The 142,631-nt window shown below is 37.6% G+C and overlaps 1 protein-coding gene, 2 long non-coding RNA genes and 1 pseudogene across 9 annotated transcripts, besides 3 other annotated features; 3 read left to right on the forward strand and 1 right to left on the reverse strand.

The window, feature by feature from the left end:
* Nucleotides 8,597-9,796: an enhancer, noted in NCBI's record as "BRD4-independent group 4 enhancer chr7:54582481-54583680 (GRCh37/hg19 assembly coordinates)". NCBI's record gives its function as "activates an origin of replication core promoter dependent on BRD2, P300/CBP, MED14 and CDK7 cofactors, and independent of BRD4, by STARR-seq in HCT116 cells {active_cell/tissue: HCT116}" and the evidence as "EXISTENCE:reporter gene assay evidence [ECO:0000049][PMID:35650434]".
* Nucleotides 35,822-36,322: an enhancer, noted in NCBI's record as "H3K4me1 hESC enhancer chr7:54609706-54610206 (GRCh37/hg19 assembly coordinates)". NCBI's record gives its function as "activates a minimal SCP1, AML or CMV promoter by ChIP-STARR-seq in naive H9 embryonic stem cells {active_cell/tissue: H9 hESC(naive)}" and the evidence as "EXISTENCE:reporter gene assay evidence [ECO:0000049][PMID:30033119]".
* On the forward strand, nt 36,184-64,876 carry VSTM2A (V-set and transmembrane domain containing 2A). 7 transcript variants are annotated; one of them, XM_006715665.4, is made up of 5 exons: nt 36,184-36,618; nt 38,431-38,597; nt 40,756-40,806; nt 43,643-43,979; nt 58,158-64,876. In XM_006715665.4, exons 1-5 carry the CDS (start codon nt 36,540-36,542, stop codon nt 58,208-58,210), a joined length of 687 nt encoding a protein of 228 aa, XP_006715728.1. In that variant the 5' UTR covers nt 36,184-36,539; the 3' UTR covers nt 58,211-64,876. The 7 variants fall into 7 exon arrangements, 6 of the variants coding, with proteins under 6 accessions (XP_006715728.1, XP_006715729.1, NP_872352.2 ...); XM_006715666.4 differs by having other exon boundaries at nt 62,680-64,876; NM_182546.4 differs by having other exon boundaries at nt 62,818-64,876.
* Nucleotides 38,616-39,128: an enhancer, noted in NCBI's record as "H3K4me1 hESC enhancer chr7:54612500-54613012 (GRCh37/hg19 assembly coordinates)". NCBI's record gives its function as "activates a minimal SCP1, AML or CMV promoter by ChIP-STARR-seq in naive H9 embryonic stem cells {active_cell/tissue: H9 hESC(naive)}" and the evidence as "EXISTENCE:reporter gene assay evidence [ECO:0000049][PMID:30033119]".
* On the forward strand, nt 50,779-65,535 carry VSTM2A-OT1 (VSTM2A overlapping transcript 1). Its single transcript, NR_038994.1, has 4 exons — nt 50,779-51,104; nt 51,659-53,780; nt 64,579-64,700; nt 65,075-65,535. It is a non-coding gene; the product is annotated as a VSTM2A overlapping transcript 1 (long non-coding RNA).
* A 4,325-nt stretch (nt 65,536-69,860) lies between these two features.
* LOC124901635 (uncharacterized) lies at nt 69,861-72,607 on the reverse strand. Its single transcript, XR_007060326.1, has 2 exons — nt 72,089-72,607; nt 69,861-70,102 (listed from the first exon to the last, which is right to left on the reverse strand). It is a non-coding gene; the product is annotated as an uncharacterized LOC124901635 (long non-coding RNA).
* On the forward strand, nt 114,834-114,940 carry RNU6-1125P (RNA, U6 small nuclear 1125, pseudogene; annotated as a pseudogene).

The following is a 142,631-nucleotide window of genomic DNA, read 5'->3' on the forward strand; positions in this document are numbered from 1 at the left end:
TGCACAGGTTTGAGCACGACTGTGAAAACACAGAATACTGATTTAGGAGTTACAAATACATTTTGACTAGTAGGCAAACTTGGAATCAGTGAATAACGAGGACCACCTTTATATCTTCTTTCCAATCTTTCAATTTAAATCCTTCTGTGGCCTTATATCTAAAGTGTGTCTCTTTTTTATAGAAATGGTTGGATCATGCTCATTTTTTAATAACTATTATGACAATATCTGTTTTCAAACTGGAATGTTAGTACATTCAAAATTTATGTCATTTTTAATATAGTGCATTTTGAGCCTATCATCTTTCTATTCCCTTTGTAATTGTTTTACTTATTCTGTGCCCCCTTACTCCATCTTTTTTTGGGGGGGTTAATTATTATTTATTTTGCCTACATTTTATATTATGAAAATGTTATCTTAGTAGTACTCTATATAATTACAGTATTAGTAGTTTTTTTTTCTTATTATAATCTACCTTAAATTGGTGCATTACAAACTTTCCAAGGAGTGCAAGAGTCTTGAAACATTGCTTGCAGGGGAAGAGGCTCCTGTAATATTCCAATAGCACAAACCCCTTTCAACACTGAAAAGTCATTTACATTCCCTTCCCAATTCATCATCATGTCAAACAACACTTGGCTGTTTACAGAGAGACTGCATTTTACAGAGATCAGCTGAGTGTTTCATTATATTTTTATTATATTGCATTATGCAGATTCTACTATAAGGGAGACTGCTCAGACATGTTCTTCTGGTTACCCAACATCAATACATCAAAGATGAGGTAAATATTAGTAAATATTAATATTACATAGAACCTACAAAACAAACTTGTATAAAGTTTTAAAAACTCCCTTAAACTATATATTAATTGCAAAATAAATTATGAAATGCTTGTATAACACTGAGCAATTTCTATAATTAAATTGTAGTAATTTGTAATATAATTATACTCTAAGATTGGAGTGCTAAAAGATTTAGTTTAGCTCTGAAGAAATGATTTGGATGCTTCTGTGGTTTTGTTGGTTGGTTGTCTCTCCAAACCTCACAGAGGAATTTGATCCCTAATGTTAGAGTTCAGGCCTAGCAGGAGGTGTTTGGGTCATAGGGTGAACCCCTCATGAATGGCTTGGTGCCATCATGGTGGTAATGAATGAGTATCACTCTGTAAGCTCCTGGGAGAGCTGGTTGTTAACAAGAGCCCGGCACCTCCCGCCATGTTGCTTCCTCTCTCACCATGTGATCTCTGCACACACTGGCTCCCCTTGGCCTTCAGTTATGAGTGGAAACAGCCCAAGGACCTCACCAGAAGCCAAGCGGATGCCAGAGTCACACTTCCTGTACAGCCTGCAGAACCATGAGCCAAATAAACCTCTTTTCTTTATAAATTACCCAGCCTCAAGTATTCCTTCACAGCAACCCCAAATGGGCTAAGACAGATGCCTTTTCAGCTTTTTTTTTCTCTGTGATAGAAAATTTCTGACTCCAGATATTTAAATAAAAGACCTAAAACTGCCATAGCAGGAGGTCTACAAAAAGTAGAATGAGAGAGAAGCAGCAGGAAGGTATTCATTACTGATGATCATTACTGATATCCAAGCATTTGTTTATGGTGACTTGTCTTTTCTTCTTTACTTGACTCTATTTGTAGTCCATATTTTGTAAACCATTATCTGTATCATTCACATTTTCTAATGTTTTGCATAGGTTTGTACATTTTATTTTCAAACATACATGCATATGCATTTTATTGTGAAACAAAAAATTTACTATAGAAAATTAGAAAATACATTAGCAAAATTAAAAATAAGTCGCCATTAAGTATCCAAGAGAATCACAGTTAAACTTTAGAAGATACATTTTATCAGTCAAGTTATGTCTGTTCAATCTAATTATTTCAAAAGAGGTAATATTCATTTTGATTCAGCTTTATATTTTTATACTGTAATATGTTTGGCTGATAAATCAAATTATAAAAAGATAAATTCAATATAAAATTATTTAAGATTTTTAAAATAACAATAAAATGTATATTGTGGGTACATACATATTTAGGAAATATATTAAAAATAAATAAAAATTATAGTCCTTGAATAGCAATGAATAAAAAGTACCAATAGAAAGGAGTGAAGGTATAGAGGTTTTTAATTCTATCTGTAAGATTTCTTAAACAAAAAGAGGGAGAGATTTGAAGCAAGTATGACAAAATGTGTCATGTCTAGCTAATGAGTATGTTGTTGCTTTTATTATTTTCTGGGTATTTCTATGTTCTTAAAATAATTTCTTATTGAAAATATTAAATTAAGCAAATAAAAAGAACCAGGACTAGAATATACTTATCAATTCTACTTTTTCTACTTTATAATTTAACAATTATTTCTTTAAAATTCCATCCCTCCACTCACTTTTAAGAAGTTTCATATATGATCATTTTTAAATTTAAATGTAGAATTAATTCATTTTTTTCAATTTCTTGATTAGTAAGACAAGTTTTTGTTGTTGTTGTTGTTGTTGTTGTTGTTTGTACTCATCCATGTTTCTGTTTATATATACTATAACAAATTCAGGAACAATGGGAAAGTAATATATGAAACCTTAATAAGAAATACAATAGAGATTACAAAACACCACCATTTGATTTTTTATGCAAATACTTCAATATTCCAAGTAAGACAAGTTTTTAAATTCAGAAAATTTTCCTCTCGGTACACCTTTAGAAAATTTCATGTGTTTTGGCATGTAGCATTCTTACAGTCTGTTTTATACTTAAGATATTTTACATCACAACCATTTGCTTTTGGATCATCCAGTAAGCATTGATTTTTGCCTTACCTCATTCAATTTGTCAGATTCTCTATTAAATATTTACATAATTCATCTCACTTAATTCTCTCCAAAATCCTCAAAATTATTTCTTAAATAACAGAATCCAAAATCTCTTTCCAATAATGTGACAAATTAATGGAGAATTCTAATATAAATGTTCAAGTTGCAAGATTTTTATAACCACTAGCACTGTTTACAATTTGCCTATATTAAAAAGGACATCAAATAAGTCAGTGAAAGCCCACACTAAAAATTCACTTATTCAAAAAACAGTAAAATACAAGTAGGATTTCTTTGCCTTTTTAATTTTTTTCCCAATTGCATTATCATATTTTCATGGCACACAATTTTTAACACAATTAAAGTATTTCCAGAACACCAATGGTAAAATCACAGAAATTTTCACACAAGAAACAAAGGTGGAACACACAGAAAATTATGTATTGCCTCTCATTTTGTTGTTGATTCTTTGTGAAAACAATTGAAATACTTCTTTTGAAGTATCTAAATTATTTACAAGTTTAAATTACCCTACAACTTTTAATGTAGCTCCAATACTGAATTTTTCAGTGCTATACATCCCTACCAAGAAAAACAATGGAGAAAACCTCACCAACATTACTTCTCACAAAAATAACCAAATTTTTTTCCATAAGTTTTTGGGGTACAGGTGGTATTTGGTTACATGAGTAAGTTCTTTAGTGATGATTTGTGAGATTTTGGTGCACTTATCACCTGAGCAGTACACACTGCACCATATTCGTAGGTTTTTATCCATCGCCGCCCCCACTCTTCCCACACCACAAATCCCCAAAGTCCGTTGTATCATTTTTATGCCTTGCATCCTCATAGCTTAGATCTGACATATCAGAGAGAACACACAATTTTTGGTTTTCCATTACAGAGTTACTTCACTTAGAATAATACTTTCCAGTCTCATCCAGGTCACAGCAAATGCTGTTAATTCATTCCTTTTATGGCTGCGTAGTATGCCATCATACATATATACCACAGTTTCTTTATCCACTCGTTGATTGATGGACATTTGGCTTGGTTCCCGATTTTGCAATTGTGAATTGTGGTGCTATAAACATGCATGTGCAAGTATCTTTTTCAAATAATGACTTCTTTTCCGCTGTGTAGATACCCAGTAATGGGATTGCTGGATCGAATAGTTGATCTACTTTTAGTTCTTTAAGGAATCTTCTCACGGTTTTCCATAGAGGTCGTACTAGTTTGCATTCCCACTAGCAGTGTAGAAGTGTTCCCTGTTCACTGCATCCATGCCAACATCTGGTTTTGATTTGCATTTCCATGATCATTAGTAATGTTGAGTATTTTTTCATGTTTGTTGGCCATTAGTATATTTTCTTTTGAGAATTATCTATTCATGTCCTTAGCCCACTTTGCGATGGGATTGTTTGTTTTTTTCTTACTGATTTGTTTGAGTTTGTTGTAGATTCTGGATATTAGTTCTTTGTCAGATATATAGATTGTGAAGATTTTTTCCCACTCTATGGGTTGTCTGTTTACTCCTCTGACTATTCCTTTTGCCGTGCAAAAGCTGTTTAGTTTAATTAGGTCCCAGCTATTTATCTTTGTTTTTATTGCATTTGCTTTTGGGTTCTTTGTCATGAAATCCTTGCCTACGCCAATGTCTAGTAGGGTTTTTCCAATGTTATTTTCTAGAATTTTTAGTTTCAGGTCTTAGGTTTAGGTCCTTAATCCATTTGGAGTTGATTTTTGTATAAGGTGAGAGATGAGGATCCAGTGTCATTCTCCTACATGTGGTTAGCCAATTACCCCAGCAGCAATTGTTGAAAAGGGTGTACTTTCCCCACTTTATGTTTTTGTTTGCTTTGTTAAAGATCAGTTGGCTGTAAGTATTTAGGTTTATTTCTGGGTTCTTTGTCCTGTTCCATTGGTCTATGTGTCTATTTTTATACTAGTGCCACAATGTTTTGGTGACTATGGCCTTATAGTATAATTTGAAATCAGGTAGTATGATGTCTCCAATTTTGTTCTTTTTGCTTAGACTTGCTTTGGCTATGTGGGCTCTTTTTTGGTTCCATATGAATTTCAGAATTTTCTTTTCTAATTATGTGAAGAATGATGGTGGCATTTTGATGGGAATTGCATTAAATTTGAAGATTGCGTTTGGCAGTATGGTCATCTTCACAATATTGATTCTACCCATCCATGAGCATGGGATGTGTTTCCATTTGTTTCTATCATCTATGATTTCTTTCAGCATTGTTTTGTAGTTTTCTTTGTAGAGGTCTTTCAACTCCTTGACTCATTGGTTAGGTATATTCTGAAGTTTTTTTCTTTTTTTTGCAGCTATTATAAAAGGAGTTGGGTTCTTCATTTGATTTTCCACTTGCTCATTGTTGATGTAGAGAAGAGGTACTGATTTGTGTACATTAATCTTGTATCCAGAAACTTTGCTGAATTCTTTCATCAGTTCTAGGAGCTTTCTAGAGGAGTCCTTAGGGTTTTCAAGGTAAACTCTACCAATGTGGACGCCCTTTATTTATTTCTCTTGTCTGCTCTGGCTAGAACTTACAGTACTATCTTGAAGAGGAGAGATGAGATTTGGCAACCTTGTCTTGTTCTAGTTCTCAGAGGGAATGCTTTCAACTTTTTCTTATTCAGTTTTATGTTGACTGTGGGTTTCTCATAGATGGCTTTTATTACATTAAGGTATGTCCCTTGTATGCCAATTTTGCTGAGAGTTTTAATCATAAAGGGATGCTGGATTTTGTCTAATTCTTTTTCTGCATCTATTGACATGACCATGAGATTTTTGTTATTAATTCTGTTTATGTGGTATATCACATTTATTGACTTTCATATGTTAAACCATCCCTACATCCCTGGTATGAAACCCATTTGATCATGGTGGATTATCTTTTTGATATGTTGTTGGATTAGTTTAGCTAGTATTTTGTTAAGGATTTTAGCATTTATGTTCATCAAGGATATCAGTCTGTAGTTTTCTTCTTTGGTTATGTCCTTTTCTGGTTTTGGGATTAGGATAATGCTGGCTTCGTAGAATGAATGGGGGAGGGTTCCTTCTTTCTCTATCTTGTGGAATACCGTCAAAGGGATCAGTACCAATTCTTCTTTGAATGTCTGGTATAATTCAGCTATGAATCCATCTGGTCCTGGAATGTGCTGGCAATTTTTTAATTACCATTTCAATCTCGCTGCTTGTTATTGGTCAGTTTGGGGTATCTAATTCTTCTTGATTTAAGCTAGTAAGGTTGTATTTTTTCCAGGAATTTATCTTTCTCTTCTAGGTTTCCTAGATATGTGCATAAAGGTGTAAATAGTAGCCTTGAATTATCTTTTGTATTTCAGTGGTGTCAGTTGTAATATCTCCTCTTTCTTAGTAAGATTATTTGGATTTTCTCTCGTCTTTTATTTGTTAATCTTGCTAATGGTCTATTAATTTTATTTATCTTTTCAAAGAACAAACTTTTTGTCTTATTTATCTTTTGTATTTTGTTTGTTTTAATTACATTTAATTCTGCTCTGATCTTGGTTATTTCCTTTCTTCTGCTGTGTTTGAGTTTGATTTTTTTCTTGTTTCTCTAGTTCCTTGAGATGTGACCTTACAGTGTCACTGTGTGCTCTTTCAGTCTTTTCAATGTAGGTATTTAGGGCTATGAACTTTCCTCTTAGCACCGCCTTTGCTGTATCCCACAGGTTTCGATAGGTTGTGTCATTATTGTCCTAAAGTTCAAAGAATTTTTTGATTTCCATCTTGATTTCATTTTTGACCCAGTGCTCATTCAGGAGCACGTTATTTAATTTCCATGTATTTGCATGGTTTTGAAGGTTCCTTTTGGAGTTATTTCCAGTTTTATCCCACTGTGGTCTGAGAGAGTGCTTGATATAACTTCAATTTTCTTAAATTTATTAAGGCTTGTTTTATGGCCTACTATATGGTCTATCTTGGAGGAAGTTCCATATGCTGTTGAATAGAATGTGTATTCTGTGGTTGTTGTATGAAACTCTTTGTATATATCTGTTAAGTCAATTTATTCCAGGGTGTAGTTTAAATCCATTGTTTCTTTGTTGACTTTCTGACTTGATGATCTATCTAGTGCTGTCAGTGGAGTACTGAAGTCCCCCACTATCATTGTGTTGCTGTCTATCTCATTTCTGAGGTCTATTAGTAATTGTTTTATAAATTTGGGAGCTCCAATGTTAGGTGCATATATGTTTAGGATTGTGTTATTTTCCTGTTGGACAAGACTTTTTACCATTATATAATGTCCCTCTTGTCTCTTTTAACTGCTGTTGCTTTAAAGTTTTTGTTTTCTGATGTAAGAATAGCTACCCCTGCTCACTTTTGGTGTCCATTTGCATGAAATGCCTTTTTCACTTCTTTACCTTAAGTTTATGTGTGTCCTTATGTGTTAGGTGGGTCTCCTGAAGGCAGCAGATGGTTGGTTGGTGAGTTCTTACCCATTCTGTGGTTCTGTAACTTTCAAGTGGACCATTTAAGCCATTTATCTTCAATGTTAGTATTAAAATGTGAGGTGCCATTGCATTCATCGTGCTCTTTGTTGCCTGTGTACTTTGATTTTTTTGTTTTTTGTTTTTGCTTTTTAACTTGTATTTTTGTTTTATAAGTCCTGTGTGATTTATGCTTTAAAGAGGTTCTGTTTTGTTATGTTCCCAGGATTTGTGTCAAGATTTAGAGCTTTTTTAGTGGTTCTTGTAGTGGTGGCTTGGTAATGGCAAATTCTCTCAGCATTTGTTTGTCTGGAAAAGACTGTATCTTTCCTTCATATATGATGCTTAGTTTCACTGGATACAAAATTCTTGACTGACAATTGTTTCGCTTGAGGAGGGTGAAGATAGGGCCTCTATCCCTTCTAGCTTGTAGGGTTCCTGCTGATAAATCTGCTGTTAACCTGATAGGTTTTCCTTTAGAGGTTACCTGGTGCTTCTGTCTCACAGCTGATAAGCTTCTTTCCTTCATTTTAACTTTGGATAACATGATAACAACGTGCCTAGGCAAAGATCTTTTTGCGATGAATTTCCCAGGTGTTCTTTGTGCTTCTTGTTTTGAATGCCTAGGTCTCTAGCAAGGCATGGGAAGTTTTCCTTGATTATTCCCCAAAATATGTTTTCCAAGCTTTTAGAATTCTCTTCTTCTTCAGGAACACCGATTATTCTCAGATTTGGTCATTTAACATAATCCCAGATTTCTTGGATGCTTTGTTCATGTTTTCTTATTCTTTTTTCTCTGTCTTTGTTGGATTCAGTTAATTCAAAGACCTGGTCTTTCATCTCTGAATTTCTTTCTTCTACTTGTTCAATTCTATTGCTGAGACTTTCTAGAGCATTTTGCATTTCTAAAGGTGTGCCCAAAGTTTCCTAAATTTTTTATTGTTTTTTCTTTAAGCTGTCTATGTCCTTGAATATTTCTCCCTTCACTTCCTGTATCATTTTTTGGATTTCCTTGCATTGGGCTTCGTCTTTCTGGTACCTCTCTGATTAGCTTAATAACCTCCTGAATTCTTTTTCAGGTAAATCAGGGGTTTCTTCTTGGTTTGGATCCATTGCTGGTGAACTAGTGTGGCTTTTAGGGGGTGTTAAAGAGCCTTGTTTTGCCATATTATGAGGGTTGGTTTTCTGGTTCCTTCTTATTAGGGTAGGCTCTGTCAGAGGGAAGGTCTAGGGCTGAAGGCTGTTGTTCAGATTCTTTTGTCCCATGGGGTGTTCCCTTGATGTAGTACTCTCCCCCTTTTCCTATGGATGTGGCTTCCTGTGAGCCAAACTGCAGTGATTGTTTTCTCTCTTCTGGATCTAGCCATCCAGCAAGTCTACCCAGCTCCAAGGTGGTACTAGAGGTTGTCTGCGCAGAGTCCTGTGATGTGAACCATCTATGGGTCTCAGCCATGGATACCAGCACCTGTTCCAGTGGAGGTGGCAGGGGGGTAAAATGGGCTTTGTGAGCATTCTTAGCTTTGGTGGTCTAATGCACTATTTTTGTGCTGGTCGGCCTTCTGCTAGGAGGTAGCACTTTCCAGAAAGCATCACCTGTGGTAGTATGGAGAGGAACCAGTGGTGGGTGGGGTCCTAGAACTCCCAAGACTATATGTCCTTTGTTTTCAGTGACCAGGGTGGATAGGGAAGCACCATCAGGTGGGGGCGGGGCTTGGCGTGTCTGAGCTCAGACTCTCTTTGGGCAGGTCTTGATGCAGCTGCTGTCAGGGGTGGGGGTGAGGTTCCCAGATCAATGGAGTTGTGTACCTAGTCATGCAGGTTGTCACGGAAGTGGGAGAAGGCTGGCAGTCACAGGCCTCACCCACCTCCCACGCAAACCGAAGGGCTGGTCTCGCTCCCTCCATGCCCCCACAATAGCCCTAAATCCATTTCCAGGCAGAGAGCAAGGTGGGCTTGAAAACTTGCTCCAGGCCACCTGCCTCCCAGCTATGAAAGAAAAGCACTTGGTTCCCTTCCCCTGCCTGTGGAGTCTGAACACCAGATTTGAGCCTTCCCCCAAGTTCTGGCCAGGAGGATTCTCATCCCGTTCAAATTGTTTCAATATTCTAATAGAAACATCCTTTTCCCTGTGGAGTTTTACCCCCTGCTCCTCTGGCCATCCTCTGGATAGATCCCTGTGGTGCCAGTAGGAATGGCCTGCTAGTGGGCTAAGCGAGCTCCCAGGACCTTTCTGTTGCTTCCTCTACCCCTGCATTTCACTTGGCTCTCCAAATTGACTCTGCTCCAGGTAAAGTCAGAAATTTCTCCCGCAAACAGACCTACAGCTTCTCTACTGTGGGTGTGCATATAGGAGAGGAGGTTCTCCCTTTCCCACTTCTGCAGTTGGGGTACTCACAGCATTTGGGGTGCCTCCTGGGTCCTGCAGGAACAGTCTGCTTCCTTCAGAGGGTCTGTGGGTCCTCTCAGGATTTCTGGTTTCTTCTTGCAGTCAGTCTGGAGCTAAAATTCACAATGCGAGCCTCCGCAAGCTGCTCTGTATGGATCTGCAATCTAGTCCTGCCTCCCATCTGCCATGCTGATCAATTTTATCAAAAATAACCAAATTGTATGTGACTTACTTAAAACCAAGTGAAAGGAAAATAAAGTCAAATGTTTACAAGTCAAAGTGAATTATATTAATACCAAATTATTATATAGATTTATCAATGAAATTATATTATAGTACTATAAGGTCTAATTTTTTTCTGCGTGTGGATATTCAGTTTTTGCAGCATTATTTGTTGAAGAGACTATCCTTTACCTATTGGGTGTTCTTTGCACCTCTGTTGAAGATGAATTGAGAGTAAATGCACAGATTTGTTTCTGGACTCTCTATTCTGTTACTGGTCTATATGTCTGCTTTAATTATGATAGTTTTGTAGTATTTTGAAATCAGACAGTGTGATACCTCTAGCCTTGATCTGGCTTAAGATTGCTTTGGCTAGCATGGGCATTTTCTGCTTCTATATAAATTTTAGGATTTTTTTTCTATTTATTTCTGTGCAAAATGCCTCTGCAATTTTGATAGGGATTCTATTGAATCTGTGGATTGCCTTCAATAGTATGGAAATTTTAACAATATCAGTTCTTCTAATTCATAAATATAAGTCTTTACATTTGTTTGTGTCTTTAATTTTTTTCACAAATGTCTTATAGTTTTCAGTGTGCATAACTTTTACTTCCATTTATTCTTAAATGATTTACTCTTCTTGATGCTATTATAAATGAAATTATTTTCTTGATTTCTTTTTCAGATAATTTGTTATTAACATAGAGAAATGCAACCGATTTCTGTATATTGATTTTGTATCTTGCAACACTATTGAATTGATTTATTAGTCCTAACAGTTTTTTTGTAGAGTCTTTATGGTTTTCTATATACAAGATTATATTATCTGCAAACACAGACAATGTTACTTTTTCTGTCTCAAGTGCCTTTATTTCTTTTTCTTGTGTAAGTGCCCTATTTAAATATTTAAAGATGAATTAATGCCAATCCTCCTCAAACTCATTCAAAAAATTAGAGACCTCTTTAAACTTATTTTACAAGGCTAGAATTATCCTCATACCAAAGCCAGGCAATATCACTCCAAGAAAAGATAATTACAAGTCAATATTCCTGATGAACACAGGTGCAAAAATCTTTGAAAAATACTAGCAAACTGAATTAAACAACACATTAAAATGATCATACACCATAATCTAGCAGGATTTTTTTGGCATGCAAGGATGATTTAACATGAGCAAATCAGTAAGTGTGATACACTATAGAAATGTATAGAAACACTACACTTCCAGTGGGCAACCTTGTTTTTTCCTGATTTTAGAGGAGAAGTTTCAACTTTGGACCCTTGAATATGATGTTAGTGGTGGACTTACCATATGTATATGGCCTTAACTATATTATGTTTCTTCTACACCTAATTTGTTGAGAGTTTTTATCATAAAAGAATGCCAAGCCAGGCACAGTGGGTCACACCTGTGATCTCAGTGCTTTAGGAAGCCACGGCAGGAGAATCATTTGAGTCCAGAAGTTCGAGATGAGCCTGAGCAACGTATTGAGACACTGTCTCTACCAAAAATACAAAAAAATAGCCAGGCGTGGTGGCACATGCCTGGAGACCCAGCTACTTGGAAGGCTAAGAAAGGAAGATCACTTGAGCCCAGGAAATTCAGGCAGCAGTGACCTATAATTGTTCCACTGTACTCCATCCTGGGTGGCAGAGTGGGACCCTATCCCAAAAAATATATATATAATAATAATAATAAGTGATGTAGAATTTTGTCAAATAAATTTTCTATGTCTATTGAAATGATCATATAATCATTATCCTTCATTTTGTGAATATGGTGTATCACACTTACTGATTTGCTTATGTTAAATCATCCTTGTATTCCAAAAAAATCCTGCTAGATTATGGATTATGGTGTATGATCATTTTAATGTGCTGTTTAATTCAGTTTGCTAGTATTTTTGAAGATTTTTGCATCTGTGTTCATCAGGAATATTGTCCTGTAATTCTCTTTTCTTGGAGTGCTGTTGTCTGGCTTTGGTATGAGGATAATGCTAGCCTTGTAAAATAAGTTTGAAGGGGTCCCTGTTTAGTTTTTTGAAAGAGTTTGAGGAGAATTGGAATTAATTCATCTTTACATATTTGGTAAAATCCACCAGCGAAGCCTTCAGGTTTTTGGATTTTCTTTTATAGAATGTCTTTAATTACTGATTCAATATCTTTACTTGTTATTGGACTGCTTAGATTTTCTAATTTTCATGATTTGATCTTGGTAGGTTGTATGTTTCTTGGAATTTGTTCATTTCTTTTAGGTTAACCAATTTATTGACATATAATTGTTCATAGCAGTTTTCTTGTTCAAGAAATCCTTTATATTTCTGTGGTATTAGTTGTAATGTCTCCTCTTTTATTTATAATTTTATTTATTTGAGTCTTTCCTTTTTGCCTTAGTTATTCTAGCTAAAGGTTTGTCAATTTTGTCTATCTTTCAGAAAATTAACACTCAGTTTTATTTATCTTTTCTATTTTTTCTGTTGTCTGTATTATTTATTTCTTCTCTGTTATTTTCTTATTTCTGCCAACTCTGGGCTTAGTTTTCCTTTTTCTATTTCCTTGAGGTGTAATGTTAGATTGTATATTTTAGATCTTTTACTTACGTTAATATAGGCATTTACTACTATAAATTTTCCTCTTAGAACTGCTTTTTCTGCATTCCATAAGTTTTTGTTGTTATCTCACATGTCATTTGTCTCACAATATTCTGTTAATTTACTTTTTGATTTTTTTACCATTAGTTCTTTAGAAGTATGTTGCATAAATTTCCACATAATTATGAATTTTCTAATTTTCTCCTATTATTTATTTCTATATGGATATCACTGTGGTCAGAAAAGATACTTGATATGATTTCAATCTTCTTAAATTTATTAAGAACTGTTTGTGACATAATGTATAATCTGTCACGAAGAAGTTCTGTATGCACTTGAAAAGAATGTTTCTACTGCTATTACAGAAAATGTTCTGTATGTATCACTTAGGTCCATTTAGTCTATATGGATGATCAAGTTCACTATTTTCTTATTTTTTTTAATCTGGATGATCCATCTTTTGTTAGAAATGAGGTATTGAAGTCCCCTACTATTACTGTATTGCTGTATTTTTAAAAATTTCTGTTATAATTTGCTTTATATATTTAGGTGCTCCCATATTGGGCACATATATATTTACAAATGCTATATCCTCTTGATGAATTGACTCTTTTATCATTACATAATCACCTTTTTTATCTCTTGTGAGCATTTTTGGATTAAAGTCTATTTTGTCAATATAAGTAAAGCCATCCTTCCTCTCTTGTAGATACCATTTTGCATTGAATTTTTCTATCTCTTCACTTTCAGTGTGTGTATGTTCTTAAAACTAATGTGAGTATCTTGTAGAAAGTATAGGTTTTTTTAAAAAAAATCCATTCAGCCACTCTATGTGTTTGGATGGGAAATTTTAATCCATTTTTTCTTAAGGTAATTAATGATAAGTAAGGACTTACTATCAAAATTTGGTTATTTATTTTATGATTATGTTGTAGTTCCTTTGTTCTATTCTTTCTCTCTTGGTGTCTCCTTTGTGAATAGATGATTTTTTATGTTGGTATGCTTTGACTCCTTTTCCTGGTATGCTTTGACTCCTTTGCCTATTGACTACAAGTTTTTTTCTTTGTGGTTACCATGAGGCTTACATAAAATATCTTATGGTTTTAACAGATTATTTTAAGCTAGTGACAACTTAACTTTGCATACAAAACTCTGTACTTTAACTTCTCCCTCCGCATTTCATGTTATTGATGTCACAGTTTACATCATTTATATAGGATATCCATTTACAAATTATTGTAGCTATAGTTATTTTAACATTTTTGTTTCTTTAGCTTTTATGCTAGAGTTAAAAGTGATTTGCAAACCTCCATTATAATAGTAGGGTAGTCTGAATTTGGTTATATATTTATCTTTTAGTTAATTTTATGTTGTGCATATGTCTTTATGTTTTAAGTAACTTTTTTTTTTCAACTTAAAGCACTATCTTCAGCATTTCTATTAAGGAAGGTCTAGTGGTGACAAACTCTTCAGCTTTTGTTTATCTGGGAAACTATGTCATTCATTCATAAAGGATGGCTTTGCTAGGTATAATATTCTTAGTTGGAAGGTTTTGTTTGTTTGTTTGTTTGTTTGTTTGTTTGTTCCAGAACTTTGAATGTATCATTCTACTGACCTGCAAAGTGTCTGCTGAGAAATATGCTAATAGTCTTATGGCAGGGAGAGAAAGGGGTTTTTTCTTGGATGTGATGACTCGTTTTCTCTTGCTGCTTTCAAAATTTTCTCATTGTCTTTGACTTTTGAAAATTTTATTATAGTGTATCTCAGTGAAAATCTCTTTAAAAAATAAGACATTTGGGCTTCATGGGCCTGAATGTGCGTTTGCCTTTCCATATTTGAGAAGTTTTCTGTCATTATTTTAAAATAAGTTTTGTAACTCTTTACTTTCTTTACTACTTCCAAAATATTCATTATTTGTATATTGGTTTACTACACAGAGTTTTACAAGAGTCATAGGTTTTCTTATTTTTTTTTATTCTTCTGAATGGGTAATTTCAAATGACTTTTCTTTGAGGTCACTGATTCTTCATTTTTATTGAGTCTGATACTGAAGTTTTCTTGTTAAATTTTTAAGTTAAGTCATTGTATTCTTCAGCTCTTGGATTTTTTTATGTCTGTCTCTTTGTTTAAATTATAATTTTGCTTATGTATTCTTTTCTTGATATTGTTTTGTTGAATGTGTGTGTTCTATTATACCTTGCTGAGTTCTTTAAGAATATTGTTTTGAATTATGTGTCAGACAACTAATAGATCTCCATTTCTTTAGGTCAATAACAGGTGTTTTACTTTGATCCTTTTTGTTTCTTTTTCCAATTTTTTTTTTATTTTTATTGGTCATGGGGGAAAAGGTCATGTTTCATTACATAAGTTCTTTAGTGATGATTTATAAGATTTTGGTGCAACCATCAGCTGAACACTATATACTGCACCTTATTTGTAGTCTTATCCCAAAGTCCATCGTGTCTTTCTTATGCCTTTGCATCCTCATAGCTTAACTCCCACTTATGAGTGAGAACAAACAGTGTTTGGTTTTCCATTGCTGAGTTACTTCACTTAGAATAATAATCTCCCATCCAGATCACTGCAAATGCCATTAATTCATTCCTTTTTATGGCTGAGTAGTATTTTATTTTATAAATATATATATATTTATTTTATTTATTTATTTATTTTATTATATATTTATTTTATTTTATTTTATTTATTTATTTTATATATATATCAGTTTCTTTATCCATTCGTTGATTGTTGGGCATTTGGGTTGATTCCACAATTTGCATTTGTAAATTGTGCTACTATAAACATGTGTGTACAAGTATCTTTTTCAAATAATGACTTGTTTTCCTCTGGGTAGATTCCCAGTAGTGGGATTGCTGGATCAAATGGTAGTTCTACTTTAAGTTCTTCTAAGAAATCTCCACACTATTGTCCATAGTAATTGTACTAGTTTATATTCCCACCAGCAGTGCAGGAGTGTTTCCTGTTCACCACATCCACATCAATATCTACTATTTTTTGATTTTTTTTATTATGGCCATTCTTGCAGGAGTAAGGTGGTATCACATTGTGGTTTTGATTTGCATTTCCCTGATCACTAGTGATGCTGAGCATTTTTTCATATGTTGGTTAGCCATTTGTATATTTTCTTCTGAGAATTATCTAGTCATGTCCTTAGCCCACTTTTTGATGGCATTGTTACATTTTTTCTTGTTGATTTGTTTGAGTTCATTGTAGATTCTGGATATTAGTCCATTGTCAGATGTCTAGATTGTGAAAATTTTTCCCATTCTGTGGGTTGTCCGTTTGCTCTGTTGACTGTTTCTTTTGCTGTGCAAAGGTCTTTAGTTTAATTAAGTCCCAGCTATTTATGTTTCTTTTTATTGCATTTGCTTTGGGGTTCTTCGTCATGAAGTCCTTGCTTAAGTCAATGTCTAGAAGAGTTTTTCCAATGTTATCTTCTAGAATGTTTAGTTTCAGGTCTCAGATTTAAGTTCTTAATCCATCTTGAGTTGATGTTTTATAAGATGAGAGATGAGGATCCAATTTCATGTGGCTCATCAATTTTCCCAGCACCATTTGTTGCAAAGAGTGTCTTTTCCCCACTTTATGTTTTTGTTTGCTCTGTTGGAGATCAGTTAGCTGTAAGTATTTGGGTTTGTTTCTGGGCTTTCTATTCTGTTCCATTGGTTTATGTGCCTATTTTTATACCTTGCTGTTTTTGTGACTATGGCCTTATAGTATAGTTTGAAATCAGGTAATTTGATGCCTCCAGATTTGTTGTTTTTGCTTAGTCTTGCTTTGGGCTCTTCTTTGGTTCCATATGAATTTTAGAATTTTATTTTCTAATTCTGTGAAGAATAATGGTGGTATTTTGATGGGAATTGCATTGAATTTGTAGATTGCTTTTGGCAGTATGAGCATTTTCACAATATTGAATCTACCCATCCATGAGCATGGGATGTGTTTCCATGTGTCATCTATGATTCTTTCAGCAGTGTTTTGTAGTTTTCCTTGTAGAGGAAACTAGAAACTAAAAATTTACCTCCTTGGTGTGGTATATTCCTATTTTATTTTTTTTTTTGCAGCTATTGTAACAGGGATTGAGTTCTTGATTTGATTCTCAGCTTGGTCGTTGTTGGCATATAGAAGAGCTACTGATTTGTGTATATTAATTTTGTATCTGGAAACTGCTGAATTTTTTTATCAGTTCTAGGAGCTTTCTGGAGGAGTTTGTAGGGTTTCTAGGTAAACAATCACACCATCAGCAAACAGTGACAGTTTGACTTTCTCTTTACCAATTTGGATGCCTTTTATTTCTTTCTCTTGACTGATTGCTCTGGCTAGGAATTCCAGCACTATATTAAAGAAGAGTGGTGAGAGTGGGCATCCTTGTCTTGTTCCAGTTCTCAGAGGGAACGCTTTCAACTTTTTCTTATTCAGTTTTATGTTGGCTGTGGGTTTGTCATAGATGGCTTTTATCATTATTGAAGTATGTCCCTTGTAGGCCAATTTGGCTGAGAATTTTAAGCATAAAGGGATGCTGGACTTTGTCAAATGCTTTTTCCACATCTATTGAGATGATCATGTGATTTTTGTTTTTAATTCTGTTTATGTGGTGTATCACTTTTATTGACTTGGATATGTTAAACCATCCCTGCATCCCTGGTATAAAACCCATTTGATTATGGTGAATTATCTTTTTGATCCGTTGTTGGATTCAGTTACTTAGTATTTTGTTAAGGGTTTCAGCGTCTGTGTTTATCTGGGATATGGTTTTCTAGTTTATGTGTGTAAAGTTGTTCACAGTACCCTTGAATGATCTTTTGTATTTCTGTGATGTCAGCTGTAATATCTCCCGTTTCATTTCTTATTGAGCTTATTTGGATTTTCTTTCTTCTTTTCTTGGTTAATCTTGCTAATGGTCTATCAGTTGTACTTTTTCAAAGAATCAGCTTTTTATTTCATTTATCTTTTGTATTTTCTTCTTTCAATTTCACTTAGTTCTGCTCTGATCTTGGTTATTTCCTTTCTTCTGCTGGTTTGGGTTTGATTTTTTCTTGTTTCTCTAGTTTCTTGAGGTGTGACCTTAGATTGTCTGTTTGTGCTCTTTCAGATTTTTTGATGTAGGCATTTAGGGCTATTAACTTGCCTCTTAGCACTGCCTTTGCTGTGTCCCAGAAGTTTCGATAGGTTGTGTCACTGTTGTTGTTCAGTTTGAAGAATTTTCTTATTTCCATCTTGATTTCATTTTTGACCCAATGCTCATTCAGGAACAGGTTATTTAATTTCCATGTATTTGCATGGATTTGAAGGCTCCTTTTGGAGTTGATTTCCAGTTTTATTCCACTATGGTCTGAGAGAGTGCTTGATATAATTTCAATTGTCTTAAATTTATGAGACTCATTTTGTGGCCTATCATATGGTCTATCTTGGAGAAAGTTCCATGCACTGTTGAATAGAATGTATACTCTGCAGTTCTGGGTGGAATGTTGTATATATATCTGTTAAGTCCATTTGTTCCAGGGTATAGTTTAAATCCATTTTTTTGTTGTTGTTGTTGACTTTCTGTCTTGATGACCTGTCTAGTGCTGTCAGTGAAGTATTGAAGTCCCCCACTGTTATTGTGTTGCTGTCTATCTCATTTCTTAGGTCTAGTAGTAATTGTTTTATAAATTTGGGACCTCTATTATTAGGTGCATATATGTTTAGGATTGTGATATTTTCCTGTTGGACAAGGCCTATCATTATATGATGTCTCTCTTTTTTTTTTTTTTAACTGCTATTGCTTTAAAGTTTGTTTTGTCTGATATAAGAATAGTTACTCCCAAGATTATATGCCCTTTGTCTTCAGTTACCAGGGTGGGTGGGAAGGACCATCAGGCGGGGGCAGGGTTAGGCATGTCTGAGCTCTAACTCTCCTTGGGTGGGGCTTGCTACAGCTGCTGTCCAGGATGGGGGTGAGGGTCTCCGGTCACTGGAGTTATGCTCCTTGGAGGATTATGGCTGCCTCTACAGTGTCATGCAGGTTATTTAGGGAAGTGGGGGAAAGCTGGCAGTCACAGGCCTCACCTAGCTTTCACACAATCCAAAGGGTCAGTCTCACTCCCACCGTGCTCCCCACAATAGCACCAACTCTGTTTCCAGGCAATGGGCTAGCAGGACTGAGAACTTGCCAAGGCCACCCACCTCCCAGCTGTGGCTTTCCTTCTTCCCCCACCTGTGGAGTCTGCACACTGGATTCACACCCTCACCCAAGTTCTGGCCAGTTCAAATTGTTACAATCAGTTCAAATTGTTACAAAGTTCAGCTGGAAATTCTCTTCTCCCTATGGTCTTTTCCCAGTGTCTCTGGCTGTCCTCACAAAGGACTCCTGTGAGGCCAGGCAAAAATGGCTGGCTAGGGAGCCCAGCGAGCTCCCAGGGCTTTTCCTGCTGCTTCCTCTACCCCTATATTTCACTCAGCTCTCTAAATTGACTCAGCTTCAGGTAAGGTCAGAATCTTCTCCCATAATCTAGGCAGTCAGTTTCCCCAGTGGGGTTGTATGTTCCAGGGCGGACGATCTCCCCTTCCCCCTTCCACAGTTTGGGCACTCACAGTATTTGGAGTGTCTCCCAGGTCCTGCAGAAGCAATCCGCTTCCTTCAGGGGATCTGTGGTTCTTCTCAGGTTTCCTCATGTATTCCTGCAGTTGTTCTGGAGCAAAAGTTCATGATGGGAGCCTCCACACAGTGCTCTGTCCGTCCAAGTCGGAGCTGCAATCTAGTCCTCCCTCCTGTATGCCATGATCTGCCAAAAGCCCTGCTTTGATCCTTTAGTGGTGTCATGTTTCCCTGTTTATTTATGATCCCTCATGTCTTTGTGCTAGTTCCTGTATTTACAACTCTATTTTCAACTGTATTTACACCTCTTCCAGTATTCACAACTGAATTTGGCAGAGAAAACCCTCTAGTAGTCAGCCAATCCAGAGATTCCTGGCAGGCTGATTAGTGAGGCCTATGGTTGAGCTTGCTGCAGAAGATAGCCCTTGAATAAGTTTTCCTGACTCCTGGGTCGAGGGAAAGGAGGGCTTGGCCTGAGGGCAGACCTCGATCCTGAGTCTGTGGGTGCAGGCCTAGGTCCTGAATCCATGAGGAAGTATCTGGTGCCAGAGTTCTCTGTGGTGGGCCTGGTACCTGGATCTGCAAGGGAAGTTCTGAACCCTAAGTCTGTGGGAGAGGAGTAGGGCCTGGGTCTGTGGAACCAACCAGCCTGAAGCCTGGGTCTATGAGAACTGACCTGGAGCTGGGGTAGTCCTTGAGTCTAGATTGGGGGCCAGCACGGTACAGGGTGTGCCTAAAGAATGGTTCCTTAGGGGCTAGCCTGATGCCAGGGCAAGCCTAGAGCCTTGGTCTACAGGCACAGGCCTGGAACTTGGATCCACAGAGGCTGGCCTGGTGCCAGGGCCTACAGTGAAGCTGGGGGCTCACTTCACTATCCTTCTCAATCATGGAGGGATCTCTGCTGTGGCCTTGTGGTCTTAGGGGAGAGGTGACATGAATAATGTGAAACTGTGTTTCCTACCCTCTTCAGTGTGTCTCTTCTCATTTCTGTGCTCCACCCAGGTGCTGTAGTCACTTCTTTTGCTCTTATGAAGATATTTTTATGCATGGACGGCTTTTCAAAATGATGTTACTTTGAGGGGACAAGTGCAAGAAACTCCTGTTTCACCATCTTGCTTACATCACTCTTTGTGTATTTTTAAGTAAACATTTTTAATTTTGAAACAGATTTAGATTTACAGAAAAAATGCATTTAGTGCAGAGAAGTCATATATATACCCCACACCTAGTTATCTTACTATTAACATCTTACATTAGTATAATTATTTCATTATACTTCATAAACAAATGTTGATAAATTATCTTTTGGTAGAGTTTATATTTTATTTGGATTTCCTTGGTTTTTACCTAATTTTATTTTTCTTTCAGGATCCAATTCAGTATACCACAATGCATTTATTCATCATATTTTCTTAGGTTGTAATTTTTCAGACTTTCCTTATTTGTTATGACCTTCACAGTTTTGAATACTAATGTCAGGCAATTGTAGAATATCTCTCAGTAGACATTAATATGATAATTTTCTCATAATTAGACTTAGGTTATGGACTTAGCGGAAGAAGACCACAGAAGTATGAAAACACTCTCATCACACCATATCAAGGATCTATGCATGTATGAAATCAAATACATTTATTTTATGCCTAGGGTTATAACACAATACTGCTTTGCTTAATTTTTGTTAAATTTTTTCAAATTTGACAATTGAGAATTATTTCAGTTGGCGCCTGTGTCTCTTTGATATGTTTTCATCATTCTTTCTGTCTTAAGCACTTCTTCACTCTCTTCTGGTACTACAAGATGCTCCAGGCTTAACTTGTGTATTTTTTGCTCCAGTCCTAGAATTTCTCCAAGAGGCCCTTATTAATTTTATTGAAGAATGGTATTAGAAACTAACTTCTGAGAGGTAAGAAGTTACCTCTCATTGCTACAGTGCACATTGCTACAGTGTTACTTTTGCATCTAGGATTTCTCAACTGCAAAGACATATAAGTGTATACTAACAATTTCTACACACATATATACTTATTTCTATGTGTAACCAACTGTTTTTATAGCAAATTCATTGGATCCCTCCAACTGTAATCCATTATCACATGGATCATTCTAGCTTTCTCTCTTGCTTATTTGTAATCTTCCACTCTAATAGCGAGAAATCTAGCTTCCAACCATCTTCTATCCATTTATGTGTTTAATTCCAGTATCTATGCAGTGGTTTCAGAATTATTAACTCCCATGGAAACAACTTTTTCAAGTCTTTAGTTGAAAATAGTCCTCATGCATATTTCCTTTCCTTTTAATCGTACACACTACTTATTTCTAAATTAACTTAGTTCAGCACCTATTCCTCACCCCATTCAGTGAAGTTGTGTCCAACATTTGCAGTAGAGTTAGAATCTTTCTTCATATTCTGCATTCCATCCTGGGATCACTAAACTCATAACTAAATTTTTAAAATTTGCATAACTAAAGTTCATTCTTTATGCTGTAAAGTTGGTTTTCAAAGGTACATTATTTTTTGTATCCACCATTACAGTGTAATACAGAATAGTTTCACCACCCTAAATAATTTTTTTTTTTTTTTGAGCTAGAGTCTTGCTCCGTTGCCCAGGCTGGAGTGTAGTGGTGCAATCTCATGTCATTGCAACCTTTGTCTTCTGGTTTGGTTGATTCTCCTGCCTCAGCCTCCCGAGTAGCTAGGATTACAGGTGTGTGCCACCAGGCCCAGCTAATTTTTTTGTATTTTTAGTAGAGATAGGGTTTCACCATGTTGGCCGGGCTGGTCTTGAACTCATGACCTCAGGTGATTCGCCCACCTTGGCTTCCCAAAGTGCTAGGACTACACGTGTGAGCCACCATGCCTGGCCCCTAAAACAATTCTCATATTCAATTATTCCACCTTCCCACCTGCTTTGAACAACAGCAACCACTGTTATGTTTACAAAAAGTCATATAACTGAAATCATACAGTATGTACCCATATCAGTCTGACTTTTTTATTTAATAATAGGCATTTAATATTCCTCCATGTTGTTGTATGAATTAATAAGTCATCCTTTTTTTCCACTGAGGAATATGCCATTGTCTGGCTGCTGCAGTTTGTTTATCCATTCAGCTCTTAAAGGATATTTTAGTTGCTTCCAGCTACTATGAATAAAGTTTCTAATAGCACTTTTGTATACTGGTTTTGTGTGGGCATGCATTTTCAAATAAATTGGGTAAATACCTAAGAACACAGTTACTGGATCATAAGAAAGACAATATTTTAGCTCTAATATGCACTGTCAAACTGTCTTCCAATGGGCCTGTACCATATTGCAGTTCCAGAAGCAATGGATGAGGTTTTCTGTTTCCCTGCATCCGCACTGGCAATTGGTATTGTCAGGTTTTTGGATTTTAGCCATTCTAATAAGTTTAGCAGTATCTCATTATTGTTTTAGTTTGCATTTCCCAAATGGCAAATGTTTAGTATCTTTTCACATGCTTATTTGCAATATGTATATCCTCTTTAGTGTGAGTTATCTGTTCAGATAAGAGTTTTCTGTATCTTGTGGATACAAGCTCTTTATTAAATATGTGTTTCTCAAATAGTGTCTCTCAGTCTGAAGCTTGCCTATCTATTCTCTTAACAATGTCTTTTACAGGAAAAATTTTTTTTTATTTTAATAAAGTGTAACAACTTGTTTTCTTTTATGAATTGTGCTTTTGGTATTGTATCTGAAAATTAATTCTAAAACCCAAGATCTCATTAATTTTCTTATGTTTTCTTCTAGAAGTTTTATAGTTTTGAATTTTACATTTATGTCTATTACTCTTTTGAGATAATTTTTGTGAATAGTGTAATGCATATGTCTAGGTACATTATTGATCATATGGAGTTCTATGTTGATCATATGGAGTTGAGAAAGAAACATTTGTTGAAAATACTATCCATTCTCAATTAGGTTGTGTTTGTGCCTTTGTCTCTCATGTATTTTTAATCACAGATGTGAAAAATATTCTAAGGCTGTTTGATGTAAGAATAATAGATTTAGACCAGGTTTATTATTAAATAAGCAATTATTCTTCTCACCAATGGTCTTGGCATTGAACAAAAGTACACACAGTTTCTAGGTATTCATTTTTTGTTGTGTTGTATTCATTACTCCTTCTCAGGGACAGTTTTTTTTTCTGACAGACACTAAACTAAAGAAAAAATATTGAGCAAAGTAACTCAAATTATGAAAAAACAGAGCTAATAGTCTATAATGAAAAATAGAATATTAATATGCAATTACCACAGAGTATGACAAGTTTTATAAAGAAATGCAGGTGATTGGAAGCACAGAATAGGTGTACTATAGCATAGAGTGATCAGAAAGAGTTTTTTGAAGTGATATTCAAGTGTTATCTTTATGTTGATTCAGAGTGATCCAGGTGAAAACTAGAAATGGGAGAGGTGGAGGTAGAAACGTTGTTCTGGGAGAGAAACATCTTTTTTGCTGACAAAGCATAGATTCTTTTTTACCAGATTAAAAAAAAAAGATAAAATTAAATGTGTCAATGGCAAGAGGTAAAGCTAAAGAGCTAGGCAGGAATGGCACCCCAAAATGTTACAGCAATTATTCCAGTGATGATGTTGAAAGAGAGACAATATTTGATTTGCAGTTTTGGAAGCTCCTTATTACTGCAGGGTGGAAAAGATATGGACTAAAGCAACAGTAAAGATAGAAAATCACATTCAAAGGTTGTGTGGTAATCTAGGTAGCCTGGTGATGATGTTAAGAGTTGAAATTCAAATAGTAATAACAGGATAAATCAACAGGACTTGTTGATTCATTGGAAATTGGGGAAAAAAAAGAAAACAGCAAGATGACTTGAAGCTCTCTTAATTGCAGAATGATTGCAATATAGTGCCATTGCTGTGTTAGTAAACAGTAAAATAAGTACAGATTTGGGAAGATCACAAGATAAGTCCTGGCCATGTTGAATTTGATGTGCCTGGGAAATATTAAAGTGAATATTTTCAATAGTCAGATGGTCCTAGATCTCAGAAGAGAAGTTTTGAATTAAAGATACAGGCCTGGAAATTCTCAATGATGTAACTGAAATTGAAATAGCTGAGATTGTTAAGTCTTGCGTAAAGAATGAAAAGAATATGGTATAGGACATTGTTCTTAGAAGTACTAGCATAGAATGAAGGGTTGAAACAGAGGGCCTTGGAAAAAGGTACTGGGACGGCCAAGGAAATAGGAAGAGAAATAGAAGACTGTGATGTTTAAAAATCAAGAGAAAATAAAGTTTTAGATGCATGAGTTGGCCATCAGAGTTAAATTATGTTGAGAGGTCCAATTAGATAAGATATGAAAAATGTCCACTGATTTATTTTGCAAGAACGTTTTTAGTCACCTTGGTGAAATAAGTTTCAGTGCATTTCTGTTGGCTCAATCCAGATTACACTGGATTAAGTCATGAATGGAAAATGGATATCTTATAAAAGAGAAAGCCATCTGAGAACCAGCCTAAATTCGGCCCATAAGGACCATCTGGGGAATAAGGCGACACCAACAGAGTCTGTGTGGAATGAGCCACAGAGCAACGGAACAGCTGGAAACCACCCCTGGGGAAACTGCATCAGCTGCCTGGAGTCTTGTGACCATCGTCACGTTGGTCCTTTGCCCTCTCCCATCTCCGGGCCTGCTGTCTGGAATGTAGATGTGGCCACATTGAACCACAAAGATGAGGACCACATTCAGCCTCTCTCAGACTTCAAAGAGCAGAATGTCAGAAAAGCCTTGAATCTCTGACCTCCAGACATTGTTTGTGCAACAGGTAGATAAAGTTCAATCTCGCTTAAGGTGTTATTTGGGGGGTTTCGTCACTCTGAACATAATTTAATTCTTTCTAAAAAGCCTGCTGCCTTAACGATGCTAGCTTCACTCCCGCAGGTAAGTTTGTGTGTTTGGTGACAGAAAGCTGAAGGAGCTTTCCTCCCATAGCCTCTATTGAATATTTAGAGCAGCAATAGTGGCTTTTTATCACAAAAGGAGAGCTCTTGAGGCTGTAGGAAGGGGTAGCTGGCAAGAGTGAAATAGTAACTGTGGAGAGTGTGGAGTGAACCAAGCAAGGGATTAATAGATTGATAATTATTACTTTGAAAATAATAGAGTTAATAGATTTATAATTATTGCTATGAAAATAATAGAGTTACAAGCAACACCAAGGGCCCATTTGAGACTACTAAGAATGAATGTTTCATGATATCAGTTTAATGGTAATGGTTTTGAATTTCTTTTTTTTTTTTCATTAAAGAAAACTGCAGAAAACATAAATGTCCAGATCAACAAATCAACACAGAGAACACCCATAGAACCAGTTCCCAGGTCAAGAAATAGAATATGATGAGACCCGCTGGGCCTCTGCCCACATGACACCCCTTTCACTTTTCCAATATTTATTTCTATTACCATAGTATAGCTCTACCTGGTTTTAAGACTTTATTGAATGGTACCATAGAGTATGTGCTCTTCTGCGTCTAACCTCCTGTGTTCAATACATTTATGAGATTTATCAATTTTGTTGTCTATAGCTATACTTGTTGATTTTCTTTGATGTCTGATATTTAATTATATGAATATGCCACAACTTATTAAGCTGTAGATAGACATTAGGGGTATTTACAGTTTTGACCTCTTAAAGGTAACTATGATGGATTATGCCAGGTAATTATTGTGATATTATTGCATAAGTTTCTTAGTGTAGAGATACACAAATTCCTATTGCATATATACCTAGGAATGGAATTAGAGTTCATAGTGTGAATACATCTTACACTTAGCAGACGTGTTAAAATGTGTTCCACAGTGCTAGTACTAATTTGGTGGTTTCCCACCACATTGCATGAGCCTTCCTATATTGCTTCACATATTCCTTCACAGATCAATACTTGAAATAATACTTGAAAATAACAATCTTCTAAATTTGGAGATTCTAATGGGAGCATACTATCTCACTGTGCTTTCATTTACATTTGAGTTGCTGCTAAAGAGATGAAATGTCTTCATGTATTTATTCAGTTTTTAGATATTCTTTTTTGTGAAGTGAGTGTAAAGTGTTTTGCTGATTTTAAAAAATAGTATGTCTTTTCTTATTGATCTGTGGAAATTTTTAATATATTCTGAATATGAGCTTTCCCATTCTACTCTACATCTGTCATTCTTAATTAATAGTATCTTTTGGTGAACAGAACTTAATTTTAATGGAGTTCAATTTGTCCATTTTTTCCTTTATGGGTGGTATTTTTAACCCCATTTAAGCAATACTTCCCTATACCAAAATCAAGAGTATTTACCTCTATATTATTGTCTAGGAACTTTAACGTTTTGGTGTTCTAACTTCGACCATATTAAACCTAGATTTTTTCTCAACAGAGTTTGAAGTTAGGAATCATATTTTCCTTTGTTTCCATGCAGCCATCCAAAAGACCGACCATCATTTATAGAAAATATCTTCCTTTGATTATTTACCTCAAATCTCACCTTTATCGTATATAAAAGTCCATATATACACATTCAGATGCCTAAATTCTCTCCTTTAATATCGTTTGTTCATTTCTCTAACCTCATGCTAATATGACAATGTCCTAACAATTCTTTATATTATCTTGATATCTAGTAGATCAAGCCTTCATAGCTGCTATAGTCTGAATATTTGTGTCCTCCACAAAATTCATATGTTACAGTCTAATCCCCAATGCAATGGCATTTGGAGGTGGGGCTTTTAGAAGATGATTGGGTTACGAAAGTGGACACCTCATGAATGGAATTGGTGTCCTTATAAAAGAAACCCCAGAGAGCTCTTTCACCATGGATATTCAGGTAAAGACACAGTGAGAAGACAATAATCTATAAACCAGGAAGTGCACCCTCACCATCTGCCAGTGCCTTCATCTTGGATTTCCCAGCCTCCAGAATTATGGGGAATAAATTTCTGTTATTTATAAGCCACCCAGCCTTATGGTATTCTGTTGTAGCAGCCCAGATTGACTACGGCAATTTCTCTTCTTTAAAAAAAAAAAATCTTTGCTATTCTTTATTCTCAAAAATTTCCAGAAGAAATGTAAAATTCCTTGTCAATCACCACAAATGACCTTTTGACATTTTTATTAGATTGCATAAATACATAAAGTCATGTGTCTTCCAGTCAATGAAGATGAAAATACCCTCATTTTATTTAGATATTCTTACATTTCTCTCAACACATTAATAGTTTTCTATACAGAAATCCTGCACTTTTTCATTAGATTTATTCACAGGTGTTTGATAATTTTATTCTCTTGTAAATTTTATCTTTTTAAACTATTTTAATAGTCAATCTTTGTTGCTAGGATATGGAAATACAATTGATATGATACATTGACCTTACATGCAAAAATTTTTTCTAAATTTACATATAAATTCTGACAATTTATCTTTAGATTTTGAATTTTCTACATATATAGTCATATCAACTGCAAATATTGTCAGTTTTATTTCAACTTTTTTGATTCTTACATATTTTATTCATTATTCTTGATTTAATGTGCTGTTAGCTAGTACCTCCAATACAATGTTGAATGGTTCTGAAGGTTGTGGGCATTTTTTCTAAGTCCGAAACTCAGAGGCACACATCAACATTTTGCTGTTAAATATGATATTTGATTTTGATATGTAATAGATGTCCTTCTTAATATTAAAACAGTTCTCATATTTTTGTGTTAAGAAATTTTTTAAATAATAATCACAAATTGATATTTAATTTTATTACATTTTCGTTAATTTCTTAAAGTGGTTCACTAAATGAGATCCAAGATTTACCATGCTAGCATTAGAAGTTGAAAGTGGTTCTAAGAGTTTGCTTGGCTCGGTAACTGAAACGTGGATTTAAAGATGGCTTACATTCAAGGAAGTTAAAATTATAAACTTCCATAGTATAATATGGAAAAAGATACCAAAGATTCAGGAAGATAGGAATGCTGTATGTATTTATTATGTGAAACACATTTACCTTCCCACTATTCCCTGGGAGGGCTCAGAAGACACCCTGTTCTCTAAGACATTACCAATTATCAGTGAAGCATCACTAGCTTCCATAAAGCCAGCTCTGTGGGGTCAGCCTTCTGTAGTGCAACATTGTAATGGGCTCCTTTTTTGATGGGGATGACTTCTTCATGGCAGCACTTAAACATTTAATTAAGCACAAAAGTGCAGTAATAAGCCAAATAATGCCATGGCCATCCAGGGATTTTAATCTGGTATGGATCTCTGCTTGTGGCCCATTAATCATGATGGACCTAGAAACTAAATATGTAACTACTGATACATAGTATTACCCAATATATACAACTGGGAAAAAACATAAAAGACTTTAGATCTGGTCAATAGAAACATGACTAGGCATGTGGTATCATCCAGAGAGTAGATTTCTATTAAGAACTGAGTGTGTGTTTGTGTATGTGTGAGAGAGAGAGGAGAGAGAGAGAGAGAGAGAGAGAATATTTACTGAAGAGGGAGAAGACATAGAGAAGTTTCTCTATGTCTCTAATCTTAGAAGAGAGAACTCTAGACTGAGCATGGTAGCTCAGGCCTGTAATCCCAGCACTTTGGGAGGCCAAGGCAGGTGGATCACCTGAGGTCGGGAGTTTGAGACCAACCTGGCCAGCATGGCGAAACCCCATCTCTACTAAAAGAAAAAAAAAATTAGTTGGTCACGGTGGCACATGCCTGTAGTCCCAGCTACTTGGGAGGCTGAGGCAGGAGAATCTCTTGAACCCAGGAGGCAGAGGTTGCGTTGAGCCAAAATCATGCCACTGCACTCCAGCCTGGACCACAGAGTGAGACATCTCAAAAAAAAATAAAAGAAGAAGAAGAGAGAACTCTAGGATGCAATGGAGAGAACTGGAGAAGGTCTGGACCAGTATGGAAAAGAGAGGGTCCCATAGAGTACAGAAGGCTGGTACATCTTGCTTGGAGAATGAGGGTATCTAGCACATGTGGTCCAGTCATGTTGTCTGGCTAAAAGACTGCAACGAAAAGAGTGCCAGCTACAGTTTTTCCTTTACTCTTACATTTACTCCCTTCTCTCCAGTTCTATCACACCCCTGAAATTCATTGTCACAGCACACCATTCCTGTGCATGTGCATGCATGCACACAACACACATATCCACCCCTCTCAGTATGGAGCAGCAAACACAATATTCACAATTAGTAACCAAGCCCTCTGAATATAACACAAATCCCAGGAAATTTTGAAGACTTGCTCTATCTTTTTATTTTCTCCTTCTTAAATTGCAGTGCAGTTTCCAAAGTATAGTTTCCTGTACCCATGTTTCCTTAAATCTAAAGTGTCTTTGCCCAATCTTAGCAATTACCAAGACTAATTGATGATTCAGCCCGGCCATTGGGGTTACTCCCACAGGACCTATAGGTCTCTCCAAAGAGAATGTAAGCCGACTCCTACTCCTGAATTTAGAACGCTCTGACGGGATAAAAAATTACTTTTATCCACCTCAAATAACCCCCAACTAAATTCTGACTGTTTATAAGACTCTTTTTTTTTTTTTTTTTTTTTTTTGAGACAGAGTATCGCTCTGTCACCCAGGCTGAAATGCAATGGCGCGATCTCGGCTCACTGCAGTCTCTGCCTCCTGGGTTCAAGAAATTCTCCTGCCTCAGCCTCCTGAGTAGCTGGGATTACAGGCACATGCCACCACGCCCAGCTAATTTTTGTACTTTTAGTAAAGACAGGGTTTCACCATGTTGGTCAGGCTGGTCTTGAACTCTTGACCTCATGATCTGCCCACCTCGGCGTCCCAAAGTGTTGGGATTACAGGTGCAAGCTACCACGCCCAGCCTAAAAGACTCTTAAATGATCTTTCATCTTGTACCTTGCCAGTTACCCAGTCATGATGCTTAACTTGATATCGGATCTAAGGTCTTCATATTACTCTTTAGCTAGGGTAGTCATATCATTTACCATCCAAAGGGCACAGCTTTTGACAGTATAATAAAAGTGTGTGCCAGTAATAATTACAATGGGACAACTGACATAAATCAGTACCATTCTAGTGGTGTCACATTTTTAACCAACCTAGGATTTCCATGATGGTCCCCTAATTCTCAGGATTCTAAGAGTCCAGGGACTACACAGAGCTCTGTGATGACTAGGATCCCTTTCCTAAGTCACTGAGCCCTTCCTACTGTGACCCGAATAACTCCAATCAAGTTTATTATCATAAAGAATCACTCCATCGCCATTTAATAACATACCTGGCTCAGTTTACTTTAGGATGGGTGGAAGCTCCATACATACTGGAGTCATACCAAAACGATTTTCCGAAAATAACTCTGCTAGAACACTGCTAAATCAAATATAGAACTCCAGACTCTTGCCCTGCCCCTCTTCTCACACATATCTCATAAATATAGTCTCAAGGCCCTAGTGTATTTTTTATGTAGTCTTGTTTTGAACTAATTTCAGTTTTTCTTTCAAATATTAGTTCTTAATTCCTCAATATCCACAGAGTATACTTACCACAGTTTGCCTCAGGAGAAGCTCAGAATATTCCCATGCATTCTCCTAAAAATACCTCTATAAGATTTAATGAGACTTCCCTTTTCATTCCATCTGAATTTTACAAAGCCTCAGGTTCATGCGTCAAAGATAGGGATAAATGACAATAAAAATCAGTTAGCTTTTATTGAACACTACTGTATACCTGACACTGTGATTAAGCATTTGCATGCATTATCTCAATGGATCTGCACAAAATATGAAAAAGGAACTATTATTTACAGGGAAAGTGGGTGAGGTCTAGGAAGGGTAAGCCACTTGCTTAAGAACATATAGACAATAAATACTGAGAGGAAATTTGACCCCAGGTTGGTAGAACTCAGAAACCACTTTTTTTTTAGAGATGGAGTCTCACTCTGTCACTGGGCTGGAGTGCAATGGCATGCTCTCAGCTCACTGCAACCTCAGCCTCCCGAATTCAAGCGATTCTCCTGCCTCAGCCTCCTGAGTAGCTGGGATTACAAGCATGTGCCACAACACCTGGCTAATTTTTGTATTTTTAGTAAAGACGGGGTTTCTGCATGTTGGAAGACTGGTCTTGAACTCCTGACCTCGTGATCTGCCTGCCTTGGCCTCCCAAAGTGCTGAGATTACAGGCGTGAGCCACCGCACCTGACCCAGAAACCACTTTTAACTGAGAATGTGTATACTTAAAAAATGTAAGGCTAGCTAAATGTTTATAACTTGTTTTGTTTCTTGAAAGATTTTCAAAAGCATTGTTTTAAGTCATTATTTACATTCATTCAAACTGTAAATAGAGGTATAGAACCATAGACAAACTTAGAAATTTTAGACTTTATCAAAAATTGCTGCTTTTCTCATAGTTTTGTTTTCTTTCTCTAAATAATTATCTGCCGCACAAAAATAGATACGGAAGGTGGTTACTTGGTTATTCACGCTAAAAATCCATAACAGAATTTTTAATGAGAAACACATATATTGAAATTATTAAATATCACAAATCCTGAGCTTTAACCGCAGCATAATTCTGAAGAAGGAAGGAACATTCCTGAGACAGTAGATTCAGCCACAACATCCTCAGCTTTTCTTACCTGGTGGCCTCTAGTTGAAGATTTTTTTCACAAAGGGATGGACACATAATATTGATGCTAACTGTGTTGCTAATGAAGAAATTGAGAGGCACAGCTTAGTTTTGATCATGAGCCCATTTTAATTTCTCATAAGAGAAAAAAATGAATGTAAGTAGCCATGAGTTTTGTAGAGGGCATCTAAGCTGATTGTGATATTGAGGCTTCCCTTTGCCTTTCCTGGATGTTGCCTCTAGGCCAGATATTACGATTTAAAATGACATAACATGACCTCATGAAAAATTTGAGGTCTAACTTCGTGAACTCCAATTACAAAGTTACATAGATTTCCACAGAATGAAAGCCAGATGTAAGTAATTTACATTTTAGTCATGTAAAAAAGGAAGAGATAAAAGGAGAAATGCCATCTGGAAGATTAAAATCAACAGTAGCCATGTAATGGGCAGTTAGTGTCCACATAGGTCACCTGCCTCTTTAAAATGTTTGACACTTCCAGTGGCCAGCAGTTATTCTCTCTCTACCAATTGTTTACTTTATAAAACACAAGCTCTGAGAAAACAACAAGTCGTGTTGAGATGTGGGGACTATCTAGGATTCTGGAATCTTAAAAGACTTGTTTATCAGTGTCTAGAAAAGAGTTTGGGTGCAATTGATTTTGTTTTATGTGGTATTTTTCTTAGTAAAAAACAACTTTTATTGGCTTACCTCAAGACACTTAATGTTTTACCCTACCTTTAAAGCAATTTAGATCTTAGGATGCTGAAGAAATAAAGTATTGATTTGCTTCTGTGACACAAGTGACTAGTCATGGCAGGTTCCTTATATGTAGAATGAGTGGTTTGTATTAATTGCTTATTAAACTCTATTCCAATTCTGAAATTCACACATGCTATGAAGACATTGTACACATATGGAAAGAGGTATTATTCATGTTGCTTCTTCCATCATTATCACATGACAGACTCGCCTGTGTCTTTGAAATTGCAACAGGGAGAGACTGGTACATTCAGCAGGCCAAAGCATTGACTGGTATAATTAAGTGGAAAGCAAATGTGAAAAGCTCATCTTTGGTTAGTATGAGTTAGCAGCTTTCTCCTGCACTCTTATTTTCTTCAAATGAAATAGAATTTCTTTGTGGATATTTTTTATATTGCTTCAACATTTAAAGACTCTGTACTATTTCCTTTTATTTCCTGAAGTGAGAAAAGAATTTAATCCAGGAATGAGATTGTGAGTGAAAATGTTTCTCAGTACCCTGATATATTCTCTCTTATGCAGTTTTGATCATCTCCAAAGAAAGTGTTCAAGAACACAGTAGGATGCACATCGAAGGGCATGGACAGGAACAGCTCATCTAACCCAGTGAGGACTGTCTTCCAATTCTTTAGATGGCTATTTTAAAAGTTATTTCTAAAGGAAATATCTAATTTTGTATCTTCCAGTTACTTATGAAAAACTTTTAAAGTTTACATTGGCTCTTAAGCCTCAACTTATGACAAATTTTGAAAGTGTGATATGGAAAGCCATTCTATCATGAGCCTATGGGAGTGAAATACAGTGATCTCCCTCAACTTCAAGATGGAAAAATGTCTCCAAATCCTTAGGAGAAAAGGACAGAGCCACAAAATATAAAGACCCTCCCCCTTGCCAGTTCAGCTCTTAGGTGGATCAATTGCTCTCAAAGTTTATGTAGAAGCCTACAGACATCACAAAGAAACAGTGTTTGAAAGAGTAAGTTAAATAAGTTTGAATATGTAAAAAAATGAACAAATATAATCTAAATAAGATGCCAAAGGAACACAATGGAATGATCTCCAACAGATTTTATTACGCCCGAGGAAAGAGCATGTTCAGATAAACATTCCTATTTTAGGTTTTGGGGGAAATGTCTGAATTTTTAAGAAGCAAAATAATGACCAAAAGCTCATTAAGAGGGCAACAAAGCAATCAAAAAGTGAGATGGTAGAATTTGATTTTTGGAGCACTATCAATAGGTATTTTTTAAGAAGAGATTTGCAGTTATTTTTATAGGATAAGGCATCAGCAATCATTTTGGCAAAGGAGAAATGGGCAGGAAATATTTCTCTTATATCTGGATGCAGACAAATTGTCTTTCTTGATAATTTACTTCCAATCTTGTAGGAGAGTACAGTGCTTTACAAGAACTTGTATAAAGAATTGGACCTAGTCTCAGAACTGTGATCATGTGATATACTGAATATATTTACTTCTTAATTAAATTTTCTCATTTCAAACTGTTAACACAGAGACAGTTTGTCATTAACAAGGCAAATGACCTATAGAAGATAATGCATACATGTTTATTAGCACTATTTACAGTCCTTGAGATGATATAACACATATTTAAGAAAAAACTTTGGTCTACATTGGTAAAACTAAAATACCCATCAGGCACTTTTCATAAGGAGAACAAAAGACTTTTCCAATTTCATCTTTCTCCTTTTTTTTTTCCTTCCCTCCTTTCTTCTTTGTTTCCTTCATAGCTTAAACGCTTATAACTTTATTTTAAAGTAATTCAATGGCTTATTTGTACTATAAAAGCTTTCTCACACTTTATTTTTCACACTCTTAAGCTTATTTTTATTGTACTTTTATTGTTACAGTGATCAAGTACTTCTTTTAAATAGTTGAAATGCTTTGCTAAATTAATTTAGAACTCCTCTTACTTAAAATAAATGCCCTTTATATTGAGAACTGTTTTAACAGCAGATAACCTTGAAGTCAGGTCATTTCCATGACATATTATACCCATGTTTATGCTAAAGGTTGAAATAAAGCCAAAATCATGTTAGCACATTGAAAACATCCTGTTAGGCTTAACATTTAAAGCATATGCAAGGTTTTGTTGTTTACTTTCCACGTAATGCTTAGTATGGTTCAGGTGTATTAACTTGGATTATGTTTCTATGTTCTGAACTCATTGTCCATGAATGTTTGAACATAAAGTGATTTCCTTTCTTAGAACGATAAACTTCAAAATCCTTTGCTAAATACAAGGAGGATACAGAGTCTGGTTGGCCTAAACATGAACAGATATAAAATATCTCCCATGATTGTCTCCAAATCCCATATTCTGCCCCTACTCACAGTAAAAAATAAATATACTTTCAGAAAATAAATAATATTGTGATGACGTTATTGTGTCTTTAGTTTTCTGAGCTTTAAGTTATTGCTGCATTCAGCAATAGAAGATAAGTGATTTAAAATGCAACCGCTATGTTAAGGTTAATTTTTTTTCTGGCTAGTAAAGGCATTAGCCAACTACAAATTCTTTATCTGTAAAATGAAAATACATACCCTACATTGGCTTCCTGATAGCATTATTAAGACTAATTCATATTTCAAACTAATACTGAAAATTTGTGGCATAGTTGCATAGAAATAATAATGGGAATAAAAAATGTGTGCTCTTCTTAGATGGCAAATGCTATTAATTTTGTTAAAAAAAATTTAAATCCACTAATAGTTGGATTGCATAAGGTCAGATAGAGTCTTTAACATAATATACATTGTTGTTTCAGTTCTTAATTAAAAATAGAATGTACATCTCAAATCTTCACCAAGGCAGATAAGTAGATTTGTTCCACATTCTGAAACTTATTGTGATTTTTTGTGTCTAAAATAAGATTCCTTATTCACTTAGTCCCAGGGAACATTACATAAGTATTGTGCTATGCAAAAGAAAAGCAAATAAACAAAACAAAATCACGTAATGAAGACCTTAACGGTATTTAAAACCCCTCCCCCCTCCAAAATACATGGAAGATGAAGGAAAAGAAGGCAGGAGGTATGTAATTTTTTAAAAAGTAAACATAGTATGGTGGGCTTTTCTTTCCAGAAAATTCCCTCAATGCGTGACTTTTTGTACTTTTTCTCTTCTCCGTCTGCCAGCTGGAGCGATATGGCTCCTGCATGAGCTGCTTGTACTGAAAGCTGTTCAGCAAGAAATTCGTGTGAAATCGTAGCATGTGATGCTCCTGGTTGGAGCAGTTAATAACTGGGTAAGCGGCATTTCCCTAAATGGCTGTTTTCCTCGGCCCACCCGTCTCTCCCCCATCCCATTGCTCCCCGGTCCTCAGCAATGCCCCAACTCCCTCCCGGAACCTTTTGCTCCGAGCCCCCCGCCAGCGCCGCAATCCCGTCACTGTATTGTCCTCCTCGGCACCGAGCGATCTGATCCGCCGAGCCAGAAAGACACCCGATGGGGGAGAGAAGCAAAGTGGAAAAAAACCGACGTCCCTGCTCTCCAGAAGGGAGACCCCAGCGGCGCCGACGAGCCCTGCGCCCTCCGCGGCCGCCCGGCGCGAGCTCCCGGGCGGGGCGCTGTCCAGCGCGCACAGAGTTAAAGGCATCATCGCAGCCATTAGAGGGAAAAGTTGCGGCGCCGCGAGCCCGGCGAAGTCCTCAGCCCGCCCCGCTTGCCCACTCCCCACTTCCCGAGCCGGCTCCGTGTTTAGGGAGGGCAGTGATCACGCAAGCCGGAGCGGCGGGCTGACGTTGGACGAGCTGCCAGGTAGCTGAAAGCAGGCAGCCAGGCAGCCGAGACACTTCCCAGCGATTCCAGCCTGGGCTCCGCAGGAAGCCTCGCTGAATCCCAGCCAGCTGGTTCTAACCTTCCAGAATCGCAATCCCTTCTCCCCACAGCCAGCCCTCGCCAAGCAAGCAGCAGGATGTTTGCAGTGTCGCGCCCAGGGCTCTGAGACTGAGCCTGCCATCCACTCGCACGCCTTTCTTTCAGGGCTTTTCGGCTGTTGGCTACACTGATGTGACCCCCCTCCCTTTTTGGAATGATGGGGATCTTTTTGGTGTATGTTGGATTTGTTTTCTTTTCCGTTTTATATGTACAACAAGGGCTTTCTTCTCAAGGTAAGTCTTGCTCAATGGCAAATATACATTTGCTTGCGTGTGTGTGTGTTTCCTACACTCAAAAAGAATGGACAGGCAGATAGAATAAGCTTCCTAGCAAGTAACAGTGGGCTTAGGCTGTATAAATAGTGTTCTGTTTGACGATTTTTTTTAAAGTTTATTAAACTGTAGACTAGCTAGGCTGGAGAGAAAATCTAGCTGGTGCCTGACAATGAGGTGGGCTCCTCGGTGAGCACAAACACAGGGTCGTGTGGTGTGTGTGTGTGGGTGTGTGTGTGCTTTCTATCTGTGTGCATGCACAGGGTAGCCACTCATGCATACATAATCATCGCAAACAAACACAGGGCTGGATACTGGGACTCTCCATTGCCAGTCCCTCTTCCTTGTGTAGTCAGACTGGGCTTAGAGTTTCCCTTTTGTAGGTCCGTGTGACTCCTTTTGTATGTGTGTTTATCAAAGGACAGACTCCTCTGAGGACCCATAAAAAGCCACAACTTGCATGACAAGCAGCAGCAGCCTGCTGAACCCGATTGTTCAGGACTTCGTAGGCTGCAGTGGTCGTTTCAGCACCATGAACAGATCACATCTCTGGTGCCAAAAGACTGCATCACTTCTGCAAGCAGAAATGCCATACTCCTTCTGCCAGCTAGAATAGAAAAGCCCTTTTCCGATCAGAATGTCTCCTTAATAGCTTCCCTGTTTTAGGTACAAATATAGTTTCATTTCACTAGAGATCATTTTTGGGATTTCATAAAATGTTGAAAAGAGACAGTGTCTCTCTTTAAACCGGGGGTGAGGTGAGGGGTGGGGGGAGGAGTGCATCCACCCCAAATCATTTCTGCATTCCCCATGGCCCTCTTCTCCATAAGTGTGCATTGTGGTTGTGCATTTCCACTGGCCATACAAATCTTCCCAGGACTGCTTTTAGGGAACCATCAGCTCTTTGCAAAGTGCCCCTTAGATAAGATAAGAACAACCACGTTGGTAACAAGATAAGAGCATTGCATGTTCAAGAAATGCCTTTAGGAGGAAGGAAACATTATATTTTTGTGAGTTTCACCAGGGTTGCATGAATCTTGCAAACTAGCAGTGTCAAGGTTGGTAATGAAAAGGCTGAGAAACATCTCCATAGTGACTTCTAAATAATATTTAATCTGAACTAAGCCTGGATGTGTGATCATTACATCTTAAGATGTATGGCAATTCAAAATACAGTGACTTGATGGGAACAAATAAAGGTTAATTTGGAGAGAAGGAAACATATACAGTTTATAAAGTGTGCAACTTGTTTCACTGCTGCAGGCGTGTTTCACTGGTGTTGCTAATAACCGTTTTGATGTATCAGGAATGTGCATTTTGACAGATAATCATGATCTACTCTGTTACATGAAACATCCAGTTAGTGGTAGATTGTTTAGAAACTTAGAGGCAAGAGACTCTCCTCATTTATCAACTTGACAGATTGCCTAAATTGTATCTCACTGACTCTCTCAGTAAATGTTGTGGAATACTGCAATCTGACAAAAGGTATTTGGATCTACCTGCGGGGATCTTGGCTAAGAGTTATTGGCAAGCTTGTTAACCTTTCCATTATCTGGATTTGATCAACAACATAGTGATTTAGGTATGATACCAAAAGTTAGACAGGAAAGAGGCAAAGGAAGGGGGCTGGGGGAACCAGACGAAGCCGAGGATGTAAGAGAGGGGTTTTGTTGCTATTTAAGTCCAGGAAAAATGTAGCGAGCTCTCAAGGAAAGAGACTCAGGCAAGAGGGGTGTGGATATTCCAACAGGATGCCTTTCTGTTTTGCAGCAAAATTTACCGAGTTTCCGCGGAACGTGACGGCGACCGAGGGGCAGAATGTGGAGATGTCCTGCGCCTTCCAGAGCGGCTCCGCCTCGGTGTATCTGGAGATCCAATGGTGGTTCCTGCGGGGGCCGGAGGACCTGGATCCCGGGGCCGAGGGGGCCGGCGCGCAGGTAGCGGAGCCCGCCGACCCCGCGTCTCCCCTTCGCTCGCCCGGTCCTCAGGGTGTCCGGCCCGGGGCTGGGGGCCGAGGTGCTGCCTGGACACCCCTGGGGACCTGCCCGGTTCTGTGGAAGCGAGTGACCCCCAGGGCTTCTAGGGAGGGAAAGGGAATTTGTCCTGGGGACGCGAAGTTAAAACCCAGAAGGAAGTCCTGCTGCCCAGTTTCTTCCTGTTAAACCGGGAAGCGCCTCCTCCTGTAAGTTCTGGTACTTAGGCAGATGCCCGCCTTGCCCCTACCACGCTGCCACATCCCGGGACATCCGGGAGCCCCTTTCCAGGACGAAAGGAGGGGGAGGGGAATCGGTGGGCGGCCTCCACCCCCCACCCCACCCCCTCTCCCTTCTCGGGGCACCAGGCACCATCTGGGACCGCAGCCCCCAGGCTGAACAACCAGAGAACCAGGGCGGCCAGCTCCTCTCACCTCCACTTCTAACAGATATGTGGGGTGTCGGGGAGAGAGGGAGAGAGAAGGAAAGGGGGGAAATGGAGGAGGGAGAGAAGGAGAGAAGAAAGGGGGAGACCGGGAGAGGCACAGAGAAGGAGAAAGAGACGGAGAGAGGGAAGGGGGAAAAAGGGGAGAGACGGAAGGGAAAGAGAAGGGAGGGAGAAAGAAGGTAGAAGAGAAGGAGAGAGGGAAGGGGAAAAGAGGGAGAGAGGGAGTGAGGAGAGGGACAGAGAGAAGGGAAGGAGGGAAGGGAGAATTGGAGTGGGGAGGGGAGAAGAAGAGGGGGAGAGGGAGAAAGAAGGGGGAGAGAGGGAGAGAGGGACGGGGAGGGGGAAGGGGCTGGGAAAGAGGGAAGGGGGAGACGGGAAGAGACAGTGAAGGGGAAAGAGAGAGGGAAGGGGGAAAAAGGGAGAGAGGGAAGGGAAAGAGAGAGAGGGAAGGGGAAAAAGGGAGAGAGGGAAGGGAAAGAGAGGGCAGGGAGAGAGAAAGGAGAAGAGAAGGAGAGAGGGTAGGGGAAAAGGAGGGAGGGGGCGAGAGGGACAGAGAGAAGGGGAGGGGGAAGGAAGAGAGGGAGAATTGGAGTGGGAAGCAGAGAAGGAGAAGGGTAGAGGGAGAAAGAATGGGGAGAGAGGGAGAGAGGTAAGAGGGGGGAAGGGGGTGGGAGAGCAGAGAGAATGAGGGGGAAGGGGTGGGAGAGGAGAGAGAATGAGGGGGGAAGGGGGGAGGAAGAGAAGGAGCAGGAGAGACATGGGGGAGAGAGGGCACAGAAGGGAGAGAGGGAAGGAGAGGAAAAGGAGAGACGGAGGGAGAGGGAAGGGAGAGGGAGGGAAAGGAAGAGAGGGAGAGAGGAGTAGAGAAGAGGCAGGGAGAGGAGAGAAGGAGAGTGGAGAAGGGAAGGAAAAGGAGAGAAGAGAGGAAGCGAGGAGAGAAGGAAGTAGGGGAATGGGGAGTGTGGAGGGGACGGAGGGTGACTTGGGAAGAGACAGGAGAGAGGGTGGTGAGGTGGGGAAGGAGAGGGAGAAAGGAGGAGATGAGGAAAAGGAAAATAGCGGGAGGAGGGGAGAGGGGAAGGGGGTCCGGGCGAGGGAGACCTAGTTGAGCGAGAGGCGGCGCCCCTGCGAGCCAGCAAGAGAATCTGGGGCCAGGAGCGCGGGGCGGGACGGCAGGCGGGATGGTGGCCGGAACAAAGGCGCGAAAATTCGTCCCGGAGCACTTCACCTTCACTCACGCCGGCCGCCCCACCCCTGGCGCCCGCCCGCCTCACCCCTGGCGCCCCCCCGCCTGCCCGCCCGCCCACCCACCTCCGGGCGCGCGTCCGCACGGGTCAACCCGCGAAAAAGACCCGGCGGCTCCCGGCCCCGCCTCCAGAGCGCAGCATCCGCGCGGCAGGGACAGCGCCGGGACAGCGCCGGGACAGCCCCGGGACAGCCCCGGGGAAAGCGCGGGGACGGCGTGGGGTATGCCAGGGACAGCGTGGGGTATGCCAGGGACAGCGTGGGGGCGGTGCGGTCTGGGCCTGGACAGGGGTGGCCACGCCCCTGGTCGCTCCCCTGTCCCCAGGTCACCCTGACGGCCCTGCCCGGAGCCGCGAAGGCTATGCTCGCGTGGGAGCGGGTGGTCGGGCGGGCCTGGCGCGGGACTGAGCGTTCGCTCCTTGCCCGCAGGTGGAGCTCTTGCCCGACAGAGACCCGGACAGCGACGGGACCAAGATCAGCGTGAGTGCGGGGCGCGCCAAGGGCCGCGGGCCCAGGCTCGGGACGCACAGCCCTTCCCTGTCCCCGAGAAGGCGGCTTGCCAGCGCTGCAGGACAGCCGGACAGCCGGGTGCCCCTTGCTTGCCTCATTAGATACATACAAATGGAAGCACATTTAGAGTCCCTAAATAAAATTACATATTTTAGTCACGTAAATGTCTAAACATTCTAGAGAATCGTTTGCTATCCAGAGAGGTTGTGTGACACTTTCTTTCCTTGCTTTTTGTAACTTACCTAACAGTAAGAGTAAATACATTGCTAATATCTATTCAAAATTATGGAAACAATTATATTTTAGTAGAAAGTAAAACAGTAACATAGGAAAATATTTTTAGGGAGAAAAATATAAAGCATCCAACAGGATACTGAAATTGTGATGAAATTAAGCAACTAAATTTTGAATGTCACTTTAATGCATGGAATGTATTTCCAGTGCTGTTATTAAGAATATATAAATATAATGCCAAAAGCCAATATAAATGTAAAACCATTATTATAGGAGCTTGACCTATTGAAAATGTAAACTTATAGTTCCACTCTCTTGCTTATTACTTTTAATAAGTGTGTGTAAAATTTAAAAAGTGAAAGTCTTATTTTTTTACTATACCTCAAATGAGCCGCATAGCATCAGTTAATATTAATAATACTGCTTCATTTTTTAAATAGAAACGAAATAGGTATGTAATACAAAAGGAGGAAATCTGTTAAGCATAAACATATTGTTATTATTTGTTTTTAGAAATCTAAAATCCCAATGACCTACATTTTAAAAGAAAATGTATTTTAAGGCTCTTACAATAGCGTAAAGTGGTAGAAGATTGGAGTTACATCATAACTAAAAATGTACAAATATATTGTACACAGAATCTAGTTCTGTGATCTAAATGTGTAATCTCAACATGGAAGAAAAAATGACAAAGATGAAATATCAACCATAAACTCTGATTTAAAACTCATAAAATTACTGACTTTTTAGAATACTTCAATTATTCTTATATCACAGAAACTGTTGTTTTCCTACAATATTAGAAAAGCTTTATTGGTAAAATCTAGTTTTTTCTTAATTATTTTATTTTTCACATACATATATAACTAGATAGATTGCTTGGTGACTATTCTTCCTTCACCCTTCACCCGTCCCCCTATCATCTAAAGGCCAGTAACAAAAATAGTCTTCATACATCCTGACCCCTGATGCATACATTGAGAAACATGATTACACACACAACTGTTGATAGTATTACCTATGCCAATAATGCATAAAAGTTAATGAGTAGAAGAGAGTTTTAGACACAAACTGAGGCAGAAAGTAGTTTGTTCCCTGTTTACCCACTGTGTGACCTTGAACATATTTTCTCAACCACTAGTTATTAACTTTGAATTCCCAGGAGAGTTGTTATAAAATACTGATGATATAAGCTCCACCTTCCAGAGATGCAGACTTAATATTTCTGCATTACTCCACATGCCAGTATTTTTAATAGCACCCCAGGTGATTCTAATGTACACTCAGTGTTGAAAATCACTGACCCAAACACCCCAAGCCTCAGTTTACTCAACTATAAAATGGGATAATAATATAAATACTCTAGCTACCTCAAACTTTGTTAGGAGATTTAACCCAGAATAAATGTGGAAGTATTCACTTCATTTTTATAGTATTAGTATATTTATATGTAATTTTATATACACATAAACCCATAGGGTTCAAATGTTGGAAATTATTTGTATATATACCTCTATATGTAAAAGCAGATGAGTGCTTCTCAGGTTTTCCTAGTAATTTATGGCCGTTTGAAAGTGTAGTGGCCATTAGCAGAAAAAATAACTTTCGGCCTCCTTCATTTCTTTTCTGTATCTTTCAAAATGAACCAAATTCTTGAATCCCAAATGTCTTATGAACCCTATCATTGTCTCAGTTATGAAGAACATATGATTATGTATTAAACCTAACTGTTCTGATAAAGATGCTTATATATATAATATAGGATATATAATATAAAATCATATATCTAATATATATATCAGATATATGATCTTGCTATTAATCTGGAATAAAACTTATTAGAAGAAATAAATAAGCCAATTTCAATTTTGAAAATCAAGCCAGTGTTTTATCGATGGCATCCCAAGTCCCTGTAGTATAAAGTCCCTATAATGGCATGGGATACATACTTTGAGCAACAAGACTTCAGGTGATATGAAGCTGTACCCCAAGCCATGCCACCCTATGACTAGAGGCAAGACTGCATCTAAAATTTAAGAAGAAAAATATTAATATCCAAGTTCATTAATAGCACCTTTAGTAGTCATCCCAGTGTGGGGATACAAGTGCATTCTCACTCAAACTCATGACCAACAAAATATTTTTGTGATGTCTCAGAGTTGAGGGGCTTAGTTTATAGCCCACAGGGAAGAAAAGAGGTTGTTTCACCTATAGAGTTGGCCTTATTGGTTTGTGCTTCATTGAACTGAGTTAAGCAGGCAGAGGCCAATCCCATGATGGAAAAATGACGGAGCTGCTACTGGCATGTAGACAATGGGGGGCACGTGGCTGACAGAATCTGGCACTGGCTGCATTGAACTAATTATCTCCTGAGTCTGCAAGTGCAGTGGTTGGTGGAATAGGATAGCCAAGGCCTTCAGATGTGACGTTAAGGAAATAAAAAGCTCCTTCACTATGGCTATGGGGCCATTAAGACCCTTTAACTTTCCAATATTAGCAAGCTCAGGGTAAAAAATGGAACAAAATCATTTGATGTAGCACTTTATTGTTTTTTTTACCTGCAATTTTTCAGACAGTGAAAGTCCAAGGCAATGACATCTCCCACAAGCTTCAGATTTCCAAAGTGAGGAAAAAGGATGAAGGCTTATATGAGTGCAGGGTGACTGATGCCAACTACGGGGAGCTTCAGGAACACAAGGCCCAGGCCTATCTGAAAGTCAATGCCAACAGCCATGCCCGCAGAATGCAGGCCTTCGAAGCCTCGCCCATGTGGCTGCAGGATATGAAGCCCCGCAAGAACGTCTCCGCAGCCATCCCCAGCAGCATCCATGGCTCTGCCAACCAACGAACGCACTCCACCTCCAGCCCTCAAGTGGTAGCCAAAATCCCCAAACAAAGTCCACAATCAGGTATGGAAACCCATTTCGAGCCTTTTATTTTACCACTCACAAACGCTCCACAGAAAGGTCAGTCGTATAGAGTAGACAGATTTATGAATGGTGATTTTTAAAATCGGAGACCTAGTTCAGTGCAAGTGATTATGAGAGGTGAGCACCGAGCCTGCACCAATTCACTCAGAGCTCAAAGCATGTGGGTGCACCCCGTCAGTCCCCTAGTGGTGCTTCATTTCCAGGGCATCTGAGAGCTGGACTCTGGTTTTTATCCTTTCTGTATTTACACATTATAAGAACAATAAATCATGTAATGTTGGTTACATTACAAATGCATGTTCATTTTCTCTACAGATTTATGTATCGATAATGACCCAAATTAAGAGGCTTTCACTTAATCAAAATGTAAATGAGAGAGACATGCCATATCATGCATTTTCAGCGACCCATAGCTCTAAGCAGGACTATTCTCCAAGGGCTTTTGATTTTGAAGGAGAAACCTCAGCTGCCTGTGATGATGATAATGGAAGGATGGAGGGGGGATTGAAGACTGTAAGTGGTGCAGAGATAAGGCAACTCCTCTGTGAATTTGCCTTCCAGGCCAATTTAGAAGCTTAGTCACAGGATTCTGAAGGCAGCTGTGCAAGTTAAAGCTGTTCTGAATGGCATTAATGTATGCAGTCATTCAGCCAATGGAAATGCGTGGAAGTTTTAACCTTGATGTGGGATAAAGGCTTCGTGGAATGAGCAGTACCCTGCACAACCCCGCGGCCGTCCCGATTTCCTCAAACACGTGACATGGGATGAAGGGAGCACAAACATACTGACTTTATCCTTCTTTAGGTTTTTCCCTAAAGAAGTATTGATGCTACCATCAGTAATGGAAAATTACATTGCTAATATTTAAGGTCTCTTCAGCCATTAAATTAAAAAGTCTGATTACTTCACCAGGATGATTTCTGAGATCTCATCTCATATCGTCCTGAATACACACACACACACACACACACGCACACACACACACATCTCAGAAATCATCCTAATCAAATATAGACTTTATATATATCAAATATATATATACATGTAGAAATACATATAGGTATGTATCTTTAAGTCCTTGCTTGTGAACAATGCTTTTAAATGTTTTTAAAATACTGTATGCCAAAATAGGTTTTCTCTTAATGCTTTACTTCCTAATGGATGTGATTTGCAGATTTGTAGGGCACTTGGATTAGGGTTCTCTGAGTTTGCCCTGCCTTATAATGTAGATGAGCAACTCTCCTGGCATGCCTTGGTCATTGCAATTTATGTCAGTCTGATGAACAGATGGCTTAGCCTCTCTGAAGCCCAATGTGTGTGGATTTGTCTAATTTTTTTCTTTATAATCTTTTCTGCTTACCAAATTAAAGGACAAACTAGTATAGCTGGAACATATATGTGTGTATCCATACACACTAAACACACAGGTATATGCTAAATTGTAATGGTAACCAAATGATGGTTACAACTTTGTGACTATTATTTGAGGAAGATTTAATGTCTTTGGAGTGATTTTCCCCTCTTTCTTCACATTATCATAAAAGAAGTTAGACACTACAGGCAAGATTACAGAGTAGCCTAAGCAGACAATTTACAACCTAATTAGCAAGAACTCCAAATCATGGAAGTGAAATTATTATTATCCTACATAGACTGTTCCAAGTTAGATGTCATCAATCTGTTCGGCAGAATAAAATCAAACAGATTACCTATTCCAAGTGAAGAATTCCAAGGGTAGAATGAAATGCTTTATCTATTTCTAGAATGTTTTCTTAGCTTTTGGGGTTTAATAATGCAATCTCAAAATATCTATTTATTTTATTTTAATATCTCTTAGCGCTGTGATTAGTGCTAAATGATAAACTCTAGATCTCTTCTAACAATTATCAAATAAAAATTACTGCTCTTTTTGCATCCCATTGCCAGCCTTGCTGTCAGATTCAAAATTGCTTTTTCTAGAGTTAAAGGTAGAAGGAGAGAAAAAAGTGACTCATGAAGTCTATATTCATTAAAAGTCCTGTTCACTAAACATATCTGCTTATATCAAAGAGTAACTTGAAATATCTGAAAATATTTAATTTCAATATTTCCAACCAGTGAATACTGGATAATATTTTTATATACTTCTATCAACATTTTCTAATTTCGATTTCAGAAGCTGGGGCAGTCCAGTCACTCACTTTACTTATGTGTAAGTTCCTATACTTGCACAATTATTATATATGATTCAGTATCTGGGGTGGATATTTATATATTATATTCACTGTAATACCCACATCCTGATTTATGATTTTTGCCTCACGATTTTCAGATTATATTCAAATAAAGCTTATTTCAATACCCATGCTTCATTTATTCATTCATTTATTCACCTTCCATCCCTCCTAGGAACTCACATACCAGGCACAGGGACACAAACATGGAAGACACACTTCTTCTCCTCAAGGAGTTTGTATTTTAGTTTGCAAGAAAACAAAATATTTGTACATTCCATTTATCATCCATCTTTATTTCATTATTCTATGAAAGGCAAGATGTGGTGAAAGCACAAAAATCAAAATCTTGCTCTTGGAAGCCAATAGCTATATTGTACTAGCCTTTTATCTTTTATTGTTTGATACAAAGAGGCATCCTTCATCTATGGTATATGGGACACTGTCATCTCTGTCACAAAAGCTGGCCCGTTTGGCCCTTTATTTTCATCATAATCTTTGACTTAGTTGACTAAATTATTTAAACTGAAACACTCACCTCTTAATTGATACTATTTTTCTTTCAAAGAATTTCTGTTTTTAAATGAAGGAAAACATATTAGCTGAAAATAATTTTATATAAAATCTTCAAATTTTCATACAATTAATTTAACCAGTTTTTCTAGAGCAGAGATTTACATGAATAGAAGAAGATGGAAAAGATAGTCTATGACCATCTGCCTATCACAAGATAAAGCTAACTGTTATTTAATACGGCTAGTCCCATACCTTTTCCAGATATTTTCCAAAAGTTTTTGAGCATGTGACTTTCCCCTCCCACTTAAAATTCTTTTTTATCTTTGTGAATCCTTCACTTGTAAAATTATTTGAATTCTACCTCCATTTAGTAATCAGCAATTAAAACAAAATAATGAAGCAAAACGGTTAGGCAAACAGATAAACAAAACTTGGCTTTTGCAATCCCTTTGAAGTTTGCCGTCTTCAATTGTTCTGAACACTCTCCAGTTTTGTGTACCATGACCACCTTAGATCATATCAAACCCACTCTCCTCTGCCCACTTTTTTTGGCTCTATTTGCAAGAAGCTTATCAAGAGAAGATGCCAATAAATATGATGTTATCAGGAAAGCAATACATAGAGTTAGAAGCAGAAGAAATGTTCTATAGATGTTCTGAGAAGGTGAATTCCTGCTTCTTGCTGGAGGAGTCAGGGAGGGCAACCTGGAAGAAGGGACTTGGAGGATAGGGAGAGTTCATACAAGCAAATATGGAGAAGAAAGACCTTTCAGAGAGGAGGGTGGCACCAAGCACAACTGACTGTGGAAGTCCCAGGATCTTGACCAGGATGGAGTGGTTTAGGTCCCTCTTCGCAGAGAACACAGGACTCAACGCCCCTCCACCATGCCCCCAAATACCCCAATATACTAAGTCATTCTCTACTTGTTTCTTCCTGTCTCATCCAGTGTCTCCAATCCTTCCAGAAGTCAAACATCTCCACAGACCACCTCTACTAGTCCTTCCTTTCTTCTCTCTGTCTTCACTTTTTTCTACTGACCCCCTTCCCACCTTCCCAACGTCACACAGAACTGTGAAGCGGCTTCCTGCTCCTCTTCCCCAACCTGGCCATGGATCAACCCCTGGTGTGCAGAGCTGCGTGCTGGCTCCTCCAGGTAAATTGCCCAGGTCGCTCGCACTCCCAAAGCTGTCATGCAAGTCACTGGTGTCTCCTGCTTCCAATTCCCCACCCTCTCACATCTCGTCCTTCCCAGTCTCTAGGCAGCCTTTCTCCCTCGATCACTCCTTCCTGACACTCTTACCTCTCTTCTCTTTGCAGGCTGGTCACCTATTTACTGGCTCCTAGCATTCTCCTCTCTCCTTTATTGGCCTCCTCCCCAACTAAATTCCTCTCTTAAATATAGTTCTTTTCCCATTGTCAACTGCCTGATCTTCTCATCCACTTCCATGGTTTTGACTGCTAAATTTTCTTAGGAAATTGTTCGAGTCACCTTTGTACTTCTGACTCATTTCTGTAGATCCAGACTCATGTTCACTCTTGTCCCCAAAGTATCTACATATATATCCTGCAAAAACTGTGGCAGAGTAAGGATGTCTGCACACTTGTCTCCATCCCATGCATTGAAGCCTATTTTCCTTCCCCTGAGCATAGGCTGGCCTGTGACCACTCTGCCCAATAAAGTATGAAGAAGTGAGCTGTGCCAATTCTAGACCTATCCTTTACAGGGGCTGGCAGCACCTGCTGAGCCCTCCTGGAAGCCAGCCACTGTGGAAGCAGTGCAGCCACCTTACTGAGTGAAGCCCAGCCAAGGACCTTGGTGTGCGAGCCTGGAAGCAGCCTTGGGCAGCCAGTCACCCCAGCCTTCCTCCAGCCACAGCTCCAGTGGCTGTCTCATTGCAGCATGAGGGAGCCCAAGCAAACACTGCCCAGCTAAGTACAGACAACACGCAGAACAGAGACAGATGATGATCTCCTGTCATTTTAAGGCACTAGGTTGTAGTGAGGTTTGTTTCATGATAGATACCCAGATCAGACATCTAAAACTCAAATATTCAAGACTGAATTTATCTTAGCTTTCTCACCAAAAAGAAATGTTCTTCCTCCTATGATCCCAAACTCTTTTAATAGCATTTATCACAGTCATTGGTCTTGAGGAAGCCTTGAAAATGTTCTCATCTCTTCTGTCAGCTGCCACACTGAATTGTCCTAGTAATTGTCTCCCTAAAACATCCTTGAGAAGCTGCGTCTTTTCTGTTCTAACCAATACTGGTTTCATTGTCAACACAGGCCCTCTTCACTTTCCTCATCTAATCCAATCTATTCCAAAAAGAATTTCTTGTTTTAACTCTAATACAAGGGACGTATCACAACAGAGCATGTGTGAAATGATTATTTTTTTCAAAGTGCCAACATTAGTTTTTGTAGTCTAACTCCAGCCTTGTTTCTTCTGAGTTCCTAATCTCATTCAGTCTTTCCATTTGGTATTGCCTGAATGTTTTCAGATATTTTGTTACCTCTATGGCTTTGCAAATGCTGTTTCCTTTGTATGAGTCTTTTCCTATTTGCTGAGTTCCTACAAAAATGCAAACTCCTTTGTTAAAGCTTTCTCCTTTTCTCTTAGTCAGAATTGGTTACTCATCAAGTTCTCAGCAATTTGTTTATACTTACTTTGAAGCCCTAACTGTGCCTTGTATTGTTGAACCTTTAGTGCTCAAAGTCACACATTCTGGAAAACCTCTTAGTTTTAAGCAAACTAGGACAGTTTATCACCCTAACTATAACTTCTTGGCTACAAATACTATAGCTTGTTTCTGCAATTCCTCTATGTGCCCTGAACAAGTGGGGCTCATGTTATTATTATTTTGTATAATTATGTTTTCATAATTAGATAATTTTACCACTACTCTAGAACTGATCAAGACTCCCAAACAGTGTTTCTCAAAGTGAGTTGTGCAGCCTACCTATGCCAGACTCATCAGGGAGCTTATTAAAAATTCATATTCCAGAACTCCACCCAGTGCCTACTGAATCAGCATCTCTGAGTGTAGAACCAGAAATAAGTATTCTATGTTCCAAAAGTTAAAAGAATCATTGGCTTTTTGAAGTTTTTCAGGGTAAAAAAATTTTCTTCTTATCATTTACTATGAGATATATATCTGTATGTGTATCTGTGTCATGCTACAAAATACTTTTTTTAGAGGCTCTGTTCTGTTGCTCTTATTGTTTCCAATGTTGGGATGGACTTTTGTGAAGCTGTTCACTGCTGTGATCAACAGCTGGTATTTGTAAGGAAACTGGCTGCAGTGAAGGTGGTACTTGTGTCTCCGTGTGTGGAGTCTGTAGTAGCTCAGCAGGAATGCTGATTCTCTGAACTATGAAATACAATTATTGTGTGTTCACCATGATGTGAACCTGACTGTTAAGAGGCAGCTGCTGCAACAGCTGCCAGGAGCCAAGAGTGGCCACTTTCAGCAGGATTGATCTTAACACAGGATGTCAAAGTCATTGGGAGGAGGGAGATGAGGGACTGAGGGTCTTTGCAGGGAGAGTGCTTGTCTCATTTAATATGTGAGTAAATGGTGCACTGCTTTGAGGTAGAGTCAGTCATATAATTCAGCCCTTACCGCTGATTTTTGTTTAAATGATCCAACTTGGCTGCTTACACAGGTTAAATTAATTTAATCATTGTAATTCTATCATATAAATGGCAACTATGTAAATCAAGTGTCTATGAATAAGACAAAAATAGATATAAGGGAATGATTTGGATAATACAGGCCAAGGAATCTGCTAGGGCTATATTTGAACCAGAATTATGTAGATTAAGAGTCTATACTGGTTAAATTCTCCTGCAAACCATATTTAATTTTACTCATTGAAGTTCAGAACTATTTGGGCCTATGATATCAAGGTTGGATGGGTTTTTCCATTCATAACTGGCCACATGAAGGCTTGCTTGTGACTACTAGTTCCTCTGTAATTAAGAAGACATGAAACGGAATTTGCCAGTGTTCTAAGTTCTTGTCTCAAGTGATTCCATGATGTCTGCCACTTCAGGAAGCCACCAGAGGAGCAGCTTCCTGGCTAGATGGCCAAAGTGTTGAAAACTTGCTAGAAAGGCTTCACTCTGTTGGTCACAATAACACACACCCTAAAAGAGCAAGAAAGGTCAAGAGCTCCTTCTTCCAAGGACCACTTCTGCCACTGATAGGCTGAACCAGTGCCTTCATCTGAGCAGCGAAGGGGCGTAAATGAGCAGGGACACACTCCTCAGACCTTCTGCCTCTGGCTCTGCCTACTCATTTGTAGAGGCACTAGTGCACAGCGGTTAAAGAGGAAGGCTGCTTCACATCTCAGCTCCATCACTCACAGCACAGTATGTCTGTTCCCTCATTTCTTTCTTTTTTTTTTTTTTTTGTTGTTGTTTTGAGATGGAGTTTTGCTCTGTCTGTCACCCAGGCTAGAGTGCAGTGGTGTGATCCCGGCTCACTACAGCCTCCACCTCCCGGGTTCAAGCAATTCTCCTGCCTCAGCCTCCTGAGTAGCTTGGATTACAGGTGCGCACCACCACGCCCGGCTAATTTTTGTATTTCCAGTAGAGACAGGGTTTCACCATGTTGGCCAGGCTGGTCTCAAACTCCTGACCTCAAGTGATCCCCTCTCTTTGGCCTCCCAAAGTGCTGAGATTGCAGGCATGAGCCACTGTCCCCGGCCTGTTTCCTCATTCCTTAAATGAGAACTATACTATAATCCTCACAGGGTTTTGACAATTGAAGGAAATGATGTACATATGAAGATTGACACTTAATAATCCCTGAATGAATGGTGACTAGTTGCTGTAATAATATGACTATTATTGCATATGCTTATATACAATTATCAGCAATGAAATGATTAGAGTTAATGGTCTTTACCACCTGGTTCTTCTAGGCAAATATCTTCCTTGCTGGTTGTGTGGAAGTGATGGGTTGAGGAAGGAAGACTAGATCTCCATTTCTGGCTTATGTTTTATGATTTATAATTTCAGAGCTTGCTTTTTTTTCTTCTGTCACAATGCCATTAATTGATGATAAATTTTCCTCTAAATAAGCACAACATATTAGCCACCAGCTGTCTTGCCCAAGGTTGTAACTAGATCTGTATTATAAAACATGATAAAATTCCAAAGGATTTTTAAGAATTTAAACTGCAACCTGAATAAATAACAGGTATTCTAAAGCCATAATTATACAAATTGGTGTTCATCTTAATTAAATTCAAGCTTTCAAAAAAGATTTTCTGAGTTTTTAAAATCACAAAGTAATTAGCAATACATCTGAAAACATAAACAAGTTAGAATATTATATAAAGCCTTAAAAAGAGACAAAAATAAAATAGGAATATAAATTAATAATGAAAATTTCATAGTTTATGGTACCAGGTAGATACAGATTTGATTCTTAGATTTGCTATCTACCAGCTTGTTACTTTGGGTGAGCTGCTCACAAAATCTCTCTGAAGCTTAAAGTCTTATGTATAAAACTGATATGGTAATACTTATCTGCCAAGGGTCATTTTTAGCATTAAATGAGATAATGGATTTTAAAAATCTAGGAGAGTAAACCTAGCATGTGAGTGAGCTCAGCAATGCCTAGTTCTCTACCTCTTTACCTACCAGATAGGAAAATATGCTACAAAATAACTATTATTTAAGAGGACAATAAAGAAACAGAAATATGAATAGATATTAAAGAAAATAAAAACAAGCCTGGAAAGCTCGAAAATTATACAAAATAATATCTAATGAATTTAAAAATGTAACAGTTAAAGAAGGACCTATTTAATTAATAATGCCAAAAGGAGACATATGATCACAGTTTACAATATATATCCAAATGAAGGCCAGTTAAAGAACTAAGCAGGAAAGAAAAATCAAATATAGGAAGATTAGCATAAAATAAGATACTTGTGGCTTTGAAGGTTAAAAGTTACAAAATAATTTGCAAGTGAAAATATTTTGCTATAACTTTAAAATTTTATTTAAGTAAATAATATGTAACTAAAAAGTAAAGCATCAAACAAGGAAATATTTGTGTCTAATACTTAGGAAAATAATAAATGTCAATATTTACAGATGCTGTGATTATGTAACCCACTCCTAATCACTCCTAATCAGTCGTAATAGAGATATTAAAAGTGATCATATAATATGAATAAAATTAAGATAAAAGTATAAACTTAGGTCAACCTTCTACATAACTCCAATACCAAAATAGAAAATATTTTAGGAATAATATTGAATCCTCAATAGTAGCAACAAGTAAAAGATATAAAATATATAATCTTTTTTTTACAAAGTATGGTTGCAAATAAGTAGTATGAATATGAAGACCACTAAAACACTTCATTGAGAGAGTTTAGGTTTGAATAAATGAGTTACAATGCTATGTTTTTGGATGGCCCATCTCAGAATTGCAAATCTGTCAGGTTTTTCAGAAGTATTTATAGATTTGATGCAGTCCCAGTCAAAACACCTTCTCATTAAAAAAAAATTGATAGGTATAATCTTGGCAAAAGTTTTCTAAATCAACAAGCATCATAAAGGTTACAGTGAATCAGACATTCTGCTACATTGCCACTGGCATGGTGAATCAGTACTTCCCTTGTGAAGGAAAATTTGTCAGGGAAGAGTACTCACAAGCCTTTAGATTGTGCAGCCCATATGTCCCTGAAATCATACTTCTGAGAAGAAATTCCAAGGATATCATAGCGAGTCATGAATTGCAATACTTACCATGGAGTTTTTCATACACCTGGAAATACACAGATGACCAAAAGGAAAGTTACCTAGTGAATGTGTTAAAGCATACAGTGAACATCAAGCAGCTTCTAGAATCATCTTCTCAAAGAATGTTTGGAGACATTAGAAAGGATTCAGTACATGACATCACGTGAAAAAACATAGGATACAAAACTTTAAAGTGAAAAAATATATAGCATACAGAACTTTAAATCAGTCTGAGCCATGTGCATAGAAAAATAAAAGAAAAAAAGAAAATGTACAGCAGTCAATGTAAGTTATGATTTTTAATTTTTTATTGTTTTGCTTGTTTATAACTTTTGTACAATGATAATGTATTACTTTGTTATAAGCAGAAAAAGAAAATTTAAATTTTTTCCAATTAAAAAATGGTAAACAGTTGTCTCATGAGAGAGAAAATAAATTAGCAAACACATAAAATATTTCAACAAATAAAGAGAAGCAAAGTAAAATAATGGTGTATAATTATAGAGTTCAGGACAAAATCTTAAAAATATCTACACATGTACATATATGTACCCAAAGTACTGTTGTGAAAATGGTCGGTACTCAGAAATTGCTAGTAGCATTGAAATTAGGAACTTTGTATTTTATTATATCTTATTTCCTGGAGGCTGGGTGGAGAACATGACCATCAAGTTAGTCTTGTTTTTCTAAGCAAATAGGTGTGATCTTGATGAATTCATATTGATTAAATAAATCAAACACATACAAGCAAATAAAATATCATGCAATCATTTTTCCTGTCAATGAGATGACTCACACAACCCCCAATTCCAAGGGAGATGAAAGTGAGGAGCAATGCATTGTCATTGGGAGTATCAAGGGAAATCGGACACAGGAAGATTTATAAATGAGAATTATGTTTTACTTAATGCAACTGCTTCACAACAGACTCTGAGAGAGCATTTTTGCATGAATTCAGAATCCTATAGGTATAAAACATACCTAATATAGGTGAAACAGTGCTTGAATTAAAGCAAATAGTAAAATCCAGGAGTTGTGATTTCTTATTCCATGAAGCTGACAAATATGAAGCTGTAGAGAAAATTTTAAAGATGAAATTAAGTTAAGCAATTTTATTATCTTCACAGACAAACATTTTAATGAAGTTAAATAATGCAGTGAAATACTTCAAATTTTAAAATGTAAAGGTATCAAGCACTGTGCAGTGAAGGGCTCTGTTATGAGTCAATGTTTTTCTTGCTTCATTTTGATGGCTTCTGTTACAGACACACCCTGAGGAGCCTGTTCGTCAGCCTTGTATATAATCTTTTATCTTTAGTTTTTCTGATTAAACAAATCCATATGCTATGAAGGCAATTTTCTAACTTCTAGCGTTGTAAATAGTTAATTTGAAAAATCCTACATTTAGGGATTAAGCTGTAGAATCACAACCACTAAATAGAAAAAAAAAGTTTAGAATTTAAAACCTCACTCTATTTCAAACTACCTGAAAATATTATAAGGGTTGTGAAGATAGGAATTGTGTCCTGAACTTTGGGTGTCATTGCAGCACCTAGCATTGTGTTTAGCATGTACTTAGAGTTAAATGTTTAGGGATAGAAAGTTACGTTTTGGTTTATGTATAGTGCAAAACACTTCTGAGGATAATACCACTGCTAAGAATATACATGAAGTTTAATGTAATTTGGTGAACGTTTAAGAAAACAACTCCAGACTGCCTATGTAGCAATGGTCAGAAAAGATTAAAAAACAGCCCTTGGACCATCCTTCATTATGTATTTGTGATGATAATATTAATTTATTTAAAATGATATTTAATGACAAATTATGTCTGGGAAGTTTGATGAACAAATTCCAGGCAATGGCTTACTTCTGTCCTTTTATTTGTATATCTTGATAAATGAGATGTGAATTTTAAAAATCTTGCGTCAAATATTTCTAGTTACTTAATGCTGATAGCTAAGAAGATAACTTCTACTAATGAAGATAATTAATAAAGCATTCTAATTAAGAAAACTTGAAATAGCTAAATTAAGGAAAAGGGTAAGGCCACTGGCTCAAACTTGGAAAATATATGGGTAAAATCTTAAGACATTTTCCTTGTATTAAAACAGGTGAGTTTTCTGAAGCCATGTAATTTATGCTTTTGTAGGTCCTATTGACATTAGGTCCTCCAATAATTCCTTCCTCAAAGTCAGACATTAATGAACCATAAAAATTAGTTTTTTAGTTTTTTGTTTGTTTTTTTTTGTTTTTGAGACAGAGTCTCACTCTGTCACCCAGGCTGGAGTGCAGTGGCGTGATCTCGGCTCACTGCAAGCTCCACCTCCCGGGTTCAAACAGTTCTCTGCATCAGCCTCGCAAGTAGCTGGGACTACAGGCATGCACCACCACGCCCAGCTAATTTTTATGTTTTTAGTAGAAACAGGGTTTCACCATGTTGGCCAGGATGATCTTGATCTCTCGACCTCGTGATCTGTCTGCCTCGGCCTCCCAAAGTGCTGGGATTACAGGCGTGAGCCACCGCTCCCAGCCTTTAGTTTTTATATTTATAAATCATGGCTATATCTTTATTTTTCAATTTACATAAGAAGATATGTGGAAAATGAAATCACATATTTGGAGCCATGTTTCTTCCCTTCTTTCTTTTTCTTCTATTTTTTTCACTCTGAGTTCCTCAGTTGCCATTTCTTTAAAATTATGAGTTGTTTTTCCTGCTTTGATGAGAGATTTTTCTCTGACAGTATTGGTGATGGAGGTCTATAGAAACATTCAAAGAGGGCGTGGATAAGGAGAGGTATTCTTTATTTCACCAACTGATGAGCGATTTCTCAGATATTCAGCCAAACTGACCTCTGTTTCCTCAACTCACGAGTTATTCTTTTCTCTGCCCTTTTCAGTTAGTAGTCAATAATACTAGCTGTGATGCACTTCTGTTGGCTTCCTAATTCAGGGCAAGCTGTCCTGACTGAGCCGGGGAAGGGCTCTGGGTGCATGATCGCTGAAAGGACACCAGTGCACATGGATGCCATTTGTCTCCATTGCATTCCCCAACTTCAATACACTTTCTGAAACCCTTAGTCAAATTTAGCACCATTCATGATCAGGGCAACAAAACCACATGTGGAATTCCTAATATGGAATTTGTGATTATTCAAATAAATTTTGGATTAAAACTACCTATGCGTGATTAATAAAGAGAATGCTAACGAATAATGAAAGCAGACAGTCAGGAAGCATTTTTAAACTCTGTGACTAAATAGTTTCAAGCATTTTAGCAACACTTGTCTATATATCAGTAAATGTAGTGCTAATTATAAAGCATTCTTATTTATGCATTAAAGCAGTTATTAAATATATGTGGTATTAGAATTTCGTTCTTGGAAAGGTTTCTGTTTGTTTTTCCACCAATTTATATTGTTCTCCTTTGGATTTTGCCAAAGCCATTCATATCTCTATATATTTTTAATAAGCAGAATTAGGAAAGTATAAAGTTTTCAGATATGAGGAATTGCCAGATGAAATTATGATGCAAATATTTGTACCATCTTAGCTCTAGAGTCAAACAGAAACTGGATTTGAGTCTCACCTGTACTACCTACTAGTTGAATAAACTCCAATAAGTTACATAATCCCCTTCAGCTTCAGTTCCCTATCAGTAAAATGATTATGATTACCTCCTGGGATCACAGCCAGAGGTAAAGAAATCGTAAGTGTTCAAAATTATTAGCAGCTTCTATCATAACCATCATCCCATCTGCACAAAATCAGTTCTTGCTTGAATGGGTGTGCTACCATGAAAATGTGCTGTTTTCAGATGTGCAGTGTCCCCAGCAGGAGGAAGGCAGCATTGTGTGCATGCATCCACTCTTCAGTAGCTGCAGGAGGTAGAAAGGTCTGACAGCTGCAGAGCAGGGTTCTAAGCAACAAGAGAGAACAGTCTCTGGTGAATGGAGTGGCACCCATGCACCCTGTCCTGTAGACCTGCGTTCGTGGGCAACTGTACTCTCCCTCAGCTACGGTAAGAGCCCTCATAACTAGAACAGAGCTGTAAATCTGCTGACTAAAGGAAAGCAAGAAAGGGAATTTAAACAGCTGCTACCAGCATGCCAGGGCACACAAAATAGGCAATTTATGTATTAGGTCAAAGTGAAGCACATTTCTTTTAAAAAACAGATTTCTAGAAGAAATTGGCACCGGACATGTAAGCATTCTAATAAAAAGATATTCTTCTCAAAAAATTATGGGATAAAATCATTCTATTATTTGACCTTTCCCCTTAAACAGTGATTTAGTATGTGCAAACCTGAATAAAAATTGCATTAGAAGCTAGCTCAGTTTTTCTCACACAGCGATTTTCATTTCTGAAGCTGGCATCTGTAATAAAAGAGAAATATGTTGAAGGGCCGCGTCTACTCGAAGAGCTGTAATGGACACTCAGTTCTTCATAAGCTGGCCTTCTTCACAGACAGAGAAGTATTTGACTGTTGCTACTTTTACTATTGGAGGATTTCCATTTTTAGGTTTGTTGTTATGAGCCTCACTAATATTCACTTTTACAAAACAAAGATTCTGGAGTCAGACCATGCAGCCACAGTGGGGTGACGAGTGGGGGTAGAAAATGTTTTCTTTCTTTTTTCTTGCTCCTTTTGATTACATTAGATACCCAGACAAGAAGAGAAAGAAGAGAAAAGCTGATCAGGAATCACGCCTAATGCTGCAGAACGATGCCCTGAAAATGCTGAATGTGCCCCCTATCTAAGCCAACTAAACTTGTATTTACACAGGAAATTAATCCATCAGAAAATATTCAAAGCCAAGAGAAAGTGGATATTTGGAGAACTTATCAAATGTACATGGAATAAGTTGTTTACTTAGTTTTCTCCACTCAGCGCCTTGAATTAAATACCCACATCCTCTTCTGGGATCTTTCCTAGAGCCCAGAGCTCTGGTTCTCATTCTCTCCCTGTCACTAACTAATGATGGCACTTTGACCCATCAATGTAAACTTTCCTGGGCCCAGACTACCAAATTTGAATAAAAAGCTTGGAAAAGAGGTTTTTGAAAAGAAGAAGGAATGCTAAAATAATAGTGGAGCCAGGTATTAAATGAATATTTAAAAGAATTCAGAGGAACCTTTGTAAGCTGTAAAAGTCTATGCTATGAAAAGTTCAAAATATGTTATATCGTAAGAAATTTGGTACATTACAAAGAACAAAGAAGCTTTACATTTTATTAATGCGTTGAAAAACCAAGAGGCTGATAATGTTTTCATATCCAATATCAGTTCAGAGTTGGGGAAAAGTTAAGTTTTATATCAAGTATGAAGTATGTTATATGTGAACTATGGTATATGTGGTACATTTCCTCTGAAAAGATGAGTATACATTCAAATGATAGCTGCACATCTCAATTTAACAAATGTGGGGTATTGCAGAAAGGTTGCTTGCCTCAGGTGGTTTCCGAAAGCGGCAGATTTCTGCTCTGTGCTGATGGACCACATTGCTGTTTCTTCATATCTTTGTCTTTGCATGACTCCCTGCTAGGATGAGTTATTTCACTTTGCTGGGTTACATATTCCTGATCTGCATATTTGCCACACAGGATTGTTGTGAGGATTAACCAATATGATGGAGGCACAGTGCCTACTGCATGTTGCCTGGCACCTAGCAGGTCCCCAATAGGTTCAGCCGTTTTGGAGGGCAAGGTGTGGGCACGCGGAGGGATGCAGCACTGTTCAGCATGCCCACTGTCTCCCAGCCTGATGACTGCAGATGCAGGGAAAAAATGGTAGCACAGACGGAGGTCTAAACTAAAAAGGAAGGTGCTGAAAGGCAACTGAGCACTTCTACCTGGCAGACATATGAGAGGGGCATGAAAGGGCAAGAGGCACGAGAACAGGAGCTGGTGGCACTCAGGCAGTGACGCGGAAGCAGGCCCTGACCTCTCCAGGCAGTGGCCCTGTCTGGCTGGCAACAGGCAGTCCACTGGAGGGAGGGGCAGCCTCACACCATTTCCGCCAGACTGCGAGGCTGCCAAGGTCTCAACTACTATGTTTTGATTGTTTTTAATTTTGCTTTCTTTTTGTAATGAAATATATGGAATTTCTGTTATTCTCTGAAATCATACGATAGTGAAGTTAATATCTGGAAGGGTTTTTCCATATTTCTCCTTGGCTGGGCTTTCATTTGTCAACTCTCTTGAGAAATGCTTGCCTGATGCATCTCTGGGGAGGCAAGGCCCACACCACTCTTGCATGAGGAAGAGAAAAGGATGAGAAATGGAAGCCAAGTTTCTGCCCTGCTTAGACTTCTAAGACTTCTCAGACTCTTCCATTTACAAAATGGAGAAAACACCTCCTCTGCCTTACAAAGACGGGGGAATTACAGTCGCAAGAGCACTATGAAAATCTTCAAGCATAAAAACAAAGCAAATGAAAGGCATCATGATTAAATAGATGTCGAAGGACGTTATGAAATGGCATTCTGTGTCCAAGAGAAACCTCTAGGTCCCATTAGGCCTCTCTTCATCTAGACCTGCTGCCTGTAAATTTTCTTCACATAATTTAGATAATAGCATCTTCCTTTCTTCTTCACAGAGCATTTTATGTTGGGGGTAAAGTTTGAAAACTCTCGAGTCCTTGTACACATTGAAAGTAATTTTTAAACTTGCAAAAAATTTTACTCCTTGCTTTTAATGAGCTAATAGCATAATCAGTGAGGTGAGATACAAATATGATTAATTACACACAATGTAGGCCTGGTAAAGAACCTAGCAAAAGAAAATACTGCTGAAGTTCAGAGGAGAGAGAGATTACAACTAGCTATTAGGAACAGATAAATGGACAGGCAATTATCTGAGGGCAATAGTTGCTTAAATGTGTGACTGTATTAAGGGGAAAACATTATCCTGCTTGGCCTCAGCAGAGAGCAAAAGAAACCAAATAAAACAAAATAGGCAATCCTATCACAATGCAATACCTGGCATACTAATATGACAAGAATAAAACAATTCTACACAGTTATTATGCTCACTTTTGGAAACATGTGGAAATAGTATCTCATTTAATATCTCAAAAGTGAGTGGCAGCAGAGGAAATCAGAACTCAGCGGTCCTGACGGCAATCCTGGCTCTGCGTGTCTCACAAAAGAAAAGCATTTCTGTCTTTAAAATGAGCACAGAGTGGCTGAGGTTTACTTGTATAAAAGTTAATATTTCCATACAATAAACCATAACATGTTTGATAAGAAGTAATGGCATTATGTAATTAGTATAAATCTGAATGAAAATGACTATGATGATTATTTGTTAAAATTACACAGGACAAATTATAGCATTTTAGATCCTCAGATTTCATTTCTAAAAGTCTTTGGGCCTACAAAGATGAAGTACATATCTTTTCATTCAAGACATAAATAAAAAACAGAAAGGAGAGAAACACAATCAGTGATTTGATGACAATACAGATTTGCTTTAGAATTTACTATATAGGAAAAAATCTTTGTAATTTTCCTGGCGAAAATGAATTGTATTTAATTAAAAATATGCTAGTAAATGCATGTACTTAGAGTGGTTGAATGATTACAATCTGAAAACAAAAGTACTATGCTTCAATAGTATATTACATATCTGATGGAAGTTCAAAATGTTAGTAGCCTCAAAATATTCTTTACACTGCATAATTGGGTTTCTTTTTAGTTATAATACTCATGTAAATCATGCTTTAACTTGCACATGCTGGATATAGTATGATAGGAAATGCTGCATCAAAATGAAGCAGCTGTTTCCATAATATCTCAATGGGCTAATGGGGTCAGCCATGTCCTATGAAGGGTTGATTAATTAAGAAAGGGATGACATAAATTATGGTGCAGTTTCAACAAATTCGAGCCAATCTGCAATGCCCATGCTGAAAAGAAAACCAATATTTCACAAAATACATTTTAAATAGTGAATTATTTTACCACGTTGTATTTGCTTTCAGCATTTTAAAACTTGTATTCAATACCAGACATACTTTGTGTGAAATCAAGTACTATTGCCTATTTGGGGAAGCATTTAATAATTTATTTTTCTTTCTTTTTTTTTTCATTAAATGAATCCCTGTCAAAGAGTTTCTCTTCAAAAGATAATGAGAATACGTGTTTAATTTTGGAAAGCTCTGATGTTATTGGTTCTCCATAGATTGTGTACATTTTCCTTGCAAAATCTCTGTACTTAGAACTGCACGTGAACTGAGCTATCACTGTTGCATTTTTTGAAACTTGTCACCCAGCTTGAATAGAGGACCACTCTGCAGAGCCCCATCACTAACCTCTGGGTCTTCTCCAGTCACTAGGTTTCTGTGAGGAGATACTGTATACTGGTAAATATATAGCCCACCTACCAGTAAGGCAAATCAATGACAACACTAAAGTAACCTAGCAGAAATACAGTAATGTGAGTTTACTAAATGGCTACTTTGGAAGCCCCAAATATTTATTCTACATATAGTGACTTTTAGAGAACAAGGGGTTCTACCACAATTTTTATCATTGTCAGTGTGGACCCAAACATGATTTAGATGAAGTATTCAAAAGATTGCATTTCCCCACACTTACCCCCTTCGAACACATTTAATCTTTCTCCAGTTAAAAATGAAAGAAGGTAATGCTTTGATCCTCATCACATTTTTGTTCTTTACTAATAAAGTTATTCAATATGTCATTTGTAGCTAGAAGCTTATTGAATAAAATATATGAAGAAAAGAATGCAACACTACAATTTCTTCCCTGAGATAGTCTTAGAGCTCTTTCAGGAGTTTCCAATTCTTGATAGCACTAACTTTCTCCAAGATTTCGAGGATTAAAAAAAAAAAACACTATAAAAGTAAATGCCCAAATGCACCCACCCTAGAACAAGTTTGCCCCTCGTTGAGGAGCCTGCTGTTCTTAGGTTGTGTCATATCCCCTGTGGATTTATGCTCATGCAGTAGGAAAAAAAAAAAGATGTGTTTTTAGGTACCAGTATAGGAAGAACCAGATGACTTCAGGGAATGATCCTCAAGGAATTACTTGAGGGAAAAGTATCTGGATTTGCCCCTCTCAGTGTTCCCAGCCGTGGGGTGGCATTGTTTGAAAACAGACAAAACAAACAACACCAACTTCCTGGGACTGAAATCCTTTGTATGTGTTGTTGTTTGCAGTGCATGCCAAGACATTCATGAGCACCAGAGCCAAGCTGGCGAGCTAATTAAATATATATATGTATGTGTTTAAAACAACCTAATAAGGAGCGTTGGAAATCTTCAAGATGAGCGAATATCTTATAACTTCTTCCGCAGGTGCGAGGATAGCTACAAGCCATGGACTTTCTGTCCTGCTTCTTGTTTGTGGCTTTGTGAAGGGTGCTTTGCTTTAATCTAAAGTGCTGACTTTTTTCCAATATCACTTTCTCTTCTTAAAGCAAAGAGCAAATCGCCTGTAAAATCTACGGAGCGGACAGCAAAGTTGACCCTAAACTCCAAGCACCACCCTGCACCCACTGTACTCTAATTCACTACACAAGGAGCGCCTGCTTCCGGAAGCATAAATGAAGAGGCTATCACATGCTTTGTTGATCATATTTTCTTTGGCAAAACACTGATCTTTTATTTTAAGAGAATTAACGTGAAGTGATAGAACGTTTTCTAATAGCAAGATCTATTTTTTCCCTTTTCTTTCGGCGACTAAAATCATCTCACTGACTGCTCAAGGGTTGGCCTGAATGTCATCAGGATAGGGAATATTTACTATGGATACCACTAATTTCCTACTAAAGGACCCAGCATCTTCAGGAAGCAAACAGAGATCAAAAGGCTACAGAACAGAAGCTATCATCAGACAAAACCCCCTTTTTAGGGGAAGAACAAAACTATCAACACTGCAAGTCAACAAGGAGGACATTACTTTAAGGAATAACATGAGAAAGAAATTTTTTTATTTTCCCCTTTTTTTCTTGGATTTTTCTTCTTTTTCTTGATTACAGTTCTTGTTCAATGGTGGCAAGTGCTGGTTATGGCCAATCTCCGTCAATCCTAGGAGGTTTATAGAACTACATTTTGAGTGTTCTATATTTCAGTGTATTTTAATTCATTTTGCAATTCCTGTGTATGCAAACCTGATAAATTCTGTAAATTGCTTATAGTATGTGTGCTATAACTTCAAAGTAGATGTACTGCGACCCTCATGCAAGCTGATTTTTATCATTATATATATAAATATATACTTAAGAATATCTGTGTGTTGGGCCAATGACCAACTTTTTTTGACGAAGCATTTGTTTTTCGTTGATAATTCATACACTGCGTGAATTTTGTAATTCATTGTTTCACTTCCACAGGTTTGACAGCTGCAGATGGTCTCTATTGTCCTCTGCTTCATTCTGGAAAGTGCATATTCAAAATTGTATCAGTCTCTGATCGATGAATTAATTTTGTTATGTCTGTGCTAAGTTGGAATTTACTATGTTCCTTTATACATGGTGTTTATTGAGGTTTGAGAGTCTCTTGACTGTGAAGAATGTACACTGTCTGGTTTTGACAGCTATTTCTGTATTATTATCATTATAATCTTGTCAAATAGAAATGTTGCTTCTAGAAAATTTGCCTAGGAGGCGAATGTGGGGAAGGTGAAGCACTCACCATAATTCCCTAAATTCATGTTAGAACATTTCTTGCTATGGTTAAAAATGCTGCTTCCTTTGACCTTTATGAATTTCTGTACCTTTGTCATTCTGTTACCTTTGTCATTCTGTTATTTGCGCTAATTATATTTTAATGTCTCCTAATTAAAAATTAAAATTTGGTTGTTGGCTAAATACAATATGCAAAAGATGATGGCAGGTCCCCGACTAAAGAAGATTAATGTGTTCAGTTTTCACTGGTTAAGTGAATTATAATTTTAAATATTCCATTCTTATTTATGTCTTTATGATAATTCAGACTATTTTATTTTGAACCTGTTTTCTACTCTGGCAAAGAAAGATAGGCAGAACTATTAGTGTTCCATATACATTATGGAATAGATAAAGCTTGAGAGATAAATGACCTAAGTTTTCCTTCCAGAGAGACTCTTCCATTTTCTCTCATTACAAAACCAGAAGATCAGCTATGTGGGGCCATCAGCTCCCAGCCTAAGGTCCTATAACCCGAAGCTTGAAGGCAATCAGTACCTCTGCTTTTCAAAGGTAAATGCATTCATTTTCTTTGATTCAGTTATAAGCAAGTATATATTTTCATAATATTCTTGACATTACCTGAGAAATAATACTTCATGCTAAATCTTTTACTGCCACTTTTCTCATTCATTTGGTTTATCATTTCAGTTTAATGAGAAAAATTAATAAAGGTTTTGATTGCACTATTTTATTAACCTAGAAATGTATTTTCTTTCAAAGTTTAATACTTAAAAATGCATAAAATAATGGTAAGATAAACACCATCTATTAAATTTATCTGGGCCTTAAAGATTGCATACATTAAAGCATAAGTAAGTATACTGTTTCAAATTCAGTCAAGTTGGGAAAAATCTACATGTAATGTACTTTTACTCAAAATTTAGGTCATGAGATTGGTCATTTCTGAAGCAACACAGACTTGTACCTGTATCAGCAATGTTTACCATGCTCATAATCAAAGACGTATGCTAGTTTGGAATGAGCTACTAGGCTCATTGTATCAGTGTCCAAAATAATGAAGATTTATCTGTCACTGTGCCACCAAGAGTCCAACTCACTGGCTACTTTGAGAAAGAACATGGTGCACTATTTGCTTCACACTCAAGAAGTTAATATGGAACCTTAAAAATTGGAACGGAAACTAAAACAAATTAAGGAGATCTTTCAGAGATTTTAACCTTATATTTTGTCTCTGCGACTATAACTTTGTAAATAACCATAACTATGAATAGGAATAAAGATTTAAAAATAAGTTATCAGACATTCTCAACCTTGTTTCCAAGGTTATGTAATGTTTATCATAAGAGAAAATCCTAAAATATTAAAATTGCTTACTTGAATTTAAGTTGAATGCTTTTGTTCTTTCTTAAAGACTTATAAATTGCTTGCAATAAAATAATGCAAATGAAAACACATGAGGGTAAAATAATAAAATAAGATAAAAATTATTTAAAGCAGAAGCCGCTAGTCAGGGTTAGTAAATAAGCTTAGTGGAGTTCATGAACCCACTGGAATTCCATGTATATTTTTGCATATCTGTTTTATGGAGGTGGTCCTTCATACGGCCAATCAATTCATTGATTCTGAGTGATTTGATTATGATTTGCTTGCCTAAAAGAATAATGTTTAGATGATTTTGAGCATCTAAGAAAACCTGATAGTTATAATTTTGAACTGGTTTGCCTTAAAGTTCTTGAATATAATTTAGGAAGGTATGTTAAGACACACATATGTGTGGGTGTGTACAGGGGGAGTACAAAAAAAACCACATTTTTAAGTTCAGAAAAAAAATCATTGCAATTTGTTGTAAACAGCATGGACTAATGATACAGGATGATGTTGGTTGAATTTTCAGGACTAGCAATGTAACTTTGCAATGGATACGTAGATGCCATTCAAATAAGTGATTCTGTTATTTATCCTGTTTTTTTAAAGTAAAAATATTAAACATAACTTAGTTTGTATAAGAAAAAATAATTGCAGGAGGTAAATGTAACCTGTCTGAGATAACACACAAAACTCTGATGATTGTATTTTGGAGTTAAGACTATGAAGCTAAAAAATGTGTGTGCACATAATTTCAAATATTAGGCCCAAGTAATTTTATTTTCGGAACTGCTCATTAATTATGGGAGCACTCAGTGTTTCAGGAAGTGTTAAGACTTCAGGGTTTCAGCAATGAAATTGATAAGGCTCTTCCCTAGATCTAAGAAGAGACAGACAATAAACATTCAAAAGCAAGAACATAAGATACTGATAAATTCTAAGAAGAAAACCCAGTAGGATGATATACAGGGGTGTGACTAGGAGGTCAGAGGAGGTTGCTCTGAGGAGGTGATGTTTATGCAAATCTGAATGATAGGAAGCCCAGCAAGAGATCTGGGAGCAGAGCCTTCCAGGGAAAGGGAAGGACCTGTGCAAAACCCCAGAGGCGAAGTCCATCTAGGCTTGCTCAAAGACAAGAAAGAGGACAAGAACATTAAGTGTGGGGAGAGTGGCAAGAGGCAAGATCATCAGGCAAGGGCGCCTCAGACAAGACCACGCCAAGGGGAGAGCACAGGGCAGAGCAGGACTGTGTGGAAATTCCAACGTGAATGACTTCCAAAATCAGGACACAGGCTCTCTCCCCAGCCTGACCTCTTCTGGTGCTTAACTAACTTGTTAGCAAAACTCCTTGGGGCACAGCACTGAGTCCTCCAGCCAGGCTGCCCCTTTGTATTGACATGGCAGGGATACAGGAGGCACGAGAGACTGTAACTTTCTAGAGTTAGAATGTCTCTAGTAACTCTAGAGACATTTTAGTGCTAACTTACAATTGATCTGGCAAAGAAAGATAGGCAGAACTATTAAAGTGTTCAATTTCCTTCCAGAGAGATTCTTCCATTTTCTCTCATTACAAAACCAGAAGATCAGCTGTGTGGGGCCATCAGCTCCCAGCCTAAGGTCCTATAACCTGAAGCTTGAAGGCAATCAGTACCTCTGCTTTATAATTGATCACTTTGAGGAGCCAAAGGAAAGAGTGAAAGATTGGGACTGCTTTGAGTGGAGATGGCACTGAACTCGTTGTAATAACTACAAATGCAATTTAAAGTAAAAGCATGAGTATATAAATTGAAAGGGCAGGTGGACAGAAAGAAGAGACTGACTCCTAGACAGGTGCTGAGAAAGCAGTGTAATTAAAAAGATAAGGAAGGGAAAGGAGCTACAACATATACCACACACACACACACACACACACACACACACACACGTTATCAGACATTCAAAAAATTAGATCTTAGACTCCACAATACAAATCCCAGAGGACAATGGATTACAGTGTTGACAGGGGAGAAATATTGTCATAAAATCATTGCATACTTAGTTATGTTTTCATTGTTAAAGAAATAAACAGACCATTTTGAGGTAGTTAAACCTCAGAGAAGAATAGCATGTATTTACTCTTCTTGAAATCTATGTTGGCTTTATGCCCCAGCTGAGATAGGAATCAAAGGTGAGGTTGAAAATAAATAGGGATAATATAAACCGTCCACCAGATTGTGTTAAATCTAAAGAATCGTTCAGTATTTTATTGTATCTCACTGTATGTGAAAAGAAACAAGTTTCACCAAACAATACTTAGCCTTATTTTGTATATGCAGTGCATTATAATATTTTCTATTTTGTTCTGTCTCTTTTTTTGTTCATGCTTGACACAAAACATTAAATTGGTTTTGCAACCTACAATTTGAAATAAAAATCACAGATGTATTTATTCCAAAATAGAATACCAATAGCAAGCATAATTAAATGAGAATATATCATAGAAAATGATAACTCGAGTTTTACACTCTTATTATGTTATTAAAAGCCAGGAAGTCAGAAATGATTCAAAGAAAAAAAAATGCATTATTTGTCCCCTGCTAAAAGTGATTGTGACTCTTGTTGGCATTGGGAGGCAGTGGGGCTGCTTTTCATGTCTGTGGTCTTTGCGTGTTGTTTTGGGTTTCTGTCCTTCTTTTCTAGCTTATGATCCTCTGAACCCCTTCCTATTTTGAGTTATCCTCAACCCCTAGTGACAAGTCATGGGCTCTTCCAGAAGACATTTCCTTCTTCAAAGCTAGAGGAATGCACTGGAGAGTAGCATGTCAGCCTGTGAGTCCACCTGTGCTATCCCGAGTACCCAGGGAGTGAGCAGAAGACTTTGAAGAAGTTCTGGGTAATCACTAGTCTGACCAACCTTGAATGGTACATGGCCCATGGGGCTACTAGGGAGGAAAGAGAAGGACAACCTTCTTGAAGACACACTTGGCTTGTATAACCTCATAAGAATGGTTCTTCAGTTATTGAAAGCAGAGTTTTGGGCCACCACAATAAAGTCACACCCCCTGATCCAAACCCACCAGCAGAGTTTACAAGCCTAGAGCACCAACACTGAAGAGCCCAATGGCCCCAGCGATAATATTTCCTGTGTGTACTGGGAGTATTACTCTCAGCCTCCCATGGAGAGAGGCCTTTGGAGAATATTAGAGAAAAAGAAATACTCACACCTCGCTGTGTGATCAGACAATGGCTCAGAACTAATACTATATCTTGAGGTCACTAGAGTGCCTTAGTCAAAGATTTAGGGGGCAAGTGATTAATAGAATACTTAGACCCCCTTAAGCCCTAGGAGAACACTATACCCATGTGTAATATTTCTGCAGCTTCTAAAAATACTGTTGAAAGGTATACCTTAAAGACGGAAGAAAGTCTGCATTGGTTCTCTGTCCTGTAAAGGCTGTAATTTTATGAAGGGGCTGGGAATTTCTCCTCTTTACCAAAATAGTCAGTAAAAAGCAATGTCTTGTCCCTGGAGGAAATGTGGATCTCCCTCTTTCTTTGGCAGTACCCGGGGCAGCGGAGTCCTCACTCTGGGCCATCACAGGCTTGCTTCCGTGCTGAGCACAGTGGTTGCTGCTGGTCCTCATGTGGGCTCCTTACTGGAGCAAATTAGCAGAGTTCCTGGCTCCTGTCCTGTAGTCTACAATTTGGTGATTTTCTACCTTACTGCAGTTAGAATTTTAAAAAGAGGTGTCTGGCTTGTTTTTTTGTTGTTTTCTATTTGCTTTTTTACCTGGAAGGGATGGAAGTACCTTTACATTATAATCTTGCCTCCAAGTTGCATTGATTTTCCAGATCTAAGCCATAATTTAGTCAGCCTGACCGTCCCCTAGGATGTCCTATTGATGAGATCTGGAGATCAGGAAGAAGCAGCACCTTAGAGGCCTTTATGTATTTATATACACACTCTACAGGATGGAAAAACTATATAAAATATGTGAAGCCATGGATGGCTCCAAACATATCTTTAAACATTCAAGGAAGTAATAATTCCAGTCTTTCACCAACTATTGCAGTCAATAGAAAGACAAGGAATGCTCTCCAATACATTTTATAAGGCAAGCATTATCTTGCTAGAGGGTCTGACCATGACAGTGTGAGAGAAAAGACCATTACAGGTTAATCTAACTCGTGGATGTAGGTGCAAAAATCATCCACAGAATAATGGCAGAACAAACCCAGCAATATATAATATATCACTTGAAATAAACATAGTTTATTCCGGGAATGCAAAGTTGGAAAAACCCACAATAAAATGCTCAACAGTCTTAGACTGGATTTCCCCCAGAAGCAGACACAAGACAAGAATTTGAGTCTAATCAATTTATTTAAGAGTTTCAGGAACCACCAGTAGAGGAGGAGGAAATAAGATTAAAAAAATGTAGGCAGAATGTGTTATCAAACTCGTTACCACTACATGCAACAGGAGTTTAATCCCACGGGGGTTTCAGATAGCATGAAACACACACCTCAGGGTTGTCTCCAGCCAAAGAAGAATCTGGAATATATAAATACCAGCTCCTGTCAGTCACTGTTCGAGGGTGCTGGCCCTGGGAGGGAAAAAAGAAAGTTAGAGGTTAATACCCAGGCACTTCAAGTCCGCCTTATGAGGAGAGAGAACAGTTTTCTGCAGCTTCCAGGACAGTCTTCAGGAGGAGAACTGCAGATTGTGGCAGCTGGAGACTTGCTTACATGTTGACGTGCTCAATTCACAGAATAAAAGAAAAAAGCATACATAGATCTCATTAGATGAGGGAAAGGCATTTGATGAAATTCAATATCCATTCATGATTAGAAAACTATAGGAACAGAAAAACATCCATCTTTACCCTGGTAAAGGGTATTTTTTAAAAATGTTAGCAAACATTGTTCTTAATTATGACACATGGAATATTTTTCCTTTTATAATCAGAAATGAGGAACAAAACAATGATGCCCATTACCCCACATCTATCTCCCATGCAAAACTGTTCTTAGAAACATTTTACTAATCCACAATTAGGAAGAACATAAATGACAATCATTAGCAGTAGAATATATAAGCAAGTCGTATATTCACCAAAAGGAAGACTGGGCAGTAAAGAAAATGAATAAATTATGGCTATTTACAGCATTATGAATGAATAATTCATGGACTCTTTGAAAAAAATCTAGCAAAGTAAAATCTAAATGAGAAAAGAGTAAATGACAGTACAGCACCTAAATTTTAAGTAGGTAAAGATTCAACATCAAAAGATGTAAAACTAAGGGAGAAAAACCAACATACATAATTGTCAAAAATCAGTATCCTCACATACTAGTTTTAAAAATCTTATTTCAATAAACAAAAATACCTCAGTAATTTAAAATTTGGGCAAATCATAATTTTTCTAGAAAAAAATAGCCAGTACATGAAAATTTTCAGCCTCACTGAAAATAAAGCAATTACACCATGACTATGATGGACTAAATATTTGTGAACCATCAATTCATAAATTGAAATTCTAACTCTAAAGTGAGGGTATTTAGAGCTGAGGCCTTTGAGAAATAATTAGGTCATGAGAGTGAAGTCTATGAAATGGGATTATTACTCTTATAAAAGAGAACCAGAGACCTGCCTCTTCCTTTTTCACCATGTGAGGACACAGTGAGAAGACAGCTGACTATGAACCTATGAGCTGGAAGCAAACCCTCAGCAAATCTGCAAACCTCCCAGCCTGCAGAACCATAGGAAGTCAGTGTTTGATTAAGTCATCCAACCTATGGTATTCTTATTTTCACAGCCTGAACAAACTAAAACAGAGAAATTAATGCTTTGTATATATAATTATGAATTTTAGAAAAATGTATGTTCTTAAATATTTTATTTCCAAACAAGAAAGAAATTGTATAAATTATATTCTCAACCTGAGAAGGTAACAATTACTATTCAAATGAACCACAGGATAAAAAGACATAATAAAGATAAAAATAATAAACTATATAATGGAAAAACTTTAAAGAACAGATAGGAGAAAGTTGTTGGACAAATAATAGCAAAATAAGTAAAACTCTGGGTAATAAAGTCAAGAAAAAAGTGAAAGAAATAAATTTTTAAGACTTATAAGAAGAGATGAGCCAGGCGTGGTGGCTCATCCTGGTAATCCATGCACTTTGGGAGGCCGAGGGGGGTGGATCACGAGGTCAGGAGATGGAGACCATCCTGGCCAGCATAGTGAAACCCTGTCTCTACTAAAAAGACAGAAATTAGCTGGATGTGGTGGTGTGTGCCTGTAATTCCAGCTACTTGGGAGGCTGAAGCTGGAGAATCACTTGAACCCAGAGGTGGAGGTTGCAGTGAGCCGAGATCGCGCCACTTCACTCCAGCCTGGTGACAGAGCAAGACTCTATCTCAAACAAAAAAAAAAAAAAAAAAAGAAGAGAGATGAAACATGAAAAAACTACAGAAGAATATAAGTTACATGTCATGATACTCTACAGCATATTCAGTGGCATATAAAGCTTAAAATGGCAGGGAGTAATCTCCACTTTCAGTTAAATGAAACTAGTGTTTTCACCTGGTACAGGCATGTTTCCGTTGGAACCAAAGGTAGTAGAGCTTGATAGAGGAAGAATATAAAAATTCTGTAAGTGAGAAATCTTGTGTAATAGTGGAGAAAACACTCCCACTTGGTCCTTGATTCCTGGACCCATATATTCAAGCTTTGGAAAAATCAGCACCCCATATCACACGCTGATTCAAATCATCTACTATCTTTAGGACAGTGCTTCTTTTTTTCTGGGTGTTGGCTCCAATTAGGATATAGCTAAGTCTTCCCAAGGCCAGGGCATTTGTTTCATCAGGTTAGCTGCTTCTGGGTGAGAGGGAAGCTAGGTGTAGTATGGTGAGTCCTCTGGGCCTGAGTCCTTCAACGCATGTCCTCTGTGCAATAAGCACATTAATCAGAGGCAATGTTGGGATAATAGTGCCGGCAAAAGCACGATCATAGAGAGGAAAACCCACATGCAGAAAGCCTGTGTTTTCCCAAGCAAAGGCCCACCCCCTCCATGATGGAGAGAATCCAGTGTCACCAACTGAATACCAGAGCATCCTGGGAATGTGGGGGTCTCAGCGCCAGTTTCTACTATCAGCAAGTTGGTCACTCAACAGTTGTAGCAACCAAAACAGCCCCTGTGTGGCGGAGCCCCAGGCATTGAGCCCAAGCAAGCATACGTATACACTTAAGATAAGATGAAGTTAGGCAAGATAGTACAAGACTGCAATACACTAGAAAAATAGTAATCACCTCCATAGACAATAAATAGTATTCGATAACATTTAAAATATTTTTAAAATAACCTTATAAACTTGAATTTGAAAGATACTTTCTCAATAAAAGAAATTAAATCTATTTAAAACTAACAACAGACCACCTTTTTAACTTTTAAACACTACAAACACTTCTATTAAGCTTAGAAACAACCAGAATCTCTGCTATTAATGTTTAATATTTAATATTGATCTAATAATCTAGTGAGCACAAAAGAGAAATAAGAAACAAAAACTGGAAAGAGTATAATCATTACAATTGGAATGTAATATAATTATCTGCTAAAAAGCACAACAGAATAAACTGACTTTTTTGGAGCTAGTAATTGACTCTAGTATGATAAAAGATAAAATATTAATATACAAAACAGCATTTTCCTCTATGTTAGTTAGAAAAAACATAATGGAAATGGAAATGCATTCGCAATGAGAACACACACACATAAATTTAGCAAGAATAACAATGTCAAGAAATATGCCATACCTAAATGAAGAAAACAAAACAAAGCAAAATACTGAGGGCGCAAAGGAAGATTAATTACTGGAAAATTATACACTGTTTCAGAATGAGTCTCTATAAAGATAACAATCCTTCCTAAAGTCATGCATCTCCAAATATATCCTAGATAGTTTTGGTGGATTTTTTCTTTTTTGGAATTTTGCCAAATTACTTTAAACTTGATCTTAGAGAAGAAATGAAGGAAAATAGCCAAAGAAGATTTTTAAAGATAAATGAATGGAGAGTTAACCACCAAGATAATGAAAGTACAATAATTAAAAGATTGTGGTGCAGGTCCAAAAATTGACAGGAAGATGAATGAAACACAACAAATGGTCCAGAAAGTGCTTGATTGTATTTAAATAATAATACATGATAAAGATGAGATGGACAGGAACTGGGAAGGTGGGGTATTCAATCAGTAATTATGATTTGATTAAAAAGGCAGTTGAATAGTCCCTATTCACCACAAACCCATGAACATTCTAGAGGATTAGACAATTACATGGAAAAATCAAGACATTCGAAACTGGTGGCAAAAAAACTTCTAAGCATGAAGCACTGGAAATAAGCAATTACAAGGGAAAGTAATAAACTGTGTTGAAACACAAAATTTCTGTAAGTAAACAAAAAATTGAAAGACAACAACTTGAAAAAAGGAAAAAAAAAAACACAGATAAGTGAATTATACCCTTAATATTAAGGAGATTATAAATAAGAAAAGAACTGACTAATTGGAAAATGGGCTGAAGACACATACAGCTACCAAACAAAAGAAAAAAAATATATTTAAAATAGGAAGAAAGGGACACAGAAGTGATATAGAGGAAATTAAAATTATAAGAATATTTTATATAAACCTATGCGAATATATTTGAAAATATAAATGTAGTGAGGATATAGGCATTAAATGCTTTTTCATCTACTCAGTACTCTGCAGACATTCATTGCCTAGGTGATCTCTGTTATTTGTCATTATAAAGAAAATGCCTGAAGACAGTCTGAATTTTATCTTAGGGTTGATCCAATTTTTTTTCTAAAAGCTTTTAGGGTTTTTAATTTTATTCCTTAATGTTAAAAATTGTTGTGAAAATATTTTGTCTCTCACTCAAATTATCTATTTAACCTTTATCTAAATATTAGCACTCTCTGCCATTTTTGTTGCTGTAAGATGTGATGGTAGTTTTTTGGCAGCAAAAACTGCCTCCAGGAGCCTATATACACATACGGCAGAACTATCAAGGACCTGCCTGAGAATGAACTGTTTAGACATTTGCTTTAATCTGTTTTTGCTCAAGTTTCCCAAAGTAATTTGCTCAGCATCCAGCACAAAGCAGATGAAAATAAATATTTCCTTCTGTAGTTTCTCTTGATGACAAGATCACTTCATGGAATAGTCCAGACTTCCATTTAGGTTTAATCAGTATGCAGTTTCTCTTCTGATATGGTGGGCAAATCCACAATGGGAAAATATAATGCAAATTATGAAAGAATGACTCAAGTTAATGCAGCACTGAAGCAGGGCACGGGTGAAGGACTGACACTTCCTAACTCCAAGACTCACTATAAAGCTATTAACAAAATAGACAAATCGATCAATGGAGTGAAAAAGAGAACTCAGAAATAGAGCCACACATTCATAGCCAATTGACCTCTGACAAAAGAGCAAAGGCAATGCTTTGGAGCAACTATAGTTTTTTACCCATGGTGCTGGAATAACCAGACACTCAAATGTCAAAAAAAAAAAAAAAAAAAAGAACCTAGACCTTACACCTTTCACAAAAATTAACTCAAAATGGATCGCAATGTAAGACTTGTAAAACTATAACTATAAAACTCTTAGAAGAAAACTTAGGGAAAATTGCCCTAGATTTGGCAATTTGTTTTTAGATACAATACCAAAAGCATACTCCTTGAAAGAAAAAAAATTGATAAGTTGAACTTCATTAAAATTAAAAACTTCTGTTCTGTGAAAAAACAGAAAAAAAAAGGTAAAAACAAGCCACATACTAAGAGAAAATATTTTCAAAACGCATATCTGATAAAAGAGTTGCATCCCAAATATACAAAAAACAATTAAAAATGACTCATTTTAAAAATGGTTAAAGCATCTGAACAGTCATCTTACCAAAGAAAATATGGCATCTTTCCAAAAGAAAGTATGATGCCAATGGCAACAAAACCTATGAAAACATGCTCAGCACATATACCACTGGGGAATTCCAAATTAAAACAATGGGATCCACTACATAACTGTGAGAATATCTAAACCCAAAACACTGACACCACCAAATGCTAGTGAAGATGTGGAGCAACAGGAATTTTCATTCAATGCCAGTAGGAATGCAACACGGTACAACCTCTTGGGAAGACAATTTGGCAGTTTCTTACAAAACTAACATACTTGTCCCATATGATCCAATAATTATTCTCCTTAGTATTTACCCAAAAGAGTTGAAAACTTCATCTACACAAAACTCTGCACAAAGATGTTGATAGCAGCTTTATTAATAATTACCCAAATTAGAAACAACCGACATGTCCTTCAGTAGGTGAATAGATAAATAAACTGTGGTTTTCCAGCAATCAAATATTGTTCAGCACTGAAAAGAAGTGAGCTATCATGTCATGAAAAGACATGGAAGAAACTTAAATGCATATTACTAAGTGAAAGACACCAATCTGAAAAGGCCACATACTGTATGATTCCAAATATATGATATGCTGGCAAAACCAAAACTATGGAGACAAAAAGATCAGTTGTTGCCAAGTGTTGGGGGGAGGGTGGGGTAAGTAAGTGAAACACTGGGGATTTTAGCACAGTAAAACTATTCTGTAGGACACTATAATGGTGGACAGATAGCATTCTGGCTTTGTCAATACCCACAGAATGGACAACACCAAGTGTGAACCCTAATGTAAAGCATGGCCTTTAGTTGATAATGGTGTGTCAATGTTGGTTCATCAACTTGGTAGGGGATGTTAATAGTGTGGGAGGCTATGCATGCATGGGGCAGGTGGCATATGGAAACTCTCTGTACTTTCTGCTCAGTTTTATGGTGAACCTAGAAATCAGTATATAAAAGGGATATTTGCACTCACATGCTTATTGCGGAACTATTCAAAATTGCAGAGATAAGGAATCTTAAGTGTCCATCGACAGAAAAGTGGACAAAGAAAGTGTGGTCTGTATACACAAGAGAATAGTATTCTGCCATAAAAAAAGAAGGAAATCATGTCATTTGCAGCAACATAGATGGAATTGGAGGTCGTTGTTAAATGAAATAAGCTAGAAAGGTATGTTCTCAGATGTGGGCACTAAAAAAGATGATCTCATGCAGATGCAGAGAATGATGGATACCAGAGTTTGAGAAGGGTGTGTGGGTTGGGGGAATGAAGAGACGTTGATCAGTGGGTACAAACATATAATTAGATAGGCGATATGAGTTCTAAGGTTCCATAGGATAACTATAGTTAGCAGGAATGTATTGCATATTTCAAAGTAGCTAGAAGAGAGGACTTGAAATATTTCCAATGCGTAGAAATGACAACTACTCAAGGTGCTGGACACCTCAAATATCCTGACTTGATCATTACACATTATATGCATGTAACAAATACTCACGTGTACCCCATATATATGGAAAATATTATGTATGAATTTTTAAAAGCCTATTAGCAAAAAGAAATGTGTTATCAAGTCACAAAAAAGACATGGGGGGAACCTTAAATGCATATTACTTAGTGAAATAAGTCAATCTGAAAAGGGTGCATACTGTATTATTCCAAGTATATGACATTCTGGAAAAGCAAAACTATAGGGACTTAAAAGGATTAATACTTGCCAGGAATTCATGGGTACAGGGGAAATATGAAGAGATGAAGCACAGGGGTTTTGGTACAGTGGAACTATTCTGTATGATACTATAATAGTGAGTACATGAAGTACATTTTTAGAACTACACAAGACAAAGTGTGAACGTTAATGTAAACTACAGACTTTAGTTAATAATTACATATCAATATTAGTTCATCAGTATTTACAAATGTACAGCAGTACATGATGGTAGTAATAGGAGAAAACAGTAGAGGAGAGAGAGGGTATATTAGAGCTCTCTGTACTATCTGCTCAATTTTCTGTAAACCTAAAACTGCTCTAAAAAACAAAAGCTATTAATCTTTTTTTAAAAGGTGACTCTGATGCTGTAAAATGTGTCAACACACTTTACTGTGTTTCAAAAAAAATTTGAGACACTCTAACCACTCAGCATGATTGAGGTCAAGGATTTGGACAGGGTTGCAACAATCACTTTGCTATTACTCTTATGTCTTTAATGTCAAATGCCAATGTCACTAAGTAATTATGAAGTCAATATCTTCAACTAAAAATCAAGACAAACAATAATTATATCTTCACACACCGAGATGCAAAATACACACTAAACTTTATGCTACTAAAAATGTTATGATTATGTTGATTATGCAAAGAAAACTATAATGGAAGCAATGAGCCCTTAAAGTACATCATACACATTTTCTACATGATGCCAAGTTAGGAATTTTTGCTACAAGATTTCATTCTGCCTGCATGTCAAATTCAAAGGTTTGAAAATGTGAATCACAGACCTATGGGTGGATGCCAGTGGTCCATTTCATAAGTTTCTCTAAAATATATCTATCTCTAGCAGTAATGTAGGCTCTTGGAGTTGAAATGGAGTAGAAATACAATGCATGCATATAAAGAAAGAAAGGAAACAAGGGAGGAGAGAAGCAAAAGAAAATAAATATAAAGGAAAGAATGAAGATTCCTTGATTGAGCTGTGTGTGAAAATGCCTAAATTCATTGTTTAAGCCTGAGAGAGTTCTGAGTATTCTCCATCCTACAGAATTTTAGGAATCAGAAAGATAGTCAAACTCTTTTGTATCTGACTTATATTTCAAATTTCTGAGAATATCAGAAAGTGTTAGATACAGCACTGGTTGCCTTGAAACTAAGCTCATTTTCCTCCGAACCTCTTGCAGATTTTTCTTAAATAATCTGTTTTGTATGTATTTGCTTCAATGACAGTTATGGATAAGGCTGACGTGCCTAAAATATTTTAATGTTCCAAGACAGGAATGCATCAAATGTTTAATAAGAGCCTCACTTCATTTTTAAATTGGCAGCAACAGCACACATTCTCATATTCCCCAGCATTAACACATACCTGTTCCCTTTATTATAGCAACAGCATGGTTGGAATGAACAGCACTGTCACATCATTTTAGATGTTTATTGTGGTGCAGCGTTGCATTTTATTATCCACAGTTTCAGGCAGTGAATGAAAATGATTTATACAAGCTTCTTAAATTATACCTATCTGTAGAAACATGACTAGGCTTTTAGATGACAATGATGCTTCTTTTTGTTACATATTAATTTGATTGCCTTCCTCCTTTCTCTTTTACCTTCCTTTTATGCTCTTTCAGGGAGTGAGAGGGTAGAAAGGAGAAACTCATAAATTTGAGAAGAGTGGGTATGGGCATTGGGAAAGAACAGATAAAATTGCAAAAATAAGGGATCCTCGTGGTACCAGACAACAATAAAGATGGCCCCAGGAGACCAATCTTAAAGCATGTTAGGGAAGAATTCCATCGAAAATCTCTAAAATCAAAATACTAATTATATTGACAGGAAAACTAGAAGAGGTGAAGTTACTGATGTCACCATTAAACTCAGCAAAATTAGAATCCTAAATGAATGCTGATGTACTCTAATTCATCTTAGGTCCTGTATTGTTTTCCCACAATATACAGGAGAGAATGTACATATTGAATGGTTTCATGAACTATTGCCACAAGGCATTAACCTATATATTCTTTATAATATCTATCATATTTATTATAAATGTCTAACAAAGTAAGAAATATGTACACAATTATAATAATATGCAAACCATATAATATAAATAGTTTCCTTAGCTTGTTAAATCCAGTTGGTAACCAATGAACCCATCCAATGAATGCATAGTATAATTTTGCTCAACACTTTTCAATATCTCCCATGTGTCCATAAAACATAAATTATGTTAAGTCGGCAATTAGAAGTCTTCAAGGCCTGGGCTCACCCTATGGTCTTGGCCCCATCCCATACTGATTCTTCCCAGATACTCTCTGGTTCAACAAAAACCCTATTTACCACACCCCAATGCACTGCAAGTTGTCATTAGTGACACAACCCAAGCCTCAGGATGATACATCTCAGACTATTTTTTAAATGTCTCTTCACACGCACAAAAAAAAAACCACCTGTTCATCCAATTATTTTCAAGAAGTAGCAGATACTATGGGAAAAGTTTATAATGTCCAAAACAGTAAGGTCCACGTATTCTTCAGCACAAAAAACGTCATAGGTCTTCATCAATTATATATACAGATAAGTGTTTCAACAGAGGAAATAATCACAAATACAGTCATGCGTCACTTAAATGGGGATATATTCTGAGAAATACATCCTCAGGTGATTTCATCGTTGTATGAACATCATAGAGTGTACTTAACACAAACATAGCTGGTAGAGCCCACTACACACCCAGGCTATATGGTAAGGCCTATTGATCCTAGGCTGCAAACCTGCACAGCACACTACTGTCCCGAATACTGTAGGCAGTTGTAACATAATAGGCATTTTTGTATATAAACATATCTAAACATAGAAAAGGTACATAAAAATATAGTATAAAAGACAAAACATGGTACACCAGCATAGGGCACTTACCACTTGAAGGACTGGAAGTTGCTCTGGGCAAGTCAATGAGTGAGTGATGAGTGAATGGAAAGGCCTTGGACATTACTGTGCACTGCTGTAGACTTTATGAACACTGTATAATTAGGCTACATTCAATTTATAAAGAAATATTTTTTTAATAATAAACTTTAGTTTACTTTTTCTTTACAAACTTAAATTTTTTAACCCTTTTGTAATAACACATTGCTTAAAATACACATTATGTAGGTTTTATATGTACATATACGTATATATATATATAAAAGATTTTCTTTATATCCTTATTCTATAAACTTTTTCTATTTAAATTTTTTTTTAATTTTTACTTCTTAAATTTTTTTTAATGTCTTACAAACACACACATTAGCCAAGGCCTACACTGGGTCAGGATGATCAATATCACTGTCTTTCACTTCCACATCTTGTCCCACTGGAGAGTCTTCAGGGCCAATAACACGCAGGGGGCTGTCACCTCCTATGATAACAATGCTTTCTTCTAGATACCTCCTGGAGGACCTGCCGGAGGCTGCTTTACAGCTAACTTTTTTTAATAAGTAGAAGTATACTCTACTCTAAAGTAACAGTAGCCGAGTGCAGTGGCCCACGCCTGTAATCCCAGCACTTTGGGAGGCAGAGGGGGGTGGATCACCTGACGTCAGGAGTTCGAGACCAGCCTGGCCAACATGATGAAAACCCGTCTCTACTAAAAATACAAAAATTAGCCAGGCGTGGTGGTGGGCGCCTGTTATCCCAGCTGCTTGGGAGGCTGAGGTGGGAGAATTGCTTGAACTTGGGAGGTGGAGGTTGCAATGAGCGGAGATCACACCACTGCACTCCAGCCGGAGTGACAGAGCCAGACTGTCTCAAAAAAAAAAAAACAATAAAAGTATAGTATATAAATATATAAACCAGTAACATAGTCATTTATTATGATCAAGTATTAGGTACTGTACATCATTGTATTGCTAGACTTTCCTACGACCGGCAGCACAGCGATTCATTTACACCAGTGTCACCACAAATGCCTGAGGAAAGTGTGTGCTGCAACACTGGGAAGGCTAAGCCACTAGGAGATAGGGATTTTTTCAGCTCCACTACAATCTTCAGGGACCACCATCATATTTGCAGGCCATCATTGACCAAAACTTGTGTGGGACATGGCTGGAATAGTCACAAAAGCTACCTTTCCATGTCATTGCCAGCATTTCACCCCTCCCTGCCTTGTCACCTGACCTCTTTGTTGGCCTGGTCCACCCTGCCTGACTTACCCACTCTAGGCTCATCACATTCATTATCTGAAGCTTCCAATTCACCTTAGGGGTTTGCAGTTAAGGTGTTTCTGTAATTTGGTGTGTTTCATTTTAGGTGTCTCATTTAAAAACACAGATTTCAGGGAATTTAAATGACATGGCTAAGCCAGTTACAGAAGACAGGAAAAGACAGGATTCACAGATACTGTTTTCTAAGCCAGTGTCTTCCTCCTCCTCCACGCTCCTTTCCATAAAAATGATGCCTTTCACCAGAGAAGTGTCGTGGCCGTGATGAGCCACTTAACCTCCCTGAGCCCCAATTTCCTCATCTGTCAGAGGGAATTATGAGTTCTGTCCTGCCTATCTTGTATGGCAGCTGCAAGAAGCAAATAAGATAATGTATGTGAAGAAGTTTCTGAAGTGCTAATAAAAAATTAAAAGTGTCATTTTATTATCTGCACATGAAAGACAACTCATGAGCACTGGGATTAAAAATACCAGATTTAACCTCTTACTGTGTTGCCATGGCAAATAATGAAAGCTGTTTGGGCTTAATGTTTTTCCAAACTATGAAATAACAATGTTAAACAAAATGTTCGCACAGTCCCTACTAGGGATGGAACCAAGGTTTGTGGGAAACTGATGGTGACTAATGCCTTCCCACCTACCAATTAAAATAGCCTTCAAGACATCAGAAGAAGTAGCAAACTTGCAAAAGATTAAGAGTGCTTAAGAATTCTTAGAAACGTTCTTCTTTAAAGTACAATGCCTTTGGGTTTTCAGTAAGATTACTGATTGTGCTTCGATTAAACTAAAGTCTCATTAGAAAGTTCCAAAATAAGGCCTAGGAAGACTAATGAAAATTCATTCCATTTTTAAAAGCTAAGATTGACAGTAAGTGTATTGCCAGAATTTGCAAGGGTTTTATATTAATTACAACATCAAGGAAGCTGGATTTAGAATTGTCCCTGGGAGTCTACCACATTCAAAATCCATCACACAGGGCTGCTGCTCACAGATTACAATTGTTCTTCCCCGGGAGGAAGGAGCGGCCATCCTCGGCTGAGCTGTAGCTGCTGTGAGACAGCAGAGAAATGTATGCTCCCAATCAGAGGATGAGGTCAGGGAAGACAGGAAGAGGTCCGATGTCCAAGCAATCTGGGAATTGGGGTTTTTCATCGATGCCACCATCTCTTCAACATCAGTAAACAAGCAGAACCACGTGAAGTGAATCGCTGGACATTTACTCCCAGGCTTTCCTTGTTCAGCAGTTACAGATTGGAGATGGGAACTCACAAAGGACAAGGGTGGATGTTAGAAATGCTGAGACCAATACTCCTACCCTGAAAGCAGACAATAGGTCTTGATATAGCCCTCTCTTTTAGTTCTTATTTTGCAAAAAGAGAAAATTCATGCATAAATACATTGAAAAATAAATGAACCCAAAACAGTGGGATTTAATGAAAAGGGTACATGTTGATCACAAAACCAATCAGATACAAGTGTTACTACTATGTTTTAAATAAATGTAATAATATATAAAGCCTTAAATTATTTGTAACCACTTTTCACAGTCTATTCCAAGACAAATGGATCCAAACATGGAAAAAATAATCAATATATCAATTCAAAGGTTTTGTAATCAAAGCATTATGGGGGTGGGTAAAAGGATATGTTTACAACATTATAAAAATGTTTTTGAAAAATATCAAAACATGAAATTTTACACAAAATATGGTAATAACTAATATTACCAAGTACTCACAATGTGCCAACCACATTTCTGATATTTACACATACTAACTTATTTCATTCTCATAAACATGTGAAGTAGACACTGCAGTTTTCTCTTTTGAAGGAAGAAACTTGATTCAAAGAGGTTGAGTAATGTGAATCTGTGACATAATGTCACCAAGACAGTATGGTAGAATCTCAATGACTCAATGTCACCAAGATGGTATGGTAGAATCTCAGTGACTCAATGTCACCAAGATGGTATGGTAGAATCAGAATTTAAAATACTCTCTGGTTTCAGATTCCTCACTTATAATGACAGTGCTACATTAACAACAGCAACAACACATATGTACAGTATACACACATACAGTATACACATACACACACAACATATACAACATATACATATAGTGTACACACATACAGTATACACACACATATGGTATACACATATACAACATATGCATACAGTATACACACAGTATACACACATATAGTATACACGTATACACACAGTATACACACACAGTATACACACAGTATACACATACACAGTATACACATATACACACATACAGTATATAACATATACACACAGTATACACACATACAGTATACACATATACACACATACAATATACAACATATGCATGCAGTATACACACAGTATACACACACATACAGTATACACATGGGCAGTATACACACATGCACACACATGCAGTATACAACATGCATACAGTATACACACAGTATACACACATATACAGTATACACTTATACACAGTGTACAACATATACATACAGTATACACACATACATAGAGTATACACATGCATACATACTATACACATATACACACACAGAATAAACATACATAGAGTATACACATGCAGTATACACATACATACACACATACATTATACAACATATATATACAGTATGCACACAGTATACACACACATATAATTAATGCTAGAAGGCTATACACAGGAACACTATTGATTGTTGTATTAAGCTATAGGACTCAAGGATATTTACAGTCTTGTACAACTTAATAATTTTTATTATGAAAGCCCCTCTATTAATACTTCTAAAATGTTAAAGTACTTTATCTAAAAAAATAATTTTACCATCCATCGACTCAGACATGAGCAACAGGATAAACATAAACAGTACGAAAGACACCATCTGTACAATTGTGTAGACAAATCCAAGTGTATTTTATTCTTGTTAAAGTAAGCATGTTGATTCAGTGATGTATTGTTTCCAAGTTGACTTAATTTAGGTGGCCTATTCCATTCTTTCTATTTAGGGCTTCTTTATTTCTTTAGTTGTATTTATACATTGTTTAAAACAATGCTTTTAAATCAGATAGTATAAAAAGGTAAAATCATTAATAATATTCAAATAAGTGGACCAGACCGTAGAACCTGAAAGGAAGTAAACTGTGCACAACACATTCAAGATGATGCAGTGAGTGTGAGTTTAAACTACCTGTTGCTCAGGCCATGTTGAACAGGAACTAGTGCAAGGAGCACAGGCTCAGGCAGCCACATTTTGGGATCATTTCAGATCTTAAACCCTGTGCATCAATTTCTCCTTCCATAAACTAGGGATAATAATAGAACCTGTATCATAAGGTTGTTGGGAAAATTAAATAAAATGTTGTCATAAAATGTAATGTTGGTGTGAGGTTCTTTTGTTTGTTTGCTTTTTTTGATACGGGGTCTCACTGTGCTGCCCAGGCTGGAGTACAGTGTTGTGATCCTGGCTCACTGCAGCCTCAACCTCCTGGGCCCAAGCCATCCTCCCACGTCAGCCTCTGGAGTAGCTGGGACTACAAGAACACAGATTCATGCCCGGCTAATTTTTTTCAGTTTTTGTGTAGTGACAGAGTCTCACTAGGTTGCCTAGACTGATTTTTAATTAGAACAGTGCTTGCTATATAGTAAGTGTTCAAAAGATGTTAACTACTATTCTGATTTAGGAAATAAGGTAACGGGCAATGGAAATAAGCAGCACCATGGCTTCCTATGTTCCCTTACAGAAAGGTAATTCCTGTGGGTAGTGGGTGGATAAGGCTGCCTTGGATGAAAATGAATAGACTAGAGCCTTTCTACCCCGTGTGTTTCTGAGATTAGCAGCACCTTCATCACCAGCAAGTTTGTTAGAAATGAAGAATCTCAGCGCCCTCCCACATGCCTGAATCAAAATCTGCATTTCAGCAAGACCTCCCGGGAGATGCTGTTCAGGAAGCCCTGATCCAGAGCACAGATGCACAGACGCGGCTTGTTATTGTGTGGCTGTCCTCACACCTGAGGTCAGAGGCTTGGCTGCATGCTACCCCTCCAGCCTCCTTCCTGAGGTCTCTGGGTTCGGGAGTCCCATCTTCATTTGGTGAAGCACTCCTTCAGCCAAACTCGGCCCGGCCAAGACAATCACCTGTCACTAATTTTCCTGCCATTCGGTTTAAAGCCTATGATAAAGAAAATATCTAAAAAGAAATTGCTATCTGAAATTTTGATTCTATTTTATTTCTATTGCAAATTGCTTCTAGCAGAACCTGACAAAAATAACCCCTGCTCTTTCTGAAAATGATCACGAGTCACCATAAGGGCACAGTATGCCTTACTAAATTACACTGTCAACTGGAAATTAGCAATTGACCTGCGCATCCCTTTTTAATAAGAACATCCCTGCTGGTATTGATTTATAGGGAGCATTATTTCCTATTGCAGTATGAGTAGTAATAATTTTTCCTTGGAGGCACCTTAAGTTTTTAAGAGTTCCTGTAACAAAGGAGATTTTAACAAGGCAGGAGTAATTTTATGTGATTGTAGGCTGTTTGTTATGCACTGGTGATTTATTTAATTGAACATGATAGAGAAGACTCCAGTATTACAAATACACATCACCAACAACCGCTTTACACGCATCTGAAAATAGAAAGGGAACACGAGATGATGAAAGCATCGAGGCATTTTTAAACTCATGAAGAGAAAAGGCACTCAGGAAAAGTGGACATCTAGAATGTCCACTTGTCTAGTTGGTATTTAATTTGTCTACACACTGAGCATTCTATATTGACATTAGTAGGTGTTAACTCCTGGGCTCATACCCTGTGTCCTAACATGACTGTAATTATCTGCTCTTATTCAATGAACCAGATTTTTGGTGTCACTCTGGTTTTCTTGACTGCTTTGCCCACCAGTAAGAGAGAGTGTCATTGAAATGGAGGAAGGTGATTACCATTTGGGCAGATGCCTTGGTAATCTCAAACTTTCAAAAGAGAATATCAACACTACCTCAAGTGATTATTTGTTAAGTCAAGTGGCTTGTTCCCCATTAGGAAGCAGATTCAGTGCACTCAAGCTACTCATCTGGGGCACACAGCCTTGAGCTCATTGCTACTCAGAATTTATTAAAATTCTATTGAGCTAATCCACACTTCAGGGGAAAGACTGCTATCTTTCCCTGCCTGAAGATACTTCCTCATCTCTAAGTCAAAAGAAATCAGACATCTAGGTAGCTAGGCCTTGTCACACTGGCCATGAGAATACTTACTCTCATTCTAGTTCACTTTAGTGTGATAGCACATACATCTAATGAGTATCATATGAAAAATAAAAAAGCTGTGAACACATTAACGGAGCTTATGTAAATGATGCTGTCAAGGATAATTTTATGTACCGCATGCAGTGATTATCTCTGAGAGGAAGTCCTCTTCGGTGCTCATAAGAAATTAGTTGTATGTCTTCTGAAAATTTAGTTTATTTTCATCTTGTGGACAATGATTTATGTAACGAAAAGGCTTTCCTTTCTGCTTTCTCTGCTGGAAAGCTTCTGGCTGACCCAGTTTTTTCAACTTTGTCTGATTTCTGGCACCATTTTTTGTCTCCATCTTTAGTCTATTTTCTGATGCGTCCACTTTTAACATTTATTATCTGCTTGGATTTTAATTTTCTTTGTAAACTACCATAAATCTTTAATAAGAAGTAGGTAAGTTAACAGCAGAGACAGGTGACTGCCATCAGGAGACCATGTGCCCACCCAAAGCCATGCACACATGAAGGACACATCCTTCTGAACAATGCATCTAGAAACCACCATGGGCATCCTATTGTGCACTTTAATTTCTTATTAAACAAAATAACAAAACGAAATTGCATTGATAAAACAAGGCAAAACTTTACTGACCACGAGATTCTTATTCCTGAGATAAACAGGCAAATGGGAGAAAAGGAGTTTTAAATGAAAAATAACTGATGCTTACTCACCTCCTCCATTTACATGAATAAAGATAATTTCTATTTATGAAAACGGTCCCTCTTTAATAACTCTCTAGAGGTTCTTGACTTCTGAAGAATTTTCCTCTGAGAGATTTTACATTATCAGGAATACCTTGAGATGGAGGATTAATTTAAACTATTCCCTGAAGCCAAGTGAAGAAACTTTTTAAAGCAAGAACAGAAGAGCAAGTTGTTTAACTGCTGCTGTCACATGGAAAAAAATGAGGACCGAGAAATAGTAGTCACTGGAATTGAAAACATAAATATCACAAATGACCTTGAGTGAGGTTTCTGTAGAATGGTAGGAGTGGAGGCTTGTTGCACGGGTTCAAGAAGGAATGAGAGAATGTAAAATGAAGGAAAGAAGTGTAGAAAATGTTTTCAAGAAATTTTTCTAAAAAATGAGCAGATAGGGAGGGCATTGCTGGAGGGGAACACAGAGTCAAGGGAGGACTTTTTTAGTTTTTTTTTTTTAAGCTTACATGTATGATGATGAAAATGGTCCAACAGAGAAAAAAAAAAAACCTAATAATATAAAACACAGATGATTCAAGCACGTGCCTGAGTCAGAAATAGGGAATAAATGTGAGTACAGGAATAGAGGAATCAGCTTTAGAGGCAGAAAGATGTAAATTTAATGGAAGACAAAGGAGGGAAAAAAGCATACACATAACACACACAGAAAGAGTGAGTGTGTGAGAGAGATGCAGGTATATTGGTGCGGGAGCTATGAACGTTTTCACATTTACATTTTCTCAGAGAAATAGGGAGGGACTAAAGGAGACCTCTGGAAAAGTGGAAATTAAAAAGACTAGGGAAATATGGAATTACTGTCACCAAAAACTCTCTCAAGTACACTGATTGTGAATTTAATGTGAGACCCACCAGTATCATTGCATGTTTTCCGCTAGTCTCATTTAAAGTGCATGGGGAATTGGAATTAACTGCATGGAACATTTTGCCAGGAATAAAAGGAAAGTATGTGAAAGTGACAACAGCAAATGACAAGGGGGCTTCTTCGGCTAGGAACGAAAGGAAGTGCGGCATGTGTGGGGTCTGAGGGACAGTGGCAAAGCTGTGGAGCAACTGATTGGAGGATTCCGTGAATGAATGAAGTTGGAGTGTAGAGAAAGGAAGCAGAAGTGATTCAAAGTGGTGGTTAGAGAGTGTAATACTTAAAATTGAGGTTGTGGAGGGGTTGTCATTATTGGTAATAACAATATTAAAGGTAAAAATAAATGACTGACCCTTGATTGTGGGCAAGATTACTAGAAGTGGAAAACTCAAGGAAATGAGAAGTGCCAGGGTATTAAAAACATTTTCCATGAAAATACTGGCATAACCAAGAGAGTATGAATCATGAGTTGTTAGAATAAAAAGAACACCTAGGAATACAAGTGAAAGCCATTCAAAAGAAAATTATAACACATGATTACAAAACAAAAGAGCTGAAAAAGTGAGAGATTTACAATGTGTTCGTAGATAGAAAGGCTAAATATCATAAAGATGACAATGCTTCCCAAATTAATCTATAAATTCAGAGTAACTGTCATAAAAATCTCGAGTTATTCACAGAACTTGACCAGATTGAAAAGTAAACAAAAACAGAGCTACATAAAAAATCATAATTGTGAAATTTTGAACATCAAGGATAAAGAACAAATCTTAAAGCCTCCAAGAAAGAAAACCAGCTCAAGAAAGCCTTTCAAAGGCCTAGAGATCAGTAGGGCATTTGACTTTTCAGAGCATTTCTGACACCGAAAAACAATGCGGCAATGAATTCAAAGTTGAATATTTCAAAAAAAAATTTTAAAGGAAGAAGACAAAGATCTCCTAACTACTCATTCTCAGGAAGTTAATGGAGACTATACTTCATTGGAGAAAAGTAGAATACAGGCCAAGAAATTAGAAGCCATGAGATCTGCGGTGAGAGAGGAGAAGGAACGTCTCAGGAAGGCAGTTATGAAATGCGTCATAAGTTTTGCTGCCCAGAAAGAGCCTCTTAACAATTTTCCCTAAATCAATGATTCTCAAATAGTAGCTCTCAATTCACCTGGAAACTTGTGAAAAATGTAAATTCTCAGGGCTCTTCCCAGATCTACAGGATCAAAATCCCTGTGGCTGGGGACACAGCAATCCAAATCCACACTGCATTTAGCCCTCTCAAGGCTTCTGCTGCAACACAGGTGTGAGAGCCTCTGGCTGGGTGCCCCAATTCTCAGATGTCTTTCTTGTCACACCTATTTCCCTAAGGCCTGTTCTAGGTTTCTAACATGGGTTTATTTTTTAATGAGTTTTAGTCTTATTTTGAAAATAATACATGATCTCAACTGATATTTTGGAAAATATAGAAAAACATAAATGAAAAAGAAAAATCCTCTACAATTTCATAATCCAGAAAATAATATAGTAAACATGTATATATATATATTTGAATTATGTGGCATATACATTTTTAATATTTTTATTCAAATTTATATAATATTTTCTATATTATTCAAATATCTTCTAAAACCCTATTGTACTGCCTGCATGTTTCATAATATAGTAGTAGTATGATTTATAAAAATGCTCTTTTGATATAGGACTTAAGAAGAAATTACTTAGGCAGATAGTGAGGGTATGGGAGTCCTCAGTAAGGTTTTTGTTTTAATGAAAAGCAGCCCCAAAACCAATTTCTTTTTCAACAAAGAGCAGCCTGTAATATCAAGCTGCAGACATAGACAAGCAAGCTGGAAGCTTGCACAGAGGAATGTTGGCAGTTGTGCCAATAGGAAAAAGCTACCTGGGACTAGGCATGTTCAAAATGGCGGTTCTATCTTCCCTTCTCTTTGCCAAACCACAGGTACAGTAAGAAGAAAATATGGCACCAGCCAGGCAAAGACTCCATTTGCATAATAATATTAGGGTGGGGCAACCAGCCTTCTCCGTGTGCTATGTAAACGTCACACCTGATCAAACCAATCTGTGGGCCCTAATTAAATCAGACACTGCCACCTCAAGCCTGTCTATAAAATCTAGTGCAGTCTGCCATGGGCGGGATTCTCCTTTCAGAAGCCCCTCTCTCTCATAAGGGAGAAAGCTGTTCTCCTTTCTCTTTCTTTTGCTTATTAAACCTCCGCTCCTAAACTTGTCATGTGTGTCTGTGTCCTAAATCTTCTTGGCAAGAGACAGTGAACCCCAGGTATTTACCCCAATGATACCACTTCACTTTTATCGATGGTTCTTAGAATTGTTTGAAAGAATATGTAAGCTGAAATGAATTTCATGATGCTTCTTTGTGGTTCTGTGTCATGGTTACAGGCACAGACTTTGCAGGCAGAGACCTGAGTGTTACTCCAAGATGTGCCATTCACTAGTTGAATAGGTTTTTGCATGTAATTCACCTCTCAGAGTTTCAGTTCCTCATCTGTAAAATGAGGATGTTAGAATTCTTCATCTAGAATCATAATGAGGCTTGAACAGTGTAATAGAAAAGTGGTTAGTCCAGTGCCTATCTGTAACAACTGCTAACAAGCGTGAGGCTGCAGTAGAAATAATATTGATATCAGGAGTAATAGTCACATGTCTCATTATTGGGTCTTATAAATTGTTAATACATTATTGGGTTTTAAAGCCAAATTTATTGTGGTCACAACTTGGATTGGTAAGTCTTTTGTTTTCCCTTCCAGATAATGTTTTATTGCTTTAACATCTAACTGATAATTTGTGAGAGTGGTCATCCTATCAAATCCCTACCAGCATGGGACATCTGCCATGACCGTTTAATAGGCAAAAGACAACACATTGTTGTAATTTGTTGTTGTTTATGTTAACAGTGTTGATCAATAGTAAACAACAATGTATTATTCATTTAAGCATTTATTAAGAGGGTGGATGTTACATTAAGTGTTTTTACCACAATAAAAATTTTTTAAGTGTTAAATATTCTTTATGCACATAAAAATTATATTTCCTAGCACTAAATCTGCCCAAATGCTTTGGTTAAGCTTTCATGGAATATTGATAGTGGAGGTGACTTCTGAAAGTAGGCTACTAATGTTTCCCTGAGAAGCATGGCGGGTGGTGTGGAGGGCTTCATTCTCAGTAGAGTAAGGAGCACACAGGAGGAGGTGTGGAATGAGGAGGACTTGAGAGGCCGTGATCTGTTTAATGTACCCCGGAAATATGTGGGTAGAATTTCAGAAAACAAGGATGGACAAATAGAGTGCAGGTTCTTTTTAAGCTATGGTAAGTTTTGTAAACTTTGTTTACAAAACAAAAATTATTTAATCAATTAATTTGCATTATCAGATTTTGTTTTAGAATCATAATTGAAGGCAGTGAAGAGGACAAGTTGGAAAAAAGAAAGCTGAAACACAAAATGTCAGGCCTTTGGAATCATCTAGAACAAGGTTGTCCAAGGCAGAGAATACAGCTATGCGTTCTTAGTTTCTGTTTCTGGTTGGGCCAGTAAACCCCTTCCTCATCCATTTTTTCCGCTTATCACTGGAGACAGAAACTAAAAACCATGGCTTCAGGCTGCTAACAGCCTAAAACAAAACAAAACAGAACAACACCACCAACAAAATAAGGGGAAGATAGGTTGGACAAGCTTGGTCTAGAAGAAAGAACAAAGCCAGTGGCTGAGGAGATGTGAAAAGAATGGAAGCAAGGACTGTTTCCGAGGTAGAATCTCTAAGTTTGTGAGCAATTGGATTTTAGTGCTAAGAGAAAATTTAGCACTGTAATTTTTACCTTGACCAAACAAAATGGGAATTTTCACCCTAACGACTTGGAGAATATGAGGAAAAGAGGAGGAATACATGCACACACATGCATACACACATACCCTTTATTTTGGGGATTTTTTTTCTCCCATTTTTCAAACTGTCTCCCTTCTCATTTTAACAATCTCTCTTGCTGCTGACAATCTTTTCAAGCAGTGCTCTGTGTCTGAATTTTTTTTCTTCTCCCCAATGTGTTCCTCCCTTCCAGTACTGGAAACATAGCTTCTGGGCTGAATGTCTTACTTTTGCTCCTCTAAATCTGGTCTTCACCTTTCGTCATCCTGTTGTGTGTCCCTGAAGGCTGATCAATCACACCTTGGTAAAGGGGGGTTCCTTGCCCCATCTTGCAGTTAGGCTGCCGATAAGGACCACCAGCAGAAGGGAGAAGGAGCAGAAAGGAAGAGGGGTTGGTTTTCCAGGCTCCAGCCCTCTCTGCAGGAGAGTTGCTGGCAAGGGCCCCAACCACCACACAAAGCTCTCTCTCCATCTCTCCAAATTGGTTCTGAGGATTTCGGGACGCTTCCCTTCCCTTCTCTTCTGGCTTATTCAGTCCTAGAGTTGGGAATGGAGCCTTCCCCCACTACTAAATCAGGGGTGCTGTACACTTCTTTTTGGTTTCCCTACATTCTGCCCACATCTATGTAAATAGTGCCTTGATTAAACTGTTGTCAAATTGCTCAAATTGAGTGTAACATCTGTTTCCTGCTGGGATGTTAACTGATACAGAAATTGGTACTAGAAATAGCTCCAGGAAACAGCCCCTCAACATGGGATTCTAGGATTGAGTTACTCTCTTTGCCATAGGGAAGGGGGACATGAGTAACCAACTGCATGTGGGAGATCATGATTATTCAAATTAAAGTGGAAGAGAATAAAGGGCAAGTAGAGGGCAAGTTGTTAGAAAATCGAGTTGCTGTAGCAATTAGTCCCTATAGTGAGAATATGGATTGCAAGATCATGGCATTATGTGGATTTCTGATAGCTTTAGAGCAGTGGTTCTCAACTGGTGGCAATTTGGCCCTCCAGGAGACTTTTGGCAATGTCTGAAGACGTTTTTGATGGTCATAACTTGGGGATGGAAGGTTACTATTGGCATCTAGTGGATAGATACCAGGGATACAGTTAAACACCCTACAATGTACAACCACTGCAGTTATCCAACCCAAAATGTCAACAGTGATGAAGTTGAGAAACTGTGCCCTAAGGTGGACTGGAAAGCAGTGAATATCAAATTAAGAACATGTGTAGAAATCAAGAGTCTCTGCAACAAATTTGAAAGATCTCCTTATCTCCTGGAGTCAGGGGGCAGGTGGGATGAAAGACCAAGCCAGGCATCTGATCACAGAACTGCAGAGGAATACTTAGCCCTCACAGGCCTCGCACACCAATATCAGTGTCCTGCTACAGAGGCATGGGCCCATAGACAATAGACCCAGAAGACAGGCTCAGGATGTAGAACTCCCACATCTTTCTGAGAGCCCCTTAACTTCCCCATGAGAAGGAGCCAGTCTTCCTTTGCATAAAACCTTAGAAATGTCTTTACCTAAACCATTACGCCACAAGCTGATGCCAGTTTTCCTCAGAACACACCCTCTCCTCCATGCCTACAGGCCCATAGTTAAAGTTAGATTCCAGTACAGCCAGGACAAAGAAGTACCAGGGCTTCTCTGGAAAAGGATATCTATCAGAAAATGTCTACTATCACGCCAAACTCTATCGGCAGGGCCTGGGGAGAATGTGAGAGAGTAGATTGCAGGGTGCATCAGACCAAGGAGACTTAGGCATGAAGTCTGAGCAGGTCATTGTCAATAAAATCTCTGCACTCACTTCAGGCTTTGTATTTAATGTGCTGCATCCAGCTCTTGGGCTAATGTAGATCATCCGCTAGGTTGGCTAACTGAAGCTGAAACTCAACAGTGGTTTACAGTCTGTGAAGTGCAAATCCTGCAACTACCCTGGCATGTTCTGGCAGAGATTCTCTGGTCCTATCAAGGTCATCTGGGGAACTTGCTAAAAATACAAAAAGCTACTCTGCTACTAGTCTTCTCTACTATTCTAGAGCAGTGGCTTTCAAACTCCAGTCACATCAGAGGCACTTGGGGGAGCCTTCAGAATTCACAAAGCTTAGGTCACCTTCCAGACCAATGAAATCAGAATCTCTGGGGGTGGCACCAAGCACCAGTGCTTTTTGAAGCTTCCCAGATGATTCTACTTGGCACACAAGATTGACAATCACCAGAGGAAGGAGTCCAAAGGTCCAGAGGAAGTGTTGGGTTCTTTGGAAGCGGCCCCTGCAATGTGAATTTAGGAGTCTATCACGAATCCCCCCATGATGTCACAAAGGAGTCTATCGACATTAATCAGTATACTGATGCAGTGAGAACAAGGACATTCCAGGGTGCTTCAGAGCACTGTGACCCCCTGTGCTCTGCCCACACATTTGTAAAGAGTCTCTTTATTAAACTGTCCTCAAATTAGACTAGCTCTGATCTGACTCTGACTCTAGCTCCCCATCTATGCCCCTGGAGACATAGATAGTTGCTGTGTCCCCTGGCCAAAGTGGCACATGAAGTTGAGGTGATAGATGGAGCCATGAACTGTGTCCTTCCCACAATGGAGCTAGAAGGACTGGGGGTTCAACCTGCGGTGCTGCGCCAGTCCCTGAAAACACGGTAAAGATGATAGACTCTTTAATAGACTCAACTGCTGAGAGAATTTCCTTGTTTCTTTTCTGGTCAATAAATTAGACACCAATCCAGTAGAAAAGGCTAGATGGAAGCCCCTGGAAATGCTTCCCTTCCCACTGGCCTCACCAAGACCGTCAACCATAATAAAATACCATTTCTGTAGAGAATTTAAAAGCTAAATGTTCCCACTGAATGTTTAAAAACTGCTTGAGTAACCTATCACATCCTTGTTCACCTCGCCTGCTTGCCTAGTACAAAAGGGACATGGGTCCTGGACTCCCTCACCAGCAGTCATGTGGCTGACCCCTACTGTGGTGTGTGCAATTGACCAACCACAGAGTGTGACTTCCCACATGAGGGCGACCAGCCTGCTACCTGATGGCAAGTTGTTATCTTGGACTCCTTTCCTCGGAGAGAGATTACTGACTTCTCTTCACAGGGACAGACACACCGTTGGTAGAAATTGGGTCTCCATTGCCTCTGCTTCTGCCAATGCCACATTCACAGTCCTGTGGAATGTCTCATCCATCTTTGTGTGGTCCTGCCCGTACTACATCTGTTCCAGAAGCTCGTTTTCTGGTGAAGGATGTGTGGCAATGCAATTCAGTGTTCTCAGCACCTGCTCTTTATCCCAGATGCTGAAAGTTCAGTTATTATAGCAGCTGGGAGACAGCATTCTGCCAAGCTGGGTACCATCTTACAGGACACAGTGGATCCCTTAACTAGGGGCTAATGAGTGGTGCTGTATCACCTATGGTCAGACTCAAGAATCAGGGCATGGAGGTAGAAGTGTTCCTGGTTACTAATAGAAGTCTGGACAAATGTTTGATTTGAGTCCCTAGAATCTCAGCCGCATTAGATTCAGAGGTTTTATGCCCAAGCAAACTATGTTTCACCAAGAAACATAGTCATGATTCGACAATTTAGAAGCAGAGACTTTTTCTGGGCCATTTTGGACCCTTCATATCACCAAACCAGCAAACAGAGAAAGGGCTACTCTCTCTTATCAGATATGAGAGCAAGGAGGACCAATGACACCAGAACCAGGAGATTCCTTGTCACTAGAGAACTACGGCCATTGGTGAAGATAGAACACTCTTGACCTCATGGCACAGCTACGTGAAGATGTGGGTCGTCTCTCCAGGCAAAGGACCTGCTAGATGCAGACTAGCAGAGCATAACGAGAATACAGAAAGGCTGGAGTAAGACGACAGTGATGAGTGCAGCAGAGGCCATGTGGCGAGCCAGCTCTGACGCACAGTACTCTCCCTTGCTTTCATTCTCTGCTGCCTTACCACAGGCCCCTGGTTGCAGCTAATATTTCAGGCTTCAGGCAGGAGTATGTCATATCAACATCTCCCCATGATGATATGCTAGCTGCGGGGATTTTCTGGGTTCCCTATGTTGAGGACATGGGCTTCTTACCTGGATGAAGGACAGCAGTGAAGGCTGAGGAACCAGTGGTACAGACTGATGAGTACTGTACACTGGCCCCTTAGATCCACAGATGCTGTGTGCCCTGGGAGCGCCATCAATGAGAACAGAGCCCGTGGGCTCTGGCTTCCGGTTTAGTGTAGACCATAGGAAGCCCTAATAAGAAATGGAAGGATGGTGAGGGGTGGAGAGTGAGGTCAGGGTCCTATGGACTAGCAACTGGCTTCCACAGAGGTGATGGGTGCCCAACACACAGCTTGCATCTTCTCTAGATCCTGGTTCGCTGCTTCGGCCCTTTGCCCATCAGGCCCGGGGTGCTCCAGAGCACGGTGCTTCCTCACCCCCCTCCCCACACACGCCTCCCTGTGCTCTGCCCACACATTTGTAATAAGTCTCTTTATTAAACTCTCCTCAAATTACCCAATTTAAGTGTGCCATCTGTTTTTGCCAGGACCCTGACTGATACAGTTTCTCTTTTAATGAGTTTTTTTGCTATGTTTTTTTTTCTTTCTATGCTATATCTAAAAGGATTTAGGAATTTCTAATTAAAAGGAAAGTTTGTAAAAAGAAAATCAAAATGCATCTTTCTTTTCTTTTAACATTTTGGGATGATGAAATTCTAAAGAGCCATGATTTTGGATTGCAGTCTGCCAAATTACACTGTAAATAGCTTTGATTTGGAATTGTGTGCCCTAGAATCAAGGTTATTTGCAAATTTATTTTGCCAAAATCAGAAACCAGGTTTGAGAGACCCAATCCTCTTATTTATGGGAAATATTTTAACAAACTGAGCATAATTGTAGAAGGAAAGTATAGAAACATTTTTCTTGCCTGTGTATATCTAATTTGCCAACCACAAACAATATTTAAGCCATTCATTTGAGCTCATTTGCTCAGTTATTGTGGTTCCTTCAATCAGAACTATAGTTCTCTCAGCATGCTCCTGCCCAGCTGAGGATGTGAATTCAGCACAGTACTCTTAGTACACTGAGTCAGAATTTCCAAAGAATCTTCAACAAGCTAGCCAAAGAAATTAACACATTTTATTCCTCTTCAAACACATTTAAAATCCAAACACAGGCAAAAATAAAGACATCTCAGGATGGAAGTTATAAAATAAGTGTTCAGAATAACATGATATTTAGTAATAACTGGACTAAAATTATTTCTTCTTTTTTCAGGTAGCAATATACTTCAATAGCTTGTTCTTGTCACTATACATACATAAAAACTATGTTGAATCACTGACTATATTCTTCTATGCTCAATTTCAGGGCTGTTTTTCAATTATCTCAATGTTCAAACGTGACTCATTTAGACTCAGTCATTATTAAAGCCCCAACATTCAAGACGACAATAGGCGCTGAGCACTTCCACTGCCCAAAGTGAGCTAGACCCTAGGTCAACTCAGAAGTATTGGAGAAAGTCATCAGTATTGTGGCAAAAGTTATCTAAGTATGTAGCAAGATGACCTTGAAGTTCTGATGAAGGTGTGGTTCATCATAGAGAAGCCACATGTGAGTATCAGTGCTTTCTTCTGACAATAAATTTGAACATTTTATTCAAATTGGTCAAACTTGTGAAAAGTTAAAAATTACCAAAAAATTACTTTGGAAATACTAGAAAAACTGAATGATCCTATGTTATGAGATTTTATATATAATTGCATAGTATATTTTTATATATTCATGGTATTGTGAAATATGTATTTGGTCTTTGTCCCTGTTTCCTGGAATACAAATCTTAAAATCCTTGAAATCTTCAAAGTGCTATCTTTTCTATGCTAATGTTGACTGATAGTTTCAGCGTGGGGCTGGTCATCAGAAAAAGGTATGAATAAAGAGTTGGGACTTTCAGCCCCACCCTTAACCTCCAGGGAGAAGAGAGGAGATGAAGGTCAAATTGATCACCAAAGGCCAATGGTTTAATCAATCACACCTATATAATGAAGCTTTCATAAAACCCCAAGAGAACAGGGTTTAAAGAGCTTCCTGATAGCTGAGCACATGGAGACTGACAGGAAGGTGAACAAGAACTCATCCATGAGCCAGGAAGGTGGCCCTCCGGGACTCCACCTGGACAGAACAGAAACGTCTGCACTCGGGCCCCATCCAGACCTCACTCTGTGTATCCCTTAATCAGCCTGTTTATTCGTATCCTTTAAAATATCCTTTGTAATAAACTGATAAACATAATAAGCATTTCTTCAAGTTCTGTGAGCCACTCTAGCAAAGTAATCCAACCAAAGAGGAGGTTATGGGAATCCCAAGTTGAAGCCAGTCGGTCATAAATTCCAGAGGTCTGGACTTGGAACTGGTAGGAAAGAGGTCTTGTGGAATTAAGCCTTCGCCATGTGGGATCTGAGGCTATGTCCAGGTAGACAGTAATGGAACTGAACTGGAGGACACCCAGTTTATGTCTGCTACAGAACTGATTGCTCCCTTGCTAGTGGTGAGAAACTCCCACACATTTTGTGGTCACAGAAGTCTTCTGTGTTGATCGCTGTGCTGTAAGAGCAGAGGAAAAACACGGATTGAAGGATTTTTCAAAACAATTTTAAATATATTATTAAATAATCTAATTACATGCTTAATAATCTCCTTTATGAAGAAACCACAAGGCCCAGATCTGTTTCTGTGCAAGTTCTAAGAATTCAGTAAAAGAAAATTTCCAGGCCAGGTGCGGTGGTTCATGCCTGTAATCCCAGCACTTTGGGAGGCCGAGGCAGGCAGATCACCTGAGGTTGGGAGTTCCAGACCAGCCTGACCAACATGGAGAAACCCCCCCGTCTCTACTAAAAATACAAAATTAGCTGGGCGATGGTGCATGCCTGTAATTCCATCTACTCGGGAGCCTGAGGCAGGAGAATTGCTTGAACCTGGGAGGCAGAGGTTGCAGTGAGCCAAGATTGTGCCATTGCACTCCAGCCTGGGCAACAAGAGTGAAACTCCATCTCAAAAAAAAAAAAATTTCCATATTATAGAAACTCTTTTACACTATATTCTTCAACCTAATTTTTGAGGAGAGTTTATTTTAATACCAAAACCAGAAAAGAATAGTATGAGAAATAAAAATTACAAGTTAAACTCACTTACAAATGTGAACAGATAAACTCTGTTCTCTTGCAAACTAATTGCAGCAATGAATGAGAAAAACAAATAAATTTATCCCAGGAATTCAAGACTGGTTTCCTGGTTTATCCAATAACATGCACGAATCTCAAAAGCATTAGGTTGAATTTTTTTAAAAAAGATATAAAAGGCTACATATTTTATTATCCTGTTTATATGCCATTTGGGGCAGAAATAAGGGTAGAGTTTGTCTGGAGATGCGGGAGAAGCTTGGGTAATTTTATGGGGTAATAGAAATAGTCTATATATTGATATGTAGTGGTGGGGGTTGCACAGCTGTATATGTTTGTCAAAATTCATTGAACCGTATACTTAAAAAGAATAAATTTTAAGTTTTACTGCATGTATCATATACCCCAATAAACCTGACTTTTAAATTTCACAAATATATATATTGAGGAGTATGTTTATATCTCAAATCCATCTTCCCAATCCTATTTTAGAATATTTTAGAAATTCTAGAGCATAGAGAAAAGGGAAATAATACATATAAGACTTGGAAAAAATAAAGACAATTTCTATTATTCACACATGATATTATTATCTATATTAAAAACAGAAGAAAGAGATAAGGAAAGCTAAAACTTTTCTGAATAGCAAAAATATGTGAGGGCCTTTGTCTCAGTATTTTTCAAGCCCTATTATAAAAAAAATTTTTATTAAGATAATGTGGAGTTGTTACAGGGATAGGTAAATTTTAACAGGAACAGAATAGAGATCTTAGAAACAGCCCCATGCAGATACGCAAATTTTAAAAATATCACAGATGTAACGTAAGTTATCAGCGTGGAAAGGATGCACTTATTTAGGATGATACAAAAGGTTTAGAAGAAAAGAAAACTAGGATCTCAAATTCCACCATACACTTTAAAACAATTCCTGGTGAATAAAAGGTTCACATTTCAAAGTGAAACTTTAAAATTTTTATAAGGAAATATAGCAGGATAACTTTAAGACATCAAAATAAAGTATTTCTTAAATAAAGCATTAAAAGGGCAATTCAAAAGTAGATTGATAAATTTGACTACATTAAAATTAAGAACTTTTGTTCATAAAAAAAAACACCACAGAGTAAAAAAACAAATCAGAAACTGGAATGTATTTACAACAAAAATAACTTTCAAAAAGTGAATAGCTAGGATATACTATAATTTATTTTAGTCCTATATTGAACAGTTAGGTTATTTTTCTTTGTGTTTTTTTCTTCAACAAATTGATGATATGCTAAACATCTTCGTATGCATCTCCTTTTGCTGAGTGTAATTGCTATGTCAAAAATGCCATGATTTTAGTTTACATAGATATGGCCCTACAGAGATGTTTTTTCAGTTAACACTGTAGCAGGCTGATCATAGCTCTGAGAGATACGTCCTCACACTAATTCCCAGAACCCAAGAATGTTGCCTTATTTGGAAAAAGGGTCTTTTCAGATGTGATTAAATTAAGGATTTTGAAAGTAAGAAATTGTCTTAGGCTATCCAAGAGTCTCTAAATGCCATCACAATTGCCCCTGACCAAGGGAGATCAGACACACACAGGAGAGGAAGATGGGAATGTGAACATGGAGGCAGAAATTGAAGTGATGCAGCCACAAGTCCAGGAATGTCAGCAGTTAGGAGAAGAGAATACATTTCGGTTATTTTAAGCCACCAAACGTTTGGCAATTTGTTAGAGCAGCCACCAAGTAATGCTCACTGTCACGAAAATAAGTGCATGAGAATGCTATTTTTCCCATCCCCTGCCAACATACAGATTCTCATAGAGGAAAAATAGTATATTATATATTTAGTTCATATATTTCTTCTTACAAAAAATATTTGAGCATCATGCTTAAGACTAATTTATATTTCCTTTCTCTGAACTGTTTGTTCATGTCTTCATCCAGATTTGTATTGGACTATAATTTTCCTAGAAGTTCTGTAGACCCTTTTTTTTCTTTTCTTTTCTTTTTTTTTTTTTTTTTTTTGAGATGGAGTCTCGCTCTGTCGCCAGGCTGGAGTGCAGTGTGGCGTGATTTCAGCTCACTGCAATATCCACCTTCCGAGTTCAAGCGATTCTCCTGCCTCAGCCTCCCGAGTAGCTGGGACTACAGGCGCCTGCCACCACGCTCAGCTAATTTTTTTTTTTTTTTTTTTTTTTTTTTTTTAGTAGAGACGGGGTTTCACCATGTTGGCCAGGATGGTCTCACTCTCCTGACCTTGTGATCTGCCCGCTTTGGCCTCCCTAAGTGATTATAGGCGTAAGCCACCACACCCAGCCTGTAGACCCTTTTTATAGATTATGGAAAATAATCATTTTACTGATATGTTCCACAAATATATATATCCATTATTTATATTGGTATTATGATTTTTTTTCTATCCAGAAACATTGGATTTTTTTATAAAGTTAAATTTATTTTTTTTTCATTACAGCTTTACCAAGTGAAGATTACTATTAATATGATGCAATTACATTATGTTGTGGTAGTTCGGGGGTTCAGGGGGTTCATTTTGTGATTTAAATTATTTTACCTACCTTCAATTTATTTTAATATGAGTCAGTAGAAATAGAAATTAATATTTTTAATAGAAATTAATACCAACCATTTCCCAGTCAATCCATCTTTTTCTCATTGATGTGCCAACCTGCCTTTAAGATATATTAGCAACTTTAAATATATTTAGGACTATTTCTAGATTCTCTAGTTTGTGCTAGTGGTATTTTTACTTACTCATACACTAATAGAAATTGCTTAACCACTGTTGTTTCCATTTTTAATCGGTTTTAGTATATTGTATTCCTAGTCCCACCTGTTAAACTTATCCTGTTACATTTCAATTGCATGTGTATTGAACACATTAACTTTTTTTTTTTTTTTTTGAGACAGGGTCTTGCTCTTGCCCAGGCTGGAGTGCAGTGACACAATCACTGCTCACTGTAGCCTTGGCCTCCTGGGCTCAAGCAATCCTTCCACCTCAGCCTCCTGAGTAGCTGGGACCACAGACACCCACCACTACACTTGACTAATTGTTTTTATTTTTGTAGATACACAATCTCCCTATGTTGCCCAGGCTGCTCTCAAACTCCTGGGTTCAAGTGAGCCTCCTGCCTCCCAAAGTGCTGAGATTATAGGCATCAGCCACTGTGACCAGTTGGAAACATTAACTTTTGAATGAACTTGTGTTTTCACCACTTATTCCTTAAAAAAAAAAAAATTCTGTGGTCACATGACTTTAAAATGCATTGAAGTTGACATCTTTGCAATATAAAGATTTATGTATAGCCTTAAATGGCATCAGAAAGTTTTTCTCACACAAATCTTGCTCATTTCTTATAAATTTGTTTCTAGACACATATTTTTGTAGCTCTTGTAAATGTGATTTTTCTTAAACTTTTGATTTGACGGCCTTAATTTTGAACCCAGAAATCTTACAAAATTTTGTTATTGCTTATACTATTTTTTCAACTGATTCCTAGGTTTCCTATACTGTATGTTACTGATGATAATTCTGTACCTTCTTTCCATTTTATTCATTTATTTATTTCTCTTATTTGTTTATATTATTGCCTATTAACTTCGGAGTAATTTTAATTCATAGTGATGTGAGTAAATATCATTAGCTTATTATTAAATTTAACAAGAATGCATTTAAATTTTTAAATAAACATTAGAATCTATTCAAGTTCTATATCTATTCTGATTTTAATTACACTTAATTTTTACCACAAATCACTATTAAATTATATTCCAATGTATTTTTATCATTAGTGATAATTATATGAATTTTCTTTTGCTATATTAAAATACCTATTATGTTAATATATCTCCAAATATTGACTACTTATTGCATTATTTTTGTAAACTTCACTTAGTTATGGTGTACAACTCTTGTTTTGCTGCTAATTCTGATTGTTAATATTTTATTTGAAAAATTTGCATCAATATCAGCTTGTAAATTTAGGAGCTACATCAAATTTTGTTATAATTATTTTGATGAATTTATAAATGTAGCTTGGAAGCTTGTTTCACACACACACACACACACACTCATACACACACACACACCCCTCCACATGTATACTCTGGATCAGTTTATGTAGCATTGACATTTTCAATTCTTTAATTGTTTGGTCAGTTTCCCCAATAAGTATATCTCAGGCTATATAAGTGAACATTCATGGATGTAGGGATAGCATACAGGTCTTTGACAACTATATTTCTTCTATAATAATTTATCTGTTTGAATTTTTTCCCCTGTGGTCAGTTTTGATCATTTATATTTTTAATTTATATTGTATAAATATATAGTTATAATTTACAGTTTTCTCACTTCTTGTGTTTCCTTATATTTTCTCCTGTTTCTCCTGTTAATGTGACAAATTGCATGAATTATTAGATTTTCTCATATAATCAGCATGCATCTATGAGGTAAGCCCCAATCTTGGTCATGATGCATGACATTTATTATGTATTGCTACATTCAGTTGGCTAACATTTGTTTTAAAATTTTGAATCTATGTTCATAGATGAGATTGCTTTGTTTTTTTGTGTGATTGTTAATATGTTTTTGTATTGAGTTCATTCTCATCTCATAAAATGGGTGACAAAATGATCTCTCTTAATCTGTTCTGTGGAGTTTGTAAAAGTTTGGAATGTTCTAGTACTTGATTATTTGGTAGACTCTCCCTGAAAAATCCACTACTGATTGAATTTATTTAATGATTATATGACATTATCTATCATTTATTCCTGAATTAAAATATGTCCAGATTCCAATTCTTCTCTTCTTGCTCCAGTGCCACCATCCCATTTGCAGACAACATCCTCTCTCATCTGGTTTCCTGCTATAATCTCTCTCCTCATGGACCCATTTCTATCCCTGTTTTCCTAGAGCAGCACTTTTCAAAATCATTCTCTGCAGTGACAGAAATGTCCTATATCTGTGTTGTCCAATGTGGTAGCCACTTGCCACTTGCTGTCCAGCACTTGAACTCTGATTAGTGTGATTGATAAGCTGGTTAATTAAATTTATATTTAAATGAATACATTAGGTGACTACAAAAACGACCATCTTATTACTTGCTTTGTATTTGTCCCACTTTCCCTACTTCCCTTCTCTTTTTCCTTCTTTTCACTTGATTGAGAATTTTTGCAATACTGTTGATTTCATCTTCTCATTATAGGTTTTCCTCTAAACGATATAGTTTATTATTCTATTTTGAATATTTTAGTGATTATGTCAAAGTTAGCCACCATGGTACTTTAATATTCCTCTTTAAAATGGAAGTATATAAGAAAGCTTTTTTATTATTATTATACTTTAAGTTTTAGGGTACATGTGCACAACGTGCAGGTTTGTTACATATGTATACATGTGCCATGTTGGTGTGCTGCACCCATTAACTCGTCATTTAGCATTAGGTATATCTCCTAATGCTATCCCTCCCCCCTTCCCCCACCCCACAACAGTCTCCGGTGTGTGATGTTCCCCTTCCTGTGTCCATGTGTTCTCATTATTCAATTCCCACCTATGAGTGAGAACATGTGGTGTTTGGTTTTTTGTCCTTGCGATAGTTTGCTGAGAATGATAGTTTCCAGCTTCATCTATGTCCCTAAAAACGACATGAACTCATCATTATTTATGGCTGCATAGTATTCCATGGTGTATATGTGCCACATTTTCTTAATCCAGTCTATCATTGTTGGACATTTGAGTTGGTTCCAAGTCTTTGCTATTGTGAATAGTGCAGCAATAAACATATGTGTGCATGTGTCTTTATAGCAGCATGATTTATAATCCTTTGCGTATATACGCAGTAATGGGATGGCTGGGTCAAATGGTATTTCTAGTTCTAGATCCCTGAGGAATCACCACACGAACTTCTACAATGATTGAACTAGTTTACATAGAAAGCTTTAATTACAGTCATCTCCTTTCAACTTATATGCTATTGCTATCCAGTATGTTAGTTTATCTTTATTCCTTCACCCTATAAATTAGTTATTTTATTTTTATTGTTTTATATAGTCAATGTTTGCCTAATTTTACCAATACTTTTACCAATGTATTTAGTATTGCTTATTATTCTGCTTTGCATTTAGACTTTCAAGCACACTTTCTTTCTGAAGTACATTCTTTAGAATTTCCTTTAATGGTGTTCTGTTAGTGGACTCACACTATTTTTTTTTTCTGAAAATGTCTTTACTTTACTCCAGTTCTTAAAAAATATTTTCACTCAGTGTAGAAATCTTGCAGTTATTTTCTTTTAATATATTAAAGCTACTATTCCACTCCCTTCTAATTTTGAGCTGTTTGTTGAAAGTGGGTCATTCTTTGGTAGATCATATCCATTGCCTTCCCAGCTGCTTTTAAGGTTTTTTTGTTTGTTTGTTTTTGTTTTTGTTTTTGAGATGGAGTTTCGTTCTTGTTGCCCAGGCTGGAGTACAATGGCCCGGTTTCAGCTCACTGCAACCTCTGCCTCCCGGGTTCAAGTAACTACCTGTCTCAGCCTCCCAAGTAGCTGGGATTACAGGTGCCCACCACCACGCCGAGCTAACTTTTGTGGTTTTAGTATAGACGGGGTTTCACCATGTTAGTTAGGCTGGTCTTGAACTCCTGACCTCAGGCAATCCACCCACCTCGGCCTTCCAAAGTACTGAGATTACAGGCATAAGCCACCACGCCTGGCCTGCTTTTAAGTTCTTTTTTTCCTTTGATATTCTGTAGTTTTGATGACAGGACAGTGATGAGAAGAATTTTCAATGTAAACCCTTTTTTGAAAAGATATGAATTCTTTACTTGTACCATTGTTTTAATTTTAGAAAACCAAAAGGAATGGCATATACATTTTATAAATATCTATTCAGCATCAATGATGAGGATTGTCTTTTTTTCTCTTGTAATTTAGTGATGCAGTGGATTATTTGATACATGTTTTCATTTTTAGCTATTCTTTTATTTCTGTATTAAAACCTAGTTGGTCATAGTGTATTACTCTTTTGATGTATTTCTGGGTTCTTTTGCTAACATTTTCTTGTAAATAATCTGGTTTCTACTTGTCACTTTTTTCTATGATTTTACTTAAATGCTATCATTATTAAGTTTTATTATTAACATTTACTGACTTTGTAAATGAAACAGGAAGATTTATATCTTTTTTAGAGCCTAGAATAGTTTCAGTAACATTGTCAGATATTTAAAGATAATTTAAAATTCAGCTGTGAAGAAACCTGGTCTGGTGCCTTCTTCAATGTGATATATTCTATCACCTCCTGAATTTCTTCCATTATAATTGGTCCATTAAAAGTTTTCACTTCCTTGGGTAATTTTTGTAGTTTATATTTTACCGGGAAATCATGCTAGTTATTTATCTTGATTTTCAAAGTTGCTGCCTTTCCCTTTATGTGGAAGCGTTTCCAGATTTTAAAAATTCTTTCTTTATGTGACATTCTCTTTCTCATCCCTCATCAATTCTGTATGTCTATTTTTTCTCCTTTTTCTTTCTTCAGTAACACTTGCAAGTTGTTTATCTATATTATCAGTAAAGAAAAGTTCTGTGATGATTCATCCTTCTTATTTTTGTTGTTTGCTATTTCATCAGATTGTTTTCTATAATAATTCCCACTTTCTGATTTCTTTTGATAAATTATGCTGTTCTTTCAAAAATTTCTTTTCATTACTTACCAGTTTTATTTTTCTTTCTTCTTTAATCATAAAGGCAGTTAGCAACACAAACTTTTCTTTAACTACAGCTTTTACTGTGTTACATATGGTTTTGTATAAAATATTCTTTTTATCTGATTCTGAGTAGTAATGTCCTTTAAGTAATCAGCATGGTTATCAACCTACCAACCACAGCTCTAACTATTAAGAGGTCATGGCTTAGAATGATTTAGCATTTAAAAACCTGAGGTAAAGCAAGAAAAATAAAAAGTTAATTTTGTAGTATTTTAAGTTAAAAACATATGTGCTTTAAAAATCCTACAATGATTTGGTTGGAAAAGATACAATATGGAAAATAATGTAGGTCAAAATAACTGCTGTGGTAACTTCAGACAAATCTGAATTCTCAAGGGTAAATATTAAACTGTTTTTAATTGATAAATGTTCACCTGTATTTTAAAAATAATCATCTTTCCATGTTGAAAACATTTCAATAACCATATTTTGATCAAGGTTTACTAAACTAATATTATTAATGTAAAATTTCGAGACATAGACAAAAATGCTAGAGGACTGTGGCACTAAAACAGACCTCTCACTCTTTTCAACGAATTAAGGAAGATAAAATGAAGGTCTGAAAAATAGATACATAGATACAGCCTTGAAAATTGCAGAGTTTGGATTTTCCATCAGCCCCTGTGTGTGGGAACTCACAAAAAGTTTTACTTAGAAAAAGAGAAAGAATTGGACATGTTTGTATCGCTAGTATAGTGGATCAAATTCATTCCTTCACCATTTCATAATGTTATATTCTACACAGGAAAAAGGTGACAATTGTGTTTGCTGTTCAACAATATCGAATAGTAATAAATTGCCAAACCACTCCTCGAATTAGAAAGTGCAACTTCAAGAAAGGTAGGACATAAAAAAAAAAATATATATATATACACATTTAAAAAATAAAGTGGGCAGGTTAGTAAAAAAAAAATCAGTTGGAAAAGCTTATATGACAAAGATCTAAATCCATGGAAATCATTCAATATTAGCACAATTAATATAATATCAATACTAATGCCCACGGAGGCCACATGTGATTGTCCTCAGAAGTGGAATGTGTGGAGGTGAGGAATCTAAAAATCAAATCATCATCTCCCCTACTACAAAGCCAGCTGATAGAACTATAAACCAAATAATCATGCAGGAGTGGCAGAAGCATACCTTGCAGGAATGCAGTTAAAAAACAGAATAAACAGCTGCAAGTGTTGAATGCAGTTGCCACATAAGAGCAGGAATCAAGGGTGGGGAGACATAAATCAAGAAACACCTCTATTCTCTTACAAGCCTGGCAATTCAATTTAACTTTTTCAAAATATGTAAAAGTACTGCAGTGACAAAAAGTAAATGGAAAGTTCCAAAAGACATATGAAGCACAACCCCAATTAGGTACTTGTGTGTGGACATACAGGCAAATGTATAGACACACACACACACGCACACACACATACATCAAAGTGTTCTCAGATAAATGATAAAATGCTATAACAGTTCTATCACAGAGTAGTGGGATTATGGGCAAATATATTTTATTTCTTAATTTCTTTGTATTTTCGAAAATGCTCTATGCTGCTGAAGACATATTTGCATATTTTTTTATTTAAAAATTACATATTGCAAATACACGCAAGCACTGTATTAAATGCCGAGGCTGTTAAGATGAATAGGGCGCACACAACCAGCACCCTCAATGTGATCCAGAGTGAGCCGCAGATACCCGAGAGGCAGCCCAGTGGCACACCGCCTTAGCCAGAGTCTTTCACTCCATTTCCTGGTTTGTCTTTTCTTTGTCCTTTGTTACTCTGGGGTTGTGGTGAAGGAGATAACAAACTCTCTTGTCACTAGTGGAATCTGGGAGCAAAGGCAAAATGCTCTTGATCATTGTTGTGCATTATGAACTATTAGAGGTTCATATTTCTGTCTGACATCTATAAACCTCTGCTGACTGCCCATACAGTGTAATGAAAGAAAACCACATTATTTATTTGGGAAGCTATTTTTGTACTTTTCTGTGTGCATTATTTTTATTTTATATGAACTTTCTGTCCTTGAATCATTATATCCTTAAGTATATGTGTAGTAAAATAATTGATTTAATAGATGCTGTTTGTATTTGCTGTTATTTCTTAATAGCTATAAAATATTTTTAGGTAAATGTCATGAAAATTAAATTATCACATTATAAAAGACAGGTATGTAATAGAGAAACAAATGGCTAATGAGCTGTGACTTGTCACAAATGGGTTATAAGTTTTATAACAAGAATCTATCAGCAGATAGGAAATGTATCTGGACAAAGACCAATTGCCTGGAGTTAGTACACAGTCTAATTTTAGACCATTTCACTTTTCTTCCCTGAATGACATGAACAATATGATTGAGTCACTTTTGCTGAAAACAATTGAACAAGACTGACAAATGCATAATGCTTCAGACCATGAAATTCCAATTGGTCCAATCATAGATGAATTTATCATGCCTGCAGCGATGTTATTGTAGCTACAAGTCATGTTCTCTTCCGCTGTGGTAACTACTGAATAGAAGTGGGCCAGGTTTGCAGAGTAAGTTACTCAAGCATATGTCTTCAGATAATTTTTTTAATCAGAAGATTCTTCTGTAATTTAATATCTTTTCCTCTCAATACTCTTGACAAATGCCATTACAAAGTCTCTTGACAAGAGATTTTATGCAATATTTGAAGGCGTTTCTGCTGTGATTGTGAAGAGTTGTATAGCAATAAGAAACAAAAGTTGTCGCCAGGCACGGTGGCTCACACCTGTAATCCCAGCACTTTCGGAGGCTGAGGTGGGCGGATCATGAGGTCAGGAGTTTGAGACCAGCCTGGCCAACATGGAGAAACCCCATCTCTGCTAAAAATACAAAAATTAGCCAGGGTGATGGCACACACATGTAATCTCAGCTACTCTGGAAGCTGAGGCAGGAGAATCGCTTGAACCCGGGAGGCAGAGGTTGCAGTGAGCTGAGATTGCCCATTGCACTCCAGCCTGGGCAACAGAGCAAGACTCCATCTTAAAAACAAAACAAAACAAAAAACACAAGTTGTCCACCCTGGTGGGGCAGGATAGAATGAGCTACAGTCTCAGCTAGTGACTTATCAATGATAAGCTAAACGCTTGAAGAACATGCTTTGAAAAATGGAAGGTCAGATAGAGAAATTGCATAAAGAAGCTAAGAACAATTTCAAGGCAGAGTCAGACATCTGATGTCCAAATTGAGAAACTGAGTCAAGAAACAGACTGCTGTTGGAAATCACAGAAGTGGTCATAGAGCCTACCAAAAAAATGAATGAGTGCAGGTGGAAATCAGTAACTCTCACTCCCTCTGCAGATGGTTTGTCTCCAGTTGAATGTCTAGGTCTCATAGCTTCCTCCTCCCCCTTACAAAGCCCAGTTGTTACAGAAAATGGAACCAGGCCTCAAAGCTGGGTCATTTCTTCAATCCTCCATCTTTCTCAAAGCAACCTGTGCTTGGCAGATGGCAAATGGATTGGAAGCCCTGTTGGACTTGCTGTTATTGACTCTGAGTGTGCAATGGTGATCAAGCTAGCAGGAGTGTGGACTGAGCTTCTTCCAGGACAAGCACATGGGGACAATAAGCTTCTCAAGATGACCTTTCAGGAGCCAAGGAGCTTCCAGGCTTCCATGGTACCAGTGGGGTGAGGTGGCAGGGATGGGAGAGGGACTTGTGGAGGGTCTCCTGATGCCACAGGCTGAGTAGCCTTGAAGGACAGCTGAGAGTGGTGGTCTGAGGAAAATCAGACTCAGAGATTTCTCTAGATTTGGAATTGTATTGTATTATTGTTTCTAGTAACAGGTTGAAAATATGGGCCAGGCACAGTGGCTCACACCTATAATTCCAGCACTTTGGGAGGCTAAGGTGTGTGGATAACGAGGTCAAGAGTTTGAGACAAGCCTGACCAACATGGTGAAACCCCACCTCTACTAAGAATACAAAATTTAGCCAGGCGTGGTGGCAGGCACCTGTAATCCCAGGTACTTGGGAGGCTGAGGCAGGAGAATTGCTTGAACCCAGGCGGCAAAGGTTACAGTGAGCCGAAATTGGACCACTGCACTCCAGCCTGGGCGACAGAGCAAGACTCTGTCATGAGAAAAAAAAAAAAGGAAATATTGTAAAAGTATTGAAAAGAGAGTGCTATCCATTCATAAATGGCCAATCTGGACATGATCTCTTCACAGACATCATTGCTCCTGAGAGGGAAGTCGCTCTCATGACACAAAACTCTGGCACCCAGTTTTATAGGCAGAGCCCATGATCACCCCACACGTGGGTGTCCCCAACTTCAGCCCCAGGATCCGGCTATCAGGCACCACTCCTAGTCCTACTACTCCTATTTTGAGAAGAGCCAGAGAGAGAGCTGTGACCCCTATTGAATGGCATTGATAAGCAGTGCATTCTGGGAAGAGTGATCTTTGGCAGGGTTGTACTGGTGTGAACTAGCACTAGAGGAACCAGGAATATAGATAGAACAACATAACCAGGAAAGTTGTTTCCACCTGTTTCGTTCTTCCTCCCTCTAGCTGAGATGGTGCTGTTAAACTCCAGCCAAAATGAGCAAAGGACAGTTCTAAACCATAGGTCTCTGCTTTGACAAATTCTGCACACCTGTCATACCTGTAAGTGGGAATAGTTCATAATAATTAGTAATTAGTTATGGAGTGTTTTGTGTGGGTCAAGCATAGTGGTACATGTGTTTACCCTTTCATCCTCACAATAAGCCTGTGAAATAAGAATTGTAATTATCACATGTGTTAGGCCATTCTTGAGTTGCTAAAAGGAATACCTAAGACTGTGTAATTTATAAAGCAAAGAGATTTAATTGGCTTATGGTTCTGCAGGCTGTAAAGGAAGCATGGCACCAGCACCTGCTTGGCTTCTGGGAAGGCCTCAGGGAGCTTTTACTCAGGGGGAAAGCATAAGAGGAGCAGGCTTGTCACATGGCGAAAACAGGAGCAAGAGAGAGCACAGGAGAGGTGCCACACTTTTAAAAACCAGATCTGTCAAGAACTCACCATCTCAAGGAAAGCACCAAGCCATGAGGGATCCGCTCCCATGACCCAAACACCTCCCACCAGGCTCCACCTTGGGGATTACATTTCAACATGAGATTTAGAGGGGGCAAACTATATCATTCCACCTCTCCTCAAATTTCATGTCTTTTTCACATTGCAAAATACAATCATCCCCTGCCAGTAATCCCCTGAAGTCTTAATTCATTCCAACACTAACTCAAGTTCAAAGTCCTATCTGGAGATGAATTCCTTCTATATATGAGACTATAAAAACAAAACAAGTTATTTATTTCCGAGATATAATGAGGGTACAAGCATCAGGTAAATATTCCAATTCCAACAGGGATAAGTTGGCCAAAAGAAAGGGCCGCAGGGCCCATGGAAGTTCAAAACCCAGCAGAGAAGTCATTAAATCTTAAAGCTCCAAAATAATCTCATTCGATTTCATGTCCCACATTCAGGACACACTGGTGCCAGAGGTGGGCTCCCTTGGGCACCTCTGCCTCTGTGGCTTTTCAGGGTTCAGCCTTTGCAGCTGCTGTCACAGATTGGAATGCAATGCCTGTGGCTTTTCCAGGTACAGAGTGCAAGCTGCTGGTGATACCATTCTGGGGTCTGGAAAACTTTGGCCCCTTCCTCACAGCTCCACTAGGCAGTGTACCATAGGGAATCTGTGCAGGGCCTCCAACCCCACATTTCCCCTCAGCACTTCCCCAGTAGAGGTTCTCCATAAGGGCTCTACTCCTGCAGCAGGCTTCTGCCTGTGTGCCCAGGCTTTCTCATACATACTCTGAAATCTAGCTGGAGGCTGCCAAGCCTCCTTCACTCTTGAACTTTGTGAACCCACGGGCTTAACACCACATGGAAGCCACCAGGGCTTACAGCTCGCAGCCTCTGGAGTGGTAGCCTGAGCTATACCTCAGCTCCTCTGAGCCAGAGCTAGCACCAGAAAGCTGGGATTTTGGGGAGCAGCGTCCTGGAGCTGCACAGGGCATAAGGGCCCTGGGCCAGGCCCACAGAACAATTCAGTCTTCCTGGGTCTCTGGCTCTGGGATGGAAGGAGTTCCCTCAGAGACCTGTGAAATGCCTTCAAGACCTTTTTCCCATTGTCTTGGCTATCAGCTCCTGCCTCCCTTTTATTTATGCTGATTTCTCTACCAACTGGTTGCTCCACAGCCCTCTTAGATTCTTCCCCTGAAAATGGGCTTTCCTTTTCTACCACATAGCTGGGCTGAAAATTTTCCAAATTTTTATACTCTGCTTCCTCTTGAAATATAACTCCCAACTTTAAGTCATTTCTTAACTCCCACATCTGTGTGTAGGTTGTGAACAGCCAGGTAACCTCTGAAAAGCTTTTCTGCTTAGAAATTTCTTCTAGTGGGTACACTAAATTATCACTCTTAAGTTCAAACTTCCACAGATCACTAAGGCATGAACACAATGCAGCCAAGTTCTTTGCTAAGGCATAATATGAGTAATCTTTGCTCCAGTTCCCAATACATTTCTCATTTCTGTCTGAGACCTTGTCAGCCTGAACTTCACTGTCCATTGCACCATCAGATCATCATTTTGGTCACAACCATTTAACCAGTCTTTAAGAAGTTCCAAATTTTCATCTTCCTGTCTTCTTCTGAGCCCTCCAAACTCTTCCAACCTCTGCCTGTTACCCAGTTCCAAAGCTGCTTTCACATTTTCAGGTATTTTTACAGCAAGGCCCCACTCCTCAGCACAAATTTTCTGTGTTAGGCTGTACTTGCATTGCTATAAAGGAATACCTAAGACTGGGTAATTTATAAAGAAAAAAAGTTCAATTGGCTCATGGTTCTACGAGCTATCAGGGAAGAATGATGTTGGTATCTGCTTGGCTTCTGGGGAGGCCTCAGGGAGCTTTTACTCATGGCAGAAGGCAAAGGGGGAGCAGGCACATCACATGGCAAAAGCAAGAGCAAGAGTTATGGAGAAGGTCCCACACACTTGCAAACAACCAGATCTCTCGAGAATTCACTCACTATTGCAAGGACAGCATCAAGCCATGTGGAATCTGCCCCCATGATTCAATCACCTCCCACCATGCCCTACCTCCAACATTAGGGATTATAATTCTGTGTGAGATTTAGAGGGGAAAATATCCAAACTATATCATCACTGTGCTACAGATGGAAAAAGAGGGGCACAGAAGATTGCATTGCTTGAGGTAGTACGTGCTAAAGATGGAACTTTACCCCTGATGGTTCACTTTCAGCGCCCAAGCTCGTTTCTTTTTTTTGAGATGGAGTCTCATCCTGTTGCCCAGGCTGGACTGCAGTGGCACTATCTCAGCTCACTGCAACCTCCACCTCCCAGGTTCACGTGATTCTCCTGCCTCAGCCTCCCGAGTAGCTGGGATTACAGGCACACATCACCACACCCAGCTAATTTTTTGTATTTTTAGTAGAGACGGGGTTTCACTATATTGGCCAGACTGGTCTCGAACTCCTGACCTCATGATCTGCCTGCCTCGGCCTCCCAAAGTGCTGGGATTACAGGCATGAGTCACCGCACCCCGCTTCAACACCCAAGCTCTTAACCCTTATGGTATACAACTCACTTTTAGTCATAGTGTTTTGGGTACCATCATACTTTAGAAATTTACAGTGTTGTGCATATGTTGTTGAATTTTTAGGATTAACAAATAGATGTGTTTGCTTCAGCAACATGTATACTAAAATTGGAATGATATAGAGAAGATAAGCATGGCCCCTGCACAAGGATGACACACAAATTCATGAAGCGTCCCATATTTTATATGCATATGAATTGGAAGTCGTTATATGAGGAAGAGACAGCTCAGAGGTTTATTAAAATAAGCAAAACACAAAGGCAGAAAGTATCTGAGAAAAAGTAGGCATTTGATCATCAATTTATTTCCAAACATTTAGAGAGTAGTTTTATTATTGAAACATAATCAAAGAATATTAAGAAAACACTGAATTGCTTTAATTCTTTTAATGGTTACCTTAGGATTTATAGTGCACATCTCTAATTAATAATGGTCTATATTCAAATAATATGCATCTCACAGGTAATATAAACCAGTAGAACAGTATATTCCACATTTTTCCCTGGTATTTTTGTGATATTGTCATTTTATGTTTTACTTGTATATATGGTATAAATACACAATACATTGCTACTATTTTGCTTTAGATAGTTTTTTTAAATGTAATTTCAATTAAAAATTATACTTTACTTAAAAAAAGTAGGTAAGTTATTGAAAGATTATTTTTCAACACAAGTCTTTGTGTTGAAAATAATTTAGAAATTATTAGAAAAATTTTTAAATAATTTTTCAGCAAAAGTTATATCTTAAGTTTTATTGTAATTTTTATTTTCTTCGCTTTCATGGAAATGACATATTTTCCACTTCTATTATCAATTTCTATCTTATAGTGTGTGCATGCTTCTTTGTTCAATTAACTGTTAGGTTCACTTCTCTTTTTGCATAAACTCTTTATAAATTATTATGTAGTATTTAACTTTTCACAATATTTGAGACCAATATTTTTCCAAATGATTTTCTGCCATCAAAGTTTGAATGATTTTATGTACAGATGATTTTACCATTTTAGTCAAAAAATATTTCCTTTAGTAATTTTTTCTCTATTCTTATGAGTCTCTCTAATTCAGAGGACAGAAAGACAATGATCACTCCAGGCTACTGAAAGTGTGGTTGCTATCAAGTGTCAAACTGAGAACTGAAGGTTGCTGTTGGCAAAAGAAATTGAGAAGAACCATTTAGAAACTTCATTTGCAATATGACAGATAAATTATATGCCTATTAAATCTGATAATTTGAAAATGGGGTTGATAGTTTATGCCTTTTATTGTACTTTCCCAATAATTCCATTTTAGTCTATTTTTAAAAGTGTTACCCATGACATATTTAGAGGAGAGAGAGAATTGTTCCTTCACAACAGAAAGTTTGAGAATTATTGGCCTATTATTTTCTCTCCATTTTTAGCATTTGGAGAAAAAGGCAGAATAAATAAGTTTTGCTTTTGTTTTTATTTTTTTCTGATTTGTTTATGTACACATATAATTTAAATATAAGATAAAGTTATTTTGATATATGTTATGTCTTATGTTTGACTATTATTTATTTTAAAAAATTAGAGCAGCAAGATGGCAGACTTGGAAACTCCAAGCTCTCACTCCCCAACAAAAACATAAAAAAAAAAAAAGCCCAGAAGTTATCTGAACCAACTTTAAAGCATCTCTGGAAAACAGTCACAGGTTTACAGCAAGCCAGCAAATGCCCTATCAAGAAAAAGCTATTGTCACAATAGTAGGAAAGGTGTGTGGCACTTTCACTCTTACTCTCTCCACTCCCCAGTACAGCAGTAATCTGGGTCTTCAGCAGAGGGCAGCTTGGTTCCAGATCCCACCTCCCATTGCATAAGAGGGAACAGAGCAGACTTCACTGCAAATCATTATGTTATGTTTCTAACCTGTCTGGGGACATCTGACAGATTGACACAAGATACTCATCTCTGTTTTGTATAACTCCGAATGCAAGTGATAAAAGTGGTTGACGCTGTTCATAAAAGCTACAAGGTGATGACAAGCTCACAGGTGTCTGGGGCAAGGGATTACAAGTAGAGATATAAAATAGGCCATCAGAGTTCCAGAAGAGATGCTTAATGAGATGCTTTGGGGGAATTTGAACATCAAGTGCAGCCATATATCCAGGAGAATTTAGAAAGCCATGTGAATGCTCAAGAGTGCCACGTGCTCAGAAAAGACCTGAGAAGACCTTCTGCTTTCACTGCTGGCCCAACCCCAAGCTTGAGCAAGCCTAGCCCAGAGATGAAGGGTCCCAGCACAGAGCCAGTCTTCAGAGGCTGCCTTGCAGCTCCTGCCTCTGTTTTGTTTTGTTTTGAGAGTGTGTGTGTGTGTCTTTCATTGGTTTGTTTGCTTCAGCCCCTGATTTTTTAAAAATCTCTGTCTAAACATTAGCTGAACATGAGCTAAAGAAACAGAGACTCCAGTGATCACACATGACAAGAAATAATTTTTGAAAAAACAGTTTGGAAAAGTCTTAAATGGGCTAATACAGCCTTCAACAATAAAAATAAAAGCAAATCCTGAGGAAGAGGGAGAATCTGATTTCCAGAAGTACCACATTAAAACCATCAAATTCCCAATTTCCAACAACAAAAATTACAAGACATACTAAGAAATAGAAGATGGCTCATTCAAAATTTGCAAATAAATTCAAAATAAATTGAAAGAAACCATCTGTAAGAAAGCATGCACATCAGACTTACTAGAAAAACACCTTAGAACAACTGAAAAAGGAAAGGAAGAGAAAATGTTTAAGATTCTAAGTTCAGAAATGAAAATTGAGACATTCTACCAATTTTGCAGAAATAAACAGATTAAAAGAATACTTTGAACAATTATACATCAACAAGTGGGGTAACCTAAATGAAACAGGCCCGCAATCTGCCAAAACCAAATCATAAAGACACAGAATATCTGAATAAACAGATAGCTAGTAAGGAGGGGGCCTCAAAATAAAACACCTTCCTATAAGATAAAAAAGCCCTAGGCCAAACAGCTTCAGTGGTGAATTATACCAAACCTTTAATGAAGAAATAACACTAATTCTTTTCAAACTCTTGCAAAAAAAAAAAAAAAAAATTAAGCAGAAAGAGCCCTTTCAAATTATTCTGTGAGGCCTGCATTACCCTGATACCAAAACCAGAAAAAAATACTATGTGAAAAAGAGACTATACACAAATATTTCTTATGAATATTGATGGAGAAATCTTCAACTAAATACTAGCAAACTGAACTAAACAACAGATTAAAGCAATTATAAACCATGACCATATGGGATTTATTACTGGAATGTAAGAAAAGGTCAACATATGAAAATCAATCACTGTGGTATATGAAATTAATAGAACGGAAAGGGAAAGAAATCACATGATCATCTCAATTGATGTACTAAGAAAGCACTTTACAAATTTCAACAGGTTTTCATTATAAAAAGAATGATTTAAGAATGGGGCCTGGCGTGGTGGCTCACGCCTGTAATCCCAGCACTTTGGGAGGCCGAGGCAGGCGGATCACGAGGTCAGGAGATCGAGACCATCCTGGCTAACACGATGAAACCCCGTCTCTACTAAAAATACGAAAAAATTAGTCAGGCGAGGTGGCAGGCGCCTGCAGTCCCAGCTACTCGAGAGGCTGAGGCAGGGGAATGGTGTGAACCCGGGAGGTGGAGCTTGCAGTGAGCCGAGATCGCGCCACTGCACTCCAGCCTGGGCGACAGAGCGAGACTCCGTCTCAATAATCATCATCATCATCATCATCAAACAATGAAAGGGTCTTGTTCAAAATGATAAGTGCACAAGACAAGGATGCCTGCTTTCACCGCTTCTATTCAAGATCATATTGGAAGTTCTAGCAAAAACAATTAGACAAGAAATGTCATTGAATTTGGAGAGAAGGAAGTAAAATTATCTCTGCAGATGATATAATCTTTTATGTTAAAAAACACTAAAAATTACACACAACACACACACACAAAATTGTTACAACCAATAAAAAAATCCTGCAAAATTGTATGATATAAAATAAACACAAAAAAGTCAGTTACATTTCTATGCACTAGCAATGAAAGATACAGAAAAATTCAAAACATTTACATTTATAAGAACATCATAAAAATATTAAGACATAAATTTAACCTAAGAAGTGAAAGACTTGTACACCAAGAACTACAAAACATTGTTAAAAGAAATGAAAGACATAACAAGTGAGAAGACATCCTGTGTTCATCAACCAAGACTTAATATTGTTAATATGATAATGCTACTCAAGTGATATACAGATTTAATGCAACACCTATTAATATCCCAACAGTATTTTTTGTAGAAATAGGAAAACTCATCCTAAAATCCATATGGACTCTCACAGGTTTTCAAGTAGCCAAAACAATCTTGAAACAGAAAGAAAAGTTGGAGGTCTCACACTTCCTGATATCAAAACATACCAAAGTAATCAAAACAGTGTGGTACTAGCATAAGAAGAGTCATATAGACCAAGGAAATAGACTATCTAGTCTAGAAACAAACCCTTGAATATGTGGTCAATTGATTTCCAACAAAAATGCCAAGACCATTCACTAAGAAAAGAATCTTTTTTTCAACAAATGGCGCTGGTAAAAATGAATATCCACATGCAAAAGAATAAAGTTGGACCCTTATCTTATGCCATATATAACAATTATCTCAAAGTAGATCAAAGATCAAAATGTAAGAGCTTTGCAAACCATATACCTGATAAATATCAATATTCAGAATTTATAAAGAATTCCTACAACTCCACAAGAAAAGAAAAAATAACAACAAATAACCAAATTTAAAATATGCAAAAGACGTGAATGAACATTCCTCCAAAGAATGCATACAAACAGCCGATAAGTACATGAATCCTTTAATGTGCCTATTCATGTTATATGCTTATTAACATCACTAGTCATTAGGGAAATGAAAATAAAAACCACAAAGAGATACCACTTCACAGGCTTTGGAATGGCTATTATTTAAAACAATAAGAAAAATAGCAAGGATTGGTGAGGATATGGAGAAAATGGAACCCCTGCACATTACTGATGGGAATGCAAAATGGTGCAGTTGCTGTGGAAAATAGTTCAGTGATTTCTAAAAATTAAAAATAGAATTATCATATAATTCCACTTCTAGGTATATACTCAAAAGAATTAAAGGCGGAGAAACAAACAGATGCTTGTACACCAGTGGTTAAAGCAGCATGATTAACAACAGCCAAAATGGGAAAACAACTCAACTGTCCAACAGTGGAATGCAGAAACAAAATGTGGTATGTACATGTTAAGACATGTTATTCAGCTTAAAAAGGAATGAAACTATAATACATGCTAAAACATGGGAGAACCTGGAAAAACATCATACTAAGTGAAATAAACCAGATGCAATAGGACAAATATTGTGATTCCATTTATATAAGGTGCCTAGAATATGCAAATTTATAAACACAGAAAACAGAATGGAGGTTACCTGGGGACTCCAGGAGTAGGAGGGAATGAGGAATTATTGTTTAATGGATAAAGTGTTTCTGTTCAGGATGATGAAGTCGTTCTAGAAATGGATAGTGGTTGAGCAACATCATGAATGTACTTAATGCCACTTAATGCACACCAATAAATAATTAAAATGGTAAATTCTATGTAATGTATATTTTTCTACAATAAAAAAGAAATAAAAATTTTTGGCAAAGCTCCATTATGATTTAGTTCATTTTGTCCAAACTAATTTGCAATGACCCTTTTTCATTGTTATTATATTTATGACCTTCTAATGTTAAACTCTTGATCTCTTATTCCAATCATACATTGTGGCACCATTGCTATAATCTTTTAATTTTTGATAACGTTTTTTCTCATGGAGATATTATTCTTTAATAGATATATATCATTCAATTGAACGATGTAGTAAAATGTATTTATTTCCTTAATACACGTTATTTAGGATATATCTAATTTCAACATTATTCATAATGTTGCAGTGAATATCCTTAGTCTAGGATTTTTTCAGCATATCTATTTGCTTAGGATAATTTAAAATAAATTTCATTGTTCAAACAGAAGAAAAGTTATCATCCATCCATCATAAGAAAGAAGCATGAGGGAGAGAAAGACATTTAGGAAAATGTTGCTGAATTATATGCCTAGGAATGGTCCGTGAAAGTACACATTTCTTAGCACTATTTATAACATCAACAATGCCATGTTAACCAAAAATACATCTAACTTGAAAAGCTTGATTTGTTTTCATGCCTCTTATTTCTGGTAAGATAGAAATATTTTCATATTTTTACTGGACTTTGGTATTTTTTAAATTTATTAATTGCCTATCACATGTTTTATCTTCTACTCAAGAGTTGACCTCTTTTAAATCAATTTGTAGGATTATTTTAAAATATAAGTTGAGTATCATGCAAAGAACATGGCAGGCCCGAGACTGCTATTGTTAGAAAGACCTGCTTGCAAGTTGGCCCTTGGCTGGCATCTGGGAACTTGTATTTTGGGAGTGTTCTCACCATTTCCTAATTGATGAGGGTGTCTCACTCTGCTTAAACTGTGTGTACAAGCAATGTGGTTTATGTGAGGCACCTGCTTTTTTTCTGGGAGTCTGGAATTTTGGTACATACTAGGCAGAGAGTGCCTTTATGTCCAGCACACGATAAAAACCATGGATGCTGAGTAGGTTTCTCAGACAAACAACATTTCACATGTGTTGTCATGTTTACATGCTGGTCAAAATCAAGCTTGTCTTGTGTGACTCCACTGGGAAAGAGCCCTTAAAAGCTTGCACGTGGTTTCTTCTGGCCTTCTCCCCCATGCAGCCTCCCCCAATGCAGCCTCCCCTTGGCTGACTCTGTTTGCATTCTTCTCTGTAATAAATCTTGGCCATAGCACAACTGCATGCTGAGTCCCGTGAGTCTTCGTGGAGAGTCCTCAAACAGCGGTGTGGCCCTGGGGAACCCTGGCACATGTATTAACCTTTTAATCTCATACTTCATGTACATAGTTCTCAAGACTTTCCTGTTTCCTTTTTATATTCTTTTGGTTCTTTCTCTCTTTTCTTTCTTTTCTCTTTCTTTCTTTCCATTCTTTCCTCTCTTTCTTTGTCTTGCTCTGTTGCCAGGCTGGCGTGCAACAGCACAATCTCAGCTCACTGCAACCTCCCCCTCCTGGGTTCAAGGGATTCTCCTGCCTCAGCCTCCCGATAGCTGGGACTGTAGGGCCACCATGCCCAGCTAATTTCTGTATTTTTAATAGAGACGGGGTTTCACCATGTTGGCCAGGATGGTCTCGACCTCTTGACCTCATGATCTGCCCCCTCAGCCTCCCAAAGTGCTGGGGCTACAGGCATGAGCCACTGCACCCGCCGGAAAAAACAAAATTCTTTTTTTTTTTTTTTTGAAATGGCATCTCACTGTCGCCCAGGCTGGAGTGCAGTGGTGCCATCTTGGCTCACTGCAAGCTCCACCTCCCGGGTACACGCCATTCTCCTGCCTCAGCCTCCCGAGTAGCTGGGACTGCAGGCGCCCGCCACCTCGGCCCGCTAATTTTTTGTATTTTTCGTAGAGATGGGGTGTCACTGTGTTAGCCAGGATGGTCTCGATCTCCTAACCCTGTGATCCGCCCGCCTCCGCCTCCCAAAGTGCTGGGATTACAGGCGTGAGCCACCGCGCCCAGCCAAAAACAAAATTCAAGATCATTCAAGATCATTCAAGATCAGCAGCCAAGTGTGTCTTCAGACTTGACTCTATATGCTTTGTAAGTAGCGTAAATTCCTCTCAGATCCTTGAAATATTTTGTAACTTTTACTTTCCAATGTTATGAATTGTCATCTTTTTCCAGCTTTTATAGGTAGGTTTTAAAATGAGGAATGGGAAAATAGATGTGTGGGCTGGAGCCGGACAGGAATTTTTAAATGGCAAACATTTTCATATATTTCCTAGCAATTTTTTTTTCTTGCAAAATCTTTAACAGAAATCACAATGTAAGTTCTAAATTACAATAGTGTTAACAGAGGAACATTCATACAGCTTGGAGGAAAAATCAAGTAACAAAAGCTTTAAGAAGATAACGTCCTACTTTTAAAAAGTGACTCGGGTAATTTAATATAAACACTTAAAAGACAGAAAAAAATTATTCAATTTAATTAGAAGTAAAAATGGCTTTTATGTTGTTTTATGTAACTCTGCTTCTGCAGAGTAAAATTTAATATCTTTATAAAATGAAGTTCCTTTGCACAAGCTGCCAACTATGCAAATAATTTTGTCATTTTTAGAACATGCTGAAAAAGAACACCATTTGCTATATTAAATGGACGAGAGAGCTTCAGAACTGACAAATGATGGTTATGATAGGAAAAATAGAATGCCAGGACCTGGGCAAGGAGTAAAATAAAGACAGGAATTAAAACTGTATAAAGAAACACTGAAGAGCCAGGTTGGTCCATAAGCAACAAAAACAACAACAAACCTCTGAAGATAAGACATAATACAATTATAAATGTGAATTTTCAACTCAGGAAAGATCTGCATGTCTATTTTATGACTTTTCTGTTCTTGAGTTCTAACCTTCTATATCTCTTTGATCTCTCTCTTTTGGCTAGATTATTTCCTCAAGTTATAAGTTAAATGATACACAGACAGTATATTTTCTGACTCATTTTCATGGTAAGTCTTGCTGTTCACTTTCAAATGTTTCAAAAATTGTGCCTTGATATAAAATTTTTGCTTCACAGTTCTTACCTCCAGCATGATGGAGTTGAAGTTTCACAAATATTCTTCCCCAAAAAGTTACAATAAAGTAGTACAATTAACTGTCAAAAACATGAATTTCAACACTGGATATTGACTAAAGGCACACAAACTATAAGAAGCGTTTGTTCATGAAAATGACCCACGTTTAGGTGACACTCTAGCATTCAGTCCCAAGTCCCCTCCCTAGACTGGTGGTGAGTTCATCCAGCTCAATGGGGGTGGTAAAAGCCAGCATCTGCCTGGTGGAGGCTCACCTAGGTGCGGAACAGAGCTAGCAGCTCCTCCTAGGATGCAGTTCTCTTTGCAGCAAGCAAAGGCGCAGAAGATTCACTGAGGATTTAACTGTAAGTGTTAGAAGGTATTGCATTTTGAGATAATTAGATTCAAATTCAGTTGTAGAGAGACAATACAAGGAGGAGATCATTGTGGTTTTAATTTGCATTTCCCTAATGGTGTTAAACCTCTTTTGATATGCTTATTTTCCCATCTGTAAGTCTTCATAACATCTTCAGCCAAATGCCTCTTCCAACCTTTTGCCAATTTTTCACTTGAATAATTGCTTGCTTTATTCCTGCTGAGTTGTGAGAGTTCCTTTCTTTTAACTTTTATTTTAGGTTCAGGGGTACATGCGCAGGTTTGTTATATAGGTAAATTGCATGTCATGTAAACAGGAGTTTGGTGTACAGACTGTTTCACCACCCAGGTAATAAACATAGTACCCAATAAGGTAGTTTCTTGATCCTCCTCCTCCTCCCTCTCTCCACTCTCAAGCAGGCCCTGGGGTCTGCTCTTCCCTTCTTTGTGTCCATATGTACTCAATGTTTAGCTCCCACTTATAGGTGAGAACATGCGGTATTTGCTCTTTTGTTCCTGTGTTAGTTCATTTAGGATAAGGGCCACCAGCTCCATCCATGTTCCTGCAAAGGATATGATTTCATTCTTTTTTATAGCAGCATAGTATTCCATGGTGTAGATTTACCACATTTTCTTTATCCAGTCTACCACTGATGTGCATTTAGGTTGACTCCATGTCTTTGCTATTGTGAATAGTGCTGCAATGAACATATGCATGCAATCTTTTTGACTTTTTGCTTAAAATGTTTGCTGATCCTTTGTTTCATTTTTCATAGTCTTAGAACTTTTAATCTATTGACAACTTTTAACAATTTAGTATACTCCTATGAACAAAATTTGGAACATATTTGATGCTCTCTACCTGATTTTTCCAGAATTTGGAAATATTTGTGAGTATTCTTAACTTATGGCAATACAGTTATTTGCGCAAGTGCAATAAGAATCTGCTTTCATTTGTAACAGGACACAACTGGAGAAACTGGTTATTTTACCAAGGATTTGACTGGAATGGTGTGCTTTCCTTTAAGGAATCGAACTTGACTTATGAAGACAATAAAGCCCTTGGGAAAACTGGCCTCATATTTTGTGCACACAGTCCCTGTACAGGGTTTCTAATCTATGATAAGTAAAGAATGTGACTCTCTGACAGGCCCAGAAGCCCCAGGTTTATCTTGGAACCTCAAGAGGAGAGGAAATTCACATAACTCATAGGTATTTGATGGCACAATCTATGGCTGGGCATGGCTTTAAAAAGGTCTTATCTGAGATTCCTTCTATGGAACAAAGTTCCATCAAAGCCAATCTAAAGGCCTAAAAAATAATTACTCTTGCTGCACTGTATATAAATAATTAAGCCAAGTATAATAAAGCAAACCAGTCCTACCATGATTTGTCTTTAGTACAAATGGGAACTGGAGAGGGAGAAAAAAATTATGTTTCAAAACTATAGTAACACTAGTTGTTAGATTCTAATCTTGCCTAATGTTTTTTTTTCAGTTTTTATTATTTTCTACAGTTTGAACCAAATTCTAATTTTTCTTGGCTATAAGTCTTCAAAATAATGTTTTCCATTTTTTTCTTCTTTTTTTTTTCATTTTTCCTAATTTGGAGTCACTGAAAACTAAGCTGTGCTTTCTTAGAACCCTGCAAACTGAAGCCAGACAACTTAAACTTCAGAAGAAAATAACAACAACCTGTTTATATACCTAAGCCACTTTCATACCCATCTACTAATGTATGGACTTCAGAATAATGTGGCCTATATCGATTTTTCCAGGATCGTTCTTCAGTTTGTTGTTTTTTCTCCCTTTCTCTCCCCTATTTTCTCTTCGCAGGACACAACCTGCTAAAAATGAGCTTTCAGGACCTACCCCTCTAGGAATAAACTATCAGAGCCATAAGAGATCAGATGAAACCTGAGATCACACTCATTTTCTTGTAAAATGCTTCCTCCAAAAGAGTTTACGAAGAGGGGGGAAATGTGAAAGGAAATTATATTGGGCCCCCCAAATCACTAAGAAAAACTCAACCTGGAAACTGCTTAGAGCAAATCTGCCTCTCATTCTATTCAAAGTCACCCCTCTGTTCACAGAGATAGATGCATATCTGATCGCCTTCTTTGGAAAGGCTAATCAGAAACTCAAAAGAATGCAACCGTTTGTGTCTCATCTATCTGTGACCTGGAAGCTCCCTCCCCACTTTAGGTCTTCCTGCCCTTGCTTCAAGATGTCCCGCCATTCCAGATCAAACCAATGTACTTCTTACATATATTGATTGATGTCTCATGTCTCCCTAAAATATATAAAGCCAAGCTGTGCCCCGACCACCTTGGGCACATGTTGTCAGGACTTCCTGAGGCTGCGTCATGGGCATGTCCTCAACCTTGGCAAAATAAACCTTCTGAATTAACTGAGACCTGTCTCAGATTCTCTGGGTTCACACTTCTCTCCACCTTTCAAGGTTTTCTCATGTTTGTTTATATAAAATGTCCAGGATTTTTGGTTATACTAAGCAGAAGGAATAGGGAAAAGTATATTTTCCAGAAGAGAAACATAGTTTTGATTTAATATTAATATCATTATTCTTTTATTTAACAGTAATCATTTTGAGGTCCCCTTTCTTCTTAGGGTTCATGATAGTTTCCTGTGTTAATTTATACTATAGCATAACAAATTAACACAAACAAACAGCCTTAAAACCACACATAGGTATTTGCTTCCTAGGTTCCCTGGGGCTTAGATGCATCTTGTGCTCAGAGTTTCACAAAGCTGAAATCCAGGGTCAAAGTCTCCCATGGTGCTGGGAGCTCTGTTCAAGCTCAGTCCGTTCGTTGACAGAAACCAGTTCCTCGAAATTGTAGGACTTCTGCTTTCAGCTCCTAGAGGCAGGGCCGCAGACAGTTCAAACCTTGACTCTTCCCTTTCTTCAAGGTCTCTATGATTCAAAGCTTTCCCTTCAGGAAAGACCTGGCCTTTTTTTCTTTTTGAAGGGCTTACCTGATTAGGTGAAGCCTACCTGGAAAAATCTTGTTTTTGGTTAACTCAGGTAAACCAATTAGGGAATTTACATGAGTCTGCAAAAACCCCTGTCCTGTGCCACGTAAGCAGCCTCCTCATAAGAGCAGAATCCCATGGTATTCACAAAGTCCCACCCACACTCACAGAGGGGATATACAGGCCAAGGTAGAATTCTGCCTGTCACAGTTCTTCTATTTCTTTCTGGAGTTCACACATGAGATTTTAACGAATCAGAGAACGATATTTATATACGATGTGATGCAGGGATCCCACTTCATTTCCCACTATAGGATAAATAATTGTGCAAGCCCCATTTATTGATTAGTTCATTCTTTCCTTAGTGACCTGCTGTGCCACCTTGAGATATGCCAGGTGTAACCATATATGTCTGTTTCTGTTTCTAAGGTGTATTTACTTCATTGGTCAGTTTATCTATGCCTGTTCCAAGGCTGAATTTTAATTTATATATCGGTATAAGCTCTGATAATCTAGAAAAGAAAATTCACTGCCTGTGGCTGTTCTCATGCCTTTTATTTCTCATATTAGCTTTAGTATAAAAGTGACTTGAAAAACTCTTTCAGGGGGCGAGTGTGGTGCCTCACGAGTGTGGTGCCTCACACCTGTAATCCCAGCACTTTGGGAGGCCGAGGCAGGCAGATCACCTGAGGTCAGCAGTTCAAGACCAGCCTAACCAACATAGTGAAACCCCATCTCTACTAAAATTACAAAAATTAGCTGGGCGTGGTGGCAGGCACCTGTAATCCCAGCTACTCGTGAGGCTGAGGTGGGAGAATCGCTTGAACCCGGGAGGCAGAAGTTGCAGTGAGCCAAGATTGTGCCACGCCACTCCAACCTGGGCAACAGAGTGAGACTCCATCTCAAAAAAAAAAAAAGAAAAGAAAAAGAAAAAAGAACCCTTTCAGGATTTGCATTGATGTTGCAGTTTATTTGTAAATAAATTAGAGAAAAATTAAATCTTTATATTTGTGCATCTTGCTATCTATAAATATAGTAAATATCTCCATTTATTTAAATTTTCTTTGTCTTCAATAAATTATTCAATTGGCTCTTTACAAATCTAGAATGTATTTTATTAATTTTCCCCTAGATACCCTTTCTGTTGTTTTGTTGCTGTTACTATAAATGGCAGCTTTAGGGGGAGGAGGGAGGGATAGCATTAGGAGATATACCTAATGCTAAATGACGAGTTAATGGGTGCAGCACACCAGCATGGCACATGTATACATATGTAACTAACCTGCACGTTGTGCACATGTACCCTAAAACTTAAAGTATAATAATAATAAAATAAATAAATAAAATAAATAAATAAATGGCAGCTTTAATAAATTCCTAACTATGTAAATTTCTACATTGCTGACATATATTAATGCTATTGATTTTTTAATACGGATCTTACATCAAACCAAATTATAAAACTTATTAATGTTAATAATTTGTCGGTGTTTTTTATAATAAACCTTCTGTATAATAATAATGAGACTTTAATATCTCCATTTTCCAGGCTTATACCATTGTTTAATCTTATACCTGACCAGACCTTTTAAAAAAATAGTACTGGTGATAGTGAACATTATTTCCTCGTTAAAGGAAATACTTCCAAGTTTTCACAAAATAATGTTTCCTTGAGTTTTTAGAATATTTTTAATTAAGGAAATTTCCTTCCTTTTCTAGACTGCAGAGTTCTTTTTCTCTAATGCACACATTTTGAATTTTACCAAATACTGTGTACATTCATTTATAAAATCAAATTATTTTTCTCCATTAATCTGTTAATGTGATTAATTATTTAATTAATTTTCTGACATTAAATCATTCTTGCATTTCTAGAATGATACACAACTTGGTCATATATTTCGTTCATATATTTTAGATATTTTGTTTCTAATGTTAATATTTTGTTGCATAATTTTGCATTTATGTTTATTAATAAAATTAGTTTCCAATACTCTTTTGTATGACTTTTCTAGTTTTGATATCAAGATTAAGATTGAGTCTTAGAATGAATCCTGATATATTCTCTTTTTCCAATATCTGGAAATTTGTAAGATATCAAAATTATTTGTTCCTGGAAATTTTGGTAGAACTCTCTGATAAACCATCCTGAGCTTTTGAGTTACTCTTCATTTTTAAATAGTGATCCAATATTTTTAATGTTTATTGACCATTCAGATATTATACATTCTTGAGTCAGCTTTTCAAATTATATTTTCTAGGAATTTGTCTACTTCATCTAAAATTTTGTACTCAACTTTTTCAGTGAGATACATAACTCAAAAAAAGGTATACATTATATAGTTATATATTGAGCAGCCTGTCTTGCCTTTCAGTCCTCATTTTTTTCTCCTGCAGCCCCAAAGAATTACTTTTTAAAATTCTTCCAGCATTTCTTTATGCAAACACTACACATGGAAACGTGTATTCTTATTTAATCTCTTTCTAACAATAAATTTTCACAAATTCTGTACCCTGGGTGTGGATGCAAAGAAGAGAGGGACACCTGGAAGGTGTTCAGAATGGAATCAATCCACCCAGGAAATGGGTCACAGGCAGCGTGCCCGTGGCTGTGGCTGTGACTGAGCCTGTGCCTGTGACCGTGGCCAGGGAGCCACTTCAGCAGCAGCAGCCAGCAGCCTCACAGAGTCTAAGAGGGGAGTGGGGCAGGGGTGCTCACAGTCCTCCACGTGCTCTCACACAAGGTGAAGTGGACCAGCTTAGGCCTCTTCCTAATTCTTGTTCGGGGGATTTTGCAGTCCTTGAATTTTCATAAGAAGTGATATAAGGAGATGTTAGAGGAGGAAGTCAACAGGCAGGGTGGAACCCTCCAAGAGCACCTGCTGTACAGCCGAGGGAGCACTGCCCAGCCTCCTGCCTGACACTAACTTTGTCTGCACAATAGTCAGGCATAGACAGTCACGGCAGGATGAAAAAATGAAAAGTGAGAGGTCAAATATAAAAAAAAAACAAAAAGAAAAAAACTGGAAATCTGTGCTAGTCAGAATAATGCCCCTCCTCCCACAAACGTCCACTTCCTAATGGAACTTGTAAATATGCTCATTACATGGCAAAGGGAATTAAGGTTGCAGATGAATTAAGTTTGCTAATCAGCTGACTTTAAAATTGGGAGATTAGGCTGGGTATGGTTCACTACTACGAGAACAGTATGCGGGAAACCACCCCCATGATTCAATTATCTCCCACTGAGTCCCTCCCACAACACATGGGAATTATGGGAGCTACAATTCAAGATGAGATTTGGGTGGGGATATAGCCAAACTATATCAACATCTATACATATTGGGAGATTACCCTGGATCATCTGCGTGAAGCCGCTGTAATCACAGGAGTCCTGAAAAGCAGAAGAGAGAGGCAGAAGAGATTGATTTCGTGAGACATGGACTTTGAAGATCCACAAGCCAAGGAATATAAGCAGCCTCCAGAAAGTGGAAGAGGCAAGGAAATAGATTCCCCCTGGGGCTTCCAGAAAAAAAACACAGGCCTGCCGGCATTGTTATGTTAGTCCAGTGAGACCTGGGTTGGACTTCTACCCTAAAGAACCTTAGCATAATAAATCTGTGTGGTTTTAAGTCACTAAATTTGTGGTAGTTTTTTACAGTAACAATAGGAAATGGATGCAAAACTGATATATTTAATTTTAATTTCTTATCATTACAGTTGTCCCTTGAACAACACAGGTTTGAACGGCACAGGTCCATTTATATTGTGAATTTTTTTTTCAACCAAACGTGGACTGAAAATACAGTATTCATAAGATGCAAGACCCAAATATATAGCGGGCCACCTTTTCATATAGGGGATCTGAGGGGGCACCTGTAGGACTTGAGTAGGTGTGGATTTTGGTGTATGCAGAGATCTTAAAGCCCATCCCAAAGCCTGCTGAGGGACAACAGTGTTTGTTAAACACGATGAGTCATAATTCTGCATCCAGACATTTAGGGGGCTCTGGAGTTCTAACGGCTCTTGTGCATTTTCTCCTTGCACAGATCAGGGATGCAGTAAAACACTTTTTGAAGTTTAATCATAAAAAAAATAACACCCAGCTCAGGTGAACAGTTTTTCACACATGGAATATGTACAGTGGAAAGTAAGAACTCACTCCCACATGAGTCCCCAGCCCTGGTCCCCATTCCCAAAAGCAACCATTCTTGCCATTTTCACATGTATCCCACCATGCATTTTCTGTTCGTAAACAATACATGTGTCTATTACCTTTTTGAGGGGGTGACAAAATATATATGCCTGTTGGAATATATGTATATAAAATATAAATAATTTGCATTTAATTATTTATTTGTAATTAACAAATAATAATTACGTCTATTTACAGGGTACAATGTGATTTTTTGTTCTACGTATACATACATTTTTAAATAAGCTTTTTTACTTGTGTCTGCATTTTTACTTGTATTTCTGATTTATGAAAAATATATCAATCTAAAATGTATCTATGTTAAGTCAATGCATGCGGCATTCAAAGTTGAGTTTTGGTCTAATGCTATGTTAAGGTTATTGGTGTGAATTAAAACTAGGCTCCCACACACTTAATACAAGTGAGGTAGACCTATTCAAAGGCTATTTAAACAAGGAGGCTTCCAGGGCAAAATTACTTCTAGAAAGAGAAGGAGTTGGTCAGAAATGCCTACAAATAAAGGCATAGCAGGTGATGAAGAAAAGCAATTTTAAGTTTGAATAGAATCCCTCACAGTAATTCACCCAACCTGACACATCAGGGACTCCTATCCAACTCCCAGTGAGAAGGGGAGACGTAAATTCAAATGTAAATGGCTATTTTCACTCTATACTATGTAAGGCATCAGGGTTCAAGCCAATAGCTCTTTGCTAACCCTCAAATTAAGCATACCACAAAGGCAAGAGATCTTCCCAGTTCAACACAGAGCACAGCATGGCTTCAAGTACATTGAAAGTTCCAAAAATACAGTGACAATGTTGGCATTTGGGTAAATTTGAACCTACTGAGGCCTTATGCAGAGACAACAGAGGCATCGCACAGCAGCAGCAGAGGTGTGTGATAGTGGAGGCAACCTGGCAATGGTGAGAGGGCATGAGGAACACAGTGATTGGGAAACGGGCAGTGACAAGATGTGGCCTCACAAAGCTCCGTGCACTGCAATACAATGTCCTGGAACAGATCCCTGGATTCTCAGGCCTGTGACTGACACTAGTGAACAACAGGAACGGGAGGGAGGTGACAATCTACCTTTGCATGCTAGAAAAATACCGGATGGCATGTTGATGTTTCTGGGGGACAGGAGCAGGAGAGAAGAAAGCTGAGGGACAACAGAGACTTCCTACAGCATCAGACAGACTAACAGCCAAACAACAGAGTTCAGCCCGATCAAAATCACCCTGTTCGTACTTGCTTAACCCAGCTGGTTGGAGAAACATGGTTTACACATACAATTTCTGGATTTTTTTGTACGGATTTTAGTAATGATATCAGATTGCCCAAAACTGCTGATCTGTGACAAACTGTTAGCTTTAGGGACTTCAGTCTCAATCCACCATCTTCTATTGCCAAAACTATGAAAGAATGAGTTTAAATGTCAAAAGACATTCCTGTTAGCAGAGTAATATTCCCTCTAAAGCAGGGGAGGTGGAAGAGTTGGCCAACGGCATACGAGTGAGGATGCCAATCAATCGTAAAAAAGACGAGTTTCTCTCCTTATGGCTTTACCAATTGCTTTTCACGGACCTTAATGCTTTATATGGTTTATCATTATTAAACTATTTCTTCTATTCTCTGTGGGCAGAAAAAGAAATTGCCAGGTTAAATTGCACCATACAACTTTCACTACATTATTAGTCTGTGAGTATTGTACCCTCTGGCATTCAGAACTTCAAGAACCTTTTATTCTTACATATTAACAATTTTACTGTTGACTTCACACAGAAACGTCACATCAATTTTTCTGGATTAGTAGTGTAGGTTAAAAGAATAAATTCAAAGACAAAGGATCCAGGCATGCATTTGGTCTTTTTCCTCCTTGCCAAATGTTATACTTCTGCAGAAAAACACATGAGGAAAAGGCTTTTAGTCAAATAAAAATTCAAAGATCCAGAAAAACCAGAATATGGAATTAGATTTTGTTTAAAAGTACTATTTCTGTCTTGCCTAATTGTACATAAATTACCCATTTTCTGTTTAATTTTTCTCATTACAAAATAAATGTATTTTTTTCAATTTAAAATCTGAACCATACAAATAAAAATGGTAAGAAAAAAAACACTAAATTGCTATTGCTCAAAATCAATCATTTCCAAGATTTTGAAATATTTCTTTTAAATATTTTTCTACACTGTTAAAATAGCTAAACTCTATGCTTAGAATACATGCAGATATGCAATTGGTTCTGTGATTTTTAGTTAATATATACAAGAATTTCTCCATGTTATTATAAATTCCTTGCAAGCATTTTAAATGCAATACTTTTCTCATCAACTAGAATTTACTTAATTCCCATTTGTTGAACATCTAATGGTGGCCCCCCCATGTATCTCCACTAATAATGCTAAAATAGACATTTTTGTGCATCAAGCTTTTTTCTTGATTTTACTTATTTTCTTAGAATTCTTTCTAGGACATAAAATTATTAATAAAATGTTTGAAATATGTTTAAATATCTTGCCAACTTACTTTCTAGTAAAATTGAAATAAATGGCACTGTTACTGGGCATGCATATAATGGCTTCCTTTCAGTTTAATTATTCCCTACCATGGGTTCAATAATTTAAGGGAAAAAAAATGGCTTGCTAGTTTGATGGATTAAAGACAATTATCATAGTTGTTTCAATAACTTGTATGATAACCTGAATTGTAAGTTGCCAATGAGAACAAACATCTCTATAAAATTATTTGCTAGTTAGCTTGGCCCAAGGCAAAGATGAAGGAAGTAACAATCTATTTGGAAGGTGTCCTCGGGGGTGCGAGTGGGAGCTAGGGAGAGATGCCAGGAGATGATGCACTGGGGATCCGGCTAGAAGGAGCCTCGAAGGGGGGCACAGCAGAACACTAAGCAAATATGATTGTTAGAAACGCAGAAATTCTCCAATGCAGGAAAGAAAGGCACCTTGGAAGAGAGAAAGGACAGCCTGCGGCTCGTCCAGCGGGACTCCGGCAGGTGAGTCCAGCAGGAGGGCGGGCGGAAGGAGGCTGCCTCAACTCTGAAAAGACACACCCAGGTATTAGCTAGATCTCTGTCTCTGCGATTCTGTTTATATTCTTTCCACAATTCCTCTTACTGGAATATTGAGGGGAGAAAACAGATTGATGAAAAACGTGCAAAGCCAGATTACTTAACAGTTCGCTTTCGCAAGTCTGAACACTGAAAGACAGTAGGTAATATTCCTTAGAGTAGAGGAGAAAGTAATGTAAACCTGGAGTTCTTCCCTCACCCAAGATGGTGTTATCAGGTTAAGGTGACAGATAAATATTTTTTGGTATGAATAATCCAAACAATATATCAGGCTTAAGTTCTTCCTGAAAGAAAAATGTTCAATCACTTAAAAGAGAACAGTATAAGGCCGGACGTGGTGGCTGACGCCTGTAATCCCAGCACTTTGGGAGGCCGAGGAGGGCGGATCACGAGGTCAGGAGATCAAGACCATCCTGGCTAACATGGTGAAAACCCGTCTCTACTAAAAATACAAAAAATTAGCCAGGCGTGGTGGCGGGCGCCTGTAGTCCCAGCTACTCGGGAGGCTGAGGCAGGAGAATGACGTGAACCCGGCAGGCGGAGCTTGCAGTGAGCCGAGATCGCGCCACTGCACTACAGCCTGGGCGACAGAGCAAGACTCCATCTCAAAAAAAAAAAAAAAAAAAAAAGAGAGAGAGAGAGAACAGTATACCAACATTAATTACAAGAGAAGTTTGACTATGAGCACTTATTTTTATATCTGTGGACCCCTATAGGCTCTCCTGGTTGGTGTAATTTTTTGGCATAACTTAACTAACAGATTTCGAATACTTCTAGAACTTACCTACCCAGTGCCTCAGTTGTTTTTAAATATTTTTAAACATGAGTTATTAGACATTCTGCCTTCCAGTTTTCCAATTTTTAAACACTTAATTGGGCTTATGCATCACATGTTTTAACTTCATAGATTTTTCTTTCAAACAAAAACATTTTATAATCAGTCCTGTGGCTCCGTTTAGATTAATTGCTTGATGTTTTACATTTTGACTGATTTCAGTGATCTTGGCTCCTCTTTTCTGCTCATAATTTCCCCATTTCTTTATTGTACATTGACTCATTTTTATTGTTCTGGGGAAAATACTCAAGGGCTTGATTAGAAGAGGCAGTTTTGTATTCAGTACTCCTTTAGCATCTGAAAATACTGTCGTGATTTTCTCCACAAACGGAAAGTTCCTGGCTCTTGCTTTGCTCACAGTTTTTCCCTCAGAGATGTGTGGCTGCCCCTCCAATGCCTCCCACTGGTGTTCCTGAGAGCTGTGACACTGTTTTCTGTTCCTTTATGCATAATCTGATGCTTTTTATATTTTTTAGGAGACTTTAAATTTATCTATAATTTTTTCAGTGCACAGTGCTCACTGCTTCCATTGCGACTTTAAATTCAAGAATCATATTCTTAAACTCTGTGACTACAACAATCATACCCATCATTTTTTGAGTGTTCCTGACCAAATCCAGGCACTGGGCTAGGTGGCATTTACCCAGAATCACACAGCCTATCAAGAAATTTGAACCAGGGTTTTGAAACCAATCTACCCACCTCGAAAGCCTATGCTCTGACCACCTCTCTCCATAACATTGAGTACTGGGATCAGTATTAGTTTATCTCAGATTGTCCTATTTTCAGAAAGTCTTTCTCTAGATCAGAGGTTATGATGTTTCATTTTATGTGTCAACTTGACTGAACCATGGGATGTCCATATATTTGGTTAAACTTATTTCTGGGTGTGTCTGTGAAGGTGTTTCTGGATGGGATTAAAATTCAAATTGGTGAACTGAGTAAAGCACCTTGCCCTCCCCAGTATGGATGGGCCTCATCCAATCCCTTGAGGGCCAATAGAACAAAAGGAGTGAGGAAGAATTTGCTTCTCTGCCTGTATTTGAGCTGGGTGGGACACTGGTCTCCTGCTTTTGAACTCAGATTCAACTAAACCACAGTTTTTCTTGGGTATCTAGCTTGCTGCCTGCAGATTGTAAGACTCCTCAGCCTCTGTAATCATATAATAATAAGCCGATTCCTTATAATACATGTATGATAATATCTGTATCATACATAGATACAGATAGAGAGGTGGTATATGTATAACTATAGATACGGATATGGATAGGCTAGAGCTAGAGATATAAATAGTTATAAATACAGATAGATACATCCTATTGGTTCTGCTCCTCTGGATAACCCAGATTAATACAGAGATAACATAGCATCAGTAGATTGGTTTTAGGGAGGCTATAAAACTCCTCAAAATAAAAAACTATTTCTCCATGCAAAAATATGTCTGTGTGTGTATATTGGCATCTGTATTTTTCTGGTTGAACATCCTTAATTTTAGTAAGATTCTCAAAGTGTTCTCTCATTGAATACTAAGAAACAAAGTTAGAGATTCTGTTTTATTTTAAATCTTGTGGAGGATAAGAATTTTGTATTTTCAACATTTTCTCCTTTCCCTTTAGTAATTCAAGGTTATCAAGGACTCTGATTTTTCAAAAAAAAATCTTTCAGAAAAAATATTTTGAATTAGTTACACTTCAAGTCCCCCCTTTCCTTTAATCTGTTGTCAAAAATACAGATTTATACCTGTCCAGTTAGGGCTTACATGTAGTAGAAATATAAACATGTCCTGAGAAGAAAATATGAATAGATCCTGTTCAGATTTTCATAGTGCTCATGTGGTTTCTTCTTGGTCTGAGTGAGAGAACTACAGACAAGTAAATGAAGGCAGGTTAACATTTCTATTCAGATGTCTGAAGGGGCTTTGGGGGCATTTTTCTAGAGATTTTCTCTCCATGGCAGCTTGAGTGTGGTACAGATAAAGATTCCACACTGGTGTGCTTCATGACACTATTTATACTGGAGGTCCTGGAGTCTGAATCCTGCCAGCCACACACAGGAGAGAGCCAGAGAGTCAGCCTCCAACGCCCTCAGTGCCCTGTAAGGGCCTTCCAGGGACTGCCTTAGGCTTATTCTTTTCTCGTAGCAGGGGCTAGCTCCCCAGCTCGCTGACTTCAGTTTGACTCCATTGACGGTAAATGTAGCAGAAATTATTTCACTTTCTTAAATAAGATACCTATTCCTAATTTCCAACATTGATGAAGATTTTCGGCATGTGAAGGAATCTCGCCAGTCATTTGAATGAGTGAGTAGGAGGGGACAGGACCCAGTCACACTTTCCGTCTTGAAACTGGCTTGCCCCTTTGTTATCCCGTCATGGATCCCGTACCATGCAAACTGCATTTATTCACTAAGGATTCCACTAACATGGGAAGAAAAGTATGCATTCCCTGTCACTGTGGAGGACTATTAGACAGTTCTTTTTTTAAGTTCATATTTCTTCAATTGAATTTGACCTCTAAGCAGGAAGACTCTCATAAAACTGGTTTTTCTCACCGCTGCTTGAAGTAGTAGCTGTCTGAGTTAGGATTTGTTCAAGTAATGGAATCTTGACTGTCTTTTATGTTATCTTTAGTACACAGGCTGAAGGCTTTATCTTTATCAGTGTCATGATTCTAACAACAAAATAGCTCTCGCTAACATATAGTGACAGGTAAATCATTTAAAAACAATTGTACAAAAAGTTTCTTCCAGTTGTGATTATCTTTCTTAATAGTAATTCCTAAACCTGTCTATTTTAATGATTCATGAAATCACTCTGTAATACTAATAAACCATGTACCGTCAATACTTTCCAATTTTACAGTGGTTATAAACCTAAAAAAAATGTTCTTTTTCCTCTTCTCACCAGGTGAAGAAATAACAGGTCAGGTTTATGCTATCCATAAAATAAGTAAAAACAGAAAACCTCATACAATTGAAATTGATTATTTTGTTATTTCAACAGTAGCAACAGCGCCTGAATTCAGGTAGAATGTCTTACAATAGAACTATTTGAGAGGGTTCAGTGAGAAAAAGGAAAAAATATGAAACATTTTTCTTATCCACACAATTGTTTTACATAATTTTTATTAATGTATCTTTATTATTGTCTTATGTAATAGATGAACAGAAATGCATGTTGGACCAAGAGATGCAGAGCAAAATTCTGCATCTATTCCTACTTATCATCTAAGATAAGAGAAAAATTAGAGAGGCAGTAATCTAAACATTTATCTAAAGAAGGTCTTCCCATCTTTAAAACCATAGGTCATTGACTTAACTAATCCCTGTTCTGAGTTTGTTGTTTATCAATTGCTTTTTGAGAATCTATAGATTTAAAGACCAATAATTTTCTCACCTTCCATGCAAAGATATTAAAGAAGAGCCCAAGTGACACAGGTGTGGATAAATAATTATAACAGAATACAGTAAATGAAATAATAGAAGTATGCAAATTCTACACAGTACTATGCATAAATGAATAATTAGCTTTCTGCTGGGAAAGTCCCTGTAAGTGATAAGGAGGCTAAGGAGAAGGTGTAGCAGTTGGCATGATTAGTTGACATGATAATGTGCAGATGACTTCAACAACTAGAGGGCTCTTAGCATATATAACTTTGAGGGAAGTGGTCAGGGATGGCAGGCAATATTTAAAGAGAAGTAGTCAAGGCTGTGTCATAAAAGTCACTGCAGAAGGTGGAACTTACATGATGGAAGCCAGCAGTTGGCTTTAAGCAGAGCACTGATTTAGTCATATATGCATTTTATTGTAGTATGTATATTGAATAAAAGGCCACAGAGGTGAAACAAAGGGCACAAGAATCAGGTAGGGCACTGCCATAAGCTAATGAGAAAGATCTTCAAGAAGGTAATAACTATGAGAATTAAAGGACAAAATAGAATTCAGCAATGAAATGGCATTGTAAAGACAGGGTTGATGTGGAATGAGAAGGAGAAGGGCAGAATTTAAGAAGATTCCTAGAAGCCTGGCTTGAGAAATTGCATGAGCAGTCTTGGCATTCACAAACACTGGCAGTATAGAAAGAGATGTTTGTTTATTGAGGGAGACAATAAATTAATTTGGAAATTGCAATAAGCAATCTGTGGCACAGCCAGGTACAGATATGTTTTATTTGTTATTTATAAATCTGAATGAACGTGTTTATTTGCTGAAAACTTACACTTTGAAGAAAATAATAAAGATATATTAAAAGCATCGATTTATGAATCATAACAAGTACTTTTTAATCTTTTCTGTGGAAAGGTATGACAACAGTTCCTACACTATCAAAACACTAATCTAATTTTAACTGCATCAATTTCATTCAACAGACATTTATTATGAACTTCCTACATAATATGGAACATGCTAGGGCAGTAGAGAAGCAGAGATGATTAAGAAATAGTCTTTGCCCCCAAAGCATGTAGTCTTGTGGGGGTGTGGGGATCAAAAAATGACTAAGGATTCAACATATTCAGAGCTGCAAAAAAGGTGCTGAGGAATCACAAAGGGACAGGGCCCAGGGAGGTGGCGGGTGAGCCAGGGCTCCCCTCTGGCCCAGCAGAGATGAGGATGCAATTTTCTGAGCATTCAGGCTTTAAGTGTCAAAATCAGGAAGTAGATAGGGAAGAAATTTGTCAAGCCTACATCCCAAGGTTCTTTCAGGAGGAAACCTGGGCATGCCAAGAGGTGTGAGCTATGAGTGGGTTTGTATAGAAAGCCATCCATCTGGGAGGCTTGTTCTCACAACCTGGCATCAAACTCCCCTTAGCCTGATGCGGTAAAGAGTTTGCATCTGTGTTCTTAGCCTTCACAGGTATTTTAGTGGAAGGTTTGGAAAGGCTGCTTTAAAAATACTATGTTTTACACTGAATACATAACTTTGAATTTTAAGACATTCTGCCCCAGAAACATTTTTCTAAACATAAAAAAGTCAATGCAGAAAACATAAAACATTGATGCATATGACTACATTAGCATTAAACATTTTCGTGCTATTAGTTAAAAAGAAAAGAGTTTGGTCAAGTATTTTTTTAAAAGCATATAAATACCATTGTAAATTATATATTATTTCAAATCAATAAGAAAGAACTAAATATCCTTATGACAAAATGTCCCGAAGGACATGACTCATGCTTATATTTCTTGAATAGGGAACTGGATGAATAACAGGGTCACAAACTGAGATGGAGAATATAGGAGGGTAACAAGGCTTATAGAAGGAAGTGATGAATTCAGCTTTGTTCCAGGTTGAAGGAACAAATGTGAAATTCTTAAGCTATATGTGAATTCTTAACTGGAATCCATGAACTCCCAAAAAGGATGAGAGCTCTGTGAGGATGAGATGAATCAGAGAAATTGCATATACTTGGAACAATAGAACAGAGACGAAATACTAGCATTTAAAGGGCGAGAAAGAATTTGGGGGCCTTTAAAGAAAAAAGAAGCAGAAACCACGGCAATTCAAGGAGAGGCTGAGAGAACAAGGTCATGGAGACAACAGACAGATGCTCGGGGGTAAGGGATGTGCCCTAATTTACAGTGTCAAACTCTCTAAATTATATAAAGAGGTTTATTCTCAGCCAAACATGAGTGACCAAGGCCTGAGGCTTAGTCTCAAGAAGTCCTGAGAACATGTGTCCAAAGTGGTTGGGCTATAGCTTGGTTTTATCAGTTTTACGGAGACATAAGACATCTATCAATACAAGAAGGTATACATTGATTCACTCCAGAAAGGTGGGACAACTTGAAACAGGGGAGCTCCCATGTCATAGGTGCATTCAAAGATTTTCTGATTGGCAATTGGTTGAAAGAGTTAAGTTATTATCCAAAGACCTGGAATCAATATGAAAGTGTGTCTGGATTAAGATAAGGAGTTTTAGAGACCAAGATTCTTATCATGTAGATGAAGCCTTCAGGTAGCAGGCTTCAGAGACAATCATAGTAAATGTCCCTTACCAGACTTAAGAAGGTGCTAGACTCTTAGTCTTTCCTGGATCAGGAAAAGACCCGGAAAGGGAAGAGGCTTCTCTATAGAATGTAGATTTTCCCCACAAGAGACAGCTTTGCAGAACCATTTCAAAATATGCCAAAGAAATCTATTTTGGGGTAAAATACTTTGATTTCTTTCAGGACCTGCTATCTGTCATGTGATGCTATAGTAGAGTCAGGTTGGACTTTGGTATCTCATTGCTACAAAGAGTCTGTTTTGTTAGTCTTAAGATCTCTGTTTTAACGTGAATGCTGGTCAGTTGTGCCTGGATTCCAAAGAAAGGGGAGTGTAATGAGGCCTGTCTCACCTCCCTTTCCATCATGGTCTGCGCTAGTTTTTCAGGGTTACTTTGGGATGCCCTTGGCCTAAGGGAGGAATCCATTCAGTTGGTTAGGGTTGGGTGAGAGGGGGCGTTGAATTTTATTTTTTGTTTACAGATAGAAGAATGGAAGAATTTGTGTAAGGAAGGCCTGACAATGCCTAAGAGACCTGAAGTTTGGAATTTCTCAATTACCCAAACAGGTACAATCCCAGTGAGATAACGTGATCATGATACAATATTAGTTAAAAGAAAAAAACCTGAACACAATGGTGTATGCAAAGTGTGATTTCAAATAGATAAAGGAAAATGGCCTGAAATGATATATCATGAAATGCTAATGATTACTATACCTGAAATTAAGAGAATTTTCTTCTTTTACATTTTCTCTATTTTAATAAATTTCATGAAACACATGAAATATTTTTAAAACTATAAAATATTATACCAAGAGAAGAAAATGAATAGTACCACTCTTATGAACTAGCAATCACCAGTTAGAAAACCTAGCCAACACGAGAAAACAATAAATAGGCAGGAATCAAAAAAATGAAATGTGCATTGCCCACATTAAAACATTAAACATCTTAGTGAAAATAAAAACAGCTTGAATAAGAGAAAATTTAATAAATTACCAAATAACATTGGGTCGAGGAGCCAATAAAAGTAATTATGAAGCTAGAGTATCCTGAAAAGAAAAATAATTGGGATACATGAAAGAAGATTGGCAAAACATTGACAATTGCAACTAGGTGAGGGTGACATAGGGTTTGGATTCATGATTCTCTCCACTTGTATTATGAAATTTCCCTATGTAAAAAGTAAAATTAAAAACAACCTACTAATATGCAAGAAGAAGAAACTAAGACTGATAATCAAACTCTCGGACATTCAAAGTGAATACATAATTTTAAGTAAACATTATTAAAAGTAACAAAATAACCTATTCAACACAAGAATTCACAAAAACAAAAAGTCCTGAGGTGACAGGGAAGAAGTAAATAATAAATGTTAAAGCATAAAAAATGAAAAGACAGCAGACCCAAACACCAAAATAGGTCAATAAGTCCAAGAATTGGCTCTTTACAAAATAGAGACACCTCTGGAAAATGTCTCAAAAAAAAAGAAAACATTTAAAACAATCCAAATTTTTTTTATCTAAGAATATCACGCATTTTCATTTAGTTTCTCTGGATATTAACTGCATAAGGGAAAAAACAATAATCTAATGAAACTGAAGTAATCACTTCCATCAAGCGATTATTATCTCCTTTCCTTTCATCTCTCAATAAACATGC

Source organism: Homo sapiens, chromosome 7, assembly GCF_000001405.40.
Source record: "Homo sapiens chromosome 7, GRCh38.p14 Primary Assembly".
Taxonomy (NCBI): Eukaryota; Metazoa; Chordata; class Mammalia; order Primates; family Hominidae; genus Homo; species Homo sapiens.

Excerpts from the sequence above, each read along its gene's own strand:
- VSTM2A (XM_017011841.2), top strand. The coding sequence starts at position 36,540 with ATGATGGGGATCTTTTTGGTGTATGTTGGATTTGTTTTCTTTTCCGTT. Across the intron at positions 40,807-43,642 it reads GCGACGGGACCAAGATCAGC|ACAGTGAAAGTCCAAGGCAA; the intron begins GTGAGTGCGGGG and ends GCAATTTTTCAG. Across the intron at positions 43,980-47,675 it reads CAAACAAAGTCCACAATCAG|TGTCTCCAATCCTTCCAGAA; the intron begins GTATGGAAACCC and ends TGTCTCATCCAG.